Source organism: Amborella trichopoda, chromosome 2 (genome assembly GCF_054954075.1).
Source record: "Amborella trichopoda isolate Santa Cruz 75 chromosome 2, AtrichopodaSantaCruz75HAP2 v2.0, whole genome shotgun sequence".
NCBI classification, from domain to species: Eukaryota; Viridiplantae; Streptophyta; class Magnoliopsida; order Amborellales; family Amborellaceae; genus Amborella; species Amborella trichopoda.
The window spans coordinates 1,364,626-1,481,848 of NC_142337.1; the positions used below are offsets into that span (position 1 = coordinate 1,364,626).

A 117,223-nucleotide genomic window follows, 5' to 3' on the forward strand; every position below is an offset into this window, starting at 1 on the left:
CAACTGTGATCATTATCAGCAATGAAGTAACAATAATGGTTCTTCCACTACACAATATTCTTTTTTTTTATTCCCGGACACAAATAACCCCTACAGTCTCATGTCCTTCTGTGACACTTCTTCTTGGATAGTAGACTCAAGGGCTACATATTATATCACTAATAACTTGCAGTATCTATCTAACCTCAAAAATAATAAAAATATGAACCATGTGTCTATTGTTAATGGTTCCTTAATTTTTGTACACGGTGTTGGTAAAATCAATTTATTCTCCAAGTCACAAAACTCTGAAGTTCTTTTTATGCCATTATTTTCCTCAAACGATGTTTGTTAGTAAAATTATTCAAAGTATGAATTACAATATTATTTTTCTACCAACTATGTGACTTTTCAAGACTGAGCCATAAAGAGAAAGATTGACGAAGGAAGACTGACTCATAGGGCTATATTTATTCAATCAGGACAACAAGGCTTTGGTTGTCAATCAAGATAATTATGATATTAACAAATTGTGGCATTGGAGATTTGGATACCTTTTAGATAAAGTTTTGAAAATCGTAATGTCATCTCTATCTTTAAACTCTCATTCTGGTGAAGTTTGCAAATTCTCAAAATATATAAAATTTCATTTTCAATCTTCTATGCATATTTCAAAAGAACCATTTTATTTGATACATTCTGATGTGTGGGGCCCAGCCCCAGTTAATTCGTATGCAGAATTTAAATATTATGTTACTTTTATTGATGATTGCTCTCATGCTACTTGAGTATATCTATTGAAATAAAAAACATAAGTTTTTCCTGTGTTAAAAGAGTTTTCCAAACTGATTTCTACTTAATATAATAGCAATATTAGAATTTTGCAAACGAACTATAACACGGAGTATGTGAACAAAGCTTTTCTGAGCATTTATTGAATCTTGATATTATACATCAAACATCATGTGTTGGAACGGCTCAGCAGAATGGAGTTACTAAATGGAAAAATAATCACTTTTTGGAAGCTTCAAGGTCTTTGATGTTTCAAATGCATGTTCCAAAAAATTATTGGACTGAAGCTGTTTAACTGCTTGCTATTTGATTAACAAACTTCCAAGTAAAATTCTTAAGGATACATCACTCATTGAAATTTTGAAAACTAGAAAATTTGATTTGTCCTTTTTGCGAATATTTGGTTGTGTGTCCTATGTTAATGTGGTTGGGCACAACCAGGATAAACGTGATAAACATTACAGTAGATGTATCCTTATTGGATACTTTGGATACAAATGTTATGATCCCACAACTAGAAAAATGCATATTTTTAGAGATGTTCAATTTGTTGAAACAAAATCCTATTTTTATGAAACATTGGAGAGTGGTTTGGAAAATAGAACTCAAGGGGAGTATTCAAGAGGTCGTTTGCTATTGCCTAATATTAGTACCAATGATTTGTCCAACACACTTAAAAGTGCCATGATGATCAAATCAAAGTTGAAGATACATCTGAAACTCACCAAACTGATTTAGAAGAAGAAGGCTTCGTCATAGTCATGGCCCTATCTGATCTCCCATTGTATAGGTTTTCTCGTATCTCACAACCTTCCTCTAGACTTCGAGATTTTTATATTTATCATATAATTTATTTTATTATTTAAAATCATATTTCATATGAAACTATCTTTCCTAATTATTTTTCTTTTTTGAATTCTATTTCTAGTAATTTTAAGCTAACTAATTTTTAAGATATCATTTCTCAACCTGTGTGGAGGAAGGACATGAAAGAAGAACTTCAGCCACTAGACAAGAACTGTAATTGGGACATTGTCAAGTTACCTAAAGGGAATAAAATAGTTGGATGTAGATGGGGATTTAAAATTATATATAATAGTGATGGGTTTGTTGAGATGTATAAGGCCAGATTGGTGGCCAAAGCATTTACTCAAACTTATGGAGTCGACTATAAAGAGACATTTGTACCAGTTGTCAAGATGAATAAGTTTCGTGTTCTTTTATCTGTCGCAGTTAATTGTGGACAGTCTCTGCATCAAATTGATTTTTTTGCATAAATAATAATTAGATGGATATTAAAAATACCTTTTTACATAGTGACCTTCATGAAGACGTCTATATGAGTCTTCCTCCAGGCCATTCTAAAGAAAATGAGAAAAGTCTAGTATGCAAATTAAAGATATATGGACTTCAATAATCACCTTGCACATAGTATGCCAAACTTAGCTTAGCCTTGACGAGTGTTGGATTTCTTAGAAGTTCAATTGATTATTTGATGTTCACAAGAAGGGAACTTTAAGTACAACCGTTGCACTCATTTATGTTGACGATGTTATCATTACATGCAATGATAAAGAAACACCATGAAGCTTAAAAATTATATTCACAAAAAATTTAACATCAAGGATATTGGTTAACTAAAGTATTTTCTTTGTATTGAAATAGAACATTCAAAAAATGACTCTTCATTTCTCAAATAAAATATGTATTAGATCTGTTGAAAGAAATTGGGAGTCAAACTCGTTAACATTCATGATGATATTATTGCAAGCTTAATTTAACAAATGAAAAACCTCTTGAAGATGTAGGCCACTTTTAGAAAGTTGTGAGCAGGTTGATTTATTTGATTGTGACATGATCAGTTATAATATATGTGATTAGTCTTGTGAGTCAATTTATGCATGCTCCTAGATTATGTCATATGAAGGTTATCGATAGAATTCTTAGATATCTTAAGTCGTCACCCGGTATAGGTGTTTGGTTGAAATCGGATGATCACACTAATATTATAAGTTATTTTGATGCTAATTGGGCACGTAGTCCAATTGACAGGAGGTCAACTACCGGCTATTGTATATTGGTCGAAGGAAACTTAGTTATTTGGAAAAGTAAAAAACAAAATGTAGTTGCTCGATCTAGTGCAAATGCTGAATATAGGGATATAACTTAAACTACAAGTGAATTAATGTGGCTGAAATACATACTTCGAGATATGGGGTTCCCAACGGTTAATCCAATATAGATGTTTTGTGACAATCAAGCAACTATGTATATAGCCTCCAATTCAGTTTTTTATGAAAGAACTAAGCATATAGAAGTTGATTGTCACTTTGTGAGAGAAAATGTTTAGTAAAAAATTATTAGTACTCCTTATGTTCGAAATGAAAATCGACTTGCCAACATGTTTACCAAAGTTATTGTAATAACAAAGTTTCATCAGATATTGTCTAAGTTGGGTTCTATTGATATCTACGCACCAACTTGAGGGGGAGCGTTGATAATTATAAGAACCAAATATTGAGTTTCTTATATTGTATATACAAGATATTAAGTTTTATATATTGAGTTTATTTAATTTCATATTTTGTGGGATTACAATTGTAATGGGACTATATTTCCTAAAAGGCAATAGTTGTAACTCTAGTAAACCAGAGTAATCCCTATAAATGATAAATTGGTTTACCTTATGTGGATGTAGGCACCGTTGCCAAACCATATATATGTTGTATTGATCAATTTTTCTCTCTTCTCTATTTTGCTTATTGCAACTTCAACACGATACAGTTAAGATTAGTACTATGCCACATGCGAGTAGTACAATCATTTTCCTTTTCTTCTTATTTTATTGAGCCCATTGGTTCAATGTCACTATCTTTGAGTCTTGTCGCTATATGTAGAGGTCGAATGAATACAATGGAGTTCATGATTTTTCATACCATTGGAAATTTGGATATTCATTATAATTATTTTGAATGAGATTGTCTACAAAAAAACTATTTATCTTTTGTACATAGAAGACACAATCATTCCCACCCATTCGATGTCAAATTGGATGACTTGGGGTGACTTACCAAGTCCAATAGTTTTTTTTTTTGAAACTTTGTGTTCATTCAATGACACTCTTACAACTACCCATTTTGAAATTTAAGGGATAAGAATGATTGCGACTTTCATATACAAAAGATAAAACGGTATCTTTGTAGACATTCCCATTTTGAATTGAACCTCATAGAGAAAAAACACATATAAAGTACCAAAGAAATAAGGGACATTTATTGAAAAAAATAGTTCATTGAAGGAAAAAGTTTATATAATGTGTAAGTCTTGTATCTTAAAAATCTACCTAAAAAGGTTGTTCCAACATCAAAAAAACCCTAAAATTGATCATCTTGACTTAAAATGTAGATATACCAAAAAATAGCACATCTTGTAACATATCATCTGTAGTCAATTTTCAAAAAATTTGAGCGTCTATAGATTTGCTCGGTCTATACTATTTTTATGACTTTAAATGTCATAATTAGGTGTAAAAATGGATTTTCAAGCCATTTAAAGAGTTTACAGACCAGAACTACATCTTTTAGCAAGATGTTGATGTGTGCCTTGCTTGGATTGTTTAAGGTTGACCCCTTATACACCCTGCATTTTGAAATTAAATCATAGATAAAACATTAGCGAGTTCATCTTGTGAATTTTGATAAATTTCTCAAGAATTAAACCGGTGAAACATTTTTGTGAGGCCAAGATGCAACTGTGTGCCATCTATTTCAAATGAACTACAAGAAGAAAATAGATGGTTACACCATGCTGGCTAGTAGCAGGTGTGTTGCGACGCTCATGATATGATTTATTCGATGAAAAAGATATTAAATAAAAATTGCAATTTTTTTAGTTCACTCAATATTATTTTATAGTTGCTTTATTTTCCATTGACCTTTTTCTAATTTTCCTTTTGAAAAAGCTAATATTTGGAATTCTATTATTTTAAACGATTTTTATATTTGATTGGCATAAGCCGATCCCAATTACTTAAAAAACGGCTTCGATGATGATGATAAGATTTAGGTTTTGAATGGCAATAAAGTTTGCAATGAAAATAAGCTTCTATTTACCTGTAAAGTATATGTAAGATATTTACTCATCACTTGGACATAGATGGGGTATTCAATTACAACTTAAAAGGGATATTTATCGAGATACCTACAAGAGATGACCAGTCAATAATTTACCTATTTACAATTATTCCAACTCTTATCATGGATATTTTGAAATTAATAAAAAGATACGGGTAGCGTGTAAAAATTATTTATCCATCATATATAATTTGATAGGTGTCGTTTATTTAGATGATTTTTTTTTTTCTCAATAAAAGTGTACTTCTTAAAATTTCAATCAAGGTATTTATTATAGTGGGGTTTGAACATTGGGTTGGATTAGGAGGTAGTTGCACTAAATTTTTATTTTATAATAAGGATTGTCTATAAAGATACCATTTATCTTTTGTACATGGAGGTCACAATCATTGTTGTCCTTTGAATTTAAAAATGAATGGTTGTAAGAGTATCAACACAAAATTCGAAAAAAGAAATTCTCTAACTTCATGTTTAAATTTTAAAATCGGTGGTTGTAAGAGTATCATTGAACATGCTCAAAGTTCCAAAAAAGAAATTATCAGACTTCGTGACTCACACCAAGCCATCCAGTTTGACATCTAATAAGTGAGAACGATTGTGAACTCTATGTACAAAAGATAAATGGTCCATTTGTAGAAAATCCCATATAAAAAACTTAAAAAAATACATAACAAAGTTAGAAAATACTAATATGTTAGCTAGTAATATACGTTTAGATGATTTAATAGATTTTAAATTAATTTGGGAACTTCCATATTTTTCCTTTTTTAAATTTTTTTTTATGAAATATACAATGTATAAATCAAGTTTTTCAATAATTTATCATTTATTGATCTTTTAATCTTATTTAGACTTCTTAAAATTTTTCTAATTTTAAATAATTTTACATTTTTTTGACCTTTATTTATGTCTATTTATTAATTTTCTTGGACTCGATTGAGTTACTCGCATTGGCCAAGGGCCAAGTACCTTGGCCAAGGTGATTTCCTAAACATTGTTGATTATTTTGACGAATGTCACTTGACTCTGTTTAGGGTATAATTTTGTTTTGTTTTTTTTTTTAAGATAAGATGACATGCAAATTTTGGGGTTTAGATCCTTGTACGCAGGTTTCGGGCTGCAGGAGTAAGTGTACATTGTACTATTGCAGGAGTAGTCCATTCCCTTGAATCCATGTGCTGCAGGAGTAAGTGTACATTCTACTCTTGCGGGAGTAGTCCACTACCTTGAAAGCCTGTGCTTTAATCTGATGTGAGAACATTTTATAATTTTAAAAACCTATTTATGCCATGAAGTGCACGTGTGCACATACACAAACACAGCGCTTCAAAGAACTCAAATTGGAAAGGAAGATATGATCTAGTGTTGTGGTTTGTATAAGGTTGCAAACTTAAACAATCAAATTAAGGCACACCTCCAAATCTTATTATAAATATAATTTTTGTGTTAAATTTTATTTAGGATGGGTTAATAATCTATTTTCATCTCTACTTATAAAATATTAATCTTTAAAAATGATTCAAATCAATTAGATCTATAAATACTTGAAAATCGTGAAAATTGACAGTCCAAATAATGTGTTGCATACATTATTTTTAGAACTCAATATCGTGAAAATTGACAGTCCAAATAATGTGTTGCATACATTATTTTTAGAACTCAATAATTTTTTCCTTTTATATTCATACATCTAGATATTTAGATGATCAATTAGAGGGTTTTCAACATCAAAACAACCTTAACCTTTTATGATGGACTTTTGAGGTGCACCATAATTCTACATTTTAAGGATGCAAACCTTACATAAACTTATTCCATGATCTAAGGGTCAAAGTAACAATCGTTATCACGTGGTTTATCACCGCCAAGTTAAATGTTTGGAACTTTGGATAGTTATGAAGAGTAACCCGGCAAGGTACTTTTATTAACTGCACTGCACAGTCGGACCCAATATCCTTTATCAACATCCAACATATTAGTAGAACGGTGATAACCTCATGATTATAAGGTTATGATGACCATATGGATCATATGGCCCTAAATTCCATATAATTCAAGGGTGTTGTACATGATGCTATTTATGCTCTACAATATAATACAAAGAACAAAATGGGGTTGGGGTCATGTTGGTAGCACTACTTGTGCTCCAATTAAGGTCTAGGCTTCCATTATCACCTAACACATTAAAAAACCACTAACAATTTAAAAAACATGTAGGGGCTCGTCATTCCCACTGAATTATCCAAAAAAATAATAATAACACAAAGAATATTTACGCCACACAACAAAATGCAAAGGAAGCGGCTCTGATCATATTCTTAGCATCCCCTGCAAAATTATGGCAATGGAGAACCTATAATGCCATCAAAATTCATTAAAAAAAATGAAAAAAAAAAAAAAGCCTTTGCCTTTGTTTGGGATTAGTGGTTAAGACACATGAAAATAAAATAAAATAAACTTTGTCTTTGTTTGGGATTAGTGGTTAAGACACATGAAAATAAAATAAAATAAACTTTGTCTTTGTTTTGGGATTAGTGGTTAAGACACATGTGAAAAGGTGGAGAACCCCTTTTCTAATATAATGCAAAAGTCATTTAGCAGTAAACACATTTTGGGATCAAATAAAATCTCCTTAACATAATGTTTTAGGTTTTTAGAATCAAATGTATAATTTGGCCTGCAGGACCAACAAATCTATTTCTTAAAGTGAAAAGTCCAAATCATTATGTAAAAGAAAAAGTTTATATAAGGGTGAGGCCCTAAACAATCAAATGAGGTACACCTCAAAGGTTCAGTAGAAGAAGAGGTTGTTTCGATGTTGAGAAACCCTCAATTCGATCATCTCACCCTTAAGATGTATGGACGTGAGAAAAAAATAGATTTCAAGTGCTAGAAACAGTGCATATTGTTATGTAATATCTAGACCGTCAATTTTCAAGATTTTTAAGTGTTTGTAGATCTGCTCGATCTATAATATTTTTAATCTTTAATTTTCATAATTAGATGTGAAAATAGATTTGCAGGTCACGATAAAGATTTATGATATTGGAACAACATATTTTGGCACTATTTGAAAATGCGCCCTACTTTGATTTTTTAGGGCCTTGGCCTTATACAAACCATACCCTTATGTGAAAGACAAGGTGAAGGATAGCAATCGAGACAAATCAAGACAAATGACCAAAGGCCGTTGTGTTTCTCACATTTCCATAAAAGAACATTAAATAATAGCACATTGGTACAAAGCAAATGAGCCTAAAGAGCCCAAAAATAATCAGTTTTTGCTTATAATTCCTTGTCATTTCAGGCCTTTGCTCCATAGATAGAAATGGATCGATGATCTTGCTCCATAGCCTATTACCTCTAATCTTGATCAATCACTCCACATGTAACATTTCCACTATGTGAACCCATGGTCCCTGCTTTCTATTTACAATTATCTTCGCACTTGATGACCAATCAACAAAGCAAACTATCCACCCAATTCCCAAACACATTGGCCTCAGCCCAACATCTCCACCCAAACTACAAGTAATCTCACCATTATCCAATCACAATTATTCAATAGAACCGGCCCTAACTCAATTTTTTTCTAAAGTTAAAACACCTATAATTACAGAAAAAGTATATAATAAAAACCATTTTCTTTTGTTACAAGAAGGTTATAATCACTTATAGTTATAGATGTAAAATTAGATGGTTGGCGTTCTGTTATACCATGCTCAAAGACCAATTGTACTAGAGAAGGTTATGGTTGATTATGACCCTCTTGTACCATAGATAAATGGTTTCACGATATACGATATCATAATCAAAAGGGCTGTTGACCAAAATTGATCATAGAGTCAGCTACCTTATTGAGATCAATCGCATCATCCTGTGATTTCTTTATGTACCTCTGTCGCCCATTCGGCACGTGAATCTGACTTAGTTCTACGATACTTCTACGCCTCTTTATGGGGAGTTTGAGAACCCTCATCCCTTGGCCTTCCAATGAGTTCAGTTTATTGTAAGAAGAGGACATATCACAACTCCCACCTTCATTTGAGTTTCTTGAGTCTCCAACTTCCTTGGCCACAAGCAGATCGTTTCTTGCTTTATCTACCTTTATTGGTTTATCCATGGCAAGATTTGTGTGATCGAAATCTTCCCATTCAAATGTGGGTTGCCAAACCCTACTATTCTTCCCTTGATCATGAATACTTTGCTCCATTTCTCTCATCAAATGCTTCCTTTCAATCTCTTTGTTGAGGATATCATTGAACTGCTGAATCTCCTGCGTTTGCACGATCCATTCAGGGTTGTTCTCGTAGTTGGCCTGATCCATATCTTGCATATCTTTTCCTAAAATGTGGTTTCACAAAATGTCAGATATCTATAAATGAATTATTGGTGTGTTTGGTTGTGTGTATTCCTAAAATTTGGTTTTTATCAAATGTGAGTTATTCATGATGAAATGGATTATTGGGTGTGCTTTTTTTGTGTGCGCACCTTCCTAAAATTTTGGTTTTCACATAATGTGAGTTATTCGTGATAAAACGCATTATTGGGTGTGTTTGTGTGTGTTGTTTTTGCATTCCACAAACAAGTATGCTAGAAGTAGAGGATTAAGGAATTTTTTTATAAAAGGCTACAACCTTGTAGGTAGTAAGGTTGCGTTACTCTACACGTTCTCTTTTATTTATCCATTTTATTGGGACGGTGTAATTTGAGACATGCTACATTTTGACATTGTTTTAAAAAACGTATCAATTCTATTCTATTCACCTATAATAGATGATACCTGTAATAGATTGGATTGTATACTCTGAGATCATTTATCTTTGTTATAACAAGTTCACAGTTACTCTTAGCCATTAGATGTAAAATTAGATGGCTTGGATTATATCACGAAGTTCGAACATTTCTTTTTGACCTTTTAGTCAATAACACACTCACAACCCTCAATTTGAAACCTCCTTGTAGTAAAATAAATGGTCTCTTTATATACTTTTCAATAATGAATGATGTTGAACATCACAACCTTATTTCTACGTATAAATTTACCGCCTTATCTCAATTTTGCCTCTAAATAGAAAATTTGAGGCCATCTAATCTTCAATCATTAGTTTAAGAATATGGATCAAACTCCCACATACATCCAAGGATCCATCCATTTTAACTTCTTTGAGGGTAAGTATCATGGTGGTGATAGAAATCTATTTGATGCTGCTCTTATTTATGAAAAAGGACCTCAAAAAGCAAAACTATGTTCTTTTCTCGATCTCAATGTAACATGGATCAAGGAATTTCTGTCTCTCTCCCTCCCTCCCTCTCTCTCTCTCTCCCTTGAGACACATAATGTAAAAGGTAAATCTGTAAACTACCAGGTTGGATACTTTGATCTCTCTCTCTCTCTTCTCTCTATCTCAATGTAACATGGATCATGGGATTTCTCTCTCTCCCTCCCTCTCTCTCTCTTGACACACATAATGTAAAGAGTAAATGTTTAGACTACCAGGTTGGATACTTTGATCTCTCTCTCTATTTATATATATATATATATATGACAGACACACATACTATAAAGAATGGCATGGCACAATATCACAAGTATTATTCTCACCTAGAAACTCTGAAGTCTAGCAAGTAGCAATGGCTGAAAATCACCAGATATTGTCCTCCTACACAGTGTAGGCTACACTTGCATTCTCTTGGGGGGAAATGGAGGCCAAAGTCTGACCTCCAAACACCACTATCATCTCTTCCATTATTCTTTGAAGTTTCTATCTTCTCTCTCTCTAAAATCTCTATTTCTCTCTCTAAATTTTACAATTTTTTTCTCTCCTCTCTCTAGAGTTAGAGAGGCCAATGCGTAACATTGTAAATGTTAAGTTGGTCTATATATAGAGAGAGAGGAGGAATATGATGGGGTTGGTAGAACGTTTTGCAGAACGTGGAATGCTGATTGGACGGTCCTGATCTTGTGGAAACCAAATGAACGGTTAGATCGATGATTGCGTTAGTGGGGGTTAATCTTGACCGTCCATTTTAGAAATTGGCAGGTTCCTTCGTGGGGCTTTAGGTCATCAGCCAATATTTTTATTTTGTGGGCAGCTTCATGGAAAAGAAGCTTTTGGTGGATGACCAAAAATACCCCTCGTATTTATTGAATGCCTAAGATATCGTCATTCTTTTTTGGGATGGCATCAACAAATTTTTAATGTCAAAAGGCCCTTATTTTTGCTATAATTACTATTTTAACCCATCCTGCTCCTCGGCTAGCAGTATAACAATATTAATGAGATCCCAAAAATATTGGTTAATGAAGAACTCAGGGACTTGAAAAATGCAATCCATTATCTTACGGGTTTTATCAGTTTTTGGATTTTTTTTTTAACGGTAAATATAATTCATTGAGATAACGATTAAATTCATCAGTGTTTATCTACACCTTCCTCCTAACACATTGTCATTGGAGATCCACAAATGTTCACCAGGATTCATTTTGAATTCGTTTTGTCGTGCTTATGTAGGATTTCAGATAAAAATGTTGGTTGCTGCCAATGTTGAAAACCACGGGCTCAGGATGGGATTCACTAGGATCTGGAGTCTGAATCACCAGATTTGACTTGGGCTAGGTTTTAATAGGAATTGGTGATTTTTAAACAAATTACTGCTTCTTTCGAAAAAAAATCAAAGACTCACGACAAGTCCAGAGGTTTTTCCTCAGGTCCGGTGGATCATATGCCAAGCTAGCCAACTCAGACAAGTCTTGAGCCAAGTCTCTGATTAAGTGTTGGTCTGATGGCCAAATTGTAGACTAACAAATTACTAATTTCTTCAAAAATCAAATCATGGGGCTAGGCTAGAGGTTTCACCTTGTGGTCTTGGGAGGGCAAAAAACCAAGCTAGCCGACTCAGGAGAGTCTTCATCTGATTCACTAAATTTTTAAGTATAGGCCCTGATGGCCAAGTTTCAGACAATTGTGTAAATAATTTGATTCCATTATTTTAACAAATATAGCCTATTTCAACTTTCTCCCCCGGTGGATTAGGACCAATGACTTGACTTGGTCCATGTCTGGACCGATTTTGGACCTAACATGCCTAGTCTAGGTCCATTTAACTCCCTGTTGGGATGACTCCAACCCCGATCAGGTACATATTAGTATAAATATATATAAAATATATACTATATTTTTTATTTTCAGACTTGGAAGCCTACCGAACTTAGTGGGTCTAGTCCGGGTCTAATTTTAGGTCCAACTTTTATAACTAATCGCATCGAGTCTGATTCGAGGTCGGCCCATACTCGACTCGACTCGACTCATTCCCATGTAACTTCAAAGGGTATGCACTCATGCCATTATGACCATATAGGGTGGGCATATAATGGTGATTTGGGAGTTGGTTCGACTTATTTGTCATTTTGAGAAAGTTTTGTATAGCTTTTTCACAATCCTTTTGTCATTGTGAAAAAGGTGTGGGCTCCAAAATGGGTTTCGTGTGGAAATTAAAAACCTTAAAGTGTCACGTGTAAAACTTTGGAAAACATACGTCACTGCCATGACGTTTTACTTCAAACTTGGAAAGAAAACGTATGGAAAAAGAGCAGCAATTGCAAAGAAACTTTATAAATTATTCAAATAAAAAAATTTCAAACCTACTCTCATACCCATTTTAACTTTTTTATAATTTATGGGAAAATAGTTTGATAGGACTGCAGCTTTATCAAAGTAAGTAAAACCTCCTTTAATAACTCATCCACATTTGCGATACACGTATTGAAAAACCTTTACATTGATCATCTCAACTTCGATATTATGCTTGTAAAAATAAAATAGATTTAAAGTTTTAAAAATAATGTATATTGTAACAAATTATTTAGACCGTTCATTTTGTCCTAAAAATAAATGTTTATATATCCACAAGAGTTATATCATTTTTTTAATTTTAAATTTCATTGTTGACGTCGAAAATTAATTTTAGAGCAGGTATGAAGATTTTTTTTTGCTGAAAATACTTCCCAAATAAGGCTTTGAGGTCGCTTTCATAAAGCTTTGGCCTTATAGAAACCTGGTCTTATTTGATACTCCATCCAAAGGACCATTAAAATGTTAATGATGATGTCGAGGTCGAGAAAAAACGTTGAACCATCGTGGTACTATTACTACCTCGATGGTCTACCAAACAACTTGTGGTTTGAGTGGGTCGTTGGACCATTATGGTTTGAATAGTTATGGAAGGCAGCTTTTGTAAAAAAAAAAAAAAGAATTTCGTATAGCTCATATTATTTCATAGTATATTTTTTTTTCGTTTTTCTTTCAAGCGGCATAAGAAAATATCTAAGGATTTAACTCTACCCTTTCATATCTTATCTCCCTCTTTTATTGATTTTTTATCATAAAAATTAGCCCTAACAAATCTTTTTATATCATTTTATATGAAAAACTTTTTTAAGCCTCTTTTTTTCTTTCCACTAATTAAAAACGTTTTTTAGTTGAAATGGTATAAAAAGATTTATTGATGCTAATTTTTATGATCAATAGTCAATAAAAGAAGAAAATAAGAGATGAGGGGGTATGGTGAAATCTTTATAGGTTTTCTTATGCTCCTTGACAGAAAAACAGAATGAGGGTCTACCATGAAATAATACGAGGAATTAGGGTTCTATACGAAATTTTTTCAAAAAAAATTCATGGAAAGTCAAAGAACGGGTATAGATGTAGTTTTTAAATAATTTGGGTATTTTTTCAAATTTATTAAAAATTTGGATATTTCTAATATAAAAATGATACTATGAGACCCTCCCACACCTATATGAGTAGGACCTCAAAGGATCACCATTAAATTTTGACACAGAGCTCTATAAAAGTTATTACATGGGGGTGGAACTTGAGTGAATGGGTTTATTGATAACTCTTATAAAGATTTGCGTCAAAAATTAATGGTGATCATTTGGGCCCTACTCACATAGGTGTGAGAGGGTCTCATGTTATCATTACTCATAATATTACATAGTAGTAAGAATATAAATTAAACTGTACAGATATTTATCAAGGGATTGTCTACAAAGAGATAATTTATCTTTTTTGTACATGGAGGACACAATCATTTTTTATGTAAAATTGGATGGCTTTGAGAGAGTTACGAAGCCCGATAATTTTTTGTTTGGAACTACGTGTCTACTCAATGATACTCTTACCACCACCCATTTTGAAAATTTAGGGACATGAATGACCTTCATGTATAAAAGATAAATATCCTCTTTATAAACAATCCCATTTATCATAGTGCACCTTAGGGATGACTTTTTTCATTATTATTACTTATTTTATTTTAATTTAATGGAGTAGTCAAAATACACGTGATCATGACTTGGAATAGTTTAAATGGGTGAAATATTAAATAATCGAGGAGTTTGGTGTGTTTTAAGTTCTCTTGATTTTCTATATCATGTACATGGATTATAAGAAAAGCAATTTGTGGTATAATTTCTACATAATTTCTAGTATACCAAAACCATAATATAATAAAGGCAAGTTTATTTAGAGCCAAGGCTCTAAACAATCAAATTAGAGCCCACCTCACTAGAAGATGTTGTTTCGATGCTCAAATATCATCAAATTAATCATCTCGACATCAAGATGAATGCATATGAGAAAAAAATGGATTTCAAATTTTAGAAATAGTGCATCTTGTAACACATTTTTTGGCCGTCAATTTTCAAGATTTTCAAGTTTTCATATATCTGCTCGATCTACACTATTTTTGAAGCTTTAAATTTTATAATTTAAGATAAAAATATATTTTAAAGCTATCACAAAGATTTCTACTATTGAAACTACATTTCTCGACACTATTTGAAGTGCACTTTACTTTGATTGTTTAAATCTTCGGTTCTATACAAACCACACCCTATAAAAAATACTTATCTATACTTATTGCTTTAATTTATATTTGTTGTCAATTCCTTGCAAATTTCTTCCCTTTTACCATCTTGGAAAATTCAAGTTGCTTATTTTCTGATTTCATACATCTTATTTTTGAAAAAATTTAATGAGATAATACCAGGAAAACTTAAAATTTTATCACAAAATGATTTTACCCAGGTTATCAGCAGGGTTTGGTTTGCATAAATGTCGTAATCTAAAACAATCCAATTAAGGCACGTCTCCAAATTTTATCATAAGATTAATTTTAGTGGTTAAAATTCTTACGATGGCCTAAAAATCCATTTTCATAATTATTTATAAAATATTAAATTCTAAAAATTGGTTAAAATCAAGTAGATCTATAAACACAGGAAAATATTGAAAATAGATGGTCCACATAATTTGTTGCAAGATACACTATTTTTTTTACTCAATTTACTTATCTTTTTATATATATATATATTCAACCATCTCGATATATAGATAACCAATTAGATAGTTTTCCAAGATCACAACAAGTCCTTTTTGATGGATTTTTGATGGATTTTTGAGGTGCACCTCAAATCTATATTTTAAGGTTGCAACCTTACATAAACTTTTTCCTTATAAGAATCAGAATTCATCATGGTAAAATAAAGAGAACATGAATTCATTGCAGATAATTGTCACTAAGCTCCACATTACAGAAAAAGAACTTAAAATATCATCTATTAGCAGTTGGGTTTCTTACAGTTTCCTAGAGGCTCTTTAAGAATGGGAATTTGGAGTGGTTTATCCCCTCAAAGCATCTCTCCCCCATCCATCTTTTGTCAAGATGGACGGTTCATACTGTACAAAATGGTGTAGAAAATCTAAACGGTCACATTTTACACAAACTTTGTGGAATATGTGGTCTATGTTATACAGATACTGGTACGTGTATTTTTCTAAAATGGAAAATTATTTCATGTGCGTTGGACCGCATTTCTATATATGCCGTCCAAAAAATGTAAAGCAAGTAGGTGTTCCATCTACAAACAATGGAAACTAACCGTCCAAATATTTTTTTACTGCAATTATTATTTTTAGTTTTTAAATTTTATTTATTTTTTATATTTATGATCTCCATGTTCGAGATTATGCGTCTTTAAAAATTAAGTATTAAAATCTATCTAAAAAATAGATTTATTAAGAGCCTGCATTTCTACATATACAGGCTTGGCCATATAAAAACCGGGTCCTTTTAAAATTTATACTCTCACTAGAAACTTCCAAGAAAGTATGCTCGTACACAAAACGTCCAGATTATGACTTGGCCTCCATGCTGCTTCAAAAACAACTCTTTTTTCTTACCTAGACTGGTATATTTCTCAAATTATGGCTAGTGGACAGGCAACTCTTTCTGGTTTTATTTTTGGATAGGCACGTTTTAGTGAAAAATTAGGATTAAGGGTCAAAATCATTGTTATCAAGATTGGACTGATCTAGTGGTCTAATTAGTCAGATCGATGATCAGTGCTTTGACTGGTCCGATCCAAAGTAAAAATTAAATTTGATATATGTCACACATACAACATGTATATATAATGTATCTTCCTCAGCGAAAACCCTACCTGCTACAACATTTTGGCCCAAAAGATCAACCAGCCCCCAAGGGAAACAAACCACTACAAAAAGGATTTCTCGAATTATTGCAATCAAATATTTTTTGTTGTTTAATTATCTAATTGAAAGTGTAAATGCAGTTCTTAATTTAAATCAAACTAAAAGAAGCAAAATTAAGTGGCACCCCACTCCACCCAACCCCATATCTCTCTCTCCTTAATAATCTCATTCCTACCACTCTAATCGAAACTGTGAATGTGGTTCTTAAATTTGAATCTGACTAATATAACTGAACTGCTCTCTCTCTCTCTCTCTAAAAATAGCACATGAATGGTACCCCAGTTTGCCTTTCACTAAAAAAAGATGGTATGGTGTTTTATGGCACATTTGGAAGGAGAGGAACTTGAGAATTTTTCGATAACAAAATGGGTTTTCGAAATGTCCGTGAAGCAGATCTCTTTAATAATTTCAGTCATCTTTTGAGAATGAAGAGGTGAAAGGCTTCTTACACAACTCTACGGATTGCTCTTCTCGTATAAACTTAATTTTGATCGCAGTGTTAGACATATCACAATGAGAGCATGTTATTTTGTAGAAAATTTTTAAAATAGCTTTTGAAAAATATAAAATGGGTTAAATTTTTTTTTTTTTTTAATATTCAACTTCATTTGAATGTGTTTTGTTTTAAACATTCTTTATATTTTAGTAGATTTTTTTTTATATTTTTTTATATTTTTTTATTTTTTTTCAACACTTTTTTTTACCTTTCGAAACTGGCCCGATTAAAGCAGTTGAATCGAGTGATTTACCAATTAGACCAATTAAACTGCTTCCAGGTCCATATTCGGTTAACCGTTCCGGTTCGATTTTATGAACTAACGTTAGACCCGCCCTCCATCACTTCACCCTCCATCCCTTTGAAGTGGGCGGCATATTAACAAGGAAATGAACACTTTCACTGTTGTAATCTTTTTCTTTTATTTTTTCCTTAGGCGTACCCAGCCTGATTGTGTTTCGTTTTCTTTTCCTCAATACCAGTTAACTGTGTTTAAAAAGAAAAGGAAAAAGAAAGTACCCCCGACTTACTAAAGATGGTTATCGCTTATTGAATTTGACATGTAGCTCCTCGGTGAAAAAAGGCGAATTATTTTTTGTTAAAAAAAAAAGTCTATTCTTATATTGACTTTATTCACCATTTGAGCAGCTTTTTCACAAGGAAAAATATTACTGGATCGACTTTATTCACCACGTCACGAGCCTTTCGCAAGGAAAGAAAAAAGAAGGAAAAATTACTAAAAATCCCTTTGGCTCAACTTTCTAAACATCATCTACCCAATTACTTTTTGAATAGATTTTATCTCAAAACTAGCTTTTATGGCAAAGACTCCCTGGTCAAAAAGTCATAAGTGTAAAGATGAAAATATATTTTTCTATACACGTTGGCTCACAATCCCATTCGAAAATGAATTATCAAAGACGATCTCACACATATTCATGTCGGGCCGCCATTGCAAACTGCCATACCGCTCTAAGAAAGTAATGGACCGCATTGCCAAATGCACAAACTGGAGAGTGCATCTAGAAGAAACATTGCTAGAGCGCAATTAATAAGTGTCGGATTGCAACCAAAACATTGTCATACCGCTTTATTATTTGTCAGATCGAGGAGGACATCTAGAAGTTCGAATGTCGGATCAATTCAAAACAAATGTATTACTGGACCGCTCTAAGAAAGTTCCCAACAACAACTAAGAACTATCAAATCGAAATCAAAACATTGCTGGGCCACTTTATTATTTGTCATGCCAGATAGGGTATTTTGGTCTTCAATTGAGCTCACTTTTGGTTTGAAGGGTAAACGCCATGTAAACTAGTATTGGAGTTTAGTGAGTGGGAAAATTGTTTCATGTGGGTTGGACGGCATTTCTACAATATGTGATCTAAAGGTATAAATCATCCACCTTAAAGATGGATGCAAATAGGTGATCCATTTAAAAACAAATGTAACTAATAGTTTAAATGTTTCCTTGATATTAATATTATTTTTAGTTTTAAAAAAAAAATTCATATTCATGGTCTTCATGTTAAAGATTATATAAAAATTAAGATCAAATTATACTTAAAAAGTATATTTATTGCCAAGCCCGCAGGCTGGTCGCCTAGAAAATAAATGTGTCCTAGTGAGCGATTTTCCCCAAAAAATTATGAAACTCGTGACCTTGAGACCAGACTAATTGTTTTCTTCTTAGTGGCTCACCACTCATTTCTCTCCTAGGACTTTTTCCCAAGCTTAAAAGAGACGCTTTTACTTTTCTAAGTGTCATGTCCCTTTTTAGCACCACTGTTGAATTACTCTTAACATTAGATAAAGAAAAAATATAGGCACCTCGAAAGTTATAATTGTGAGAAATTTACGCTCATGTCCTTTAAATATCTGTATAAATTTCTCAGGCTTCTATATTTTACACTCATATATTTTTTTATCTTTTTTTTAAAAATTGCCCAATATGGACTTGATGATCCAAAAGGACCCTACAAAGATCCAAAGTGAGTGAAATACTTGCACTTTAGACATTGAAGGTCCATAGCAGTGTTATCTGGATAGGCCTGGTGTTTGAACTGGCTAATGGATTGGCTCACTTATAACCGGTCTGCTCATGCCAAAACTTTTTTATATAAAAATAATTAAATATCGACTAAATTTTAAAAATTCAATAAAAATTTGAAAAATATTAGGCAAAACAATAAAAAAAACTTGGTTAAAATAGGATATTTTTACAAAATTTTGGTGAAGAATGCAACTTGAGCACAAATTTAAATATGAGAGGGTTTTAAAATTTAGTAAATTACATGATTTCAATGCGGACTTCATTAGTTGAAGTACGTAATGAAGAAGAACCGATTGCGCTTTTGTCCCCATTAAAGAGAGAGAAAACAAATGGTTCCAAAGACAACACAAGACAACTTTTAAATTAAAACAAAAACAATGAAAATGCATGCAAACATGGTAGGTAAGAAAAAATTTCCTTTTAACACTCGGGGTGACGATTTTTGCAAAATTTTGAAATCTTTTGGATTAAAAGTTTTGGAAACATTTTGAAAATAAAATATCACGTTCAGTCGAAATGAAAAAGATATAAAAAAAGAAAAAAAAAGGCAAAAAACCAGACCAAAAAATAGCTAGAAGGGTGGGGCGAAAAGACCAGGCCGGTTCATCAAAGAGAATTGGCAAAACCAACAGTCAAACCAGTTCAATTGGTCAACCTCTCGTTGTGACTAATTTTCAACAAACACAGGTTTAGTGCCCATACCGGACCGCATGGGTCAGGTCATCGATTTTGCCGGACCGTTCGTTCGGTCTGTTTTTTATAACCATTACTCGACAACTAATGCTAGCCAAGAATGAACATTTGCCCAGTTGACATTGGCTGCTCTCATTATATAAAATATCATGTATGACGTGGTCCTATAGGAGCATATTATACAAGAACTCCCTATAGCAAAATATCTACTTGGATGATATTTTTAATTAGTTGGACTGAATTTTGTACTATATTTTATATTTTTTAATTATTTATTTTATAAACTATTCTTTTTATATTTATTGATCTTTTTAAATATGATCTACCTAATTCACTTGACAATCATTCAAATTTTGATTCACCTCTTATAGGTTTGATAGTAGATCTAATGTTGATAACTATTATGATCGTGATTTTTTGTGGTCTTGTATAGGGTTGGCAACAGGCAGTACCCGAACCAATGAATCCCCATTGATTTGCTCTGAGCCAAGCCATAGGACCCTGGCCAAACCCAGCCTAGTTCTGGGCTGGCCATCTTGTCATTCTAATCCTCCATCCACATACGGAATCAAAAAGGCGAAGGAAAATATATACAACTAGAAAAAATGGAGAAGCTAGTGACCTAAATTCTTAGTCCTTTTGTTTTGAGAAAAATAATATTTAGACTGGGGTGTGGTTTGTACAAAGCTAACACCTAAATAATCAAAGTAGGTCGTACGTTTAAATAGAGTTAGAAATCTTGATGATGACCTAAAAAATTTTAAAGTTTAAATATTAAAAAAATAACGGAGATCATGTAGAACTATGAACACTTGAAAATTACCAGTCTATATAATATATTACAAAATGCACTTTTTTTTAGACTTAAAATATATTTTTTCTTCTGCCCATAAATCTTAAGGTTTTGATGATTGAATTGAAGGTTTTTCAGCATCGAAATAACTTCTTTTTGTGAATTTTTAAAGCACGCTTTAATTTGATTGGTTAGGGCCTTGCCCTTATATAAACGTTTTCCTTTAGAAAGACGTTCAGAGATAACATAATCAAATGGAAAGATTAGGATTGAGAAAATGAGGGAGAGCACCATAAAAAAAGTTGGGAGAATCAGAAACTGTCACGAGATAATAAAATCAAAAGAAAGATTAGGATTGAAATTATAGAATCAAAAGAAACATTATAAAATCAAAAGAAAAGATTAGGATTGAATGAGGTAGGGCACCAATAGAAAAGAATGGAAGCATGTGCAGCATGCGAATGCTCGGTTGTCCAAGCACGCCAAAAGGCCGATCATAGCTTATTCCTGCGGGATTAAACTACAGGAAAAATTACAAATAACCCTCACGACTACATTTTCTATGTAACTTATCTCGACCTAAGTTTTTTTTTCATTTTTTTCTCCCAAAACATATTTTTTCTGCAAATACCCCCAAATAAAATAAAATAAAAAAGTAAAAAAAAAAAAAAGAAGACGAAACTACCTCCCTTTCTTTTTACCTTACCCTCGCCTCTCTCTCCTCATGTTTTATGGGCGGTCTGGCAGTGTGCAGCTGCGGTCTGGTAGGTCACTGTGGCGGTCCGGTAGCAGAAGTTATTGAATCAAAAAGGGATCTGACGATCATAGAGCCGTTCCGGCAGTTTACATGTACGGTTCGACGATTGGGAAGTTCAGTCCAATAAATGTTTTCTTGTCAACATGGGGTCCGCCTGTTGACAAGTTCGGTCCTACAGAAATGACATGGGTCCGGCGGTGTACTAGTGCAGTCCGACAATGTGCTATTGAGATCGGTCAGTCAACATTAATATCCGGTCAAAATGCTTTTTTGTGTACGAGTAGGGCATTTTCATCTAAAAATATTAACTTTTTGAATTTTGGGGGAAGGGGGGGGGGGGCGTTATTTGCATAGAAAATATAATTTGAGGGAAAAAGTGAGAGAAAATTAGGTTGGGGGTATTTACATAGAAAGTGTACTCTTGAGAGGTTTTTTGTGATTTTTCCTAAACTATACGTTTGTTCCCTCAAGCGAACCAAGTCTGGATAATGTGCTTAAAATAAAGAGATCAAAACTTTAAATAAAGTAGCTCATCAGTCACAACAACCCTGTTGGGAGTTGTCTTTTCTAAACACTCCTAGAAAAATGAATAATCTTTCCATGACAGCTGACTTTCCATAGCAGCTGATTGTGTTTGGTATTGCACTTGGAGAGAGATGTTGTAGTGCTAGTGTGCTACTCATCTTGCTTAGAGCATCTCATGTAGAATTGTACAGTGAGAAATCTTAAAGCTATGCTTTTATGAACTACCTACAATTTTGTCGGTTCTGTTAGGAAACCTGGCTTTTACCCAGAGACCTTGGTTCAAATCCTGGCAATGGAAAAATTTTAAAACTCTTAATCGAAATAAACTTTTATGACCTTATAATGTCCTTTATCTAGAAACTTTATGCTAATACCCCTTATAATTAGAATCTTCATATATTGCATTATACGCTTGTGTCACTTTTTTTTTTTTCCGCAAAATAATTCTCAAAACATTGCTATCAGTTTTGGATCTCATCTGCAATTCCAATGACTGGGTTGGGACAAATTCTCTCCAACTACTATGATCTGTCCTTTCATCTTTTGCAAGGAATCAAAGCAATCTAAAGTTGTGAACTATCAGTTTCAGAATGTATTGATTTCTTATCACGAGCGGTTCTAAACCAATATAGTTCAGGACCGATTCGATTTCTCTTTTTTTTTTTTGACAAAAATGTTACTTGATATAAGTGAGATAAAATTAAAAACCACATCCGACGGAATCATAAATTGCATCAAACATTCAAAACATTAGAAATAACAAGTGACTGCTCAAAATGACCACGTTTAGCTAATCCATCAGTCACGTCATTAGCTTCCCTATAGATATGTGAAAATAAATCTCGAGCCTAAAAGCTATATCTATGACCTGCCTCCAAAGAATCCTTGAAAGGAAATCTTGAGCCTGGAAGCTATATCCATAACCTGCCTCCAAAGAATCCTTAATGTTCAAGGGGATGCAGAAATATAATTGCACCGGTTAAGAACACAAGAGAATCACCCTTTACAATACAATAGCCACTTCTCTGCCTATCATTTAAGAAACCTCAAGCCTTGTAAGAACCCGGACTAATAGTTCTGGACTGCTTCGATTCCTTACAATGAGCGATCTGGAGCTTATAGTTCTAGTTTGGGCTACTTTGACTCTTTACAATGAGTGGTTTCAGATGATTCTCGTTAGATGAAACTAATTTGGAAGCATAAAGGAAAAGTTTTTTTTTCGAGTCAATGGCTACAAGAGCCCCGTGGTCTTTTACGTATGTGCCAAGCGCACCAGATCAGATAAGATATGGATAGTGCCACAAACATCCTTTAAAAGAGAGCACTTTGCAAAGCTGATTTTGCCTATAGGAGCGCTGCCGTCCATTTTTATAGATGGTGAGAATATGGCACCACACTGACTCTATTAGAGCCCTTGTGGTTCGCAACCGCAACCGCTCTAATCGTGCCGTTGCGGTACTATCACGAACATAACAAGTCCATGACGATCAAAAGGGTCTCTGCCTTGAATCACAACAGCCATTGTGGGGAGAAATTACTATATATATATATATATATATATATATATATATATATATATATATTACATATTCATGATCTTTATGTTAAAAATTATATATTCTCTACAAATTAGAACCAAATTATATTTAAAAAATATATTTATTGTCAAGCCTGTATTTCTAAATTATGCGGCTAGAAGCATAGAAACCGTGTCCTTATTGGCAAAGATTTTTCCATGGTTAAAAATGAGAAAAGTTTATATAGAGCCGAGGCTATAAACAATTAAATTTGAGCCTACCTCAAAAATTTTACTAGAAGAGGTTGTTTTGATGTTCCAATATCCTCAAATTGATCATCTCGACATCAAGATGCATGGACGTGAGAAAAAAGCAGATTTCAAGTTTTGGAAATAGTATATTTTGTAATGCATTTTTGGACCGTCAATTTTAAAGATTTTCAAGTTTTCATAAATCTCTCGATCTACACTACTTTTGAAGCTTTAAACTTTATAAATAAAGATAAAAATTTATTTTAAGGCTATCAAAAAGATTTCCAGTATTGAAAACACATTTTTGGATACTATTTGAATATAGGCTCTAATTTGATTGTTTAGAGCCTAGGCCCTATGCAAACCGCACCCGTTAAAACTTCAACGGCCGGCAAAATTTTTGGATTCTGGAGAGAGAGTAACGACGGCGTTAGGAGTGGCGGGTAAAATCTAGAGAGAGAAAATGTGCTAGAGAGAGAAAGAGAGTGAGTGTAATAAAGACAATATTAAATGGGATTGTTTTCAATCACTAAAATAAATGAACCATTTCCTTTCCCCCAAATATGGACTGTTGCCTCTTTGACAGACGACTTCCATTCATTTTTTGTTGTGGTATAAACGAGCCCTAATTTTTGGGAAACTTCGATTCAGAAAAGGAGCTAAATTTTGTGAAGGTACCAGATCTCGACTTTGAGCTTCAATGGCGATTTAATAAAGGTTGGTACAATAGTATTTGATTTTTTTTTTTTGGTTATATATATTAAGTTTCTTCATTTTAGCCTTTTGTTTTCTTTACTTTTTCTTTTTCTCTTTTTGGTTATATCTTTTGTCGTCTTCATAATGAAGTCTGTTTTCTTTTGAGCTTTTCTGAACTATAAATGTCATGGTTATGGCTGTTATTTGTTGGGGAAATACATGATTTTTTGTATTGAAATTATCGAGGAGTAATGAATGAATATTTTTCAGAAGGAATTTGATAAAAAAAAACTTCCATTAAAAATTGGTTTAACTGTGTTATTTGAGATAGAGAAAGTTAAAACTTACATATCATGTAAATGTTTAAAGGCCTAATTTTGGAATAATTTCCATTTATATATGATTACTATGGGTTATTTGAAATTACCTTGGAAAAAAAGAGTTGGAAAATTTTATGCACAAAGTCAGAACAACAACCTGACAAAAAAATTGACCAGAAGTTCTTGCTCATAGAGGACTTGTTTGAATTTGAGCTCTAGTTTCGAATTAACTTATACAAAACGAAATGAAAATTTCAGCAAAAAATTCTTTTTCTTCATTCTTTTTTCGGTAAAAATTGTTTTAAGGCCAGATAAAATTGAGCAGGAATACTTTGCAGTTGAAAGCTCAATAAGAACGGTTCTTAAATCATGAAAACTATGGTATTGAAATGACCTTACTATTAAAACATAAGATCCATTTATCAAAAAAAGAAAAAGAAAGAAAGATACCCTCGGACAGCAAACCTTGTTGAAGCGAAGAAAACTACACCAAGCAACGGAAGAGCACGCTCGTGCGAAAGCCGTTGCACGGTAGCGCATATGTTTTCTTGTTGGGCGCGCTAGCAGCGAAGAAAACGTAGTGCGCTAACGCACACTACACTACGGCACGAAGACAAGCAAGAAAACGGATGCGCTAGCGGCGTGCCTTAACAAATGTGGGATAAAATATGCTTAAATGAATAAAGGGAGAAAATCTTCACATGAGCTTAATTATTCAGTAAGTAGAAAGAGAGAAAAACTGCAAATGAGCTTAATTACTCAAATTTTAGATGGGCTCAACGTAGGAACATGATTTTCCCATGCCAATTAAACATGAATTTGCAAATTAGAGTTTGAATCCAATCCACTATCTTTAAATTGGGCAAGACACAAGTACTAATTGCTATCTTTTGAAGGAGAAATGGGTTTATGTTTGGCTTAAGTTTGATTTAATACAGTGCACTTAAATTAAAGAGAAGACTTAAAGTGTCTTGCAGTTAGACTGGTGCTTGTACACTACCATAAATTAAAACTGAGTTTTTTGTAATGGAATTTGCTGGGTATCTTGATAAACTAGAACTCAAGAACAATGCTTGCTTATAGAGTAACAGACTTAGCTTCAATGATGTTCATTCATCACATTGTTTGAGGAACACCACATGGGGCCCACGATTCATTCACATGTATGTGTCAACAGTTTTCATTCAATTTGGTCAGCTCTTTCACTATTTATTACACATATTGCGAATGCCAAGTGTTTTTACGATTGTTTTTTTAGTTCTTCCATATTATGTGCCTAGGATTAATTTTTGTTTTCTTAAAGATTCAAGATTCTCTTTGGACTCCTGAATTGTTGTTTCTTATTTTAGATAGAAGTGTTAATGATCCAAATATGTGATTGTCCTTTGTCTGGGATTTCTTATTGGTGGAGACATGCATCAAGTTGTTTTTTGTTGGGAATTATTTCTTGTTATAACATATATGAGGATGAAGTTGAAGTGGGAGAGTACCCACAGAGAAGACTAATATAGCCTTAATGATGAATTAAGATGGGCATGCAAAGCACGTAGACGGTTTCTGTTATCTACTTATGTGAGAATATTGTCCTATTGGTGCATTTTATGCAATAAATAAGGTTTAGAAAATGGATGTTTGATCTGGTTCTCTCGACATGGTCCATCCACACGATTATTCAACAGATGGAACAATCAGAATTCTAGATTCGAGACTAGCATTTCAATAGTTATAATCATGAGAGATGAAACTTGCAACTCTCTTTTTTTTTCACTACACACCGAAGCTTACGACAAACGTGGTGAATACACACATCTAGGGAGTGACATTTGTTCAGTTGGTAATTGTGTTGTAGTTGTCGACTTTACTGATGAATTTAAGTGCGCTTGCTCAAAGGCGCATTGGGTTATTCTTGTCAATAGCTCGGTGCTAAAGGAACAGTGAGAAGTGATTGGACGAAGAAAGTCGGTAGGTGCTTTTATGTGGCTGCCTTGATTTTGGCATGCATTGAGAATTGAGGATTGTTGGGGGACATCTTCTTTGGTTTATTCTTTTCTTGTCTTAGTTAGGGGGTCTATTCACATTAATTCTCATGGATGAGACAATACATTTCTTGCATCCAACCTCCTGTTGTTGCTTTTTTATTCTTTACTTGGGCCAAATTATTTAGATAGTTCCAAGCCATTTCATACTTATATTTCAATATTTATTTTTCAAAGTGTCAATATGTTGATTGTAACACTCCAGAAATATGTAACTTTCTGCTATTCTTTTAAGCACTGGAAGCCTCCCCTTCAATGCTGAAATATGCTTCAATATAGGGGGGAATTCTTGAAGATTGATTAGAGCCAAAGCTTCGAGGCTGGCACTGGGGCTGGATGGTTGTGACACTATGATTTTAGGAAAACTCAGAGGGAGATGAGGTCTTTGAATATATTTCCATTGATAATTAATGTTGGTGGTGTCAAGAATATCTAGTTCCTATATTGGTACTGAATTTTTATATTGATTCCTTGCTATCTAGTTTGCTACTACTCTCCTTCGATGCTGAAATAATTTTTAGATTTATTCCTTGCTATCTAGTTTGCCACTGCTCTCTTTTGATGCTGAAATAATTTTTATATTTATTCCTTGCTATCTAATTCCTATATTGGCCGACAAACTGCCTAGGCTACACCTAGGCGGTCCGGGTGCCCACCTAGCGCCATCCCTTAAAAAAAAAAGAAATTCAACTCTACCCAAAAAAATATAAGGCATGGTATTGCCCTTCTCTCTCTCTCTCTCTCGGGTCCATGTACTCTCTGCATATGAGATGAAAAAGAAGATGGACTCCAAGTGTTCGATGTGTGGTCTCTCTCTCTCTCTCTCTCTCACACACACACACACACACCAAACAACATAAGCCCCCCACCCCAGGCCAGGTCAAGGCCCTTGGCCTGCCTCCGCCTTTTTTAGCATTGCTACTACTTGGAAATATTTGAATAATTTCCAATTACTGTCATATATTGATCATTTTACTGGTATATAGCATTAGATTTCCTAGATTTATCCATTTATATGAGTGAGTTATCCATATCATCATCATCATCATGTGTGTGTGTGTGTATGTGTGAGAGAGAGAGAGAGCATTGATGCATACATTATCTTCAGAAACCACATATACACCAGATGCATGCTAATGCACCCATGAGTTTACCCTTTTAGTTAACCCCATAACTTATCATGCTTGCAGATGACTGAAGGTGAATATCACTCCCCTCAGCATGTCCATACTACGTTCCTTCTCAAGAAGGTTATGGCCCAAGTCCCTAACCCTAATTTTGTTGATCATCATCCCAATTTGCATCCTCGAGATTTACTTGCACTACCAACATGTATCTTACTTCCTCCGCCCCTTTTGGGACAAGCCCCCTGACCCCTTCAACCGGATCCCTCACTACTATGCCGAAAATGTTTCAATGCATCACCTTTGTTTTCTCCATGGCTGGACCCTCCGCTCAACTCCTCGACGTGTATTTGATGCTATAGTTTTTAGCAATGAGCTTGACTTGCTAGAGATCAGATGGAATGAGCTTTCCCCTTATGTCACCAAGTTCATAATCCTAGAGTCCAATACAACCTTTACTGGAATCCCTAAGCCCCTGTTTTTTGCAGAAAATAGGCAACGTTTTAATTTTGTACAACCCAACCTAATTTATGGCCTTTTTAGTGGCCGGAAACTTAGTAAAGGAGAGGACCCATTTGTGCTCGAGTCAGCCCAAAGGGCTGCCATGAATGGGCTCTTGAGAAGGGCTGGCGTTTCATCAGGTGATCTTGTTATAATGTCTGATGCAGATGAAATTCCAAGCCCTCACACTATAGATATACTTAGATGGTGTGATGGGATCCCACCAGTGATGCATCTAGAGCTTCGAAACTATCTCTACTCTTTTGAGTTCCCAGTTGACTTGGATAGTTGGAGGGCATCAGTACATGTTTTTGAGCCTAGGACTAGGTATCGCCACAGTAGGCAATCTGATACCTTATTTGCAGATGCCGGTTGGCATTGTAGCTTTTGTTTTAGGCATATTGGGGAATTTGCTTTCAAGATGAAGGCCTATAGCCATGCAGATAGGGTAAGATTTTCGAGTTTTCTCGACCAATCAAGGATACAGAGGATCATTTGTCAAGGGGAGGACTTGTTTGATATGCTACCTGAAGAGTACTCGTTTAGGGAGCTAATTAAGAAGATGGGTTCTATTCCTCGGTCCTTTTCGGCGGTTCATCTCCCATCGTACTTGATTAAGAATGCTGAGAACTTCGGGTTTCTTTTGCCTGGGAACTGTTTCCGCGGTCCTGGCTGATTACCTGTTAGTGTGCTTTACTTTCTGTTTTTCTTTTAGATTTTTTGTTCTCTCTTCTGGTGATCTAAAAACATGGAGTTATTTATGCTTGGTTTGAATTCCCAGCTGGGGAATTTAAAAGTGTAATGGAGTATTTTTTGTGGGAAGGCATGAGAAACAAAAGAAAGGTCCAACAAGAACGAAGGGGGTTGTCATTGTTGTGCTTTACTTATATCTTATTCTATTGGCTTGAATGAGTCTTATTTTCAGTGGAAAACTAGGAATATTGTTTTCTGAGATGAGGTGACAGAGAAGGCTAGTTACTTAATGTGGACCCAAGTAGAACTGATCTTCCAAAATTCAAATGCACCCAAGACGTCAGTTGTAACACCTACTTTTTAATTGTATTAAATTGGATATTTTATTTGGCCTTTTCCTAGTCTTTCTTTTTATAATGAAAGAGAAACTTACATGGTACAATTAATTTCCCAAATCTCCTTTAGACCTGCCCCTCCCCGTCCTCTCTCTCTCTCTTATTTTGTATGTGCATATGGGATGTGGTGAAAATTAAACTCTTCTATTGAGTGCTAACATGGGACGTGGTGAAAATTGAACTCTACTCTCTCTCTCTCTCCTCTTGAATGTTAACATGGGACGTGGAGAAATTTTAGTGAATTGAATTCTACTCTCTCTTTATTGAATGTTAAACATGGGACATGGTGAAAATTGAATTCTAGACGTCACATTGTGCCGCGCCACTGTAATTGTTTTGCCTAAATCTCATCCCCTCTCCCTGTCTTCTTTATTTCTGTTCTCTTCCCTCCTCTATCCATCCCCACATTTTGATTTCAATTTTTTGAATTTTCCTAAGAGAGGGAAAGCTATTGCAAAGCTATTGTACATAGGTCTACACTTTAAAGTAGGCCATATCAATATTGTGGTTTTATATATTAATATTTGATTAAGAATATAATTGATGCACCATCATCAGAGTCGGTCCAACTTTTCAACAAGGCCATTAAAGTGGTGTTAAATTAGTTCTTAGCGCATATGCTATGCTCCCACAGGATCATACAAATAATTTTGCTTTCTCAGGTGATAGAGCTACTTGAAAGGATTTTATTTGGTCTGAAATGTTGGGATATACCTAAGAATCACCAAATGATTACTTTAAGAAAAAAGACCCACGTTTGGAATTCAAGATTATTTAAATCATATTCTAAGAAATATCAATTCTAGTAAATCTCAATTCCAGTATTGATATTTTCAAGGATTGAAAAATCCAAGGATCCAAACAGGCCCTAATACTTGGTTCTCACCTTCTAAAATTGGACAGTCTCTGTTCAATTATCTTTTAGGTACGTATAGAATGCGATTTGAAATCTTTTATCACACAAGACTAGTGTACAACACTTGTACTTTCCTTGGCGCCGTATCAATAATGTGAATAATATGCTAAAATATGTCGGTGTATTTTCCTAGTATATAATAATAGAAGACTAAATTAGTAAATTTGTTACAATGGCTTACGCTTTAAAACAGGATAGCTGGCCGACAAAATCTACATATATAGGCAGGGATTGGATATTATAAGACTTCTTTTTTTATGCTAGGCGGTTATTATAACTTTTAAATATTGGATGTGAAACCTAATAGCTTAAATAGTTTTAAAATATTTTATGTTTAGGCTTTGTGTCTAGTTAATGACATGCAAACCTAATAGCTTAAATAGTTTTAAAATATTTTATTTTTAGGCTTTGTGTCTAGTTAATGACATGCTTCTGACCACACATACTAGTTCAGGTATGGGTTCATAATGATCATGACTTTTTTGCATCAAAAGTAAATTGTCTTATATACATTTCTTTATAGGCCAAATAACCCCACATTGCATGACCCAGATTGCATGAGTAGGCAATCAAAGCCACCAACTTTTAAGGAATGGGGCTGAGGTCGTGGTGGTAGCACCACTCAAGCTTTAGCTACCAAGTCTAGGTTCTATTCCCACTTGTGTATTTAAAAACCACTAACCATTTCTAAAAACAGTTAGGGATCTAGGTTCCCATTCCCACTTACGTATTCGAAAACTACTAACTATTTTTAAAAACAAGTAGGGGTTGTATTCCCCATTGATTGTATATATAGTTGACGCATTTTGACCCTTCATTTTCTCCTAGACCCATACTATCTGCAAAATTTGAGGTCCATCAAATTCAAATAATAATAATAATAATAAAGTAAAAATACACTATGTTTGCCGTCCAGCCTATACTATTGAATAAGTTGGCAAACCCCAAAAGACGATTATAAATATCACATGTCAACAGTGCTCATATAGAGTGAAAAAAGCAATAGATAATGTTCATATAGAGTGAATAAAACAATAGATAGTTCTCATGTAGAGTGACTTGTACAATACATAATGCTCTGTAGAGTGACTTATACAATAGACAGAGAGAATAAGAGAAGGGGATTTCAAAGAAAAAAATTAATTAAATAGGGGGTAGATAGAGAGAAAAAGAGAAGGGGATTTCAACGAAAACAATTAGTTAAATAGGGGGGGGCGGGGGGTAAGAGAAAGAGAGCATGGCATGCAAAGCCCCTTGTTGCATGAAAAAGATCAGACCCTTGGGTTCTCAGGCAAAGTCATTTCCTGAAAAATGACCAGCCTACTTTTAGGCTTTATTGTTCCTCTCTCTATACTTCCATCCATCACCATGGCCTCCTTTACTGCTTGCTGCATGCACTGGATATCTCCATTATAAGGCTTCCTTATCACCTCATCTGACTTATACATAGTATTTCTTGCATCAATTCTACTCTCCTTTACCACTTGTTCCATTAGAGAATCCTCAAACTCCTTAGTTTCAGGCAGTTTAAAGTGACTTGCCTCTGCTTGATTCTCAAAAGAGAGAGATCTTCTAGCCCCCCACCTTCTCCTTTCAGATTCTGCCTCATGGTTTGCAGGGTTGCTTACCCACTTGTAATTTAAAGGTGGCACTTTGCCAAAGTTTTCACCAGTTTGTGTTGGACCATAATGTTCTGGCGAATTGATCTTAACCGCTTCAGTCCTCTCCCTTAATGATTCTAACTCACCCTTGAACAATTGTTTTCGATGAAATCCTGGTGGGGATCTTCCGCGGTGCGGCGGCGTATAGGTTGGTATGTTTGAATTCAAATTCTCATCACCAAATATTTCTTCTTCCTCAATCTCTCTTACCAATTTGTTTGGAACGGAGAACCCATATTCATTGTCGAAGCTTCGCTGGTGATAGATTTGTGTATTGTTGATGTATTGAGGGCTCATTTCAAAGCTTTCTTTTGTTGTGGTGATTGCTGAGCCAATATGATCTTGACCGCGAATTTGGAGTGGACCATGACACACCGGCGAGTTGAACTTAATCACTTCCATTCTCTCCCTTGATGATTCTTGTTCACCCTTAAACAATTGCTTTTCAGTAAATCCTAATGGAAATCTTCTTGGAGGGCGGGGCAGTGTGAACTTTGCTACATTTGAATTCAAATTCTCATCACCAAATGATTCTTCCTCAACCACTCCCACCAATTTGCTTGGATCCAAGAACCCGTATTCATTATCTAAGCCTTTAATGCATTGAGGGCCTATTTTGAAGCTTTCTCTTGTTGCTGTGACTGGCAAGCCCATACGATCTTGAGTGTGAGGTTTGAGAACATTCCCATTCGTGTGGAAAGTTGGATTAATCCAATTTCCATTTAAGAAAGCCGATAAACTGTGTACTGCTTCTTTCATGGCCTTTCCTCCTTTTGATTTGGGATTGGACGATTGAGATTCAATCTCAGCTATCATTTCACAAGCTCGCTCATAGGATTTCAAGTGAGATTCACTACCTGGGCTGTGCATGGATGTAGGTTTTACAGTGGTAAGCAGAGTCTTGGCCTCTGCAATTCTTTCCTTTTGCATCAAGCAAATAGCCAAGTTGCATTTCTTGTTGTCATCTGGTTCGATAGCTAAAGCTTTCCTGCATATGTAGAGATGACTACTATTTACTTGAGTTTTTCAACACAACATTTGAGGAAAAAAAAAATCATTATTATAACCTTTTTTCAATTAATTGGGGTTGGCTACACAAATCCTAGTTTGTGTATCCTAGTCTGCCATTCAGCTCTATTAAAGGTTTTTGAGAAAAATAAATAAAACTTACTAATAATGACCAAATGCATGACCGTGAATTGAGATCTATTGATGCACACGGTAGAAAAACAAAAATTTGCCAGTGCCTTTTGAGCAATTTTTTAGAGCAGTACGAAAACAATGAAGAATGCAACTTTCATTATTTACTAGAATTTGAACAATTATTTTGGAAATAGTTAATGTTATTAATTCTAGAGTTTTACAGGAACTCAAATCTTCATATGTATAACAAATTTTTTTAAAAAAACTGATATTTTTCTTATAAAGAAACAAGATTGTGCCATCTAATCTATTTGCTAGAACTTGAAAAATCTTTTAGAAACAATTAGTCTTATAATATGTTGTTTATAGCAACAATGGCCCACAAGTTAGTAAGATAATGACACTTAATTGCAGCCTAATAATTAGATATTTGTTTACTTATGATGACAAAATATGAAGAAAATAATAATGCAAGGAAAATTACGAGAATCAAAACAGAAAGTACACAATTAAGGTAGTTTACCTTTGGTACAAAAGGGTTCACCCGTAATCATCAGATGTGAAATCAGGCAAGCAGGGACGTGACATTGACCACATGTGAGATTTGTTGCGCTCAAATTTTGATAAAATACTTTCGTCAGAGTCTTTATGGAGAAATGACATACCCCAGCTGCCGGATTTCACACAAACGTCTAGGGAAAATTGTGACCTTTTTGAACCTGAGGTAAATGGTCATATATAGTGTGACAAATCAAATTGTAATTTGGGAATCATTAAAATACCTGTACTCTGACTCGGCTTCTGCGAATTTTCCTTGTTGCATATATGCCCAACCTAAATTGCCGAGGAGCCTGGCCTCCTCTTGCTCTATAGAAACATGAAACTTCTTTCCCTGAGACCTGGCTATCTTGGTCTTCTTCCCACTGAAGGCCACCCCATCCTTTATCATCTTCAGCTTGTATTTAAGCAACTCAATCTGATCATCTAGGCGCCCACATCTCTACATAAAATTTGTTGAACTCCATGGTATTAAACAAAGGAACACATAATACTAGAGAGAGAGAGAGAGAGAGAGAGAGAGAGAGAGAGAGGCTTCAATAATAAAGTTAAAGTAAAGGGAGAATTTGTATTCTATCTACCTTGTGGAGATCAAGGAGAACATTGTCAAGAGATTCCTGGGCTTGATCACTGCAAAGATGGCGAAAAGATTTGATGGCCTCAATTGCCTCTTCTGCTCTGTTAACTTGTTTCATCACAATGGCCATGTCTTTGAGAGCACTATCCACCCTATCACCATGGTTAATTGCTGACCAGAACAGAGCAATGGCTCTGTTGGGATCTTTGTCCACAAGCTACACCACCCCAATAAAAAATGAAATGAAATTTAGACATGAGGAAATAAAAAATAGGAAAAATATGAAGAAAAAGAAGCAAGAAAGATAACAAAAAATGGTAGAAAGTGAAAATAGTACAAGTTACACCACCCCAAAGAAATGAAATGAAATTTTGGACATGGCGACATAAAAGAATAGACAAAAATATGAAGCAAAGAAGCCAGAAAGACTAAAAGAGTTCAAGAAAGGGAAGACTAGTACAAGTTATGTCACCCCAATAGAATGAAATGAAATTTTGACACGGAGAAATATTTTTAAACAATGAGAAAAAGGCAGGAAAGGGAAAAAAGTGAGGAAAAGAAAGTGAAAATAGGGTGTGAAAAAAGGGAAGAAAGAAAGAGAATTTCTTGGTTTTTCATGACTTTCAGAAATCTAGCCATCGAGTACCTGAAGAAAGCTAATTAAAGAAAGGACAAGATCAAAGATTAATGATAGGAAAAACTGATCAAAACTCTATTTTAAAAAAAAGACATCAATTCCTTGGTGAGAAAAAAACACATCAATTCTTCTCTTCAACATCGAAACCTAAGCAATTCAAGAATCAAATAAACCAAAAACCCACTTTAATATGTAAGAAACGTGAACCAGACATAAACAAGACATGAAATCAAAAGAGGAAGAATGGTCTATGCTACGAGTTGGCTTTCAAATAATTTACTACCCCTTCCACCAACCTTCAATGTCAACAAGGAACAGTTGGGGTGGGTTGTTTCTCCACTCAAAATCCATCAAAGAATCCAGGAAAATTTCAGCGAAGCGAAGAGGCACCCGAATCATTAATTCTAAACAATGGGCAGTTGTGGAGTTGCTAGGCGATTGTTTGGAACCCAATGATAGCATAGTACACAAACCCATGAAAAATTAACAAGCCCATAAAGAAGTCTTCTCATAATTTCTAGTAAAAATTTATGAATTGTTTACCACTATAATCCAAAAGAATTAATAACAAAAATTCGAAAAATGAAAGAAAGGAAAAAAAAAAAAAAAAAAATCTCTCAAACATAAGGCAAGAAACACCACCATTGCCCCCCGGATCAAATTTTGATCCAGAAGAAAACAATCAATACAAACACAAGAAATAATAATAAATTAAATAAAGAATTATACAATTTCCATATATAGAAAATGATCATAAAGATAGCAAAAATTGGATTATTAATGGGTAATTAGTTTGTGAAGAATTAAATACCTGAACATGCTTTGCCTTCACATACGGTGAATCACCAGCAGGAACCTTGTGAAGAGCATGGTAAGGCTCCTGCCTCTCCTGAGCCTTCTGAATAACTTCTTTCTCCGGAGTGCAAGGAGCCGATCTCCATGCTCGGTGGGCTTCCGGAGCTTTCCAGAAGTCCCCCCACATTCTTGCCGGATAAAGAAGAGAACCAACAAAAAATCGCTGGAAAATGGCCGGAAAAAACCAGTCTGGCACCCAAATTTTCTATTAAGAGCTCCGGAAATCACCTCACATTCTCGGAAAATAAAGAAAATACCCAAAATAAATGGCCGGAAAAACCAGTCACCGGAAATTTCTGCCTCTCAAGAGGCGTAAGAAATAGAAAGGGTTTTCCTAGAGAGAGAGAGAGAGGGACTTCTATTGGTTGAGTAAAAAGAGAGGGGTGAAGAGAGGTGGCGTTTTTATGGGCGAATAAAAGATAGGTTTTATTAGTCTTCTTTTTCAAAGGTCTTGTAGCCGTTGAGTAAAGAGCCGTTGCATTTCTTTGCTCAACGGATAAGTTCCCGCCTCTCAGCCTTCTTCTCTTAATGAGTGGAGTCGTCCTTTCACTTTCTCTCACTAAGAATCCTCATTCCTCTCTCAAAGGATGAAATCCTGTATTTCCTCTATCTATGGATGAAATCGGGTACTTTCTCTCTCTAAACATGAGATCTTAATGGGTGGGTCTCTTCGATCTCTCCCTGTCTCACCAATCGGGGTACTTAGTTTCATGGATCTTCAACCAATTAGGAATCGTCGATCAAGATCGGGATGGAGCCTGTAACGTCGCCTCTAGGGTTGTTGAGCCCAGCCCGTCCCATGTTCCATTAGGGTTTTGGTCCTAAAGATTATGCTGCTCTGTAAAAAAAAATGGCCTCTAGCCTTGAGGAGATGGTAATACGTTGAGAAAATTATTTTACATGAAGTATTCCCCTTGGATCCGAGAATAACGACATGAACTAAATGTTATGTCCAAGCCAAAGAATTTACTTCGAACAGTCTTGACAAATTAGCCAAGGAATTTACTCCGAATAGTCATGACAAATTATGATTAAAATAGAATTCAGTATTTTTTAACTACGAAACGCTTAGCTTCCATTTGGATTGTAAATGTAACCAACCCGCTATTAAAGAAATCGCAGATAGAAATAATAGAAAAAGAGCTCCAGTATAAAGATCCTCATTGGTCGGCAAGTAGATTGTATACCACCACTAATAGAGGCCGGAATAAGCGATATTCACAGCACCCCCTCGTGTTGGACCGGACCTAATAAACTAGAAGGAAAATGAAAAAGAAGAAAAAATAAAATATAAATAAAAGACCAGCCAACCCTATGAATGGCCCTTGTCCAGGCCCAGTCTTAGGGACACATTTTGTGAGCCTCAGTTGGGACTGGGTGGCAGAATTAAGAATTAGCTTGATACTATGTAATCTACATTATTCCCTATGTTACTAATTTACCCTAATAGTTAGAGTAACTTACAGCATATCCTCCCAAAGTTACATTTATTTAAAGGAAATAGTTTATATAGAGCTGAGGCTCTAAACAATCAAATTTGAGCCTAGCTCAAAAATTCACTAAAAGAAGTTGTTTTGATGTTCAAATATCCTCAAATTGATCATCTCGACATCAATATGCATGGACATGAGAAAAAAAAAATGGATTTCAAGTTTTGGAAATAGTGTTTTTTGTAAAGCATTTTTTTATCGTCAATTTTCAAGATTTTTAAGTTTTCATAGATCTATTGATCTACACTATTTTTTAAGCTTTAAACTTTATAAATAAATATGAAAAATATATTTTAAGGTTGTCACAAAGATTTTCAGTATTGAAACCACATTTCTCGACTATATTTGAAGGTAGGCTCTAATTTGATTGTTTAGAGCCTAGGCTCTATACAAACCGCACCCTTATTTAAAAATGAAAAGTTTATATAGAGAGGCTCTAAACAATCAAATTTGAGCCTACATCAAAAATTTCACTAGAAGAGTTTGTTTTGATGCCTACATATCTTCAAATTTACCATCTCGACATCAAGATGCATGGAAATGAGAAAAAAATGGATTTCAAGTTTTGAACATCATGTATTTTGTAACACAAATTTGGACCGTCTAATTTTAAGATTTTCAAGTTTTTATAGATTTGTCAATTTACACTATTTTTGAAGCTTTAAAATTTATAAATAAATACAAAAATACATCTTAAGGCTATTACAAAGATTTCCAATATTAAAACCACATTTCTCGATACTATTTGAAGGTAGGTTCTAATTTGATTGTTTACAAACCGCACCCTATTTAAAAAAGGAAAAAGTTTATATAGAGTTGAGGCTCTAAACAATTAAATTAAAGCGCACCTCCAAAATTTTACTAGAATAAGTTATTTTGATGCCCAAATATTTTCAAATTGATCATCTCGATATCAAGATACATGGATATGAGAAAAAAATGAATTTCAAGTTTTGAAAATCGTGCATCTTGTAATGCATTTTGGACCATTAATTTTCAAAAAAAAATTAAGTTTTTATAGATATGCTTGATCTGCGTTATTTTTTAAGCTTTAAATTTTATAATTAAAGAAGAAAACATATTTTAAAGCTCTCACGAAGATTTCTAATATTAAAACCACATTTCTCAACACTATTTGAAGGTGCACTCTACTTTGATTGTTTAAAGCCTCGTCTCCAATGTGAGTTTACCCCCAAATGATCACCATTAAATTTTAACACAGATCTCTAAAAAAGTTATTAATAAACTTGTTCACCAAAGTCCCACATCCATATGATAATTTTTCTAGATATCTTTTGCGGTCTTACTGACATGGGTGTGTGAAGGTCTCGTGGTGTCATTGTTCTTATAAAAAATATATTTATATTTTATTTTTTTAAAAAAATACCTTTTTTATTTAAATTATATCCATACCCAACATTTATTTTAACACGGCCCTATTGAGGCCGTAATGCCCAAAAACTCCTCTTGTAAGCTTCCCCTAGGTACCATGGCCCTTTTAGAGCCGTGATGGCCCATTAAAGCCATGATGCCCAAGGAGTTCTTTGGGTACTGTAGATGCTTTAGATGCATAAGACGGAAAGGGCCTTTGGGCCTCACGCCCCCTTATGCAAATGGGGGGCATTTTGGGTTAAAAAAAAAAGGGTATATAGATGTAAATTTAAAGTTTTTTGGGTATTTTTTTGAAAAATATAAGGATATTTTTTATAATTGTCTTTTACGTTATTATATTCCTACCCAATATTTCCCCGGGCGAAAATACTTCAGGTCTCTCTGAACCTTGGGATGGTAAAAATCCGAACTGTTCTTTATCTCATTCAGCAAGCTAGCGAGCTTGCCTTCAGGCTTGATGAAGGCTGCTATAGAGAACTTCCATTGAGAACTTCGGATTTTGATAATATGGAGTAAGGGTAATTTAGAAAAAAATAAAAAAGATAAAAATCATTATTTTGATTTTTTAATAACGGTAATTTGAAGGGATATGCATATAACTCTTATTTAAATTTTTTATCAAAATGCACCTAAAGAGATCAATTATATAAGGACCTGGATTCTATGCGGCCAAGCCCGCATATGTAGAAATGCGGGGCCTCTTAATAAATATATTTTTGAGATGGATTTTAAGACTTAATTTTTAAAGACATGTAATCTCTAACATGGACATCATGAATATGAAAAAATAAATGATTTTTAAAAAGTATAAATAATAATTTTAGTAATAAAACATTTGGACCATTAGTTTTCATTGTTTTTAGATGGAACACGTACTTGCATCCATCTTTAAGTTGGATGCTTTACATTTTCTGGACTGCATATGTAGAAATGTGGTCCAACCCGCATAAAACAAATTTCCACTAGTTAATGTCTTACTATTTATTTTGATCTAATTGAAAAAGTCCCATCAAAATACACATGATCATGTGTTTGAATAGTTGAAAATTAGTAAAATATTAAGGAAATGTATACACTGAGACCATTTATTTTTTTGGAAATGTATACAAGGTGGTCACAATTAATCTTGATCATTGGATATGAAATTGGGTGGCTATATTTATTACATTGACCAAGCTCAAAGTTCAAAAGAATTTTTCTCGAATTTTATGATACATCCAATCTATCAAATTAATTATGATATTCTTGTATAAAAAGTAAAGGGTGCGGTAGGCATAGAGCCTAGACTCTAAACAATCAAATTAGAGTCTACCTTCAAATAGTGTCGAAATATGGTTTCAATATTGGAAATCTTTGCGATAGCCTTAAAATTTATTTTTATTTTTATTTATGAAACTTAAAACTTAAATAATAGGGTAGATTGACATATCTATGAAAAGTTGAAAATATTGTAAATTGACGGTCAAAAAATGTGATACCAAATATGCTATTTTCAAAACTTGAAATCCATGTTTTTCTCATGTCGATGCATCATAATGTCAAGATGATCCATTTAAGGATATTTGGACGTCAAAACAGCCTCTTCAAATGATATTTTTTAGGTGGGCTCTAATTTGATTGTTTAGATGCTCAGCTCTATATAAACTTTTCCCAAGCGTAAATAGTCTAATTGTATACAATCCATTACTTTTTATATAAGAGGGTTATAATCATTAATGACCGTCAGATTTGATTTGGAATTGGGTAGTTGCGAATGTGTCATTGATTGGGTACAAAGTTCAAAATAAATTTTATCAAATATCGTTGCACATTTTCATCTATTAGATTTTACCTCTAATAGCTAAAAATGATTGGGACCTATTTATTTCAAAAATAAAGATCTCATAATATAGAATCCCGACTGTTAAATAGTTGAAAAGTTATACGTATTTAAATCAGTTTTACAAATCTTAAACATCTAACGAACATAAGAGATGTGACCCAAAAACTTTTTTTCTTCCTTCATATTCTTTTTTGAGAAAGGTTTTTATACTTTCCCTACAACATAGAAGATCTATGCTTCCCTTACCATCCAGCCGTCCAATTTTGATCAAGAAAGACATTCACCGTTTGATCTTTAGATCCGATGTCTCAAAATATTTTATTTTTAATTTTTTTATATAAATTGTATGAATATGAAATTTGGTAGTGTCATCTTCTCATTGGGGCGTACCTATAAAAAACATTAAAACATAAATTTTCGATAAAATATAATGACCAAAATACCCCTTGAAACATTAAGGGGTATTTTGGTTTTTTTATTTTATTGGAAATATTGTCTTTATATTTTTTGTTAGTGTGAATTTAATAGATGATTGGATGTACAAAATTTGGTGTTAAAATAATTAATACAAAAAATTAAAAATAAAATAATATAGAGATGTGATATTATGATTGGGGCAATCTTATCCATTCCAAATGTACCGTTGGATAAGGGAAAATATACAAGTTTTATGAAGCACTCTCTTCTTCTTCTCTGCCTCTTTTCTTTTCTTCTTCTTCTTTTTTTTTTTTTTTTTTTTTTTTTTTTTTTTAATTCCATGGTGGATCGCCAAATCAGTGGACTGACGGGTACGACCTTGAGGATGCAAGCGGTTCCTACTAATTGCTGAAAGAGTTTTTCACGTATCGCACCTTTTTTTTTATTACCATTTAATATTATTTTTCACAATAATTACAAGGAGCTCCCCTCCCCATCCCGAAGTTGCCCTGGTGTCCATCAATCACATGTAAAGATTAAAGAAGGGGGCGTACTCCTAGGGAAGTACAATATGAGTTTACTCTCTCGATAAAAAAGACCTGGACAATTTATTTGAATTTAAAATTTGGAACCATTTAATAATCATCAATAGATGATTATTTTCAAAAGTTAAAATTTGAAATTTGAGTTTTCTAACATTTAGATCTTACCTTTTTAAACTTGGACAGTCTCCATTCAATCTTAAAACAATTATTTTTTTCAAGCATTTAGAGGGTGCAATTAGAATTTTTTTTTATTGAAGTTAATCTATAGGTTGAAAATGTTATATCCCCAAAAATTGGGTTTCTTAAATTAATCCTAAGTATTGTTTTACTTTTGAGGAGTAAATGAACACTATACTCCTAAAAGGAGTATAATATCTTTTGATAAGGTTGCGTGGGGTTTAAACAATAGAACCGACGTCACAATCAAACAAAAAAGGTCCCCTCCAAAAAAGTTTACCGCAAATGACAAAAGGTGTGAGGGTTACCTTTTTTTTTTTTTTTAATTATCAAAGAAATTTATACTCTCTTTGGAATGTACTATTCATTTACTCCCTCATGTAAAACCACACCTAGGATTAATTTAAGGAACCTAAATTTTGGATATAACCTTTTCAACCCATAGATTAATCTCAATGAAAATATTTCTAATTGCATTATCTATACACTTGAAAAAATAATGTTTCAAGATTGAATAAGGACAGTCCAATTTTCAAAGGGTGAGATTTTTGACAAAACTCTATTTGGAATTTTAACTCTTGAAAATAATCAACTAGGTGGTTCTTAAAAAATTTAAATTGAAAAATCCTCCTAAATAGGTATTATACCAAATGAGTAAACTTAACCCTAATGTATTTAAGGAGTGCATGGGGTTTGTCACCTCTTAGTTATTGGTATGGCTAGACATAAGGACAACTTAGAAGAAAAAAAATATTGTGGACAAAAGGTGTTGTTCATAAGTCTTTTTTATTAAAAAAAAAAAATGGTAATAAAATAACGTCAAAGGTGACCGTAAGTAAAAATCTCTCTCGATATTTTTTTAAAAAAATGAATTATCAATAATATCCTTTTGTTTTAAAAAACTATATGTATTATTTTATTCAATTTTACCCTATATCTATCTTTCACAATCTATTTAACACCTAAAATAACCCTTACAAACCTCAGTTCCGCAAAACAAACACATGGAGCGCCATGTGGGTGCTTCAAACCCTTACGGACCTGATAGGTTCCATGTAGTCGGTTCAGACCCTGACGGACCTTATAGGTTCATAAAGGGGGTTTAAGCACCTAATAGGCCTATGAAGGGGCTCTATTCGGATTATTAGGACGCATGCTTGCTGAAATGCTAAAAAGCACCCATGCAAACCTAATAGGCTCATAAAGGGGTTTCATGGACCTAATAGGTTCAAAGAGGTCACTTTGCATATTCCAAAAACTGTTTAAAAAATAAAATTGGGCGTAAATTTGAAGAAAATAAGGTATCTTTGACAATTTTAGAAAATATGAGATATCTTCAATAACTTCCCTTTTAAAAACTTACTAAGAAATTTGCAAGTTAGAGAAGCTAAATCGGAACTGACCCACCTTTTACCTAATTGCTTCTGCCATTGGCATTGTGACGATGCATGGTCACTGGTGTTTGCTTAATCTCTCTCTCCTAGGGATGGCCACCGGTCGGGTCGGGTCTAGCCGGACCCCCGACACGAAGTCATAGGAACCGGATCCGACCAGATCCAGAGTCACATAACTTACACCTAGATCCGAAAATATAATTTAGGACTCGGATCTCCCGACCCAAAATTTTAAAATATAAATGTATTTAAATATATTTAGTTATTGTTAATAAATTAGGACCCAAAAATATATGTAGGACCTAGGCCTGGACCTGGACCCGGACCCGAACAATGTTCAGGGTACAAGATTTGGATCCAAACTCCAATTTTTGGACCCATACCCAGACCTAGGTTGGGTCCGGGTCCATTGCCAACCCTATTTCTCGCTGTGTGCTGCTATGTAGTGATTTTATTGATGAAGCAAAATTTATTGATTGAATCGAGATCATCCAATTTTTGAATGGTTAAACTTGTTTAAAATCCCAAAATAAAAACTCCTTTTCTGAAAATATTCATCTGGCTTCCAAAACACGGATTGCAAAATTTCAAGTTGGAAAGAGCTCATAGTCTTTTGCCCGAGGAAGTAGACATATAGTATGCTCCTCCAAAACACTCTATGTTGCAAGCTATGATTCCCTTTCTCCTCTATCAATGCTGGGGTTCGCTCTCTCCATTGATTGGAAGGAAAAGTAAAACAAATATTACCAAGAGTGGATGCAGTTCATTGGGACTAAATCCATGGTACTTTTTGACTTGGGTCGTCTATCATGTTCAAAGGATCTCCTACAGTACACAAACATATTTGTTGTCAATTTGTCATGGATATGAGCCCTTAGTTTATATGTCGGGAAACCCACTAGTTGATAGAATATTTTTTAGTATAAGCCAACCATTCTGATCGAATCTCGACCGATCTGATGGATACAATTATATTTGGTATTTTTATTTTAATATTTTTTCTACAAATTCAAACCACTTAAAATTTGAAGCATATACTCTTCTCATAAATATGTACTTGATAAAAATATTAACGAAATTTATAAATTGATTAAAATACCCCTACAATTTTCAATAGTATTTTGATCAATTTATTTTTTATAAATTATTTTTTAATATTATTATTAGGTTTGCTTGGTTTTTTAATAATAGATGCTCAAAATTTCAAGTGAATTCAAATACAAAAGATAATCATAACAATTAGATCAGCCCATATTCAATCTGCACCATTGAGTGTTTACTGTAGCTATCAGTTAGCTGGCTGACCTCATACTCTCTGTTAAATATCCAACATGTTGTTGCATCATACAAAAAAGTTTGGGAAGCCAAATCTTATGTACTAGTGACAAGAAAATGCTTACTTATGCTCAAACCTGACTGAATCACGTAGGTTCGGCAGGAGGCAGTTTCCAAATCATGAAAATCTAACTAAAGTTCTAAAAAAGACAAACTCGATGTATGTTTTTTTTTTTTAGCTAAGACTCGAAAGTGTCGAACAGAACTAGTTGGCTAAGTCAAGCAATCAGACACAATTGAGTCAACCTCTGACTCAGAATTGAGACCGTGGGGAATCAACTGAGCCAGCCTCTGACTCAGACCAGAGACCTTAGGGAACGTATCTCTTATTTTAAAAAACTGTATGAACATGTTGTTCTATCAAAATTTAGATGTTTAGTAGAAATAGTTGAAGTATCACAAAATATAACTAAGTAGCATATAACACCAAGAAGGACGGCTACTATGATTGCTTTATCCCTATCCAATTGTGGTTTTAATGCATGCATATGCTGCATAAATAATTTGCAAAAGAAATTCCCAAACATGATGTCTATTCCATTATTATTGTGGGACCAAAATCCTAAAACTTCTTAACTCAAAAAGGATACATATTGATCTCGATCCAACCGACAAATTCCCTTCTTTTAACTCCGACCGAATTGATATGATCGATCTCCCACTTAACTTTGAATAATATAAAAAAGTTTTAGAATATATAACTTTTGAAACTTACTTTAACTAACAATGATTAAGAAAGTATTCAATAAGATCATTTACCTCATGAACAAAAGGATAAATATTAATTTAGGCTGTTAAATATGATATCAGACGGTGGAGAATCTGCCACTGGTTGCTTCTCAAAGTTCAAAATAAACTTGTTCTAAATTTTACATGGACACCAACCCATTAGTTTATATCTCGGATGATTTGAGATAATTTTTACTTTTTTATACCAATAGGTAAAAGAAAAAGTTTATACAATGTGTAAATTTTACACTATTAAAGTATCATACACCTAAATCATCCTCAAGGAGTGCTTTGAGGTTGAAAAACCCCCAATCGATCATCCCGACCTCGAGATGTATTGTCATGTAGAAAAAAAGAATTTCAAGTCTTAAAAATAATTTATTTTGTAACAAGTTATTTGGATCGTTTATTTTCAAGATTTCAAGTGTTCATAAATTTGCTCGATCTATACCATTTTTAAAAAAATTTAAGTTTCACGAGTAGAGATGAGAGTAGATTTTTAAATTATCGTAAAGATGAATGTAGATTTTCAAATGGAAATACCATTTGAATCAACATTCAATGACCCACAATTCCATTACCCAAAAAAGCCATCATTACTAGTTCACAATTCCACATGCTATGGATGTATCGATAGTCATCACCAATTTTCTCATGACCACTAAAAATTTGAATAAATTACAAAAATATCACTAGAAAAAAAAATTGTTTACACAAGCGAATATGAAAATAAAAATAAACAGGGCAAGATTTTAGGAAATTTGGGGGGAATAATAAGAGTGGCAATCAATAAAAAGGAAATAAAATACGAAAAATAAGAATAGCGAGAAATTTAAAAGCGGACTTTTGTTCATGTGCCCAAAAAATCATGATACTTTTGAAATATAGTTTATAAAAGGAAAATTAATTGAATTATGTTTAATATTTAAACTTTTTGGCATTTTTTTTGTAGTTTTTATCTGATTTTAAATTGCCCGACATTCTCTGGATCAGATTTCAAATAACTTATCGATCGAGACCGATACTCAGTAAAAAATGTTATTAAAATTTATCCAATCACATCTAAATTAACTAGTTTAAATAGTTCAACTTTTTAAATATAATTTGACAAGTCTCCCTTCACAAAATATATTGAATAATAAAAATAAAGAGCAATAATGATAGATTAGAGGAGGACAAATAATCATAAAAATAAAGAAGTGAAAGAATGATCATAGAAATAAAGTTGTTAAAGTAGGTCTAGTCAATTGAGAGCTTATGAGGCATACCTTTTTTAGGACATCAAGTAGCATGTCACTAAAGAAAGAACAAACCACCTTTACATATGACTTTGTTGCGTTTTAATGAAGCAAGGGGGGGAAGTTTCAAGGAAACATTACTTCTGTACCATATTTTAAATAGGATTATTATGCATAGGTCAATATTTTAGTAGATTTTACGGGGAGGTCCACCCCGTCCACTTTTATTTTTTCTAATTTTTGCCCCTCAGCCAGAAATGGGATTACTTTTCCATTTTGTCTTTAGGTTTTTATTAAGTTTAGGGCTATTTGTCTGCCAAGGTACAATTTAGGTTATGTTCAATGTTGGAATCATTGGACAACCCTAAAGTTTGGCAGTTTGATGTTTCAAATATCATATTATTTTATTGTACCGTTGTTTTATGGTAATTTTGATGTTTGAAATATTGGATTACTCTCTTATCCTACAATCTAATGTTAAAAACATTGGCAACATATTTAAATTAATTACGGTCCTATCCGATAGCCTCATTGACGTCTTCTTTGATAGAGGGAGTAAATATCGAAGGGTGAGGTTTTGTATAAGGTGCCAATCATATGCAATTGAAGTAAGGTACACCTCAAAACTATACTGAAAATGTAGTTTCGGTACCGTAAAACATTGTGATGACATCAAAATCTATTTTTTTGGTTCTAATTATGAAATTTAAAACTTTAAAAATAGTGACGATCAAGTAGATTTAAATCTTGAAAATAAACGGTTCAGATAATGAATTAGAAAATAAACTATTTTTAAGACTAAAAATTCTCTTTTTTTTCATGTATACGAATCTCGAGGTCCCATTTGACGGTTTAGCATAAAAAAAACCTTTTTCTAGTGGGAATTTTAGGTGCACCTGACGTGTAAACTATAAGGTTGACACCTTACTCAAACTTTTTCCGATATTGGATGACTTTTGAAAGTTTAAATGAATAAAGATCTCTTCTTTGAATGGAATGGAATTTACCCAAAAAAATGTCATGGAATTTTTTATCCAAATTGACTGTGGTGACTTTAAATATGATATGAAGATCTCCCGTTGATATGCCTTTTTGACCACTTAGTGGCATGTTTTTACTGGTCTTCTATTAAAAGTAGGCATACAGCTAATTTTTAATCATTTTTTTATTTTAATAATTTCCAATGCCTTTTCCTCATATTCTTTCTCTAAACAAAAACTAGGCATGCTGGTTGTTTCCTCATTTTCAATTTTTTTTTTATATGAATTTTATCATTTACAATACTTTTTCAATTGTTTATTTCTCTCTATATATAAGCTCACTACTTACACTCTACGTATCCTATTTAAATTTCGACCTGATCAATTAAATTATCTCTCTCAAAACTCTTTCCTATAAAATTACAGGGTTTAATTTTTCTTTATCTCTCTCTTAAAACTCTCTCCTATAAAATTACAGGGTTTAATTTTTCTTTATTATATCTTAGAGAAATTTTTGCTAATATTTTAATAATTACAAAATTATCATTAATGTTTATATATTGTACTTATTTTTTATTTTTTTCTTCCTAAAATACTTTTGCTTCGAAACTGACAATTTTGGTAGGAAAAGAGCCCGGGCTTAATTGGCTAATTGATTTGTAATGCTAGACTCAATTATTACAAAGGGTTAGAGTCCTCTCCCCACTGACTCACCCAAAAAAAGTGATGTATTTTTTCATTATTAAGATGAAAACATCGGTTCAAAATTAGCAATAAAGCAAATAATAATCCAAACCTAGTAACAAAAATATTGAAAGTCTCTTCAGAAACATCCAATAAAATTGGAATTACATAGAGAAATTAGCATGGCCCCTACGCATGGGTAACACACAATCGAGAATTGGTATGAATTTGTTTCCACTGAAAAAAAGACTAAAAGCAGAATTGTTTTAAAAACTGAAAAAAAAGGATATGAATGTAAAATATAGAAATGTATTCGATGATTTTCGACTTAGATCGGCTGATTTCAATATTGATCACCGATTTTTTAAACATTTCTTTTGATACACCTTGTACAAAAGGTAAATGGTTTCATTATATACTTTATCTTTTAAAAATGAGTAATGATCCTATTAGACCCTCCCACACTCATGTGTATAGGACCCCAAAAGATTGCCATTAAATTGTGCAAAGATCTATAGAAAGTCAAGTCGATAACTTTTCTAGAGATCTGTATCAAATTTAATGGTGATCGGGGGTCCTACACACATAGGTGTGGGAGGGTCTCATAAAGTCTTTTTTATTTATTTAATAGTGATATTTTGGAATCATACACACATGGGTGTGAGAGGGTCTCACAAGATCATTTCCCTTTAAAAATATAAAAAAGTATATTATAAGACTATATATCTTTAGTATATGGTAGTCACAATTAATTTTAACAATTGGATGTGAAATTAGATGGCTGTATTTATTTCATTGACCAAGCTCAAACTTTAAAATAAATTTTTTAAAACTTCATGAGCCACCAAAGCTATCAAATTTACATCAAATGATTGTAATCTGTAAGCCATTGTAACTTCTTTGCATAAAACGTAAATAGTGTTATTGTATATAATCCTTTTAAAATATTACCGCAAATTTCCCTCTATTTTATGATTTTCAAAACCTTTTCATCATTTATTTCTCTTTCTGAGGAAGATCAATGCTCACACTAAATATATTCTGTTTCTTAAATTGCAATGTAATCAATCAAACTCTCTCTCCAAAATTCTCTCTTTTAAGTTCTCTCTGTAATCAATTAAACTCTCTCTCTCTCTCCAAACTTCTCTCTTTTAAGCTCTCTCTCTTAAGTGCAGTGAGGGCCCTTTGCTTTTAAGTGGGTGTCTTTTCGTAAAACACCACTGCAAGCGAGAATCTAGGGTTTCAACAATTCCGAACAAAATTCCGCCTTTTTCTCTTTGCACCTGAAAATTCTCATCAAAACTCGGATTTCATTCATTAATTCACTCAAAAGGAATAGATTTCCACTGTAATTTCTGACATTCATGCTGCAATCCAAGCTCCCTGCCATTAATAATAAGAATTTTGGGGATTTGCATTAGAAACCATAAATGATCGATCCAATTTCGATGGTTTTCACAGGGATATCTAGGTTTTCAACTCCATTGCACTGTGCTTTAGTAACTGTGAATTGATGGAACTTGCTCTCATTGGGGTTGTTAAAGTCTAGGGTTTTTTTCCCCACCAGTGATCCATGGAATTCTAGCTCTTTATTTAGAGTTGCCACACCAGAAGTGTGAACTCAAGTTGCTGTGTATTAATGGAGGACTCAATAGCTGAACTAAGGTCAGATGAAGGAGGGGTATCGAATGTTCCTGGCCCCCAAGTTCAACAGGTATTAGATGAAATTGTGTAACTCATCTTTAAAGCTGAAATTTATGAAAACTTGATGTTTTTCTTTGTCTGTGTAATTGAAATTAATCATACAATTCTGATGAACTATAAGGTTTCTACGGGAATTACGAGTGATTTTTTTTATTTATTTAGTCAAATGGCATTACATATTAGTTTGGTCAATTTCCTAAGTTTTGTTTGTAGATTTGCTGTCAAGCTCAGGTTGTCTGGAGTTTTCTATATTTTTGGCTACATTTTATGTTTCCAAGCATTTTTTTTAATTGTATGTATCAGGCGATATTGATATTTCCTTATTTATTCTATTCCATTTTCTTTGTATTTGTTAATATAATGCATTGAACGTTTTCGCTTAGACCCCTCCAACTTCGGGTGAGGAACATTCGAAGGTGGGAGGGGGATTTATCGAAGAATATCAAAAAGAATTTTAGCAAAATTCAACCAAAATTTGGATCAAATTTTTAGAAACTGGGTCTGCAAAATTTCTTAAAATAGCCTGTTTTAATGATTTGGATGTTTGATCCATTATTTGTTTTCAAATATTCAACACATTGTTGGACCTAAGTCTTGGTTGGGCAACTGGATATCAAGTTTTGAACAAAAAATTATCTTTTGCCCTTGGATTGACACTGGAACAAGAATAGATAATATGAAGGTTAGATGGACTGCCTTTGTTTGGCTTCCTATGGAATATGTCGTAACGTAGGTCAAACGAACCTGGATCTTTTCAATTTGAAGAGCTTTGTGATCTGAAGGAATGAGTTTTCTCTTTAGTTGTGGGAAGGAAATTAATTTCATTAAATATCTAATAATCTAAATGAGTGTGCATTGCTTGGGAGCACTTTATTAATGGTTAATAATTGATGGGAAGCATGCTATTCAAACTTTCTGATATTTCTTATATTCTTTTGATAATTATGATGATTTGATTTTTTTCGACGAAACGAGAGCTGGCCCTGAATATGGCTTGTAGCTTATTATTAGATAACAGAGAGAAATATTTCCACTTTAATTTGAACTGTTCCTTATATTTGAACTGCTCTTCATATTTGAACTATAGATCGTCTCTTTTGACTTCTTAAGAACCCATCTCCTTAGGTTATTATGAGTATCTTTTACTTGTTATTGTAGGTTTTGGAGAAGAGTGAGGGATCTGATGCAGCTGCTCCAGTTCCACATCCAAAGAAACCAAACCTTTCGTTGCAAATACCAGCGAGAACCTTAGATAATTCATGTGCCAACTCTGTGAGAATAAACATCCCCCCAACACCCAGCCCAAGTTCAACAAGAATGAACTTACCTCCACGACCAAATTCTGCAAAAAGCAAACCAGGAATCAGAAATTTCTTGCCACAAAGGAGCTTCAAGACAAAGGGCTTGACGTTAGAAAATGAGAAAACAGTGCTGCTTACTGCTGGAGAAACCTTGGAGAAACAACAAGAAAAGGCTTCTACTTCGAGGTCTTTCTCTTTGACAAGGGGTTTTCTAACTTCATCACTGAATAAGACACATTCATTACCAGTTACACCAGTTTCAAATTCAGCTCCACAAGTAGCACAAGAAGCTGTGGCTGACGAATCTGGTCTAATTGTAAGTGTTTGCCTGACTTCTTTAATAACTTTTTGGATACTTTAGTTAGTTTTTTTCTGAAATGGAACTGTAATCCTGCTCTTATCTGTGTCGGCCAAAGTTTTCAAAGAGAATCAGAGTCTTCGAAAACTTGATTTGGGTAGATGCAGTCTTCTTTTTGGTATTTTGGCTGAGCATGATATATTAGGCCAGGAATATTTTTCGCAATCTCAGAGTCACATTGTGATTATGTAGGCCAAAGTTTTCAAATAAATAAGTCTTTTAAAACTTGATTTGGATAGATGTGGTTTTCCTTCTGATTTGTTTGGAAATGACAGCCATTACCATATTTCTTCCTTGGTATACATGCTTCGTACTCCATCATCACCATCATCATCATCGAAGCCTTATCCCAATTATTTGGGGTTGGCTACATGCTTCATACTACAGTTTACAAATTTTTCTCTGAATTTCCTGTTCTTCTCACAGCGACCAGCTAATCAGAAGCATATATCACGCTCACTATCGGTTCCTGTAAATGTCAAACATAGAAGTTTAAGAAGAATGGATTCTTTAGGAGGTCTAATCCGAGTTATTCCGGCCACACCTCGTGATCCAAAGGATGAAATTGTCTCACCAAATGAGGCCCCTGTGATAGGTATTGATATCCACTATGGACATTCTGTTCTCATAGTTTTCTCATAGCTGCAGTTTGTTGACGTATTAGTCGCCCAACTGAGAAATTCACATAGGGAAGGTGTCCTCTATTGCAATGTACTATGTGTCTTATTATGCAATGGACAATGGGGAAGCCATTTTTTTCTAAGTCTATATACTGAAATAATGGATGGTGATGCAGAGGGATGAGCACTATCATCGGAGTCATGTCCTCTGCTTCTGGTGGGTCCTGCTATATCTCCCTCATCATCCATCATTTCAATGGGGTGGTGATGAACCAGTTAATTATGATTTTGCCATAGTCTATTTGATTAAGGTGTTCTTTCACATGCATAAATGGACATGTATGGGCAATAGATCTCTCTTTCTCTCTCTCTCTCTCTCTGTCTCTCTCTCTCTCTCTCTCTCACACACACACACACACACACACATACAAACACATAATGTCAAAAAGCTGGATCCAAGGTTTCCGTTACTTGATCTTGACGCCTTCAGCTTGCAGAATGCCATCATATGCAGATTGATGCTATTGGTTTATAAATGTAGATCATTTTCTCCTTTTTTGTCAAAAAAATATCTGGTATAGGATCTGAAGATGCTGGTGAAGATATCCCTGAAGAAGAGGCAGTCTGTAGAATTTGTTTTATTGAACTTTGTGAAGGGGGTGTGACCCTTAAGCTGGAGTGCAGCTGCAAGAATGAGCTGGCACTTGCTCACCAAGAGTGTGCAGTAAAATGGTTTAGCATAAAGGGTAATAAGATTTGTGATGTTTGCAAACAGGAAGTAAAAAATCTTCCTGTGACATTGTTAAGAGTTCAAAGTTCTCGGCCTGTTAACAGACAATCAGCTGCCGTAGCTCAGCAAAGGGCAGTGAGTCAGTATAGGTACGTTTTCAATATTAAATATTGGTAAAGTTGCATTGAATGCTTTTCTTTATCATTTATTAGTATACTTGATGAAGATATTAATAAATTAGAACAAGGTAATGTATACTATAACAAAGTAACCATTAAAAATTATAGACCATTGATACCATAGCTATCCTATTATATGATGGCTGATCATGGAGAAATAGGGAGTCCATCACTGGGATCATTTCCTCCTCTTGTGGGTCCCCACTCATTTTCCGTCACCATTTGTCATTTCATCAAATGGTGATGGCCTCAACAGACTATTGTTTTCCATTTTTCCATTGTAATATAGTACCTTCCCTATAATTAAAAGCAGAGGAGCATACTGATTTATTCTATTGATTTATGGCTTACTTTGTTTCACTTGTGATAGGGTATGGCAGGATGTTCCAGTTCTAGTCATGGTTAGCATGCTCGCCTATTTCTGCTTTCTGGAACAGCTTCTGGTATGCCACGCATTACTAACCTATTGAAACTTCTCCTACTGTGTATTATTACTGGTCAATTAAGTGGTAAGATCTATTCATTCTCATGAGTATGGCTTTTTCTAACCCATCTTAATGTCAAATGAAAAGAAAAACAAGGACATTAGAGAAAATCCTGCAGATGGTAAGTTTTCATCTGATTTTGCTAGTTTTAGACTTAGTTCTTTGCATGGCCAATTAGTTTCTCTTTTCAATGGAGACAGGTTGCTAATAAGGGATCCAGTGCTCTTGCAATATCTTTGCCCTTCTCTTGTGTCCTTGGTCTCCTCTCATCGATGATAGCTTCTACTATGGGTAGGCTCCCTGTTGTTCTATGGTTTTTTTATGCCATTGGCGTTCGCACTCTCCTCGACTCCTTTTTGTGAGAAGTCATGTAAATGTTTCACGTTCCATTAAATGTATGAATTTGCATGATTGTGACTGAGAAATCCTGTTTCTGATGCTTACAGTGAGCAAGAGTTACATCTGGGCTTATGCTTCCTTCCAATTTGCCCTGGTGATTCTGTTTGCGCATATATTTTACACAATTGTAAGCATCAACACATCAAATGAGTGAACCATACTATTCCTTTGTAGATGGAATCTCCGTTTTTTGTCACACACACACACACAAGCAGAGAGAGAGAGAGAGAGAGAGAGAGAGAGATCCCATTGACTCTAAAAAATGACTCTTGTTCCGTCGCCTTTCTAGTATGTAATATTATGATCTTTTGAAACCAGTGTTAATATCCAAGTATCTCCTGCAAATTTTCCAGCACTTTCTAACTTCAAAATTTCCAGCTCTTTCTGACTCACAAACTGTGATTTTTGTGGACTCACAGCTGAAGGTCAAGGCAATTCTATCGGTGCTTCTTTCATCCTTCACAGGGTTTGGCATAGCAATCAGCACTAACTCTTTGATAGTGGAATACTTGAGATGGAAGGCTAGGCGTGACTCACACTTGAGGCATCGCCAGAATGATCCAGTGAGACAAATGCCGCCTCAGCCTGGAGATCATACTTCTAATGGTTCAGGCCACCAAGATGTCGTAACTAATAATGAGGTGAATTCATCGCAAGCCAGATGAAGCCCTAAAGTGATCAGTGAAATTTCAGCTATGGCTTTGGTTTCTGTGGTGCGAAAAAATTGGCACCAAGTTCACGTAACTTGTATTGTTTTTTTGAGAGCTTGTAAGGTTGTGTTGTATTCGCATCACATGTTTATAATTCCTAATCTCATTTGTGCTTCTAATTTGATCTTTGTGTGTTAAATATTTGGTTCTTATTGCCTACCCCTTTACAAGTAGTCATGCGATAGACATCTTTATGCTTCCAATGTATTCATAAGGTGCCCTGGGACCCTAAAGGGCCTGCCCGTCCCCAACCCAGCCTGTACCGAGCTAAAGGGGCATTGGTCCAGGCTCAACCCAGCCTTGTTAATGGGAATGGGCTGGGCGAGGCCAATAGATACTGAATTCACCCCCCCGCCCCCCGTTATATTCATAACAAGGAAATCAAGAAGGCAGTAGGACTGGGCCGGGTTGGTAGCCGACCCCAAATAATTGGGATAAGGCTTGGGTGATGATGATGATGATGACTGGGCTGGGTTGTGACCCTTGCCCCAGGCTCGGCTTGGACACTTGGCCTAGATTTCAGGCTTGGGCCTTGCCGTTAGGCCAAATTTGGTGGGCCTTGCCGTCAGGCCAAATTTGGTAGCCCTTGGCTAGGCTATTCAGAAGCTTCATTGCTTCTGAATCATTGGTTTTCATGGCCCAAATCTTAACTTATTTTTTTTCTAATCATTTATGAGGTTTAATTGTCAATTCTAACAGATTGCCTCTGAAATGTTTCTCTTGTTTAAAATTAAGTTCTTTGATAACAAATCAAGTACATTCTGTTTCTTTTAGTGCAAAGTTAATTTCCTCAAAAAATAAAATAAAATAAAATACAGGCTGAAGAATACTTCCTGTTTAATCAGTAGTTATTTTATCATTTTATTTTCTTTTTTGTTTATCCAAATTAGATGTTCATTATAAGTTCATCATTTTCTGCTCATGCACATACTCCATGAATGAGTTCACATACTTACGGTCTTCATTGTAACCAAGAAGGTTTCCCAAGCTTTATTGTAGTGGGAAAGGTTTAGTGTAATGGGAAGTCTAATTTCTGCATAATGCTTTTTTCTGATTTGAGGTAGTTGCGAGTGGGTCTTTTTCAAGGATGTGTATTAGAGGTTGATTTTTATGGCAGACTGTTTTTTTTGCATGTGGTTCCCAAATTGAACTCTTCCAAAGCTTGAACTGCCAGGGACTTTACCAAGCACCATATATTCTAAGAGGGCATTCACCAAGAGGTTCTAAAAATCCAGAGTAATTATTGGACCACACATACACAGACACACATGCACAGCGAGAGAGAGAGAGATGAGTTAATCCTACAAGTAACAGTCGAGATTTACAAGAATGAAGTCACCCTTCCAATTATGAGAACATTTACATGAGGCCCAGATGCATCATATCAAACTCCATATTTTGAGGAATTGAGGACAATGTATTGGATGCTGGCCTGTGTGGTTGTGTGGTTTTAGCAGTTTTGTTAGCAATGGTATGTACCAAGTTCGATTTTTTTATTGAATTTCCCAAAAAAAAAAGAAAGGAAAACTACAAATCAATAGCAGTATGCGTGCTAGAATGATAGAATCAGCGCTTTAAAAAATGGTGCAAAATACCTGCAAATCCATTTCCACCCTTAGATTTGGAAATCTTAAAACCTGATTGTTCTACCATCCTGCGAATGCTTTCACTTTAGATCAGATTTTAACATGTCAGTCATGATAGAGCACTCTTTACATCCGGATTTTTTTTAAAAAAAATCTTGAAATTGGATCTTGAGATATAAAAAGATAAAAATTTGCATAATTTTGGGTCGTTATTCATCCAAAATCATGGAGTTTGAGGTGCGGCATTAGAGTAAAGGACTGAAACCGTGATTTCATTGTAAACACACTCTAGAAAAGATCCCAGTGTCTATCCTTTTCTCATGTAAAACGAATTCAAAGAAAGTTGGAAATATGGGCTAATATGGATGATGTCATGTCAAATATACAAGCCAGAGAGGTAATCTTCACGCACATCAACAGGGAGAAGAATAGAAATTAGTAACTCTTTGATGCCTTTCTACTCTTATGTCGATCTTCTTCTTTTGTCCTTTCCTTTCCCCCTCTATTTCCCCTTTTTCTGTTTTATTTGTTTAATCTTCAGTTGTAAACCTCCTTTGTAATCTCTCATTACTCAATTAAATTACCGTTAAAATTCAACAAAAAAAAATAAAATAAAATTGTGTTGAGTGGTTTACACTTTTATTATAAAAAATTAATAATTTATGAAAAATAAATTGACTAAAATACCTTTAAACACTCCACTTGATGGAATATCATCTTAATCGAAGATAGTAATAAAGCTACTAAAAAGCACGATGTTCAAATTTTTTTTAATGAAGGCAAAGTGAGTATCCATCCAACTATATATTTGAATCCAAGGCATAGATTTCAAACCTACATATATATTTTTCTTGCTAAAACATCCATGAATCCTGGCCGATTCTAAAACCACTTTTGCAATAGGAATGTTCCATTAAATAATTCACAAAGAAATATTTTGCATATTGTTATGCAAGTGACCTCATTTGAAATGGACGTTGGATGCTGCCATGGTGTACTATGGACCATGCTCTACCATCCACAGGGGTAGCAATCGGGTTTGTCAACCCCGCTTGAAAGTGAAAAGACCATCACCCCTGAAACCTCCATTGAAGTAAATCGACCTCCATTAAGTAAACCATGGTTTTAAGTTCAGCGCTCTCTTATGGAGCAACACCATTAAGTTCAGCCGTTTGTTTTTTTTTTTTTTTTAATTTGAATATTATTTTTATTTTAGAGAGAGGACACTAAGGGGTCAAATTTACCGGGAGAAAAAAAGCCTTGGGTTGCAAAAATGTTTATTTTACATAGAAAAGAAGCCCAAAACTTGAAAGAGGGCTTTTCGTTAATTTTCATAAATGAAGGGTTGCTTCTAGAACTTGTCTGTCTATGCAAATTTGAGATTTGTGTTATTGATGGCACAATGTGACCAAAAGAGCTCCATTTGCGGCATCACTCTAACTAGTCTATCTCTTGCAGTATAAAAGAAGCCATTGCAATCGGTTATGTTGATTGTGAAGTCTTCGTCCTTCAAGGTGCACTACAATTTTGCCACTAAACCACAACGAAGAGCTTCTTAGATCCACAGAGAGGAGCTTGTTAGATCCAGAGTTGGGTAACAGGGTGCGAGAGAGAGTTTGGGTTTTTTTGGTTTCCAATTAGAGAGAGAGTTGGGTTGTTAAAATAGAGAGCTTCTTAGATCCACAGAGAGGAGCTTGTTAGATCCAGAGTTGGGTAACAGGGTGCGAGAGAGAGTTTGGGTTTTTTTTGGTTTCCAATTAGAGAGAGAGTTGGGTTGTTGAAATAGAGAGAGCTGGGTGGGGGTTCTTGCTACAGTGAAAGAGCCGCACTTTCATCCAAAAAAATAAAGTATGATTTGAATTTTTTTTTTATGGTAACTTTTATTTAAGCACTGCAGTATTTTATATTTTAATCTAAAAATCTAGCAAAATCTTGTGGTTATCCAAACAGTTTAAAGCCCATTTCACAATATTTTTGAATTGTAATCCAAAAATATTTCAATTTTGGGTATATCCAAAGTAACACTGAACTATTATTGTATATAAACAAATTTTATTTTTTAAATTTCTAAACTTGGGCCAGGTCCAAATGACTTGGACCCGACCCAAGTCCAGGTCCAAGCCACTTAGACTCAACCTAGGTCCAAGCCCATGTAAAACCCAGCCAGGTAGGTCCTAGTCAAGGTGGACCTAACCCGACAAGACCCAACACCTTGTCACCCCTAATCATCCATGATTTGGAATGGATACTAGATGATGCCCATGGTGTACTATAGACGACGCACCACAAGCTCTCCCTTCATTTATTCGTATGAAACCGGGTTAAAACTAAAGCCTGAGCTACAAAATTTAACATGAGGGTCTGGCCCGCCTCAAAACGGGCCAAACTGGGCCTGCCCACCTAGCCAGGGCCCAGACCAGGCCTGTGCCAGTACGGGGCAAACCGAACCGGGTTGAGCTTCTTGGGAGTTGGGACCTTGGCAGTTCCCGGGGGTGCCCTGTTTGAAATGCAATGTGAGGGTTAAACCGTCTTTCACCAAGTAATTGTGGACAATTGTGTCATTTCAGAAAAGTCACACCCATTCTTTCGGAGTGAACCGTTACCCACGAGTGTAACGAGACGGTTTCCCTCTCAACGCACAAAAAATTTATTTCCTTCCTTCCGAAGTTTTCTCTCTCTTTCTCTCTCTCTCTCTCTCTCTTTCCCCATATAACTGCCCCCTTTTTTTCTCCCACTTTTTTAATTTTTTTAAAAAACCTATTAATTTTTTAAACCCTAGAAACCATTGGCAACATCCCTTAAATCAACCCTAAACTAGTACCAGTGATTTTCAATGTATAAGTTAACCCTAAGCGATTAACAGTATATATTTTTCCTTTTTAAAAAAAAAAAACTAAAAAACTGTAGAATTACTGCAGAGAACAATGGAGATTCTTCTTCTTTACTCACAGTCATCTGGTTCTTTTGCTTGGTTTTGCGCTTCTTCAAACCCTAGAATCAGGTATTCCTCTTGCTTGGAACCAGTAGAAGTTGCACTTTTCAATTTCCATTTGTTTCTTTCTTTTTACTTGTGTATTGCATTGAACTGAACCAGTGGAAGTTACTCCTTTCTTTCTCTTTTTCTTTATTGTAGTTGATAGAATTTCTTGGTTGAAAGTTTAATTGGGAAGGCATCTACAGTGGAAAAAATTCTCCCCTTTTTTTTTTTTCCTCAGTTAAGAATTCTGTAAATTTTCACAGTTTACTGTATTTCTTTGTTCTTGAGAAGAACACAATATAATTCAATACTTTGCTTGTTCTTGCTGCTTTAAGGTAGTGCATTGTAAGTTCTTTATGTCTTAGTTTAAGTTACTATTATTTTTTATTTTTCTTTATTTTTTCAATAAAGCTGTATTTTATATGTTTATTTTATTATATTGTCACTGGAGATTCAACATTGATTTTCAGACAAGTAGTCGAACCATTCTACTCGAGTTATAACAAGCACATTGGTCTGTACACTCAGGAAATCTTGTTTCTATAGGTCATGTAGTTGATCTTTGTGGTGCATTAGGAAATGGAGATTTCAAGATTTCACATGCTTTTTGGCTACTTATTGTGATGTATGTCTAAATTTGTAATTTGTATTGTAAATGACTATTTAATTGCTTAGATTTTTTATATTTACTCATGAGATTTTTGCTGGAAACCTAGGGTTTGAGATATAGAGCTCGACATAAGGTTTTCTGGTCATATCCTTCTTTCGTACTATTTTTGTATTTATTAGTTTTCTTTCTTACACTTATTGGCTGTTTGACTCGCTGTTAAAAACCATGACTCATGCAAGGCCCGAGTGAGGTCTAACAGACCCAGCAGGTGAGTCTATATAAAAGAAAGAAAAAAAAATGGGAACCAGCCAGACTAGGCTGGTTCCCAAACTCGTAGCTTGCCAAGCCCCAGTAACTTGGGTAATTCCGATGAGTTGGATTCACTGAGTTTTCCAACATTGGTTTGACTCATTTTGCACACATGATTTAATTTAATTTTCCTATACATGAAAACCATAAGCAGTTCATCAACGGCGATGGCTCAAGACTAGTATCTTTTTGGTTTTTGGTTTTTTGTGGTCTTTTTGGTTCTTGGTTTGCTTCGTGGATCGACCTGTTTTTCTAGGTTGCTGTGCCTCACTGTAGCCTCCTAAAAGAGGATTTTGATTCCATATTCTGGTTTGCTTTACCCTTGAGCATCCTCTTATGTGGATTGCCAAGGCCTCTTGTACTTTTTCTCTGTTCTATTAAAGGTTAACACGTTAAAAAAAAAAAAAAACTCTCCACTTGAGAACCATAAGCAGTCCAGTTTTTAATGTCTTTACGGACGAGCTTCTTAACAAAGTTAACAAACTTGAACTTGATTAGGGTTTCAGTGGGTTTTTGATCCAAACTTGCATGGTGAGTGTTTAAATATTTTTGTAATTAAAAGCAACTAGCTTAAAATGAGAGTTAAATGATAGGGAATTTTGTCTTTAACGAAATAGTCTACTTTTAAACATAAAATGGACTTTAGGCTTCTGAGTTGTATCAGCCAATTTTAGTCATATTTTAAAAGGGATCGTATATTATGAGACCATATATCTTGGGTCTGTATACAATGAGGCCATTTATCTTTGGAACAAGGAGGTCACAATTATTTAAGACCATCCGATGTGAAATTTGATAGCTTGGTTATGTCACAAAGTTTTGAGGAATTTTTTTTTTTAACTTTGAGCTCGGTCAAATGGAATACATGCAACCACCCAATTTTACGTCAAATGGTCAAGATTAATTGTGACCGCTTTGTACCAAAGGTAAACGGTCTCATTGTATACTTTTCCATATATCTTTGTTACAAGGAGGTCACAATTGTTCCTAGCCATTAGATGTCATATTGATGGCTTGAGGTGTGTCACAAAGTTCGATAAATTATTTTTTGAGCTTTGGATCTAGTCAATGGCACACTCACAACCACCTGATTTGAAATCTGCGCACATGAGTGATTGTGACCTCTGCGTATAAAAAAGTAAATGATCTCTTTTTTGCACTTTTCCATTATAAAATTTGGGTTATTATAAACTGTATTTATAGTTTCTCAGTGCATTACCTCTTGAATCATTTCTAATGTTACAGGTTCATTGCAGGTGCTATTTTTGAGACAAGCTCTGTCTAAGTATTTATTTTCTGACCTGCCATTGTTTTTGAAGTGGCATAGAAGTTGGTATTTCTCTTCACTTTGCTCAGTTACTTTTGGGAGGTAAGTTATACATTATGCCAACAGCAACTCCCAAGTCTATTTTGAACCTAAAATATGGGAGTCAAGTGCAATATAAGACTGAAGAAGTTGTTGAAAGTTGTGGCAATGGGTGCCCCGGGCTTGTTATGCCTCAGCAAAGCAAATGTGGATTTCGCTGCTGTTTGGAGCTCCCAGAGTTCACAGTTACTTCAGATGTGTTCACTAGAAAGAAGGATGCAGAGCAGGCTGCTGCAAAGCTGGCTCTTGAAAAGGTGCCCAATTTATTTTGTGTTGTGTTATTTTGTTTTACTATTCTATTTGAGCTTTGTAGTTCCATCATTAGCATAGTGTTTTTTTCTTCCTGTTTTTCTTTAGACATTGGTCATGAGGCCTCCATAACTGAGGCCTCCATAACCTGATCACTAAACCAAGATAAACATATTTTACCCAGGACTGACATTTACCTTTGCTTTCTTATATTAGGGTGGTGCTCGCTGTTAAATATATTCTCGGTGACCGTGTTCAGCATAGATTTGATTGACGATACATTTTGTGCTGTAGTTTCAAATTTAATTTTGGCATGTTGCCTTGTAATAGAAATGTATTTCTTAGGCTCTATGATGTTCAATGTGATGGTGACCTATTCTCGAATATATCATGCTAGCCCTAAAATTTGGTCGTATTTGTTCCTCTTTACGTTTCCTGCTTCTGGGTTTTCTTTGTGCTGCAGTGATTGTAGTGTAGCCAATTTGTGTATATTTGACTACCTGCCTCTAGAAGAGTGATTTTTTTTGCCAACCTTTGTCTAACCTAGGATGGAATTGAGGCCCGAGAGCCAGAAACTCTAGCATGCAAACTTTAGTATAGAAGAAAAGAAGAAAGTATTATGAACGGAGTTTCAACTGCTAGCTGCTAAAAAGTGATGCAATGCAAATAATGGCTACTGATCTGAGTAGGTATTCTGCTCATGCATTGAGTGACTGAGATAAAATAGTAGATTTTCTGTGGTTGATGGTCTTCTCAACTTGTATAGCCAATAAGCAGGGGTCTAGGTAATCTTATAAAATCTACTTTACTGTATATCTTTGCATCTTAAGGGTTTTTTCGGGGCCTGTAGAGTAGTTTCCATGAAGTCGCTATCACAACTAATGGTCCTTGATTCTAGCCAGCCTTCTGAATTGCGAACACTCATTATGCTTGGAGGTTTGCTGACAATACAATTCGTGGTATTATGTTGACTTGAGGTGCCTTGTGTGGAGGATTTGGCTTACTTCCTTTTGTTGCGCAGCTGCTTGCTGAGAAGCGAATGGTTGTGCATATTGTCAAATCATAATGTCGATGTATATTTGTCACTACATACTAGTTTTCGCAGCTAGGCGACCTCCTAAATAATTAATTCCTTATATATCAGCATGTGCACTTTCAACAGTCCTTGTTTGAGTATTAATCAAACTTGAGTTTGTTCCGTAGTTGCATTACACTTTTTTAGGTGGGGACCTGCTTATGTTATTTAACATTGTTGAAGTATCTCCTTGTTGTTTCTTTCTGGGTATTTATAGCCTCCATGGCTTCAATGAAACTGGAACTTCACATGTATGTCTTGCAATCTAACTGTCATTGTCTTCCTTTTATTTCTTCATCTAGTGGAAAATTGGCATGTGTATCTGTTTTTCGTTTTGCATTTCATTTAATGTGGGGTTTATACACACATGAAATGTCATCATCTACTCTTTACAATTTTTTTACACTCTATCTAATGGTTTTAGTAGCTAATGTTTTCATATTTTGCAGCTGGGTGTCCAGTCCTCGACCTCCTCGTCAAATCAGCTCACTATGAAGGAAAAGTGGGAAGAATTAGCTGTTCGTGTATCTTTATTATTTACTGATGGGGTATGCAATTTTTTTTTTTTTCTGGGTCTCAGTTATAAGGTAGATGTTTAAATACCACTATCCCTATTTGTGGGTCTAATTTAAAAACTGTCCTATACTTCTGTGTTTTATAATTTAAACCATAAATGTTAATTTTTTCTATGTAATCCTATGATTATTGCATTTTATATCTATTGACTATATCATTCATGATCCTTTTTAAAAATTGACAAATTGGCATCAGTACTACTTATAGCCCCCCAACCACCACCGGCACCAAAACTCTCTCTCTCTCTCTCCCCCCCCCCCCTCCACCCCTCCTCCTGTGCGGGTAGCCGAGGTGGTGGTGGAGCAATAGAGGGCTATGTGCGTTAATTAATGGAATATTGAAAATGATTTATGAATAAGAATGTCAGGCAACAAATAAAGTCTGAAAACTTTCTGTAATTTTTCCTTTTACGTGCAAGCTTGGAGATCAGACATGTTTGAAGTTGTAGAAGCCATTTAGTAAACCTTTTTTTTTTGTTCTGTACATTTTGAACTGAATTATTGAAGAATATGTTACGTTCATCTGAATTCTGTTGTTACTTCTGTGAAGAACATGTTAAGTAATTGAGATGTTTTTTATGAATAACGATATGTTTTATGCATTTATCGCAGTCTTTGTAAAGCATAACTCCTGAGCAAAGTTTAAATTAAACTGTGATTAGTAATTTGGATGTAACAAGATACTGTTGATTTAATACTCTGGGTGATGATTCACAGTATGTCCATGTCATTTTAACTTTTAAGGAAATTCTACTTCTGTTAAAGAGGACCTAGGCTCGAGAGGGTAGATTGTGCAACTGGTTGTTTGTGGATGTTTTATTGTGGATGCAGATTTCTAAATAATATTCTAAAATTTTCTCCCTGTTTCAATGGCAAAGTTCCTCTTATCACCTAATCCACTGGTCAATCACTTTGGACAAGCTATTCAAAGAGAGGGTTGCCGTAACGGATTCATTCCTGCTTCTGTCCTCCCTACTTGCGATTCAAAGATGATTAATTTATGCAAATCCATAAATCCCAGGGCAGTGTCAGACCCTTTCTTGACAGTAGCACTTATCATGAAGGCTGCCAAGCTCTCGGACTCCATATGTGCTTCTGATAGGGAACTTTGGATATGGAGACAAAACCCATATTCTTCAGAGGTTAAAGAGAGGTTGGCAAATAAGCATTTGGAGCACATTGAGAGCTGTCAGCTTGAAGCTGTTCATATCCCCTGCTCATTGGACCAGCCAGTTGAGCCCTTCTTGCTTCAAATTCATCAAAATGAATACTATATGGATGTAATTGCACAAAAGTTGAATGTTGAGGATGCCACCCGTGTTTTGATATCTAGGTTGGTTGAGTTTCTGATATATCATTATTATTATGATTATTATTATCATTTGGCCAAGAAGAGTTGGTGGCCATGAATGTCTTTGATTGGTCATTTTGCTTTTACAGACCTGTTGGCAAGGCATCTTCTGAGATAAGAGTGTATTTCACAGCTCCTGATATTCCAATTTTCTTGGGAGATCCATCGCTTGAGGTGACACCAACAATTAAAGACGGGCTAGAGATGACACTCAATGCAAGGGCCTCTTATTTTTCAAGCCAAGTGGTATATGGAGATGCAGTGGTGGTATCCACTGGGTACACGTGGAGGTCCACAGGACTTTTCCATGAGAACTTCTTACTTTGTTCCTATTACAGGTTAGTTACCATCATGTTCATATATTTTTCTTTTTCTTGTAGCTGCAAGTATTTCTGTGAGATATTTTTCTTTCTGGAAAGAATATTATGACTTCTAGGAGATTTTCTTTTTGAGTGGATCAGTGAATATTGAATTTAGGAAAAAGTTTATATAAGGATGCCAAACCTTACAATGTAGAACTACGGATGCACCTCAAAAATCCATCGGAAAAGGTAGTTTTAATGTTGAAAAACCCTTTGATTGATCATCTCGTCATCGAGATGTATGACCATGAAAAATTAAGTCTCAGAAATAGTGCATTTTACAACATATTATCTACGCTGTCCATTTTCAAGATTTTCATATATTCATAGATCTACTTGATTTTAACCATTTTTGAAATTTAAAATTTTATAATTAGATATAAAAATAGATTTTGAGATAATCCTAAGAACATTTTACGTCAAAATTATATACCATGATAAAATTTGAAGGTGCACCTTACCTCTACAGCTACGGATGCATCCGTATGCCAACTGCACCCTTGAATTTATTCATGTCTATATTAAGCAGTAAAACTTCTTATGCATTTTAACTCTAGTTTGCTCTTTTCGGCATTGAAGTTGCAGTTCTGATGGCCTTTCTTATCAAAGGAGAATCTAGCAACATTGAGGCACCCTCAGCATGCTATATCATGTCCCTTCTCACCTGTGCCCATAGGTTTTAAACTTTTAATGACATTGAATTCACCCTCAACACATGATATCACATCCTCTCTCACCTATGCCCGTAGGTTTTCTTTAGAGGGCATCCCGGTTTCTTTAGAGGGCATCTCGTAGGTTTTCCTTAGAGGGCATCATACAAATGATACACCTCTCCTTCCCAGCTGAATCAATGCATTTTAGATTACGTCACGATTCGTGTATGATGATGTAGTTGTCGTTCTTCAGGGCATGTGGATTTGAGTCCCTATTATCCCTCTTATTAATCCCTGAATTAGATGGGCCAATTGATCCTAAAACCACCCTTACCCCTACAAAGGAATTAACCATATTCAACTCCCATTTTTTACTATTGGATGTGCATGAGCAGGCTGTCAGGATTCAGGGAGCAAAAATGAAAAAAGAGGAGAAGAAATGGTGGAAATTTACGAAAATCGCCTCCTTTGGTTTCCAGTGGATGGAGATCTGACGGAGGAGTGGTGGGTTCCTCGGAATCCATGGTTACTCCCCTTGGAAACTCCTGTTTCCCTGCATCGACCGAAGGAGAAATTCCTGTCCCAGTAGGCGGGTAGGCTGATGCCAACATTCCACTCAGTACCTCCTTAGGAAACCTCCCTCTCCACCCTTTGATTTCCCTAAACCTGTGTTTTTCATTTATTTTTTGATACTAATTCCCTTTCTCATTTTCATTGTGCTTCCATTTTCTTCCATCTCCTGAACTACCTTGACATGAAAAGGTTATGATACTTGAAGAAACTATGTTTTACAGTTCCTAACCCCCCCATCCCCCAGTAGTTCCCCATTACGCTGACATCCCTCTTTTCTTTTCATGATTCCTAACAGCCAAATGATGGGGATTTATATCCTTGCAGAAGAAGACATAAAGGTTCAAACCTCCCCTCTCCTACCTTCACTCAATTTCAACCTGAAAAATTGGTGCTTGGGTTAGATTTCAGAATTACCATGTATAATTTGGCATCAGTTATTGTTTCTAAAATTTACAACTATCTTGCAAATGATTTGCATCTTATATACCATCTGTCATGTACTTATGAATATATGCTTATGACCAAGTTTTACACTAATAATTTTGTGTTGCTTGCTCTCTATGATGCTCCAGGATGCTTCTCAGTAAGCTACCTGATGGAAGTTACAAGTTATCAAGAGATTCGATAATTCTATCTGAGTTACCGGCCTCATATACAACACGCTCAAACTGGAGAGGAACTTCCCCGAGGGATCTCCTCACCACATTTTGCCACCAGCATAGACTTTCAGATCCTATAATCAACACTACAAACTTAGATGGGTGTGTGGGTGATGCAAATAGTGAGGAGCCCTGTGAAGAATCACTTGGAAAAGTGCTTTACAAGTGTGCAATAAAAATATTGTCAAAAGAGGAGGATATACTAATCGAATGCTTTCCTGATGTGTCTTATCGGAGACAGCATGATGCTATTCAAAATGCTGCCTTAAAGGTGCTCACATGGTTGAATTGGTGTTTAAAGAACTTAGATCTTCCTATAGAGAAGATGGTCTCTTTACTAGATGCTCGTGATATTAGGGTTTCACTTCAAAGTATCACGAAGGAATTTGCATTATGTGGTTTGATTTATGGTGGCAATTGTACTCTTAAGAAACTCAAATCTCTAAGACCTTTTTCCATTGAGGGTAGGTTAGGTACAAAATTGGTTGATGAAATTGTTCTTCTCGGCATCGAAGGTGCTGATTCTGGTGCTTCTCCAACAGTAGGATCTTTAGTTTGCATAAGTTATAGTGTGATTTTGGTGGGTGAGCATTTGGAGGAACCATTTGAAATTGAAAGAAAGGACGAGTTTGAGTTAGAGATAGGCGTAGGTGCTATTGAGCATCAGCTGGAAACCTCTTTAACTCAGATGTCAGTCAATCAAACTGCCCAACTTCGTGGGAACTTGCCTTCTATGGATTTAATTTTGGCTGCCGCTGGTGATGCTGCAGAAACTCTTCCTCGGATGTTATCTAGTGAGTAATTTTGTTCTCCCTTTAAAGCGCTATCACTGAGGTGGCACTTATGTAGGATTCATGCGGTCAACCCCAAATGGATTCATGTAGTCAACCCCAAATAATTGGGACAAGGCATGTGACATTTACTCAACTTTGAAATATAATAAGATATATCCATTTTTAAAAAAATTATTTCACAATATTTTGAGATTTTTTTTTAAGAGGGCTCTCAATCTTGACTTTCTTCTATTTATGTTCTTGTAATTTATTAAATAAATGTGTCAATTATATCTGTACATTACTTTGCAAGAAAAATGAAATAGATTTTTTTAAACAAAAGAAAGCCTGTAGAAACCCAAATAAAAAAAAGTTGGAAATTAATATTTCCTTTGTAATATTATCTACTTTTTTCCTTTGTAATATTATCTACTTTTTTTAGTTAATTATTTTGTATGTATCCAAAAGGTCCCTTTTCTTATTCTTTCAAAGCGAATAATTTTGATGTTTTGAAAATCTCCAGGAAAATTGCAGATAGTGATCTCTCTCTCTCTCTCTCTTTTGGTTAAATGCCAAAATTCAGTCATTGGGAAGATAATTGAAGTGAGCTTTGTTGCATTGGTGATGTGTGTCGTATTGTGATGTGTGTCGTATTTTCAGGAACATGTTCCGCAGAGTACACATTAAGGCTGTTGCAAGTTAGTGAACCATATGAAGATAGAATAGAGCAGGCTTTCTTCACCCCCTCCCTTTCAAAACAGCGAATGGAGTTTGCGTTGCATCACATTAAGGAGCTGGATGCTACTACTTTGGTATACTTTGATCTTTGCTTTGTGTTTTTAAATGTTTGTGTTTTTAAATGCTCTATCGATAACATTATCTCTAAATATGTCTATAAGTTAGCTGTGGGTAGGAGCTCGCCTACTTCCCCTTACCATCCCAAAACACAAACACAGCTGCATTTATATTAAATGTAAATGTACAATGCGGTACAATTCTAAAATATGCATTCAATGGAAAAATAGATATAATGAAAACCCTCTCAAATGCATCAACCATAATGAAAAACAAATATCAGATAAATTGTTATTAGATAATTATCATTCTGACTTGAGGAATTCTATATTGTGTAGGTTGATTTTGGATGTGGTTCGGGTGGCTTGTTTGATGGTTTATTTGACCACCCAACTGTCTTGGAAAAAGTTGTTGGTGTGGACCTCTCACGGAGGGGCCTTACTCGTGCAGCTAAGGTGGGAACAGCTTGGAAATATGTGTGTGTGTGTGTGTGTGTGAGAGAGAGAGAGAGAGAGAGAGAGAGAGAGAGAGAGAGGTCATCTCAATTTATTGTGATAGAACAGTTGAAATTCGTTTGTGTTTTCTATTTGTATCTCAAATTTTCTCACACAATGCTCATGCGTGAAAAGAGAGAGAGAGAGAGAGGTCATCTCAATTTATTGTGAAAAAGAAGATATAGAACAGTTGATATTGTCTTTTGTGTTTTCAATTTGTATTTCAAATGTTGTCATACAATGCGCATGCACGAATTGGAGTTAGACCATTTGGTTTCTGTCTTGCAGATACTTCATTCCAAGCTAAGCAGTGACCCTGAGATTCCTGTTCAGAATACAAGTGTCAAATCCTCAACATTATTTGAAGGATCAATTATTGAATTCGATTCAAGGCTATGGGGATTTGAAATTGCTACTTGTTTGGAGGTATTTTTCCATCCCATTGATAACAGATTTTGCATCTCTCTCTCTCTCTCTCTCTCTCTCGCCCAGGGTGTGTGTGATGGTATGCGCTTATGTATGACAGACCTCTGCTTGCATGCATGGGGAACTCTCTCTCTCTCTCTCTCTCTCTCGCTCGTGCACACTCTTGGTTGCTCTCTCTCTCCATTGGGCTTTCTTCCAGCCTCTCCAGCACTAGATTTTACCTCTGTCTCTCTCTCTCTCATATTCATTCACGTGAATTGTCTGTGAAACAATTCGGTGGATACTTGCACCAGTTTCTGTTCATGTTCATTTTCGGGACTCTCTCTCTCTCTCTCTCTCCCCCCCTCTCTCATACACCTTCCTTCTCATTTGTGTTAACAGGTAATTGAGCACATGGAGGAGGATCAAGCACAAGTCTTTGGAGATCTATGCTTGGGTTCTTTTTGTCCACAGACGCTCATCGTCTCTACTCCCAACCATGAATACAACCCAATTCTCCAAAGAGCGGCAACCCCCGACTTAAAGTCCCCTGAGTGCCCAAAAGGCCTTTCAGAGAGAGACAACGTGACCCTTCCCTGCATGTCCTCTGAGTGCCCCAAAGAACTTGAAGAGGGAGAAACCTTCACTCTATCCTGTAAATTCCGGAATTTCGACCATAAATTTGAGTGGACCAGAAAGCAGTTTAGTGAATGGGCGACAAAGCTTGCGTTGAGACATGGATACTCTGTGGAGTTTAGTGGAGTTGGAGGGTCAGCTGACATTGAGCCTGGTTTTGCCTCTCAGATTGCGGTTTTCAAGAGAGAGAAATCTGATATTTCACAAAACGGGGCTAGAAGCAATCGATCTGAACCGTACAATGTATTATGGGAATGGAAGGCAGACTGAGGGGTTTGAAAGTTTTTTTATCCTGTGAGAATATGCATAGTTGTTACCTCTCCCCCTCTATAGGTGATCTTAAATTATATATTGTTACGTCTTTGTGTTTATAGTTGTAACTTATCTTATGATAAATAATGATAAATTTTGTGTACATATTTTTGTTACCTCTCCCCCTCTATACGTGATCTTAAAATATATATTGTTACGTCTTTGTGTACATATTTTTGTTACCTCTCCCCCTCTATAGGTGATTTTAAATTATATATTGTTACGTCTTTGTGTTTATAGTTGTAACTCATCTTATGATATTAAAACCCCTTCCCAGATTTCTCCATGTGTTTTTTATCAGGCCTTTGTAAGTGATGATAAATTTTGTGTACATGTTTAAAACCCCATGTGTTTTTTATAGGCCTTTGTTGACTATTCATTTTCAACCCATGTGTTTTTTATCAGGCCTTTCAACCCATGTGTTTTTATCAGGCCTTTCAAGCCATGTGTTTTTAATCTGGCCTTTGTTGACTATTCATTTTCAAGTGTCTTTCAATATCATAAGTAAAGGTAGAATTTGATGCTAGAACCATTTGTTTAGCACTTGAATGTTTTGTTTAGCACTTATGTTGGTATTTCGACTTAATATAAAAGGACAACTTTTTTGTCTATTTTTTGGAGCTTTAATTTCAATATCATAATTAAAGGTAGAATTTGATGCTAGAACCATTTGTTTAGCACTTGACAACTTTTTTGTCTATTTTTTGGAGCTTTAAATTTCAATATCATAATTAAAGGTAGAATTTATTGCTAGAACCACTTGTTTAGCACTTGAATGTTGGTATTTCGACTTAATATAAAAGGACAACTTTTTGATGCTAGAACTATTTGTTTAGCACTTGAATGTTGGTATTTCGATTTAATATAATATCATAGTTAAAGGTAGAATTTGATGTTAGAACTATTTGTTTAGCACTTGAATGTTGGTATTTCGACTTAATATAAAAGGACAACTTTTTTGTATTTATCTCAGTGTATAATTTATATAAGGCGTAAATCTTAAACAATTAAAGAACCTCCAAACCCATGTTAGAATGGTGATGGAAGGACTCACAATGGCTTGCAAATCTACTAATACCCCTAATTTCCAAACTATAAAATGGCTTGACAATCAACTATTATCTCTAATTTTCAAACCTCACAATGGCTTAAAAATCTACTAATACCCCCAATTTCCAAACTATACAATGGCTTGAAAATCTACTAATATCCCTAATTTCCAAACTTAAAACTTCCAGGAAAAGTTCCCTAATTTTCAAACTTAAAACTTCAAAGGAAAAGTTTATAAAGTTTATGTAGAGCCGAGGCTATAAACAATTCTACCTCAAGAATTTCACTAGAAGAGGTGAGGTGGTTTTGATGTCAAAATATCTTCAATTTTCAAGTTTTCAAATTTTCATTTGATGTCAAAATATCATCAATTTACAAGTTTTCAAAAAAATTAAAGATATGTTGACATCAAATGAAAATTGGAAAACTTGAAAATTGAAGATATTTTGACATCAAAACCACCTCTTCTAGTGAATTTCTAGAGGTAGGATTGTTTAGAGCCTTGGCTCTATATAAACTTTATAAACTTTTCTTTTGATCTATCGGTCAACACTATTTTTGAAGCTTTAAACTTTATAAATAAATATGAAAATATATTTTAAGGCTATCACAACGATTTCCCGCATTTGAAACCACATTTCTCGACACTATTTGAAGGTAGGCTCTAATAGTGCAGAATGAGCAAGTTTATAGATACTTAAAAATCTTGAAAATGGTTGTCCATATAATGTGTTCCAAGATATATTGTTCAATTTATTTTATTTTTTCATAGCCATACATCTTGAGTTTGATCTATATATCAAGTTCCTAATGATTAATAAGAAAAAATTATTAAAAAAATAAATATAATCATTATCATCATCGTCGTTGCTTTTTTCCAACTATTTGGGGGTAACTACATGAATTTTAGTATGTCATTTTGCTTTATCAAGGGCTATAACCTTAGTGAGGTCATGAGTCCCTGTATATTTTTTCACTACTTGCAACCATGCCCTTTTGGACTTATCCCTTGTGTTGTACAAGGTCTGCTATACACATAGCTTGTCCACATAAGTCTACATTTTCTTATCTTATAGCCTATCGGAGCTATATCTAATTTCTCACGAATGCAGTCATCTCAAATTCTATCACTTTTTGTTTTGCCACTCATTATTTCTCATCTTAGTTATACTCATCCTATGAGGATGTCATTTCTTGAATCACCAACATTCTGCCCTATAAAGAAAAGTTGGTCTCACAATTGTCTTACCCAACACAATCCACCTCATTTACCTATGCTTGACGCAAGTTAAGGAAAATTTTAAAGTCCTCACCCTTCTTAGACCTATGTTAAAAAAATATATATAATAAAATAAATATTAAAATAAAGATTTATGGCTAGGGGAATTTTAGGGGGACGTGGTTAGCATGAGGCCAAACCCGCACATGTAAAAATACGGGCCTCTTAATAAATTTATTTTTGAAATAAAAGTCGATCCTAATTTTTAGAGAATATATAATATTTATCATGAAGATCATGAATATGAAAAAATAAATGAACTTCGAAAACTAAAAATAATATTCTATTAAAAAAAACATTTGAACGCGTTAGTTTGAATTGTTTTTAAACTGATACCTCCGCATGAAACAATTGTTCTTTTAAGGGATCCAAAAATGCATTAGACAAACTTCAAAAGAAAAAAAAAATTAAGAGGGCTTTTGGGAGAGAACTAGTTAACCTGTACCATACTAAGAATTGGTTTGTTCCGACTTAAAACTCTGATTTTGATTTGGGTGAATGCCAGTTTTGAAACACTCTGATTCATGCGTCTATGTTTTTTTTCCTGCTTATTTGCACCAGCAACCTGGCAGTACAACGACCACCTCTAAGAGACCGAACCAAAACCATAATCTGTCTCCTCACACGATGCACCTCTCTCTCCCTCTCTCACCTCCTCCAAATCCAAGCCCAACTCATCACCCACTCTCTCCACCGCACCCACAACTTCATTGCTGTCAAATTTATCTCTCTCCTCTCCTCCCTTTCTCTCTCTAACCTCCCCCACGCCCATCTCACTTTCTCTCTCCTCTCTCACCCCAACCTCTTCTCTTGGAACTGCATCCTCCATGCCCACGCCCACCACTCCCAATGGCTTACCACCCTCCAAATTTTTCGAGCTATGAGAGAGCAAGGCCCGAGCCCAGATCCCTGCACGCTGACCTCTCTCCTCAAGGCTTGCTCGGGCCTTAGGGCCTCCCGTCAAGGCCGAGCCCTTCATGGCTATGCTGTCAAGCTCAATTTCCTGAGCAATCTCTTTGTTTCCAATTCTCTGATGGATATGTACTTTAAGACTGATGAGCCCAAATGTGCACTTCAAATGTTTGAGGGAATGGCGGAGAGAGACATTGTGTTGTACAATACAGTGGTCTCGGGCTATGCTACCTGCGGTGATGTAAGCACGGCGCGCACGATTTTTGATGCGATGCCTGAGAAGAGCTCTATTTCGTGGTGCGCTATGATAGCGGGCTATTGCAGGCAAGGTTCAAATAATGTTTAAACAATGATTGCATTCATAGTTATCAAGTTGGGACCGGATTGCCGGTCCAATTAGTAGCTTGTCATCTAAAGCTGTAATTTGATTACTTTTTGTTAGTCGGACCAACCAGTTTTGACATGTTAGAATTGCGATTTATTTTAAAAAAATATATTTCTAAACTATTTTTCTTTTCTTTTTTTAAAGTTAAGTGCAACCAGATTGATAGTCAGACTGGTATTGAGTGGATCGGGCCTCTTAATAGTCTAGTGGCTTGTCCAATTCTCACATCACAGATTAAAATGATCAATGTAACCTTAGATAGTACGAGCGAGTGTTGAGGGTTGGTAGGTTAGGCTGGGCTAGGCCTAGGCCATGATCTATACGGTCCGAGCCCAGCTTTGTGGGCCGCATATGCTGGGCTTGTTATGCATAGCTCACAAGCATTTTTTGGAAAACAATAGCCATTATATAACGGCATGATGTGATTTCCTCCCATCATTTTGGGTAAATTACAGTGAGAAAAATATTACAGAGGATGCATTATCTAAAGACACCAAACTGTGTGGGTTATGATGGCTGTATTTCTAAAAGGGTACGGGTTCGATAAGGTTGATGCCCTAAACAATCAGAGTAAGGTGCACATCTAAATAGTATTGAAAGATATTTTTCAAAAGCAAAAATCTTTGTGGTGGGCTAAAAATATATTTTTATCTCTAATTATAAAAAATAGAGGTGATCATCAATAGGTTGGATGGTGATAGAGGGAGAGTGACTTACATAAAACATGTCATTCATTCAATTGAACATCTGGCTCTCCCTCGATCATCAATCCACTGATTGGATGTTGATGACCTTTAATGATCAAACTGTTACGACGATCACATGGATCATGACATCACATAATTTCAAAAAAATCAAAGATTCTATTCGTTTCTTTTTTTTTCCCTTTCTGTTGCCGTCAGGTTTTCCTTGTAGACCAGGCCCTTTATAATTCCATAACTCCATTTTTGGAACCTCAATTGCAGGTGCCATGACCCAGACGCTGCTCGGCAGGTATTCGAGGCAGCCCCATATCGCACCCTCGAGTGTTGGAATGCCATGATTGCAGGCTATGCACAGAATGGCTGCTTCACGGAGGCTGTGACCCTCTTTCGCCGCTTGCTTCACGAGTCGCACATTATGCCGTGTGGTGTCACACTCGTGAGTGCACTTTCTGCATGTGCTCATCTTGGCGCCCTAGGCCTGGGTAAGTGGATCCACCACTACATAAACAAACACGAAATGGCTATTGATCTCTTCTTGGGCAATGCCCTTATGGATATGTATGCAAAGTGTGGGTGCATTGGGGAAGCCGAACAACTATTCGACCGGATGAGAGTAAGCGATGTGGTCTCATGGAGCATACTCATAAGTGGGCTGGCAACACATGGCCATGCAATTCAAGCACTGGTGCGCTTTGATGAGATGCGAAAGCAAGGAGTGAAAGCAAATGGGGTCACACTCATGGGTGTTCTCTCGGCTTGTACACATGCTGGGCTTGTAGAAAAAGGGCTAATGTATTTCAACACCATGGGCTCTGAGCTTGGGCTCGAGCCCACAATTGAGCACTATGGGTGCATAGTGGACCTATTGAGCAGAGCTGGTCGGTTAGAAGAGGCAGAAGAGCTCATATGCTCGATGCCTATCAAGCCCAACGTCATAGTATGGGGTGCACTCTTAGGTGGGTGTAGGATCCATAGGGACACCGAGAGAGGTGAGCGTGTCGTTAAGCGAATCCTCTCTCTAGATTCAGAGCACTCGGGGAGCTATGTCTATCTGTCAAACCTTTATGCAGCGACGGGGAGGTTGGACGAGGCGGCGAATTGGAGACTCAGAATGAGACAGAAAGGGGTGGTGAAAACACCTGGTTGCAGTTGGATAGAGGTGGACAACATGGTGCATGAGTTCTTTATGGGTGATCGATCCCATCCTGATTCAGGTCGAATCTATGAAATGGTGAATGACCTTGGAGTGAGATTGAGGCTCATGGGTTATGTCCCAAACACTGAGATGGCGTCTCACCATAGCATTGATGAGGAGGATAGAGAAAGTACACTAATGTTTCACAGTGAGAAGCTTGCGATTGCATTCGGGCTCATTGCCACCAGCGAGGGGACAACAATAAGGATTGTGAAGAATTTGAGGGTGTGTGGGGATTGTCATGAAGCTACAAAACTCATATCTGCAATAGTTAGGCGAGAGATTATTGTAAGGGATCGCAGCCGTTTCCACCATTTTAGCGAGGGAAAGTGTTCTTGCAATGATTACTGGTAGAACTAGATGATCTCTCTCTCAGCCACTCGATTTCAAAATTTGGGAGAAATGGGCGCAAAATTTTTCTCATGCCCTCTCATTCTCATGGCGCAACTGGCATAAATTTCTAAATTTTTCTTATGACCTTTCATTTTCATAGCTCTGGCCAAAATTTTTCATGGTGAGAGTTTTTTTTTTCAGAAGATGCAGTAACCATAAAAATTCTCACAAAAGATGTGAATAAATTGGGCCCATTTGAATTGGTGGTACTGAGGAGATCATATGTAGTAGTCATATAAGCTCTCACAAAATGCTTCAATGCAGGCTGGCTGATGAGTAAGGAGTTAAAGGTTGAGAGCACATCAATGGGAGAACGTAGACTAGATATGATGGAAGTATGGCAATGATATCTTTGGCTACATGTCATGACAGAACAAGTTGAGAGCCAAGAGCTTACAGCATATCATACAACTATTCCCTTGGTTAAAACCCTACATAAGATTAATTTTTAGGACCTCAAATTTTGGGGATGCGACTCCTCGACCTAAAGTACAACCTCAGAAAAAAAAAAAGTGCCTAAAATGAATAATGTTCTAAGATTGGACAGGGCCAGTCCAATTTAAAATTGCATTGCCAATCCAAGTTGTTGGAATCCAAAATCTGTTCTTCTTTCTTGAAAATGGTTATACGAAGATTTAAAGTGGATTCCAAAACTTCCAATTAGAAAAAAAAAATAAGACAAAAAATCTTCCTAAGTATGCATATGACTTGAGGGACTAAGTGTACACTGTTCTCCTGTGGGAGGACGTTACATTTTATATGCTTTGACAGTTGAAAGGAGTTGGTTATGTGAAGGTGCAAATAATGGCATTATGGACGATCGACCGCTCGATTCGATACTTCTTATATACTTTAATGGGTTTGGTTTCTATAAGGTTGCAACAATCCAATTAAGGCGCACCTCCAAATTTTATTATAACATGTAATTTTGGTGTAAACTTTTTTTAGGATTATTTGAAAATCTGTTTTCATACATAATTATAAATTTTAAACTCCAAAAATAGTAAAAATCAAGTAGATCTATAAACATATGAAAATCTCGAAAATGGACGATCATATTCATACATTTCGACGTCGTGATGATCTATTAGACGGTTTTTCAGTATTAAATAGGTGCATCTTTAATTCTATATTTTAAGGTTGCAATCTTATATAAACTTTTTTCTTCTTTAATTGCATAATGGACTGAATTAAACCCCCAACAAAAAGAAAAGCAAAAAAATTAGAACACTTGACCTTTTTGAAAATGAGAATATCAGGGACTATTGATACCACCCCAAAACCCAGTTTTGTTGCCGAAAACCCTTGTGATGGCTCTCAAATCTATGTGATGGTCGAATTTGAATCTTCAAAAGTAGTGCAAAACTGGTAGTAAGAGTACTTATACAAGCTGTGAGAGGGTGAGCATGAAAGCATTTTCTTTTTCAGTCATGATGTTTGAGGTACAAATAATTGATTTGCAAGTTTTTTATGCTGGAACTGCATTTTTTTAGCAAGATTTGATCAATCGGCAGCGTTGTTGCATAATAATTCCTATTTTATTTATTTATTTATTGCTAGACAGCAAATGCAATATTAAATGAAAGATAAAATAGCCTTGTAATTAAAACAGAAATACTTTGCCTATGAAAGCTTAATTGAAAACACCAGACTTCTAAGAGAAGCTGTAGTTCAGGTTCCATGTACAAATTTCGACTTCAAAAGTTTAAGGTCGAGAAAGGGGCTAGGTCTTGGTGATAACAACCGATCCCTTAGTCATTACGTCGGGGTCTCTATTCCTATTAACACCACCCTAATAACACCTTAAGAGAAAAAAACGAAAAATTTTAACGATGATATACCCGAAAACATTAACGATGACTTAGAAGATCTCTCTGCTTATCACAGTATCCAAAACCAGAGCATGGTGTTTTCACTTGTAAATGCTGAAGGAGCTTGTCTGCCAAATTTGGCTCGCTCTCTCTTTTTTTCTCTCTCTCTCCCTCAAAAATCTGTCTCTCTCTATAAACAAGTAGGTAAGTGAAGCTTTGAGACATGCCTTGGAAGAGGCCGAGACTGGTGTGCCAAGGATCCTGGCTGGGAGCCCATTCTTTCTGTAGTTGAATACTCTCTTTTTGTTTTTTTTTCAGTATTAGCAAAGTACTCTCTTTCTCTCTTCTTTTTTCTAGTTCATCTTTTACCTTGAGTTTTCCTTCTGATTTCTTGTTCTAATATGTGATTATATCTTTGACTTTGCAAATGTCAAGACAATAAGTATAATTTTTGTCAAGATTTGGAAAGAGGTTTTGTTTTTGTGTTTTAAAATCCGATGATTTTTGCTATGGATCACTGATCTAGATAGAAATCGGTCGAGACCTTATTGGTTCGACAATGGTATGGGTCTCAGGCCCAGTTCTCCTGTGTATACATATATTCTTTTAAGTTTATCTAGTGTTTTTTGTATCATTTATAAATCCTCACCCTCTAAACTCTTATTTCAATTTTTATTTTGTTTTATTTATTTTTAATTATTTTTTGGATCACTGATTTGAATTGATTAATACCGATCTGAATCGTCGATCCAATGATCAATCATGAATCTATAAATAAACAATCTAGAACTGATCTAGTATTGAAATACTGCTTTTTATCGCAAGTCAGTAACCGTACCTGACGGTTTCCTTGCATTAAAACTACCAAAGTAGACCACTTCAAGACTCAAGCCACTGTAATAAATGACCAGCCCATATATTGGAGAGTTCGGATCCAAACAATATTACTCGAATTACTTTTTATGCATTAATGGTATCAACTTATCAAATTACTGTTCAATAATACATATTTAGAAATTTTATTATTATTTTTTAAAGATAGCCCTTAATAAAGTAGAATGACAGACCAAGATTCGTGTAACCAACTCCAATTAATTGAAAAAAAAACTTTGATGATGATGATTCTTTTTTAAAGAAAAATATTAACATATATGAACTTTTTTCCACCACCATGACAATTGAATACATGTTATAATATTACATGATGTTAAAGTGTTTTCCGTTATGATTAAACTGTTATGATGAAAAAATTAAAACTTTATCTCATTAAGTTTATGTTTTTAAACAAAATTCTTCCCATCAAATTCAATTTGGTTCAATTAAATTTATTTTTTTGGGTAAATCAATGTTCTATAAATATATTGTTTTCACCACAGTTTGGTTTATATGGGAGGAGTGCAACCATATAATTTTTGAGATGCAGGTTTCAAGGAGAGAGAAATTGCTAAGAATGATCACTTATCATGTTCACGACTCAGTAGATGCCAAATCTTGGGCCCCACATCCTCAACATTTTAAACTCAATGGTGGCATCAATGGTGGCATGGCTTCTTTTTAGAATCCGTGAATGGCAAGTGGAGGTGGTGGTATGAGAGACTGCAGTGATGCCTTTATTGCTTTTTTACCACATTTTTTAGTATCGCCACTAACAACTATGCAGAATTTTATGCTTTGAAAAAGGTATTTACTTAGCCATTCAACTCGACTGTTTCCCATTGCAAATCGAAAGTGATCCATCCCTACTTATCAATGTCATTCGAGGCAGCTGTAGAGCTCCATGGACACTCCATTGAAAGCATCCAACTTTCAATATAACCTTTCAAATGGTAGGTGGTCTACTTCCCACATTTATTGCAAGGCCAACATGATAGTAGATACATTTGAAAGGCCACCTCTTTTTATGATGCTACAATTTAGCATTTTAGACTGCCAGATTTTTTTCCTGTTCATTTACTTCATGATTTGGCACTGGTTCCCTACGACAATTCCCATATTATGGGGTTGTAAGGTTATGATATGTATTTTTTTCATTTTTAATAATGAAAACGGGCTGCCTCTCTCGTCTAGTGGCGCTCAGCCCACTGAGCTACAAAATGATCGATAACAACCTGATACCCTTGATAGAGAAGAACCTTTGGTACTTGGAAATTTTCTATGGCAGGAAGACCAAGTTGTTGAGACCCAAACTGGCGGAAGAGATATAGGCCTCAGCATCATCGCTACATTGCTCATTGAGTGATTTGCACGATGCACAATATACAAGACTGAGTACTAAGTGCTACTATGTAGTGCTTCGTGTGCATGTGTTTTGAGGAACGTAGTGCAATAACATGATGCGCGGGTGCACAACGTTCGTCATAACTGCGGGCAACATGCCTACACTTTCCACATGCATAGTGCATATTGAGTGTTTCGTATTATGCACGGTACACAATACACAAGACATATTACTAAGTGCACTTATGCAGTAGTGTTTTGTGCCTTCTCCCCCATTGATTTCCCCAAAAAGAAAAATTCAAGCGGAAAAGATATCAACACTTTAAGACACCACACAAATATGATAGCAAGCCATCAGGATTAAAGCAATCGTTTTCACGTTTGAAAGCAACCACGTTTAAGGTTTGCACTGATTCAAGCTTTTGCGTAGTTTGGAATTAATCTCATTTGAGGAATTATTTTAAAGAATGCTAAAGTGAGCTTAGTAGGAAATAATCAATAATCTTATTTGATAAACTATTTTAAAGAACAGTAATGTGAGAGTTTAACCAATAATGTTGATGTGAGTTTAATAAAATTACACCAAAGAAATTTAGATCATATTTATCCTCTCATCTTTAACAAAACCAATACAAAGACTATTTGCAAACCTACTTCTCATCTTTCCATCAAAATCAATACAAAGACCACTTGCTTGTTTCAATTTGCAGGTAAGGAATGCAAAGTTGTTTCTTGTTTAGAGGTAAGGAACGCAAAGCTATTTCAGATTTAGACGTAAGGAAGGTACTAAGTCCAAACTAGTGTACATGATACTCTCGGCCAAGTTATCATCATCATCATAGCGTTTTTTTAATTAATTGGGGTTGGTTATGCGAATTTTGATTCGTCATTCCACACTATTAGAAGTTATACCTTCAATGAGGTCATAAGTCTCCATATCTTTTCAGATTAATTCTAACCATGTCCTTTTGGGCATACCCTTTGATGTTTTTAGTCTTTACATATGAACTAACTCGTACCTCCTAACAGGGGGCTCTACTTGGTCAGCGCTACACATGGTTAGCCTACCTGAGTCTACTCTTTCTCATGTTATCACTTATTGGTGTCACACCTAAATTCTCTTGAACGAATTGATTTCAAATTCTATTTCTTCTTGCCTTGCCACCCATCCATCTCAACATCCTCATCTCTGTTGCATTCATTTTATGGGCATATTGTTTTTGTCTGCTCAACATTCCGCCCTATAGAAAAAAGCTAGTCTCACAGCCGTCCTATAGAACTTGCCCTTCAGCTTCATTGGTATGCGACGATCATATAAAATTTCAGTTGCACATCTCCACTTCGTTTACCCAGCTCTAATTCTGCGTACGACATCTTCCTCAATCTCTCAAGTTTCCTGGATTATCGCCTCAAGATATCGAAAGATCGGTTGTTTTTTAAACTTCATAGTTGTCAATCGTAACTACTTCATCGTCTCTACTCCTATTATTATTAAATTTGCATTCCATATACTCTATGTTTTAGTCCGGTTAATTTTAAAACCTTGGGATTTTAGAGCTTACCTCTAAAATTCTAACTTTGTGTTGATACCGTTTCAAGTCTCATCGATCAAAATTATGTCATCTGCGAACAACATGCACCACAATGCCTTATCCTGTAAGTACCGAGTTAAGTCGTCCATAATTAAGACAAAGAAGTACATGCTCAATGCTGACCCTTGATATAGACTTATTATCACTTAAAACTCACTTGTCTCTCCACTAGTTATTCATACACTAGTTAGCGCTCCATCGTACATATCTCTCAGCAAGTCAATTTAATGTTAGAAGACTTATTTCTTTTCTAATACCCATCAAATCAAATCTCAAGGTATTATATCATCGGCTTTCTCTAGATCAATAAAGACCTCGTGGATGTATTTTCCCTTCACCCAAAACTTCACAATCAGTTGCCTAAGTAGGAAAATAGTCTCATTTGTTGACCCTCCTGGCATAAAATCAAATTTGTTTTTAGATACATTTGTTTTATGCCTTAGTCATTGCTCAATCACTCTCTTCCAGAGCTTCATAGTATGACTCAGCTTGATCCCTCGATAGTTTGCACAATTTTATATGTCTCTTTTCTTCTTATAAATAAGTACCATAATAAGTTTATTCCATTTGTCTGACATTTTCTTTGTTCGTAACACCTTGTTGAACAACTTTGTCAACTAGCCAATGCCAATCTCCCCCATACATTTTCAAACCTCTATTGGGATATCATCTGGTCTTAAAGCCTTTTCTATCTTTATCCTTTTCAAAACTTCTTTCACTTCTAATATCTTAATCCTACGAATGTATTTATGACCTCTGTCCTCATTTGTACTAACAGTTTCTTCTACCACTATGTTCCGATTGTGTTCATCATTTAATAATTTTTGAAAATAAATTCTCATCTTTCGTTTACCTCATTATCCTTCACCAAAACCCTTTGATCCTCGTTCTTAATACATTTAATATGGTTTAGATCCTTAAATTTTTTATTTTTTTTCCCTAATTTGAAGACATACTTTCCCGAATACATAAAAAATATTTATTTTATTTTTAAAATTAATTTTTTATATTCATGCACACCATGGTATAAAATGTCAATTCTTGAATTTTTTGGATCCAAAATCCATCTCAAAGGTAGATTTTGGCGGAAGGACTCATATAGAATAGATGTGTTAATCAACTAATAAAAACTGTCATTTATCATTTTATCCATAAGAGATTAACTATTTAACACCTTACTTCTATTTTTTTATTTAATTTTACCTATAAAAAACACATGATCTTGATTTGGAATAGTTGTCAATTGAAACAATGTTAAATAGTTCATAAGAATCTTGACTTGAAATAGTTGCCGATGGGTATATATTAAATAATTAATCTCTTATGATTATTTTGATAAAGGGAGTTTTTTTATAGCTGTTTTGATATATAGGTGATTGAATATAGGAAAACTAATTATTTTAAGTTAAAAAATAGTACATCTTATAATATGTTATTTGGACCATCCATTTTCAAGTTTCTCATGTATTTATCTTTATTAATCTACTTGATTTGAATCTTTTTTAGAATTTAAAATTTTATAATTATATATGAAAACAAATTCTTAAGCTATCTTAAGAATTATAAATCTATTTGATTTGAACTATTTTAGAATTTCAAATTTTATAATTAGATATAAAAGTAAATTCTTAAGGTATCCTAAGAATTATCGACGCCAAAATTGCATCTTATGAAAAAGTTTTGGAGTTGCAGCCTTATACAAATCACAAACATAAATTTCCTAATTTATGGGAGTGGTTAATGTATACCGTAATCTCGCGAGATCACACTGCAAAATTACTCCATTGGCGAGATCGGAGTGGATTTTTTCGCACTTCGATTTTGAGATTGGAATGGCAGTTCGTTGGAGAGAGTAAGTGTTTTGAAAGTTTAAGAGAGAGAGAGAGAGAAGCCTTTTGAGGGGTGTTTTTCTAAGAAAATGGCGGGCGTTGTACCCCGCCTGGTTATTTGCTCAAATTCCCGCCCTTCTCTCTCTTTTATCTCTAAGCTTAGTCGTGAAACTCGAAATCTTTGTCATTTTAGCATGAGGAGGTTCACCATTGCTGGAATTGCTCTTTTACCTCTCATCTTTTCATATTATCCTCTTGAGAATTACTCTAGGGCAAAAGTAGATGAATTGGAGGAGGACGAAGAAAGATCAGTTCGCTTATTTCAGGTATAGAAATTCATCTCCATTTTGTCCGGAACCCATTACCTTCATCCTCTAAATTGTTCACCATTTTTGTTTTTCGTTAAGCTCTCTTGCTTTTAATCACTATCTCTTACTCTCCCTTCTTTCTAGCTACATGTTTAACTCCCTTCCTGCTAGTTTCTCTCTCTCTCTCTCTCTCTCTCTCTCTCTCTCTCTCTCTCTCTCTCTCTCTCTTTTCCTGCTTCTTTCTCACCTCCCATCTTTCTGGTTCATGTTTAACTCCCTTCCTGCTAGTCTCTCCCTCTCTCGATTTCGATTTCTGCTTTTTTCTCACTTTCCATCTCTCTGATTCATGTTTAACTCGCATGCTCACTCGTTCTCTGTCTCTCTCTTGTTATATATTTAACTATTTTCCAGTATTTCTTTCCCTCTATCTAGGTCTCTGCTTTTTTCTCACATCCCATCTCTCCTTTTCATGTTTATCTGTCTCTCCAGATGTAACTCCTTCTATTCTTTGCTCAATTTAACTCTGTCTCCCTGAACAAATCCTCCGTATTTTTGTTCAATTTGAGTTTATTTACTTCCTCTCTTTATCTACTTGGTCTTTCAGAGGATACTTGTATCTATTCTACTATAGCAATGAAATGCTTTTTCTGATTGGCCTTAAGTGTATACAGATGCTTGTGGACTTTTATGCGTTTGTTTTCAGAAGTTTGATCATTTTAATCCTTTTAAGTCTTTCTGAGCTTTCAATTCGTCAATATTCATTGCATTTTGATCATCCTCTGCTTTTCGGTTGAATTCTTAAGTTCTTGAATTTGTACATGCACTTATATACAAAATCTCCATCAGTCCACTGCATTATCGCTATGCCAACCTGGAACTAAAAGGTTATACTTAAAAATCTATCAAACGAGACAACAGCTTCTGTGGTTTGAATTTGGAAACAATGTATACACTTGACATTTCTTTGTTCTAGACAGTGGATGAGTTTCCCTTTTTGGGGTAGATTTGTGGGGAAAGGGGTTCCCTACCTGTAGTAGGAATGGAGCTCAACACGTCATGTTGGCAACCACCCTGACCACTTATGCCTTGAGTCCGTTCCTAATAGTGAATGAATTGTCATCTATCAATAGGAGCCACAAATAAAAATAAAAACAATAACTATGGTAAATGTCATGATTTTCTTTTGAATTGTAGGACACAACAGCTTCTGTGGTTTCAATTCAAAATGTGGAAGTTTCAAACCCCAAGAATGGTGACCAATCATCCTTAAACAAAGATGAAAATGAAAGAGTTGAAGGCACAGGTTCAGGCTTTGTCTGGGACAAGATGGGGCACATTGTAGGCATTTATATCTGCACCCTGGACTAGATTATTTTTCTTTTTGATAAATTTGCAGCTTATTTATGTACAAAATGACAGGTAACTAATTACCATGTTGTGTCTAAGTTGGCCACGGACTCAGAAGGTCTTCAACGGTGTAAGGTTAGTTCAATGTAAAAGTGACGTTATTTTGAATTGCAAAATTATGCTACAACTCAATTGCACTATGAAACACCATGCTTCATTGTGGTCATAAACTCGATGGAATTGATGGACGGTGAAGGAGAGACTAGAGGACCTCACCATGGTGTTTATGTCTCGTTGTGGTGGGTCCTGCTATCTCTTCATCAATATCAAGCATTGATGGTGATGACCTCAATTGACCATGAGTATACCATAACCCATAAGGTTGTAGCATACTCTCCCATTTCATATTCTACAGTTGAACTGCTATCATATGAATGCTAGCATAAAAAAAATTATTTTGTTCACTGTATTGATTGTTGAAGGCCTTCCATCACTAAAGTGATACTATTTCCTACTAGGTCTTTCTCTTAGATGAGGATGCCAAAGTGATTGTCAAGGAAGGAAAGCTTATTGGATTTGATGCTGCATACGATCTTGCAGTTCTCAAGGTTTTGTATGAATCCTCCATTAACTTCTCAGTTTTTTGGTTAACTTACTGTGCAATTCAGTTATTGACTTCTTATTGGTTTGATTTCCTCCAAATGCATCTCCTAAACTAGTGCATGTGGTCTCACAATCGCAGTATGCTCACTGTGGAATTTGGTCAGGTTGATGTAGATGGTGACGAGCTAAAACCTGCACTTATTGGTAGCTCTCATGACTTGCGGGTGGGGCAGAGATGCCTTGCAATTGGGAATCCTTTTGGATATGAGCACACTCTAACTACAGGGGTATTTCCTATTGAATTCTGAACCTTCGGAGCGTATAACCTTTAGAAAGTTGGTCTAAATCTAAACTTGCACTAGTTTGTTTGATCTTTTTTTATGGGTCTAGAGGCATCCATTGTTTGAAAGTATCTTGAGTTCCAAATCTCAGTGTCATTGAATGACTGGATTTTTTATTTTGCATAATGCTAAAATATTGTTTATTTATTTGGAACCCTTCTTTCTTTTTCTTTTGAATAAAGTTTCACCCTTCGGAGTAGCACACTGTGGATGAGGACAGATTTCACCCTTCTTTCTTTTGGCGAGGCTGCCTCATCCACAGTGTGCTACTCTATACCTTATACTACACGGAGCTGAGCAATTGGTTTCTTCTTTCTTTTGTTTCTTTTCTTATACAAGCCATTTGTGTCCTACATACTCAATGTTACGGTCCATTTATCTAGTGCTAAATGGTTGAAATAGGCTTAAGGCAGAGAACATTCACTGATGCAAAATTGTTGTATGCATTATTTTAGTTTTAATACAAATAGTTTGGGAATAAAATTTCCTATATTGTGAGTGTCAAAGGTGCTCCACCTGGTGCCTATTAAAATGTGCAAGTAGAGATGTCATTTGGCAGTTTTGGGGGTTTCTAAAAGTGTTAGGTAATAAGTAGTGTAGTAATTCTCCTACGTGTATGTGTCCATTTTATTTATTTATTATTTTCCAAAATAAGTTTTGTTCTACACCTGTTGGTCTTGTGTCTCTTGATGGATTTTGAAATTCTAGCCATCCTTGTTGATTGCTTGAAGATAAGAGAAGGTAACATGGGGCTTTTTTTGAAGATTAAGAATTTTGCAATCTTAGATGAGTAACTAATGACACAGTAAAGAACCCGGATATTCTACAGGGAGCAGCATTTTACTGTTTTTAAAATCATGTTGCTGATTTTTGCGACACAAGAACATTGCAATAGCATCTGCATGTATAAGCTCCAACAAGGAACAAGTACATGACTTTTATTTCTTGGCATATCAGTATTATCAATATTGATTCATTTGCTGATAGAGTTGTTATAGTATTTGCAGTTTCCACATTATTCATCGACACCTAATGCAGGTTGTTAGTGGGCTAGGCAGGGAAATACCCTCACCAAGCGGACGGCCTATTCGCGGAGCAATACAAACAGATGCAGCCATCAATGCGGGTGAGTGACTTAGTATCTATATGGCTTAGTGGCTTCTTTATTTTGTATAACCTAAATCTGTGGATCTATTATAGCAAATTACATTTTCTCCTTTTGTTTTCTTCGATAATTAACTTGATTTCATCTTATTTATATGCAATTGCTTTCTTGGCTATTAAAGAAAAGTTACTTGACCAGTAACCTGGTATTGTAATTAATTTGTGGAAATTTACTTTCAATCGTCTAACTAAATCTAACTAAAATATGAAATTACCAAATCCATCAAAAAAATTGACAAGTTAACCACTAGTTTCAAATGATATACAAAAACAGTTGTTCTGAGAAGCACTTGAGAAAAATTCTAAGACCACATTGATAAGAAAATCTGCCCATAACTATGAAGTTGTTACTGATTCTATGAATTTCTAGAAGGAAAAAGTTTATATAAGGATGCTACCTTATAATGTAGAACAACGGATGCCCTTCAAAAATCCATTGGAAAAGGTAGTTTTAATGTTGAAAAACCCTTTCATTGATCATCTTGACATCGAGATGTGTGACTATGAAAAATAAAAAGATTTTAAGTCTCAGAAATAGTAGTTTTAATGTTGGAAAAGGTAGTTTTAATGTTGAAAAACCCTTTGATTGATCATCTTGACATCGAGATGTGTGACTATGAAAAATAAAAAGATTTTAAGTCTCAGAAATAGTGCATTTTACAACATATTATCTACACAGTCCATTTTCAAGTTTTTCATATGTTTATAATCTACTTGATTTTAACCGTTTTTTAAATTTAAAATTTTATAATTAGATATAAAAATAGATTTTGAGATAATCCTAAGAACATTTTACATCAAAATTATATACCATGATAAAATTTGAAGATGCACCTTACCTCTACACCTACGGATGCTACCGTATACAAACTGCACCCTTTCTGGAATACCTCTGTCCTTTTATGGATCTTCTCAGGGGAAAATTTTGCTACATAAATGTTAGACATGACTGATTGTTATTAACGGAAACTGTGGGTTGGATACCCTTGTCTACAAGTACGTGCATACAAAAGGCAATGGTATCCCTTTGGGGCAAACACAACAATGACAAACCCAGAACCCAGAACCCAAATAAACACATATTTCTGAGACTAAAAAACAATGAGGTAATGTTTTACTGCATATTGAAGACTACATGAAGGCAACTCAACGGACAGAGGCAGGTTTTTCCCTTGAAACCACCATGCGTCTGTGAATGATTCTCGATTATGAATAAGAACACAATGCTTTGCTCTCCATATTGTTTGGTAACTTCTAGAATGGATCAAATGTTCCATTAGATAGCCCTTAATTTAACTCGCCTAAAATAATATTCTCATTTATTGATTGTCCATTATAGGTGGTGAGGATGTGTGTTGGTATCAGTGTTCTTGGACTCGGCTGGATCCACTCGGAATTGGCCGTGTTACTCGACCTTGGCCTATGGGCGAGGTGATTTAGGCCGAGCACATTGTATATATATTAATTTGTCAATTTTAAGTTTGAGAACGTCTAACAGGCACTATAGCTAGAGTGCACCTGCGTTTCCCATCACTTCTGGGGTTCGATCCCTCAACGAAGATTTTTTTTAAGAGAATTAGGAAAAAAAGGAGCTCCAAAAACTGGACACCCAAAAGAATTGAACTCAAGACCTCGTGCAAAGAGGCATCTCAAAGTTGGGCAGCCTAACGAGCATGCAATTCGATATTTGATTAAGAAAACTGGACTCTATATTACATATATACAGTTTTTGTCTTCATTTTTTTTAAAAGAATTGAGTGACTCCAAGTAACTCACTTTGGCCGAGTCGATTTTCTGAACACTTGTTGGTGTTTGTTCTATTTGTTAAAAGTCTTTATTCTCAATAGAAAGTATCAAACTCTTTTATGTATTGATATTCTTTAAAGTTACCCTCCGAACCAGCACAAAGATGTAGAGGAAATAATAGTATTAATGAGCCGTTGTCATGGGGTTGTTAAGGTGTTTTATTGTTGGAAGTAATGATTTATTGAGAAATAACTTAAGTGATTCTTTACTTTTGTACAGAAAACAAGACTGTTGGAAACTTTTATGGAGTGTAACTATATCAATATCAACCTCGTCATAATTGGGTAGTTAGTGAGTCATGCATTATGTTTGACCGAGGAAAATTCAAATATGCTTCAATTTATCGGTTTTATTTGTATCTTTAACCATTGATATTCATGATATTATTGAAAGATTAAAGGTAATTTTTTCTCATATCATGCTAGAAAATGGCTGTTGGAAACTTTATATATTAATAAGCATAAATGTCTTTTTCTCCTGTCATGGAAGAAAGTCCCCACTTTGACTTGCTTGTGTGTTTCAAGAGCATCAATGTCTTTTACATGTGTAGGAAACTCGGGAGGGCCTTTGATTGATTCTTATGGACATGTTATTGGAGTCAATACTGCTACTTTCACACGTAGAGGTAAAAAAAAAAAAGCTTCAGATAGATGTAATGTTCTGAGATATTGCTTATTCTGTGATTGAGTCGGTGATCTGACTGAAAAAATTGATGCTTCCTATGTGAATATATCGGGTATCCTCTACGACATGGATTCGTTCTTAATGTTTTGATTACTATAGTTTTTATTTTTATTTTTTTTTGGACTTGGCTATTGCTATACTAGTAAAGGAGATCCTGTTTTGGTCTTTGTTTTCTTCATCAACTTCCTTAGTACTCTCTTTATGGATCAATGGATTGCATTAGGTTTCTGAACTGCTTATGCAGGGACTGGGATGTCTTCTGGAGTCAACTTTGCAATACCCATTGACCTTGTCAGGCAAACTGTGCCTTACCTGATTGTTTATGGAACATCTCTAAGTAACAGGTATTAGTTGTACTTTTTTTTTATTTAATTGACATTTTTGTAGGTATTTGTGGATAACTGCTGTTGGTCACATACATTAAAGCATCCAATTCTTAAGAAACTGCCTTTTGCTTTTATTTCCATGATATGAGCATGTAAATTTTGCAATTCTCCTGCACTATTTGTTGGACTGGTTCCTTAAAGGTACTAAGTTTTTCCAAATTATTTGATAGAATTTTTTTTATTTTCTGTTGATTTCATTTTAACTGTTGGGGATAGTTTGATCACTTGTTAAAGGTTATGCATAATTTTATGCACAATTGTGCATTTTTAAATGACAATATTATTAGCAAACAAGCATCGGTTGCTGAAGATTTATTTGAATGTTATGTTAACCGTATCAAATCATCTTCTTTTAATCTATATTTAATTTAGTTTCTCTCAAAAAAGAAGGAAAAAAAAGAAAAAAAAAAGAAAGATAGATCTGTTTGCCTCATTGCATGTATTGCATTTAGACCACCCCTCCCCCCGGTGTCAGATGGTTTCGTTCCCTTACTCGAGCTAGACACGTGGTCTGTGTCACTTGACCGGTGTCTGCTTCAAAATTTGAAGTGTCGAACGTGTTTGCATCTTAGAAAAAGCATGTCCATAAATTGTTGTTTTCTACATTAATGTAAGGCACCTCATGTTGGTCCTTTAATTTTAAAATACATAAAAACATGAAATAAAAGGTCATAATATCATACTTGAATTTCCGTTACCAACCCCAATAATTATGTAGAGACGCTTCTGTGAACGGGTGCCGTTTGGCAAACGGACGCCTCCGTAGGTGTGGTGGTACGGTGCCTTCAAATTTTATCATGATATATATTTTTATGTAAAATTATATGGAAAAGCTTTTTATGTTTTTCTACAATATAGAAGTTTTATCCACTTTTTTATCCAACCTTCTATTTTGAATGGAGGGTTAAGATTGCTCCAATCACAATGTCACGTTTCTACTGTTTTTTTTTTTTTTTCTAATAAACTGTTTTGACATCAAATTTTGGACGCCCATTCTTCTATTAAACTCACACTAAAGAAAAATATAAAAAAATATTTTTAATAAAATAAAATAACCAAAATACTCTTAAAAGTTTCAAGAGGTATTTTGGTCATTATTTTTATCGAAAAATTATTGTTAATATTTTTTTATAGGTTCTCTCCAATGAGAATATGGCATGTACCAAATTTCATATTCAGAAAAATTGTATTAAAAAAATTAAAAATAAAATACTTTGAGATGTCAGATCTAAGATCAAACGGTGAGTGGCTTTCTTCATAAAAAATAGATGGTTGGATGGTAAGGGGCGGATAGTTGTAGGAGGAACATAGAAAGCTTTTTCAAATGTTATTAGGATTATCTCAAAATTTATTTTTATATCTAATTATAAAACTTTAAATTTTAAAATTAGTTAAAATCAAGTAGATCTATAAACAGAAATCTTAAAAATAGACAGTGTAGATAATATGTTGTAAAATGTATTATTTTTGAGATTTAAAATCTTTTTATTTTTTATAATCATACATCTCGATGTTTAGATGATCAATCAAAAAAAATTTCAACATTAAAACTATTTTTTTTGGATGGATTTATGAGGGGTACCAATAGTTCTACTTATCTTTATATAAATTTTTTGAGCAATGGTCTCACCACTTCCAGTTTTTTAACCTAGCATAGTGGCGCGTATCACATATTTATTAGGATCGGTATACGTATTCCAAAATTTAAATCAAAACGTGGTGGATAAACATCTCTCCATATTTTTTTCATGGGTTTGCATGTTTTTCCTTTTGGGATGAATTTCTATGAGGCTCAGGCTCTATGAAAACAAAATAAAGCCTCACATCAAATCTTCATATAGAAAACACTTTTAGTATCGGAAATTCTCATAAACGCTCTAAAATCAATTTTCAATAGTGAAAATAAAATTTAAAACTCAAAAAATAGTACAGATTTGTGGGATTTGTGAACACTTATTTTTAGGGCAAAATGGATGGACAAGATGATTTGTTGCAATACATATTATTTTTAGAACTTGAAATCATATTTGTTTTTCACAACCATAATGTTCAAACTGAAATGATCCATTTAAATGTTTTTTTAACGCTTGAATTGTAATTTTTGATATAATTACGAGGTGAGGCTTTACTTATTTGGATAGGGCTGCAGCCCTATCAAACCATTGGCCTTTTGAAAATGGGCGGAAACGAAATGAGGCGGCTTTCATTCATGTAGAAAACGGTAATATAGATACACTTTGGCAATACAAAGAGGCCAAAAAGAGTGTCAATTTAGCATTAATTACCATGGATAAGTGAGTTACCAAAAAAGCAAATGATAATAGGCAGCAACAGGCCCAGAAAGGAAAAGAAAAAGTTTATATAAGGGTTTCTTTGAGGAAAGAAAAAAAAAGAGGTTATATAAAGTTTAGAGCAAATGATTTTATGCAACAGTTGTATCATAGATAGATGTAACTACATTTATAGAAAATTATGTTTAATAAATTATGTTTTTGGTATTTATATGACTCTAAATTTTGTACACTCATTCTCTTCATCCTCATAATCAATTTTATGCAAAAAAAAAAAATCAATTTGCACCCTAGATATTGTCAAAATTAATACCCTCCAACAATGAATCTCGACCGTCTTTTCGATGAATTTCAAGATCTAGGCCTTGACAACTTCAAAATCACTTTTTTCTTTTTTTAGTGTTGTTGATGATAACACTATATAAAAATTTTGGAAATAAAAAAATTCTTTTGAGGCCTATATCTAACCTTCTAGCTAAAATGGACTGCTTATATTAATTGGGTTAGAAAAGCATTTTTTAGGAAGTTTTTTTCTAAATTTTATTTTTAGCGGTTATTCTTTAGAATGAAAAGAGTATATATCTAAAACAATTGTGTCAAACAAATATCTCTAATATGGTTTTTTAATGTGGTTGCATTATATTATGATACATCCGTCGCATGAAATCATTGCTTTAAAGTTTAACCTTAATGTCAAATTAAGGTTGCATCTCAAAAATCCATTGGAAAATATTGTTTTAATGTTGAAAAACCCTCTAATTGATCATCGAGATATATAAATATGAAAAAAAAAAAAAAGATTTTGACTCTCATAATGCACTTGCAACACATTATCCAAACCACCTATTTTTAAGATTTTGATATATTTATAGATCTACTTGATTTGAACTATTTTTGACGTTTATAATTTTATAATTCCAATTGGAAATAGATTTTCAGGTAATCCCAAAAATTTTTTACAACAAAATTACATCTTATAATAAAATTTGGAGGTGCGTTTTAATTGGATTGGTTAAAGTTGCAACCTTATGCAAACCACACTCGGTAGGAAAAAAAGGGTATTGGAAAATTATTTTAGTGTTGAAATGAATCATGCTTACCGTTTACATTCATGATTAGAATATCGCTTGGTAAGCCTCAAAATTAAGATGTATGTTGATTTAATATGAATAAATCAAATCAAATCAAATCATTTGAAGTTTTTACAATCTAGTGATTCTTAGATGGTTCTCAAAATTTTATAGTGAAATATTTCTCTCTTCCGGTAGAGGAAGGAGGTATACAATATATACTCTTCCTGGAATATAGTATAAGTACTCTAGCAATAATACTTTTAAGAAATTAAAAATAACAATTTATTCAAATATCTAAGGGAGATGAACTATTAAATATTTTATAATTTTTTTTATGGAATTGTATACAATGAGACAATTTAACTTTTGATGCAAAGTGGTCGCGATTACTTACAAACCAGCTTATGTAAAATTTGATAACTTAGATGTGTCATAAAGTTCAAAAAAACATCATTTGAAGTTTGAACTTGATCAATAGAATAATCATAGCCACTTAATTTCACATCCACTAGTCATATAACCATCTTGTATTGTATTTAAGGTAAATGATCTCTTTCTATATATTTTTTAAATTTAATTTTAAAATAACAATAGAAAAACAGATATTTATGGGTTGAATTAATTGTAAAAATGGATAAAATGTTAAGAGTCCTCAAAAAAATAGTAATACATCAACACAGATACATCTTCTAGCTGGTTCTTGAAATAGAAAAATAGACGAAATTATCCCTATTCAAACCATTCAAAAGTGGGAATTCGCACCACGAATGACTGATGCATGTATGGCTTGACTTCTTTTTGGCTTTTTCTTTTTTCCAATCCGTCATTTATGGGCCTTGGAGAGGGGCAAGCCTCATTAGTTTACATAAGAAAACAAAATAGAAATCGTTTATATGGATAATCACCCGGTTTATGTGAATTAGAAACACATGTGGATTTGGAAAAATATCTTTATGTATTTTATTTTTGGGTTTCATTTATTGCTAAATCCGAAAATTTAAAAGATATATTTTAACCCTTTGACCAGTTTAAATTTAGTTTTTAATATAAATAAATATGAAAAAAAACATGCTCTTTTTAAACCCAATTCTTTCTCTTTCTTAAGTTATATATACGGAACTTCTCTTTTTTTCTTTTTTTTTGTCTCTCACTCTTGCTTTTCTCATGTGTTTTTTCAAAACACCTTTTTCTCTTCTTCCGATAATCTCTCACCTCCATGAAGCCTTTTTTTCTCTCTAAAAGTTTGGGAGGATCGCTTTTAAAAAATGCATGTCTTTTTAGATTTATTTGGCTTAAAAAAAGAGGTTTATATTAGCTCAGGAGGTTAGAAGAAATAAAATCTATAATATTTATACTCCAATATATCTTTTAAAATTTTGGGTGTATTACGAAATGAAACTTACAGTCAGATATATAGAAATATTTGTCTTAAAAAATATGGTTCGAGGAACTATATGTGCAGTAATCAGACATAAATTTATACCCACTCTTTAAAATTGGGTAACTTCAACCCTATTGACAACTATTTATAAGTTGTTTCTTGGTCTACATCTTTTATCTCAAGTTTTGAATCGGATTAATCTATTGATACAAATAGTTCATGGTTAAAATTTGGTTATTTGGGTCTCGAAGGACTGAAAGGGTGACAAATGATTAGTTTTTGCATATGGGAGGGATATCCATCCTAGACGATACGGACGTAATTGCCCAATTGACACGTTGAAAGGTGTCAATGATGCCTATTTGTCCAATTGACACGTACGAAGGTGTCACTGTTGACGATTTGCCCAATTGACACGTCTGGTGTCAATGTTGGACTTATTGGATCTACGGTCCTAGTTATCTATTTTCGTGACGATTTGAAAATCTATTTTTTCTTTAAAATTATGAAAATTAAAAGGGTGTGGTCCTAGTTATCTATTTTCCTGATGATCTATTTTTTCTTTAAAATTATGAAAATTAAAAGGGTGTGGTCCTAGTTATCTATTTTCATGATGATTTGAAAATCTATTTTTTCTTCAAAATTATGAAAATTAAAAGGGTTAGGTTTGTATATAACTGAGGCTCTAAACCATCAAATTTGAGCCCACTTTCAAATAGTATCGAAAAATGTGGTTTCAATATTAGAAATAGCCTTAAAATATATTTTCACCTTTAATTATAAATTTAAAGCATTAAAATTAGTGTAGATCAAACATATCTATGAAAACTTGAATAGCTTAAAAATTGATGGCCCAAAATTGCGTTACAAAATGCACTATTTTCAAAACTTGAAATTCATTTTTTTCTAAAGTCCATGCATCTGGATGTCGATGATGATCAATTTGAAGATATTTAAGCATCAAAATAACTTATTCTAGTGAAATTTGTTAGGTAAGGTCTAATCTGATTGTTTAGAGCTTAGGCTCTATATAAACTTTTTCCAAATTAAAATGTCAAAATTTTATAAATAGAGCGGTTCTTTAAACACTTTGAAATGTTTGAAAATAAATGGTCTAAATAGCATGTTATAAGATGCTTTATTTTAAAATTTGAAATATTTTTTTTTTTATATTCACACATCTCGAAGTTGAGGTAATCAAATTTGAAAATTATCTAAAGTCGGCATACTCTTTTCTAAACAACTTTTTAAAGCGCACGTTGTTACAAGATTGCAACTTTTTATAAACTTCTTCCTCTAAAAAAAAATTAAAAAATGACCTACTCTTTCGTCATTTAAAGGTTAGAACCTTAAATAATCAAAATAAGGTGCACCCCTATCATGTAATACAATTTTAGTGTTGAAATTTTTTTAAAACAATATGAAAATCTGCGACGCCAGCAGTGACATCCAAGCTAATCCACACAAGGACAATCAACAGCCCAGATCATAACCTTCGTTTCATTCCTGGCCGTCCATTCTCCGTATTAAAGTGTGGATCCGCGCCTCCACCGGCCCTCGACATTTTAGAAGCTCCTGGAAGGCCATCTCATAATCCTATAAGTACTCTCTTCCGCTCTCTGAAAACCCATCAGCACAGTTCCTTTTTTAGAGAGAGAAAGCTAGCTGTGGGTTTTTAGGAGTTTTTTTTTAGAGAGGGAAGGAAATGGGGGGCGAGGTGGTTCTGCTGGATTTCTGGGCAAGCCCTTTCGGCATGAGAGCGAGGATTGCCCTTGCAGAGAAAGGCGTGAAATACGAGTACAGAGAGGAGAACCTGGCTAATAAGGGTGAGCTATTGTTGAAGAGTAACCCTGTTTACAAGAAGATCCCTGTGCTTATTCATGACGGTAAGAGTTTATCAGAGTCTTTGATAATAGTGCAGTACATTGATGAGGTCTGGAAGAACCCGCCATTGTTGCCTGAAGACGCATATGAGCGAGCTGTTGCCAGGTTCTGGGCTGATTTTGCTGACAAGAAGGTCAGCTTGTTCTCTCTCTCTCTCGATTCTTTCCTTTTCGTTTTGGATTTTTTTTAAACCTAAGTTGGGCTCACGCTCTCTAGTCCCTTTAAGATGGAGGAGGAAAGGGGAGAGATGAATGCTCTATTTCTCTTGTCATTTAAGATGTAGAGGAAACGGTAGAGATGAATGCTCTCTCTCTTTCTCTCTCTCTCTTCTTCCGCTCGCTAGATTCGTTCTCTCTCTCTCTCCCGTTTTTCCCTCTCTAGATTCGTGTTCTCTCTCTCTCTCTATAGTTCTTTAGGATGTTGAGGAAAGGGGGGAGAAGAAAGCTGCGTGTGTGGTACTTGGTACAGCATGGGATGTCTTCTGCAACGTTCTGATGATGAATGGCGGAGCTCATCCTTGGATCCTGATCGTAGATTTTCCCATGGGTACGGTTACTCTTGATCGTCCCTTTTCGTGAATGGATGATGCGTGCTCCCGTTGTGCCCACTGTTCGCAAAACCGGCCGGTTAGCTCGGAGTTTTACTGTTCTACTGTGTAGATCTATCTACTCGAAAACATTCCTGAGCAAAACCCGCCGGTATATAGTTGAACGGCTCGAATTTGTTGTAAAACCGGACTGTTTTTGGCAAAAGCGGACCGGCTTTAGAAGAAACCGTTTTTAACGTTATAACGGGAGTTGTAACAGTCTTATATAACATGTTTCTGTTATTTGACACAGAGCCCATTGCCTTTTGCAGAACTCACGGGTTTTTTTTGGTTCAAGATTCGATTTGATTTTGCGAACTTTATCACCCTTTTCAGGATTTTACAGAGAATTATTGCACGAAATTATTGATGTTACTCTATAAACTGGTCGATTTGGGATAAGAACCCCACCGAATTTCAAGTTTTCCTGGGCGTTATTTATTTGTTCTTCATTAGTTTGATGAAAATCCGCCAATCTACAGATATTGGAGTCGTTGATTTATTTTATTTTATTTTTATCAAAATGGGGGGCTTTTGTAGATGAAAGAGATAGTCGGACTACTGCACTCCTGATTTCATCAAAATTCAGAGATTTAGGGCTCGAAATTGAAATTCCTTTACGGTTATTTGGGTGTTCTTAAAAGTTTCATGAAATATCTGCCAATCTAAAGATTTTAGCCAGGTTTTTTATTTTTAGATCAAAATAGGGGGTTTTTGTTGATCACAGCGATATCCAGATTATTAGATTGGTTATTTCATCGGGCTTGATTTTGAGATTAGAGCTTCATTTGGGTTTGGGTTGGAAGAAAACAAGATAAGCTCCAACTCAAGATCTTTTTTAAAGAGAACGGATTTGAGAACAAAAGCTTTGGGGTTTGATCTTAGGGGTTTTTGCGATATCGATTTTTTTTTAAATTAAAAAAAATTATTTCGCTTAATAAAACTAAAATCGATTCTTATGTTTTTAATGTTAAAAGAAAATAAATGCATGATATAGTGCATGCCATATTTAATCTATGTATATGCTATATTTAATCTATGTACAAAAGTACTCTCGTCTCTCTCATCATTACTTGCCGGAATTCGTAACTCGTCACTCTCACTATTACTCGCCGGAATTCGTAACTCGTCACTCTCATTATTACTTGCCTTGCCGTTGGTATTTGGAACTTGTAACTCCATGATGAATTAATGTCCAGGTATAAGTTGTCTTACGTAGCTATTAATGGTTTCAATATTTTTTTGGTAAGATAAATGAAGACGATAAGGAAGTATGCATTTGATCTATTTTTTTAGTTTATTTTTATTTTTATTTTTTTGAGGTTTTGACCAAAAAATAAAAAAATCTATTGGAGTGGTTAGTCTGCAACTGCACCTGATAGTAAGATATTGGCGGTGAGAGAGAATATTATCGGGTATATGATATTAGTGCCATTTAATCGCATGTGGTCTCAAACGTTGATACTTTTGTGGTGGTCCTCTGCAGCTGTACGACAGCGGGACCAAGATATGGAAAAGCAAGGGCGAGGCTCAGGCCTCGGCGGTGAAAGAATTCATTGAAAACCTGAAGATCTTGGAGGGCGCCTTGGGTGACGAGCCCTTCTTTGGAGGGGAAAAATTAGGGTTTGTGGACGTTATGGTGGTGCCTTTTGTTTGCTGGTTCCATGCGTACGAGGTCCATGGTGGATTCAGTGTTGCAGCTGAATGCCCCAAAATTGATGCTTGGGCCAAGCGTTGCATGGAGAGGGAGAGTGTTTCCAAGGCTTTGCAGGACCCTGAGAAGATCCTGGAGTTTGTGGGGTTTCTCAAGAAGAAATATGGGGTTGAGTAGAGAGAGAGAGAGACAGAGTGGTTGCATGCGACTTTTAGTAATATAATGGCAGCAACGTCACGTCGTGTTGTGTTGTGGGAAAGGTTTCTGAGAGAGAGAGAGAGTCGGTAGGTGAGAGTGTGAGGACAATGTGTTTACTCTTAGTTTTTTTTGGGAAAGGTTTTAGAGAGATATGAATATCGATGCGAAGTTGTAGTACTTTGATGCGTTTTCTGTAACGCCTAGTAGCTTTATGAAACCAAAGGGGTTCCATCTGTCTGGGACTTGGAACTTTGTATTCGAAGATGCGCTTTATCTTGATTATTCTATACAAACTTAATTTGATTGATACTACTGTAACTCTATGAAAACATTTTCCTATTGGAGTACATTGTGAGGTTTTAGAGAGAGAGAGAGAGAGATAGATACCTTATATTTTATTACTTGGAAAGTGAGCGTATCGGTTTTAGAGAGAGAGAGAGAGAGATAGATACCTTATATTATATGGCTTGGAAAAGGAGGTGTATCTGTTTTAGTGGATCACTCTGTAACAAGTGCATAGGTCAGATCCAAAGAAATTATAAAAAGCATTTGGCGCATATAAAAGTGTGGTTAATTGAAATCAAAGGATTTAGTAGTGAGCAAATTTGTCCTCACTTGTGGATTTCCAAGACATGAAAACAGTGCAGTGCAGCTTTGGAGAATCTCGATACACTTTCACATGAGTGTTTTCCTTCCACACGTAAAAATTCATTTATCGTTGGGGTCCAAATGGAAATGTTTTCCACACGTAAAATGTACAAAGTTTAAAAAATCTACAAGAAATGTGATGTTATCCAAGAAGCGACACATCTTTTGCCCAGGATCCAAGCAATTACTAGGAATTCAAATAAGATAGTTGTAAAGAGTATCATTTGATTAGACCCAAAATACGAAAAAAATATCCAACTTTATGAAATATCTCAAGCCATCGAATTTAACAGGAGTAATTGTAACTCCTTGTAACAAAGTACAAGTAATTGTAACTCCTTGTAACAAAGTATTGTCATAAAGTATGTGTGAAATTTACGCTTTCTAGTTAATATTAGATCACGTAGAATGTCGTAGCCTAATTTTTTAAAATAAAGTTGTTATCTTATATAGGCGACAACATTGTTTTAAAAAGAAATTATACCAACTCTATGAAAATTTTATTTTTTTAGGATATGAAGGTAACGGAAAAATCTATGAGAAAATGTGAAGTTATGAGACTTGTCAATTTTTTATTTTTTATTTATTTTTTTTGACTATGTTACAAAATTTTATTACTGAACAAAGATTACCTCTCACGGGATCTTACAGTCATATATTGTAACAATGTTTTAAAATTCAGATTGGTGAGGTAAACTGTCCACCCTATATAAGTCTATGCAGTGTTAACCAGCTATTTTCGTTATGTTGAATAAGTAATTCCGAAAATAATAAAAATATGAAAAATTAAAATAGGGTTTAGATATTGGGGATTTAATGCGGATCTAAAACAATACTGATTGTATATATGAGATTATTTACTTTAAGTACAAGAAAGTCATAATCACCTTAACCAGTGGATGTGAAATCTAATAGATTCAAATGTATCACAATATTTTATAATTTTATTTTAGACTTTGTATTCGATCAATAATACAGCCCTAATCATCAATTTTACATCTATTGACATCCTTATATTAAATCCATTTCCAAAAAAATATTAAATGAGACTACAAACAAGATAAAGAATATAAAGGGGGAGTAGGGTCGAGACCTACTCCTTTTCGAAACCGATTTGGTCCTGGTTGGTTCTTAATTTGGATCGATCATTCTCGATCCGCATCACAAGGTTTTAAAGCATTGTATTGAAGGAACTAGGCCTATTCGAAATAATCCGGACTGACAAGTTGCCGTGATGTGATAATATCTTATATTAGATTAAACTCTAAAATATTCCTACCAAAACATCTTCTTGAAGCTTTCAACTAATCTAATTGATGTTTGGGAATATATGTTATAGAATGCTAAAAAATATTATCTTATAATTTATGTTGAGAGAGAGGGAGAAGAGAGAGAGATTGCAAATATGAGAAAAGGAGGATAAAAAAAAAAGAATATTACAAATGGCATTGGATGTCCATTCAATTACAGGGTGCTCCTGTCTGATCACTTGAATTGGAGCTCCACTTGTGTAAAAAATCAAAAGTTTAGTGTGGAGCCACTTTAGTAAAGAAAAATTTATCAAAATTTAATATAACAGATGAATTATTCGATATTTTACCGATACTTATTGACTTCATTTAAAAATTTCATCAAACTTCAAAATATGTTTGATCGTGAGTTGAAATAATTGAAATATCATATACTATATTGTTGATAAATGAGATTTTTCTTTTTTAGAGAAGGGGTCTCTTACCTCTTAATAGCAATGGAATACTAGAGGTCATATTGCGGTGCCCCATTACCCTGACTACCCTACCCTAAGCCCATTCCAAAAAAAAAAATTTGAACAATCCTTAAAATCAGATGATTTTAAGTTTGATTTAGTATAGAATTTCAGGAGTTCTCTAAGCACACTTGTTTTTTTGCCTGCTGAAATGGATGGTATATCTTCTTGAGGTGTGGTTTGTATAAGACCGAGGCCCTAAGGGACACCTTCAAATAGAGTTGAAAGATATTGTTTCAATACTGAAAATCTTTGTAATGGCTTGAAATTTTATTTTCATTTCTAATCATAAAATTTAAAACTTAAAAAAATAGTGTAGATGAAGTAGATCTATAAACACTTAAAAAACTTGAAAATTGACGGTCCGAAAATGCGTTACAAGATGCACTACTTCTAATATTTGAAATCCATTTTTTCTCATATATATATATATATATATATATATATATATATATATATATATATATATATATATATATATATATATATATATATATATATATATATTGAGGTTGAGATGATCAATTTCAATATTTTAAAGCATCAAAACAAACTTCTTTTAGTGAATTTTTTAGGTGATTGTTTAGGACCTCGTCCTTAAATAAACTTTTTCCATTGATGGTAGGTCTTGAATGCGGAGCATTTTTGAGGCTTTAAAATCGTTGACTAAGCTTTTTTAAAGTGTGCAAAAATGTTCCCCGTCTCTCTCAATAAAATAAATAAATATAGTTTTCTTTTTTGTGTCCCTAAGCACCAAGTTTGGTGATCCTGCTGGAACACAGAGTCATTTCCATACCAAAAATGGGGTGGCGTTTTTAGGGTTTCCAGGTAAAAGTAAAATATGACAAACTTTTGTAATGTAAATCATTAGATATATTATCTCAGTAAATTGAATTACATGAAAACCATGATAAGACGACTTATTTTATAATGTTCTAATATCTCTGACACTTCCTTTTTAAGTTAATTTCACAGCAAATCCAAATTTTTAAAACATATCTTAAGGCGATATCCCATTTATTATATCTTTTAACCTCCCAAATTAACTTTACCTTATCTTTTAAGTCCAACATATGGCTAAAAAGATTTTTTTGTTTCTATTGCTTTTAAAACACCCCCCTCCCAAACGAACTTTACCCTATCTTTTAAGTCCAACATAAGGCCAAAAAGATTTTTTTTTTCTATTCCTTTTAAAACACCCCCCTTTTCTGCCTCTTCCCATGTTAATCTCCAAATATCCTTTGATTTTTTGTTCAATATTTAAAAAAATATATCCTTTTTCAAACTGTACATCAAAATTCCATCGAAAAATATTGTTTTAATGTTGACAAACTCTCTAATTGATCAGTTTGTTATCGTGATGTACGAATTTGAAGAAAAAAAAAAGATTTCGAGTCTAAAAAATAATGTATCTTGCAGCACATTATCTAGACTGTTCATTTTCAAGATTTTCATATGTTTAAATATCTACTTGATTTTAACCATTTTTTAAATTTAAAATTTTATAATTAGATATAAAAATATATGTTAAGATAATCCTAAGAATGTTTTACACCAAAATTACATGCTATGATAAAATTTGGAGGTGCACCAAGGGAAGCATTGTTCTTTTTTGCTCTATTTTATAACATTCAGCGAATCTCCTTCAATAATAAAGCTATATCCAGAATACCTTGTCATCAGGAGTTCCAAATCATGCAAGGCTCCCTGTAATTCAACATGGTTAGTCGTAGTAGAACCACACGGTCCAGCAAATGCAAGTAATACATTCTCTTGCCAATCACGGACCACTCCACCAAAACCCGTTAGGCCTGGGTTCCCCAAAAAACTGCTATCAAAATTCAACTTTAAAATTCCCTGATCTAGCGGCTTCCATCTAACACATAGTCTATTTCTAGGCACATCCATCTGAAATAGATTCGACATAAGGAGAGAGTATTCGCTAGTAAGATATTTCCTACTATACAAACTGTGTCCATAATATATTAGTAAGATATCTAGAAAGCTTATTTTGAGGGTATCCATAATTTTTCCTATAAGATAGTAGTATATTTTGTCATTCAATCACATATTTTGTCATTCAATCACATGTGGTCTCAAATGCACATCCTTTTATGATGGTCCTATGTAGCTGTAGGATGTTTAGAAGGTTGATTTTAAAGATACCTATAAATTTCCATCTAATAGCTCTACGACAGTAGAACTTAAATGCATGAAATTTTCCCAGTAAGATATTAATGTTCATTGCCATTCAATTGCATGCGGTCCCAAACTCTCATCCTTTTATGGTGGTCCTCTGTAGCCGTACGGCGGTGGTAGCCGGATATGGAAAAGCAAGGGAGGGGACCAGGCGTCGGCCATCAAAGAATTCATTGAAACCTCAAGCTCGTGGAGGGCGCCTTGGGCAACAAGCCGATCTTTGGAGGTAACAAATTAGGGTTTGTGGAGGTTGCCATGGTCCCTTTTGTTTGCTGGTTCATGGCTATGAGGTCCGTGGTGGGTTTAGTGTTGCAGCTGAGTGCCCCAAAATTGATGGCTGGGCCAAGCGTTGCATAGAGAGAGAGTGTTTCCAAGGCTTTGAGGGACCCTGAGATGATCTTCGAGTGAGTTTGAGGGGGTTCTCAGGAGTAAATATGGGGTTGAGTAGAGAGAGAGAGAGAGAGAGAGAGAGAGAGAGAGAGAAGGTGTTCATTTGTGTAAGCTTTCTGGTTGAGTGAGATGTCATGTTGTGTTTTAGTGGTTGTATGTGACATTTTGGTAATAAAGGATGGGAAGCAACGTCGTGTTGTAGGTAGCATTCTCTTCCTTTTTCTCCTAGTTTTAGAGAGAGAGAGTGGCGAGACAGTTTTTCACTCTTGTTTTTTTTGGGAGAGGAGAGGTTTTAGAGAGAGAGAGATGAATGTATATATCAATGCCGTGTTATGGTAAGGGAAAATTATAAGTTCCTTGTTAAATGAACGTTGTAAACATCTTTCTCTTCATTGCTTTTAGTATTATACCCTAAACTTTAATTTTATTTTTATATCTATTTTTTTTATTAAGAAGTAAAAAACATTACACCTTAGACTTTAATATTTTTTTATATATATTTTCTCTGTGAAAAAGTAAAAGAAAGTGACATCAAAATACATTTCTCCTCTCTCACTCTCTCTATCCACTTTCTCTCTCTTGCTCTCACTATACCCGCCCTCTCAATGACGAGTCTCGGGTTTTTTTGAAGAAACTCAGTGTCTATTAATCAATATGATCATACAGGTTTGTCTTATATAGACAATTACATATGACAGATTTATTATAAAATACAAGATATTGTAACTACCTTCTTAAATATATTGATTACAATATATACTTTTATATTAACTTGATAGACAATATATACTTTCTTTTCACACTTCTCCTCAAACTCAAGATGCAATAAAAGAGAGTAACTGTGAGTTTGAACATTAAGTTGGGGAGACGAGCAGTTGGATCTTCTGGAGCATACTCAGATTGCTTGATCAACAAGCACAGAAATCAGCGGCAGAATGACAGTAGATCAACAAGCCTCAGAAACATAAAGCAATAACAAAGCAGCAAATCAGATAACATCAATGAACAAAAACTTAAAATCTTCACTGGAGACAGAAAAACAGTCGAGACAGCTGAAAAAACGGAATGACACTTGGGAAGAGCCAACAAAACTCGCTGTGGATACGAGACGGATTCAACAACTCGCAGACGATAACATACATGATCGAGTACCAGGATAACAAACTCTATCAAACAACACAAAGATGAACTTAGAAAATTTACTCTTTAATTTACTTTGTTTTTTTTAACAAAAACATTGGATGCCACAATTTACAAAAGTGCTTCGTCGCAATTTCAACAGTTTATTGGAATAAGCCTAAAAGATTGGGATTCTCCTTTGAGTCAAGCAAGAAACAATATGACTCACCAACCACTACAAGACTAAACGAACAAAGTGGCCCGCCATGAAACAATATGGACTACCAGAACCTTTTTCCTTTTAAGTTTAAAAGCCTCAATAAGTCGGACCAGTATGCACCGAAGATTTAGAAAACCATAAGCTCTGTCGAAATTCTTTGAGCGTGCTCTCTCTTTTTAAAATACGAGCAACGGGTAAAAAAAAATGAGGCCATAGAAAGGATACGGAAAAATGAAAAAAATGTAAAAAAAACATTAAGTGGGGGTGGTTCTGTCCGGTTCAAGAATTTTAAAAAAATAAATAAAAAAGTGGAGCCGATTTGTATTGGTTTTCTGATAGAACTGGTCGGTTATGTGGCAGAACCCGTACAGATCGACTTGAGTCTCGAAGTTCATGGGGGAATCAGCTTGTTCTCGATATTTTTTAGGATACAGATTGGCCCAGTTGATTCCTAATTTAGATTGATCGATTCTGATCTGGATCACCGATTTTTAAACCTTAAGTTACATAGTATCCCTCCAATAAAAGAACTAGAACTTTCTTCTTTTGGCAATTTTTTTTTGTTCAGTCGCTGTTTTTATGTTTCCTTTGTTGTATGCTTTTTTTAATAGATTTGGTCATTGTTTACATATTTTTTTGGAAAGTTTAGTCATCAGTTTTATTTGACCTTTTTGACCCCCTTCTTGATGTTTAGGGAGTATATGTTGGCATATTCCTCTATTTGTGTAAATTTATTTGTGTGAAATTAGGGAATTGGATGGCGATGGCGCAAATTGGACCGCGGATACTGGTGCAGTTTCAATAGAGCCTAGGCTCTAACCAATTAAATTAGAGCTTACCTTCAAATAGTGTCGAGAAATGTGGTTTTAATTCTGAAATTTTTTTTTATAGTATTAAAATATATTTTTATTTTTATTTATAAAATTTAACGCTTAAAAAATAATGTAAATCGAGAGATATTTAAAAACTTGAAATTTTTTAAAATTGACAGTCCCAAAAATGCATTACAAAATACCCTATTTTCAAAATTGATTTTAAAGTAAACATTCAGATTTATGTGGTTGCAAGTACTTTCCGTACAAAGATTTGAGATGAGGCTTTATTTTATTTTTATAAAGCGAACCTCAACCTAAAAAGAAAATGCACTAATACCGCCATTTTAGAAGTGAGAAACGCACTGTAACACAAATGGCTTGACTATCTGCGCAGAAGATTACCACAGGGAGAGAGGTTAAGAAGAGTAAGGGCCCGCAATAGACCGGGTCCTTGTAGACATGTTGTACTGCCTTGAAAGGAAAAATAAATGAATAAGAAAATATATGGTTGAGTAAAGCCAGCCCTGCTCAATTTGTGCCCTAGTCGCTTGTATTCACAATAAAACTCGAGCCAAGCCATGAGGCCTACTGCAACCCTCTGCATGTGTTGTTCTAAAAAATAACTGTTTTACCCGTTGACACAAAAGAAAACCCGTTCTTTCACCTTTAAAGATTCGCTCAAGGGCTCCTCGTTATTTCTCGAAAATGTTTATATAAAGCCTAGTCTTTAAATAATCAAATTAGAGGTTACCTCAGAAATTTCATTAGAAAATATTGTTTTGATGTCTAAATGTCTTCAAATTGATCATTTCGACATCAAGATGCATGGACAAGAGAAAAAATATGGATTTCATATATTGGAAATAGTGTATCTTGTAATGCGTATTTTTGGACCGTCAATTTTCAAGATTTTCAAAATTTTATAGATCTGTTTGATCTATACTATTTTTGAAACTTTAAATTTTATAATTAACGATAAAAATATATTTTAAATATATCACAAATATTTTATATTTTGAAACCACATTTCTCGATACTATTTGAAAATGGGCTCTAATTTAGTTGGTTAGAGCGTCAGTTCTACTGCACCTTTTCACAAAATGCAAGGGCTTTTCTAAATCCTTTTACTCTTTCTTTTTCTTCCTCCAACACATATGTAACACCAATAAATCAAAAGATAAAAGGGAGTAGATGTAACAATCCTAAATTTTTTTTTTTAAAAGAAAACTCGTTATATAGTATAATAGTTCATATAGGCAACTAAACCTTAGTATAGGATTGTAGTTAACTAAACTACAAAAATCCAAAAATTGTAAAATAGTAATCTATCCAAATTGCTATGTATATATACTAATGGGTCTAAAAAACAAATTGAAATGGTGAAATTAATCACAATTATGTATCCTCAAAGATACGATAGCAACAAAATGCTCAAGTAAATCCAAATACTCGAACGTAATCTTGAATTCCCAGCTACCTAAGCTTTTGGTTGTAAGTAATTTATCTTGTATACAATTAATTTGGTTGTAAGTAATTGTGACATCTCTGTCTAAAGGTAAATAGTATCATTATATAGAAGATAAAATATATATTTTTATCAAGAGTAATGATCATAAGAGACCTTTTTACTCCCATGTGTGTAGGATCTTAAAGGATCGGCATTAAATTTGTTACATATCTCTAAAAAAGTTATCACACGGGTGTGAAATTTGACTTTTACAGAGATCTGTGCCAAATTTAACGGTAATCCGTTGGGATCCTATACATACGAGTGTGGGAAGGTCTCATATGATCATTACTATTTTATCAATTCTATTAAAACTATATATAATTTTTACGAAATTTAAAAAAGAAACTTAAAAATGTTAAAAAAATTAAAAAAATAGAATATCTTATTAAAAAAAAGTAATTTAATTGCAAATTCTTTTTATACAGAGTGTTAACTTTATATTTTGATTGAAGACTTGCGACGGATTGCAGGCCCTTGTACATGCATGGCAGGATTAAAGCAAAGGGCAAATTCGAGGTGTCCTCTTTCCTACTTTTGACCCGTGTTCCTCGGGATATATCACCATTGCCATAGCTAAAAGTGCTCCCCATTCTCTGACCCACCTTATCTGATATCCCACGTGCGCCATGTTGGGTCTGTTTTCATCGTAAAAGACAAAGCTCCACTTCACAATGCTTCCCGAAAGGATGCCACGTGTACGGTGAATAAACTAAGCTTTTGCAGCATGCTGTAGCGCTGGATGCAACACCGTAGGTGCCTGATGCAGTTTCTATAAGGCCTAGGCTTTATGAAGACAAAGTAAAGCCTCACCCCAAATCTTCGTTTACTTTGGACATTGAAAATCCTCATGACAATTCTAAAATCAATTTTCAATATCAATTATTAAATTTGAAGCTTAGAAAAAATGGTATTGATCTTGTTGATTAGTGAACACTTATTTTAAGGGTGAATAGACAGTCTGCATAATTTGTTACAATATACACATGTTAATGATTGAAACCTAAATTTTTTCATAGCTATAATGGTCAAGGCCAAGATGATCGATTCAAATGTTTTTCGACACTATAATTGCAATTTTTGGTAAGTTTTGAGGTGAGCATTTACTTGTCTTCATAAGTTGTAGCCCTATCAAGCCAATTTTATTCGTGAATTTAATAAAGTATGTCGTTTTTATAAAGCCTTGGCCTTAACTAAAAACACATGAAGCTTCACCACAAAATCTTGTCGCATGGAAATCCCTGGTATGCTTTTTTTACACCACTAATTATGAAATTTATAGGTAAAATCAATTAACAGTGTTTTAAAAGAAATGTCAAATCTTCACCATTTGACTAAGGGAAAAGTTTATATAGAGCCGAGGCTCTAAACAATAAATTTGAGCCTACCTCAAAAATTTCACTAGAAGAAGTTGTTTTGATCCCGAAATATCTTCAAATTGATCATCTCGCCATCAAGATGCATGGACATGAGAAAAAAATGGATTTCAAATTTTGAAAATAGTGCATTTTATAACGCATTTTTGGACCGTCAATTTTCAAGATTTTCAAGTTTTCATAGTTATGTCGATCTACACTATTTTATAAGCTTTAGACTTTATAAATAAATATGAAAATATATTTTAAGGCTATCACAAAGATTTCCCGTATTAAAACCACATTTCTTGACACTGTTTGAAGGTAGGCTCTAATTTGATTGTTTAGAGCCTATGCTCTATTCAAACCACACCGTTTAACTAAAAGTGAAAGCTTTCCATATTTCCCTTACTACATAAAAGTTATATATTTCTTCCGATCTCGCTATCCAATTTAGGTCAAGTGTGGCATAGACTGTTTGATCTAGATCCAACTCTTCATATTGTTTAATTTTCAATTTTTCTACAAATAATATAAATATGAAATTTGTTACTTTCCATCATCTCAATGGGGCACACTTAAAAAATACTTTTGATAAAATAAAATGATCTTTTATTTTATCGAGAATATTTTTTTTATATTTTTTGCCAGTATAAGTTTAAGAGACGATTTGAAGCCCAAAAATTGATATCAAAATGTAAAAATAAAATAATATAGATATGTGACATTATGATCAATCTCACCAGTCCATTCAGATCATATGGTTGGATAAGAGGAAGAATGTAGTTTCTATTAAGTAAAAAAAATATAGAAACTGGACCTTAACTAAAATGTAAAATAGAAAATGTGTATTAGACGGCAACCTTATAACCTAATATTTATCTATGAGAAATTTAATGAAAGATTATTATGTCTATGGAGTCATTAGTCCACATGGTTTTCCGTGGTGTTTGGACATGAAATTCATCATAAATTACTTTAAATATATATTTTCTTGGATACATTGGTATGCAACTTCAAAACAGCAAAATATAATGCTATGAGAAGTAAAAAAAAATGGTGCATAATTGAGTTTAAAATAAGGGATTATATATTATAAGACTATTTATCTTTAATAGAAGGAAGTAACAATTACTCCTAGCATGTTGAATTGGATGGGGGTGTCATGAAGTTCGAAACAATTTCTTTTGAACTTTGAGTCTAGTCAATGACACATTCACAACCACCCGATTTGAAATTTGACAGATAAAAGTGATTGTGACCTCTTTATATTAAAAATAAATAGTTCCTTCTTCGTATACTTTTTCTTAAAATAAACTATTTTTAAAAGCACAGTTAAATTTTGATGTTCATGATCTTGGTCAAGATTATTAGCTTGTGACATTCTAAATCCAAAATTTATCTATATATTCAATTATGGAAGGAGACCGCATGTGAATTGATGTGTATGCTGCACACCAAACTTTGTCCCTAATTTAATTTAGTTTTTTTTTATAGACAAGTTTAAATGTCATTAATAACTTGAATAACATCCTTATAACATGAATTCATTGGGAGTTGTTATTATTCCTCATAACTGTCCCTAAGGCAAGATTTATGTGATCTAAAATCAAACTTCTTCTTCTTTTTTCTGAATGTTGACAATTTATTTAGTACAAATAGGCGCATGTACACAACAATTTGATCATTCCAAAGCCATTTTGTTCACCAAAATATGAGAGAGAGAGAGAAAGAGGGCTCTTCATTTCCCAAACCAACCCAGTGATGTGTACATGAGAAAGAGAGAGAGAGGGCCCTCTTTCCATACTAACCATGTGATGTCTAGAGAGAGAGAGAGAGGTTCATAGGTTTACTCACATGTTCCAAAGTCTTAATGTAGAGAGAGAGAGCCCTCTTTCCACATTAACCATGTGATGTCTAGAGAGAGATGTATCGATTGGGAAGAGAGAGAGTTATAGGTTTACTCATGTTCCAAAATATTAATTTAGAGAGAGAGGGGTTTACTCAGATGTTCCAAAATCTTAATTTAGAGAGAGAGAGAGAGAGAGAGAGAGAGAGAGAGTTATAGGTTTACTGACATGTTCCAAAATCTTAGTGGGACAAATAAGGGGCAGACATGCAACTATTAATTATTTTTAAAAAATATTTATGTTTGCATACATATTTACTAATATTAATCAAATTTTTTTATAATAATAATAAATGTTTAGTTTAATATATTAAAACACCAATAGGCATTCGATAATTTATAGATAAAAATGACAAACATGATAATATCCGAATAAAACTCCCACTTGTTAAGTACCAGATAATAATAATTAACACTAATCTCCCCATCGTCTCACAACACTCCAATAAGGAGTCAAGGACTTCTTTTAAATGTAGAAGACAGCTCATTGTTGGAAAGAGAAAAAGGTTTTAGTCACTCTCTCTACATTCTTTGATGGTGGATAGGGGTGGCAATGGGCCGGTGTGGTTAGCCCGGCCCTAAAAACTAGTGCTTGGGTCATGAAATGTGGCCTGAGGGCTGAGCTACCACCACCCAAGGGTATGGCTGGCTTGGTTCGGTCTGGCTCTCTTTTTCATTGTTTTCTTCTTTTGTTTATTTATTTATTTTATTTGGCCCGGTCCGACCCAAACAGGGCATGAACCAGGGCCTTCTTGACACAGTTGGGGTGGGGTTGGACCTCAACCGGCCCTATGAGGACTGGGGACAGGGTGACCCGGCCTAGGCTAGGCCCGTTGTCAATAATTTAGTCGCATTCTACATTGTTTGAATGTAGAGAGAGGATTTGGGAAAAGGGTTGAGGTCGTAGTAGTAGCATATGCCATTGGTCAGTTGCATGTTGTGCTTTCCAATTACACATCTTAAAAAAACCGCTAATTATTTCAATTCCACATCTTCAAAAAACCACTAATTATTTGAAAAAACGGGTAAGAGCCTGTCTTCTCACATAATTATATAATAATAATAAATAAATAAATAAAAAGGAAAAAGAAGACGAAGAAGAAAGGGAGAGGATTTAGTCCTCTCATGGTTGGAAAGGGGAGCTATCAACAGAAGATGGGTAGGATTCAGTCCCCCTCACTGAGTGAGGAAAACCATTGTGATTGTGGGAGGAAAAACTAACAAAATGAACGGTTGAAAAGAGAGAGAGAGAGAAAGAGAGAGATAATTGAAAAAGAGTAAATTGTTTCATGGTTCAAGGGGGAGGCATCATGTAATCCAACTGTGATAGCATTTTCCAAAGAATACTCGGCACAAAGAGAGAAAGGGGATCACGCAACTACTTTTGTTCTGAAATTTAGACAACAACGTCTGTATTATGCTCCTATGGGATCGCACTATACATTTGTCCCCTCAGACAACAGACCTGTTCCGAGGATGTTTTCCATCTATAATTTTCAGAACTACTTAAAAATCACTAGATTATTTATTTGAAAAGGAAAAGGTTGGATTTTGAATTGTTTGGCCTTAGATCTCCCCCCCAAAAATTTTGGATAGCCTCCATTCAGCATTGAGATTTTCTTTTCTCGAGAATGTATTTTTTATGTAGAAAAATGGAGTTTAATCTATGGGTTGAAAACTTGAAAACATTAGGACTCCGAAACTTGAAGTCCTAAAAAACTCTTAAATTGGGTTCTCCCCAAGAAAGTAAATGGGCAGTATGCTCATGCGGGAACATGAAATCGTTTGGATTTATAGAGAGAGGACATCACGCAACCACTTGATGATACTGTTTCTTTTCAAATTTACCTGGGATTACATTCAATCAAAACATCGAAATATTACGTTCAATGCACAAAAGTCACTACTTAAATCTCAAAGCATGAGATAGGCATAATAGTGACAAAAATTTCTTGGATTCTGATCATGGTAAGTAAATCAACACTGCCTCATTCCTCGAGCGCCCTCTTTCAAATATGACAACTAAAATTGATTATGACATTTCAGTATTATGAATTTTATTTTTTTATAAGATTGTTAATATAGATTTAAAACAAAAGTGCCCAAATGTTTCAACTTCCTCATTTAGAAGCTTAGTGGGTTTAGGCTCTGGTTATCAAACTTCATCTTGAGCATGCGAGCAAGAGTTGATTTTCAAGCCAAATTGAAATTTGAGTCAATTTGAAATTTTGTGACTTGCAGCTTTTTACCTGAGAAATTATTTCGGTTTTCAAAAAATTGAATTGATTCACAATTATAATTAATCTCTCAAACTATATCCTTTATGGTACAAATCAAATCTCTCTTTTTCTCTCTCTCTTTGCCCCACCAACAATTGCTGCTACCACACTACCGGCATCTCGAACACTTAAAATAAAGGGGTTGAGGTCAAGGTGATAGTCAGCTATCGGCCTCGGTTTCCATTCTTTCTTATGTCAACTCCTTTTGAAAACTAATAAAGAGAATGGGTTGGGTTCATGGTGGTAGCACCTCCACAAGCTAATCATCATATCGTGGTTTTTATTCTTACTGACATCACATCACTGTTATTTTAAAAAAACTAACTCAAACGAACTCCTCAGCTATTTTAAAAAATGGGTATATGCATTTCTTTCCCACTGAATTACCCAAAAAAAAAATCGTACACTCTGATCCAATTTATCATTAATATTAAAAGGAAGGTCATAGCCATATTTAATGTATTGGAAATTTCGGGGCCGGAAATCAATAACAAAGTTTCACAAATTTTTTTTGGAACATTGCGCACAATCAACCACTCATCACTAGCCACCCCATTTTATACATAATAGCCAAGTGCGGTTAGGAACTCCATGTGTCAAAAGTAAATAGTGCTATTTTATTCTTTTGTCATCCGACTTTGTTAATATAAAAAAATACCCTATTTATTTTCAACAAGGCCATGAAGATAGATATCACTTCTATTATTCTAGAAAACTCATGTGGGAATTCAAGTGGTCTATTCTCTTGTATGAAGGCGTTTTTCCTTTAAGCTCACTATCACTGTAGCCATGTAACATCGATACATATGTCTATAGTTTTTTTTGCACATTTTGAAATACCTAGGTTGATTTTTTATTTGATACTTTAAAAATTTAGACACTTCCGTGTAATATTTTAATGTTACCTAAAATCTTAGTTCCCCAAATATATGTTGCGTTTGAAAATTTTGAGATCGACAATTATGAGAATCATAGTTTTATCAAGTATTGACGGTCATATTTGTGTCAATGTCAATGTAACACAAAATTGTAGGCTGTCAAGTAGGGTGGTGACGGGCCATGTCTGGCTGGGTTGCCTTAGCCCTATCCCAACCCCACAGGGTTGGTCCAACCTTGATTAGGCCAAAAAGGCTTTGGCCCAAGCCCCGTCTTAGCTTTATCAAGGCGGGGCTGGGCCAAATAACATTGAAAAAAATAAAAGAATAAAGAAAGAAAAAGAAGACCCAACCAAGCCGACCTTAGCCCAGACCCAGCCCGGCCCTACCCTTTGGCTATAGTTTCTGAGCCTTGCCACAGCCCTCGAGCCGCATATCGTGGTCCAACCCTAGTTTTCTAGGGCCAGGGCACCCAGCCCATTGCCACCCCTACGGTCCAGTAATGAATGTTTTTAACTTTCAACTAGCATATAATGATTTACTTGCCAACTACTGCTCCTCCTCTTGCCTCCGAACCAAGGTCATCACAGCTTAAAACTATTCATTTATCTATATTGGCGAATTTATAAGCATGCACTCATTTTCAAAAAGACCAATTGGCTATCCAATAAAAAGACACTTTAACCTAATGGCATGAGCCAATCAAATGTTTGACCTGCGAGCATTCCACATTAATAAATACTTGAAATACTTCAAAGTCTATAATTTTCATTTGCCTGAATCCCACATAGAAACTAAATAGATAAACATAATCATAGATCCCAAAAGATATTTTACATACATTACCCATAGAAACATATTATTTTTGCATGTCCAAACAAGGGTCTCTTTGTCAAATTTTTATTGTTTGACTAATTGCTAGTGGGAAGTAAGGCCGTATTTGGATGTCTTGAGAGCAATATTTGAGTTATAATTTTAATGGTCATAGAGTTTAACATTATTTAATGGTCATAATAAGGGGAGCAATATCAAAGTTTTTTTGTTATATAGACAGAAAAGGATTTTTTTTTTCTTGTTTGTTCTTGAGACCAAAATTAGGCCTATAGTGGCAATCCGTGAGATGAGCAAGGTTTCATTCCTTATCATGGATGGCCAAGGCATGCTAAGTTGGTATGCTATCCCCCTTGCTCACAGGATAGCGTTATTGCAGTTAAGTTTTGCTTTAACAAATAAAAAAGAGAACGAAAAATATAAATAACATGACTTCATTTATTTATAAGGAGGTCACGGTCCGCCATGATGACTAAATGTAAAATTTGGTAGCTGAATGTGGGCCATTGATCATGTTCAATGACTTAATATATATATAGATAGAAAACTCTTCTCAACGCCTATAGGCGTAAATGAACAGTGATTTTGTCTGTCATCCAAACTTCATCGCACGGTCACAGTTGTCTGGTAGTGTTTAATTTTTCATTTTTTTTTCTATAAATCCAAATTACTTGAAATTTGGAGCGTGTGTACATCTTAGTGAGACGCACCTAATAAAAATATTAAAAAAATAATTTGTAAAATATAAATAAACCAAAATACCTCCAAAAATTTACAAGTGTATTTTGGTCAATTTATATTTTACGAATTATTTTTTTTCATATATTTTATTAGGTATGCCTCAGTAACAAATTTTAGATCATTCTGATTAGTAAAAGAAAAATGAAAATTGAAACGCTACCAGACAACTGTGATCGTGCGATAAAGTCTGGATGGTGATGAGAGTAGACGAAATCGTTATTTATTCGCCTATAAGCGTTTTTTAGTATCTTCTATATATATATATATCAAGTGAATGACGAATGCCTAAAATTTTAAATGATTTGGATTTGTAAAAAACAAATTAAAATTCAATCACTAACGGACATATTTGATCATCAAATTGGCCCAGATTTAATCTGGGTCGTGGGCGTTTACTGTAGCCGTACGCACCTATGCACACATCTTTTCCTATATATATGTTATAAGTTTTTAATACATTATGAAATATTAGATTCACATTTGATGACTAAATGTGATTGTGACCCATTACACTAAATATAAATATCATCATGACATATAATCCCATAAGACACACCCAACAACTAAGTGGATAAACATAATCAGAGTTCTAATAACCAACCACATTGAAATCACATGATCCAATAAGATCCGGTGATAGAGAATGTAGGTCCATTGCCCCAAAGATGCCCAATTCGAAACTTTTCTACTTTTTATTACTATCCCCAAAATTTTCCAATTCGAAACTTTTGAACTTTTTATTATTATCCCCAATTTAGATCATTTGATTAGGATTAAGTGGAGGACTAATCCAAAACATGATTAATCTAATCAAGATTTACTAAAGGACCAATCCAAAACCCGATTCTAAGTTTTAAATAGGGGTGGCAATGGAATCCAAACTCGGCTCGGGAGCTGATGGGTATACCCAACATAGATCCGGGCATGGGTCCAAAAAATGAACCCAACGGGTCGGGTCTAGATCCAATTGAACCCGAATACTATTCGGGTTTAGGTATCACATATATTTTTTTATCTTAGTTTATAAAAAATAATTAAATATATTTAAATACATAGATACTTTAATATTGACAGCGGATCCACCTCCTAATTTTAAAATAGGGAAAATAATCATTCTCAAAATGCCCTAGGGTTGTTTCAGATATATCATGGGACACCAAACCCACAATTGTCATTTCCGCATGGTTAGGAAGCTCTCCCAGTTTGTCCTTTATAAAAGGTAAGGATTGAGCCCTGTGATTTGATGGGTAGTGGAAAAAGCGTTGAAAGCCGAAAAGTTGTCTTAAATTTTCATCAATGGAGTTTCAGAGAGAGCGCTTCAGATTCCAGCCCACTATGAAGGCCCCTTTCTCCATTGATATTATGGCGCTTTAAGACTGGTGACCC

The 117,223-nt window shown here is 34.6% G+C and overlaps 7 protein-coding genes, 1 long non-coding RNA gene and 1 other non-coding gene across 28 annotated transcripts; 7 read left to right on the forward strand and 2 right to left on the reverse strand.

Annotated features, from left to right (window-relative positions):
• Nucleotides 1-8,073: 8,073 nt before the first annotated feature.
• LOC110006667 (uncharacterized) lies at nt 8,074-10,760 on the reverse strand. Its single transcript, XR_016048811.1, has 2 exons — nt 10,510-10,760; nt 8,074-9,248 (listed from the first exon to the last, which is right to left on the reverse strand). It is a non-coding gene; the product is annotated as an uncharacterized LOC110006667 (long non-coding RNA).
• A 13,378-nt stretch (nt 10,761-24,138) lies between these two features.
• Nucleotides 24,139-29,136, forward strand: LOC18427261 (beta-1,4-N-acetylglucosaminyltransferase family protein). 6 transcript variants are annotated; one of them, XM_088857264.1, is made up of 3 exons: nt 24,139-24,267; nt 26,838-27,049; nt 27,793-29,136. In XM_088857264.1, the coding sequence occupies exon 3, from the start codon at nt 27,824-27,826 to the stop codon at nt 28,901-28,903; it is 1,080 nt and encodes a 359-aa protein (XP_088713390.1). In that variant the 5' UTR covers nt 24,139-24,267; nt 26,838-27,049; nt 27,793-27,823; the 3' UTR covers nt 28,904-29,136. The 6 variants fall into 6 exon arrangements, with proteins under 6 accessions (XP_088713390.1, XP_088713392.1, XP_088713389.1 ...); XM_088857266.1 differs by having other exon boundaries at nt 26,838-26,983; XM_088857263.1 differs by having other exon boundaries at nt 26,882-27,049.
• Nucleotides 29,137-31,217: 2,081 nt separating this feature from the next.
• Nucleotides 31,218-35,812, reverse strand: LOC18427260 (protein POLLENLESS 3-LIKE 2). Of its 6 annotated transcripts, none has more exons than XR_016048813.1 (4): nt 35,619-35,812; nt 34,175-34,387; nt 33,559-34,035; nt 31,218-32,880 (listed from the first exon to the last, which is right to left on the reverse strand). XR_016048813.1 is itself a non-coding variant. In XM_006836313.3 (4 exons), exons 1-4 carry the CDS (start codon nt 35,787-35,789, stop codon nt 31,503-31,505), a joined length of 1,980 nt encoding a protein of 659 aa, XP_006836376.2. In that variant the 5' UTR covers nt 35,790-35,812; the 3' UTR covers nt 31,218-31,502. The 6 variants fall into 6 exon arrangements, 5 of the variants coding, with proteins under 5 accessions (XP_006836376.2, XP_088713393.1, XP_088713395.1 ...); XM_006836313.3 differs by having other exon boundaries at nt 33,818-34,035; XM_088857267.1 differs by having other exon boundaries at nt 31,218-32,898; nt 33,818-34,035.
• Nucleotides 35,813-47,998: 12,186 nt separating this feature from the next.
• On the forward strand, nt 47,999-48,097 carry LOC148783029 (U6 spliceosomal RNA). Its single transcript, XR_016050762.1, has one exon. It is a non-coding gene; the product is annotated as a U6 spliceosomal RNA (small nuclear RNA).
• Nucleotides 48,098-49,032: 935 nt separating this feature from the next.
• On the forward strand, nt 49,033-54,473 carry LOC18427259 (uncharacterized). 6 transcript variants are annotated; one of them, XR_016048814.1, is made up of 9 exons: nt 49,033-49,579; nt 50,728-51,186; nt 51,655-51,823; nt 52,025-52,065; nt 52,430-52,727; nt 53,128-53,200; nt 53,443-53,533; nt 53,689-53,768; nt 54,061-54,473. XR_016048814.1 is itself a non-coding variant. In XM_011622478.3 (8 exons), exons 1-8 carry the CDS (start codon nt 49,505-49,507, stop codon nt 54,304-54,306), a joined length of 1,491 nt encoding a protein of 496 aa, XP_011620780.1. In that variant the 5' UTR covers nt 49,033-49,504; the 3' UTR covers nt 54,307-54,473. The 6 variants fall into 6 exon arrangements, 4 of the variants coding, with proteins under 4 accessions (XP_011620780.1, XP_020518664.1, XP_088713398.1 ...); XR_016048815.1 differs by lacking the exon at nt 53,689-53,768; XM_011622478.3 differs by lacking the exon at nt 52,025-52,065.
• A 4,075-nt stretch (nt 54,474-58,548) lies between these two features.
• HEN1 (double-stranded RNA binding protein-related / DsRBD protein-like protein) lies at nt 58,549-70,216 on the forward strand. Of its 2 annotated transcripts, none has more exons than XM_088857275.1 (10): nt 58,549-58,938; nt 61,079-61,453; nt 62,973-63,071; nt 63,977-64,431; nt 64,539-64,787; nt 66,610-67,490; nt 68,130-68,281; nt 68,603-68,719; nt 69,047-69,184; nt 69,566-70,216. In XM_088857275.1, exons 2-10 carry the CDS (start codon nt 61,217-61,219, stop codon nt 70,067-70,069), a joined length of 2,832 nt encoding a protein of 943 aa, XP_088713401.1. In that variant the 5' UTR covers nt 58,549-58,938; nt 61,079-61,216; the 3' UTR covers nt 70,070-70,216. The 2 variants fall into 2 exon arrangements, with proteins under 2 accessions (XP_088713401.1, XP_088713399.1); XM_088857273.1 differs by having other exon boundaries at nt 61,090-61,453.
• Nucleotides 70,217-72,782: 2,566 nt separating this feature from the next.
• LOC105420115 (pentatricopeptide repeat-containing protein At2g02980, chloroplastic-like) lies at nt 72,783-76,238 on the forward strand. Its single transcript, XM_020662930.2, has 2 exons — nt 72,783-73,676; nt 74,703-76,238. The coding sequence occupies exons 1-2, from the start codon at nt 72,973-72,975 to the stop codon at nt 75,988-75,990; spliced, it is 1,992 nt and encodes a 663-aa protein (XP_020518589.2). The 5' UTR covers nt 72,783-72,972; the 3' UTR covers nt 75,991-76,238.
• Nucleotides 76,239-83,507: 7,269 nt separating this feature from the next.
• Nucleotides 83,508-90,276, forward strand: DEG5 (DEGP protease 5). Of its 4 annotated transcripts, none has more exons than XM_020662945.2 (8): nt 83,508-83,804; nt 84,981-85,124; nt 85,206-85,268; nt 85,652-85,746; nt 85,876-86,023; nt 87,116-87,203; nt 89,598-89,672; nt 89,976-90,276. In XM_020662945.2, the coding sequence occupies exons 1-8, from the start codon at nt 83,568-83,570 to the stop codon at nt 90,080-90,082; spliced, it is 957 nt and encodes a 318-aa protein (XP_020518604.1). In that variant the 5' UTR covers nt 83,508-83,567; the 3' UTR covers nt 90,083-90,276. The 4 variants fall into 4 exon arrangements, with proteins under 4 accessions (XP_020518604.1, XP_006836373.1, XP_088713402.1 ...); XM_006836310.4 differs by having other exon boundaries at nt 85,652-85,741; nt 85,901-86,023; XM_088857276.1 differs by lacking the exon at nt 84,981-85,124.
• Nucleotides 90,277-96,491: 6,215 nt separating this feature from the next.
• Nucleotides 96,492-99,496, forward strand: LOC18427256 (putative glutathione S-transferase parC). The gene is made up of 2 exons (XM_006836309.4): nt 96,492-96,879; nt 98,819-99,496. Exons 1-2 carry the CDS (start codon nt 96,568-96,570, stop codon nt 99,161-99,163), a joined length of 657 nt encoding a protein of 218 aa, XP_006836372.1. The 5' UTR covers nt 96,492-96,567; the 3' UTR covers nt 99,164-99,496.
• The last annotated feature ends 17,727 nt before the right edge of the window (nt 99,497-117,223 follow it).

Bases quoted from the DNA above. Each gene is read 5' to 3' on its own strand.
- LOC18427261 (XM_088857264.1), top strand. From the start codon at position 27,824: ATGTCCATACTACGTTCCTTCTCAAGAAGGTTATGGCCCAAGTCCCTA.
- LOC18427260 (XM_088857267.1), bottom strand. From the start codon at position 35,789: ATGTGGGGGGACTTCTGGAAAGCTCCGGAAGCCCACCGAGCATGGAGA. The intron at 34,036-34,174 runs GTAGATAGAATA...AATTTTATGTAG, and splicing joins TTCTCCTTGATCTCCACAAG to AGATGTGGGCGCCTAGATGA. The intron at 32,899-33,817 runs GTATTTTAATGA...AGTAAATAGTAG, and splicing joins GAAGCCGAGTCAGAGTACAG to TCATCTCTACATATGCAGGA.
- LOC18427259 (XM_011622478.3), top strand. From the start codon at position 49,505: ATGGAGGACTCAATAGCTGAACTAAGGTCAGATGAAGGAGGGGTATCG. The intron at 51,824-52,429 runs GTATTGATATCC...TATCTGGTATAG, and splicing joins AAATGAGGCCCCTGTGATAG to GATCTGAAGATGCTGGTGAA. The intron at 53,534-53,688 runs GTAGGCTCCCTG...TGATGCTTACAG, and splicing joins GATGATAGCTTCTACTATGG to TGAGCAAGAGTTACATCTGG.
- HEN1 (XM_088857275.1), top strand. From the start codon at position 61,217: ATGCCAACAGCAACTCCCAAGTCTATTTTGAACCTAAAATATGGGAGT. The intron at 63,072-63,976 runs GTATGCAATTTT...TCAATGGCAAAG, and splicing joins CTTTATTATTTACTGATGGG to TTCCTCTTATCACCTAATCC. The intron at 64,432-64,538 runs GTTGGTTGAGTT...TTGCTTTTACAG, and splicing joins ACCCGTGTTTTGATATCTAG to ACCTGTTGGCAAGGCATCTT.
- LOC105420115 (XM_020662930.2), top strand. From the start codon at position 72,973: ATGTTTTTTTTCCTGCTTATTTGCACCAGCAACCTGGCAGTACAACGA. The intron at 73,677-74,702 runs GCAAGGTTCAAA...CCTCAATTGCAG, and splicing joins ATGATAGCGGGCTATTGCAG to GTGCCATGACCCAGACGCTG.
- DEG5 (XM_020662945.2), top strand. From the start codon at position 83,568: ATGGCGGGCGTTGTACCCCGCCTGGTTATTTGCTCAAATTCCCGCCCT. The intron at 85,125-85,205 runs GTAGGCATTTAT...ACAAAATGACAG, and splicing joins GGGACAAGATGGGGCACATT to GTAACTAATTACCATGTTGT. The intron at 87,204-89,597 runs GTGAGTGACTTA...TTACATGTGTAG, and splicing joins AGATGCAGCCATCAATGCGG to GAAACTCGGGAGGGCCTTTG.
- LOC18427256 (XM_006836309.4), top strand. From the start codon at position 96,568: ATGGGGGGCGAGGTGGTTCTGCTGGATTTCTGGGCAAGCCCTTTCGGC. The intron at 96,880-98,818 runs GTCAGCTTGTTC...GGTCCTCTGCAG, and splicing joins CTGATTTTGCTGACAAGAAG to CTGTACGACAGCGGGACCAA.